Raw genomic sequence first — 144,179 nt, forward strand, 5'->3', positions numbered from 1 at the left:
ATTGTAGGAGATATCACATACACATTAAATTCTATGTTCATAACATGATTTTCTATAGTCAGGCTTAGATAGCTAAATATGAACATTTCCAATTGGTCTCTATAGTTACTGGACATAGAATCCAAGCAGCCTTGTCTTGGGCCTCTAACACTCCTCTGACAGAACCCTTGCTGTCACATTATAGTTGGCCACTGATCCAATCAGCTGCAGTTATAGAATTTCCCATCAAGCAGCATAACAAAGGGGTGGAAATGGTCAATGACATTGTCCATATACAGTCGTGGTCATATTAGGTCAAATATGTCATTAGCATCTCTGCCTTTTGTTACATGTTGCTGCAGGGTGGGGAATTCCCCAGCCACAGCTGATTGGGCAAGACGTCTGATATCAGCTGACAGCTTCCCTGTGCCCTCCACTGAAACTCTGGTTTACTGAAGGAGCTAACGTGTTTGTTACCCTAAATATTTTTTCTGTGTGTTCATATATGTGTACTTTATAAATCATATTTAATTTTCTTGTATTTCTTCCATATGGAGTACCTTGTTGATTCTGCCAGTCACCTTTCTTCCTTCTTCTAAACAAACCATACAATAAGCAGAACCTGATCTGTTCTTGCACAGTAAATTTGCATCCTTTGTTGCCATTCAGCGGTACAATGTGCAAACACTGCGGCCCTGATTTACTAAGGATAGAGTCTAACAGCAGACGCTGAACATTCAGGCAAACTGAATTCAATCAATTAAGACCTTTCAGTGTTCAGAAAAGCGTCTAGCAAACCGATTAAAAGACATCTATCTCATAGACACAATTCCCTTCGTAAATATGAAAGCAGCTTAGACAGATTTCTAGAAGCAATGCCAGATATGGTCGCTAGGTGGCGCACAAGCGTGGGCTTTGTCCCTTTCACGTTTATTTGTCTGCCAGATGAGAATACTTGTATGTGTGCTTTTTATTTTAAATTATATTATAATTTTTTATTTTATTTTTTTTTGTTGCTGCTATTATTATTGCCTCTATTAATTTTCTTGCCTTTTTTTCTCCAAAAATGATCAGCTAACTAATGCGTTTCCTAATGAATGTTACAAAGTCATACAGCCTATGTTCAAATGTCAAACATTTTCAAACTTATCTCAAATAATTTGAATGTCTAGTTCTAATTTCCAAATATAATTATATATCTTCATTTTCTTTAATCATGTAACTATTCTACATTCCAGTTCAAACTCTGTCTGTTACAGTGGCTTAGTGGTTAGCACTCAGGGCTTGCAGCACTTGGGTCATGGGTTCTAAACCCCAGTCATGGCTGCACCTGTCTTGAGTTTGCATTCTTTCTTTGTGCGGGTGTGTTTCTGCCAACACTCCAAAGACATGCTGTTAGGTTAATTGGGCGTAGTATATGTCTGAGTTTCTGGCCTTAGATTGTAAGCTCCTTGACATTACAGACTATTGTGAATGTCCAAAATATGGAAGTCAATTTTCAGGGTCCTGTCAGTGCCAGGAATATTGATCAATCAATTAAGATTTTGGCTACTGACTAGAAAGTGGAGAGGGAGTCCAAGAGCTAACTAGTGTATGCAGGGCCGCTGATAAGGGGGGCCGGGCAACTGACAAGCCCATCTCCAGCTGATAAATTCCATTCTTAGTCTCCTGTCATTCTATGACACAGCGGCTCAGTATTGTGGATGTCACCTGCGTCCTGTTCTTCTGACCAGTTTGAAACTTTCAATTTTCCTTCTGTTTATATAAGATTGCAACTTTGTTTCTCTCCTCTCTCCTAGAGTGCTCATCCCTTTCTGTTCACTAATACAAGCCTCTCTACTTATACAACTTGACCCCCCCCCCCCCTTGTCATTACCTGTTTCATCTGCCAATCTATGTATCACTGCCCAACTCTTTTTATTTAACTATTTATTTACTGATCTTGTTAATGTGTCTCATTTTCTATCACCTACAGCTCAGATCTAGCATTATTATAAGATTCCTGATTGTATCTCACCACTAGTCTGATTGAATTCACAATTCCTGGTCAGTCCCATTACCTTACTTATAATAACCTTTAGGGCCAGTTCACACTACATGCGTTTAATTGGCTTTTTTCTGCATCCAAAACACACAGAAGGAAGGTTATATGGTTGTCAATGTCATAGTTCACATCACTGCTTGCATTTCCAGTGCGTTCCGGGCGCAGCCAAAAAAGTAGAACAGGCTGCATTGTTTCTACACAGAACTGTACTGGAATGTGATAAAACGAACCAAAAGTGCATTGGAATGCACATGTCCCAAATTAAAGAAAAAGAGGTGAAAAATTAACTGGAATGCATAAAAAAAGCACTGGAACACCTAAAAAACGCATCCAAAACACGCTAAACATGCATCAAAAATGTGCATGCAAAAACGCATCTGGAACACATCTAGACTGCGTTTCCATAGTGTGAACCAGCCCTTAGGACTTGTCCACACCATTTGTGAAGAAACGCATGCAAGGGCACGCATTTTCCTGCACAGCAAAGAAATGCAATGCCCTTTGCAGATGTGTGCAGATATCATGATGCAAACTTAATTGCACCTCCACATGTATAGTAAACACAGATGCATTCACAGCCACCAAAACTCATGGCACCACACCACTGTGTGGTTAGGTGCAACGCACTTTTAAAATAATATGCCTGCAGTATTTTTGCATGTCCCCACATGTTAGGCAGCCAATTGAAATTAATGGGATGAGGAACAAAAAAAGTAAAAATGCCACGCATTCACACGGGTCCTCTGACCTGTACATCATGAATGAGTGGGTTGTTCATGTGGCTGGAGAAACCTGCTACACTATCTGACAGGTGTGGGGAAGTGGCTCTGAATGCTCACTGTCTGAGTTCAGGGCTGTACACCTGCACCTATATGCCTGTTAAATTAGGACCTGCAGCATTTCCATAGTGTAACATCGGTTGCATGCAAACTGCTCCAACAGCGACAGCCACAAAAACAAACCACTGATTCACACTCGACAGGCCACAGCACCCATGTGAACGAGCCCCAAGACCTCAATTACACACACCTTTATTTCTTAACTCATGTTTTCTGCGTATTTTTAACATCAATATAATTTTGATATTATCTCTGGCGGTGTGGGGCCTGTCAGCTAGGCTGTAAGGGGCCCCGTGATATCTATCACTGGCCCTGGGTGTATGCTTGTGTCTGTGCACCTGTATAGTTCAGAAGAACAATAACTTCTTCTATGGAATACCTTGAACCTCTGCTATGTACCTCAATGTATCTAGGAATCGGACACATTTTCTACTGAAAATACAACAATTATTAGTAATGTTTCCCCTGAAGCAAGCATGAACTAATGGGCATGGTATTGACATACCGTAATGGGCATGATATTGACACAGCTCCAGATTATCCACATTGGCTCACAATTGATATGATACAAAAATATTTAGACAGTGTAAAGGTGAACAAAGCACCTGGACCGGATGGCATACACCCACAGGTCCTTAAAGAATTGAGCTCGGTCATTTCAAAGCCATTGTTTCTAATTTTTAGGGACTCTTTAATGACTGGCATAGTACCACTGGATTGGCGTAAGGCCAATGTGGTGCCAATATTTAAAAAGGGGTCAAAATCTTTACCAAGTAATTATAGACCTGCTAGTTTAACTTCTATAGTTGGGAAGATACTGGAGAGTTTAATAAAAGACCACATGGATGAGTTCTTGCTGGAAAAAAATATTTTAAGCAACAGACAGCATGGATTCATGAAAGACAGAAGTTGTCAAACAAATCTGATTTCTTTTTATGAGGGGGTGAGCAAAACCTTGGACAGAGGAGTGGACGTGGTATACTTGGATTTTTCAAAAGCGTTTGACACAGTTCCCCAAACATAGCTAATGTGTAAGGTAAAGTCTACGGGCTTGGAAAAATCTGTATGTAAATGGATAGAAAACTGGCTAAAAGACCGAATTCAGAGAGTAGTGGTTAATGATTCATACTCTGAATGGTCTAGGGTTGTCAGTGGTGTACCCCAAGGTTCAGTGTTGGGACCCTTACTTTTTAATATATTTATAAACTATATAGGGTCTGGGATTAAAAATACCATTTCAGTCTTTGCAGATGACACCAAGCTGTGCAGTGGAATAACGTCCTTACAGGATGTCTCCAACTTACAAGCCGACCTCAATGCACTGTTTAATTGGGCAACTAGGTGGCAAATGAGATTTAATGTTGATAAATGTAAGGTTATGCACTTGGGGGCTAAGAATATGCATGCATCATACATACTGGGGGGGGGGGGTACAACTGGGGGAATCAATGGTGGAGAAGGATCTGGGAGTTCTGGTAGATCACAAGCTTAATAATGGCATGCAATACAAAGCTGCGGTTTCTAAAGCGAGCAAAATCCTCTCTTGTATTAAAAGAGGTATAGACTCCAGAGAGAGAGATATCATATTACCCCGGTACAAATCATTAGTAAGACCTCATCTGGAATATGCAGTTCAGTTTTGGGCACCAATTCACAAAAAGAACATTGGGGAACTGGAGAAAGTACAGAGAAGGGCAACCAAAGTGATAAGAGGCATGGAGGAGATCAGCTATGAGGAAAGATTAGAGGAACTGAATTTATTCTCTCTTGAGAAGAGGAGATTAAGAGGGGATATGATCAACATGTATAAATACATCAGTGATTCATATAGTGAACTCGGTGTAGAGCTATTCACCCTGAGGTCATCACAGAGGACAAGGGGGCACTCTTTATGTCTGGAGGAAAAGAAATTTAATCTTCAAACATGGAAAGGTTTCTTCACAGTGAGAGCTGTGAAAATGTGGAATAGACTCCCTCAAGAGTTGGTTCTGGCCAACTCAGTGGATTGCTTCAAAAAAAGCCTGGATTCTTTTCTAGATACACAGAATATAACTGAATACTAACATTTATAGGTAAAGTTGATCCAGAGAATATCCGATTGCCTCTCGGGGGATCAGAAAAGCATTTTTTTTCCCAGCAGGTGCAAATTGGATCATGCTTTGCTGGGGTTTTTGTTTTGCCTTCCTCTGGATCAACTGTGGGTATAGGATTATAACATTTTTTTTCGATGGTTGAACTGGATGGACTTTTGTCTTTTTTCAGCTGGACTAACTATGTAACTAACCCCTTAGTATTATAAAGAATCCTGAATTCTCATTTTCCAGAATGTACCCAATTATGCATAGGCCAGATCTGTGTGCCCAGATAGGACCTCCCAGTGGCTATTCTATGGACAAGGTACACTTTTCTGTATGCCTGATCTATGTTGAGCTGCATTAGCCAATACGTTGCAATGGCCAGAAATATTTGGACCCAAACCACATGAACACAGGTATCCAAACATGAAAGTTCCTTCATAGCAAGCCTCAATTATGTACTGTATGGGCCTGGCCCAGTCTAAATGAATGCATTGTTCTGGTAGGCCCTCCTATTACAGACTTTAGCTACATGTTGAGGAAATTGCACTGACTTTTCATCAGATTGCATATTACCTGGCCATCTTAAGTCTCGGAAATAGAATCAAGAGGATATGTCACTGTTTTAAGGAAACAAAAAACAGTCTTTATTCAACAAAACAAAAACAGATATGGCTGCCAGCTCCCAATTTCTGTGCAAACCAAAAATTGGCTCCGCAGTTTGCCAGCACATAGCTCAAACATATCTGAAAAATATGGGGACTCCGATATCCAGTACAAGTTCATTCAGGAACGAGAAGCAGCATAGAGGAAAGGGATGGTCAAGTTGCTGTGCTGCTTCCAAACCACCTCTGGCATGCCAGGATGTTTATGCAGATCCTTGATGCCAGTTCTTGCCTGGTGCCACAAAATATCCACTGGCCACAAATGAAGATGAGTGGAGGACATGAAGGTGGTTTTTTCCAAGCTTGACCCGCAAGCAGGAACACTCCTGTAAAATAAGAGCAAAGAATCATTGACATTTCATCATGACAATCACTTCTCAGTGCAGGCTAGCTGGAGTGTCTTTTTAATTTTTTACCATTTCAGAAGGCAATTGGAGGCCATGAAGGTGGCTTTCTCCCAGCTTGAACAGCAAGCAGGACCCCTCCTGTAAAATGAGAGCAAAGATTCATTGACATTTCATCCTGATAATCACTTCTCAGTGCCTTTGGAAAGGCACAAGGTCCCCCCTCCACCAGGCACACTAATGTTACTTGAGGTGGAGCCCCATCCTGATTCCCTGATGGGCTTTGCTCTCTAGGCTCCGTAGCTCATGAGTGAGTCCCCTTGGGCTCACACCAGAACAAGGTGCTTGTTCCGGGGGCACTGGACAGGAGAGAGGGGCCAAGGAATACTGGCTGGGGAGCAACAAAATGAAGGATCTGGGCTGCTCTGAGGCAAACTACTGTGCAGAGCAGGTACATCTTACATGTTTATGATTTTATTTTGGAACAATTGTTTAACATCACTTTTCAAAACCTACCTGTGACGTCAGACAGCTAATCCCAACAGGCTTCCCAGGGTCTCCATCTGCCTTGTACTCCACATGTTAATCAGCTTAAAAAAAATAAAAATATTTAGATACATAGCAGAGGTTCTTTTTTCTTCATAAATCTACAGGTGGCACAGACAATAGCCAAAACTGGCCAGCTGTTCTATTCCCTCTCCACTCTCTTGCCCAAAGCCACAGCATTTATTCATGTAATGTTCGAGTGGCCACGATAACGTGTTGTCATATTGACTACACACTGGCTAAAATGGAGAGCACCGCTTTGCACCCACCCTATAGTTTTGGTCTAACTGCACTTTTGGTCCCAAACGTATGGACTCTGAGGATCACCTTGCTGAATAACATCTCCTAGGATCCCCCCTCCAGATAAAAGCCTAAGGGTCAGCCGTAATTCCTCATAAACAAAAGCTCAACATAGTGCTTTATCCTTTAAAAACTTTTATTGCACAATAAACCATAAGAAATGAACTCACATTCCGGAGGTGCATACCGCACCAGATATGATGAACATCCAGTAATGTACTTCTTTAGGCACAAGATGGCAGTATCATCCCCAGCAGCATGGACCAGTCCAGGCTCCAAAACGTCACCACACTGTGCAATGCAAGGCAAGGGCCCGTATCATTACTGCCATCTTGTGCCTAAAGAAGTACATTACTGGATGTTCATCACACCTGGTGCGGTATACACCTACTGAATGTGAGTGCGGTTCTTATGGTTTAAACGCATTGTACTCTAACGCACTGTACACTAACGCACTGTACACTAACGCACAGTACTGTAATGCACTGTACACTAATGCATTGTACTGTAATGCATTGTACACTAGCTCATTGTACACTAACACAATGTACAGTACCGCACTGTACATTCTAACATATTTTACTGTAAGGCATTGTACACTAACGCATTGTACACTAACGCACAGTACTGTAACACACTGTACACTAACACACTGTACACTAATGCATTGTACACTAGCGCACTGTACACTAACGCACTGTACACTAACGTACTGTACACTAACGCACTGTACACTAACGCATTGTACTCTAACGCACTGTACACTAACGTACTGTATACTAACGCACTGTACACTAACGCACTGTATACTAACGCAATGTACACTAACGCACTGTGCTGTAATGCACTGTACACTAATGCACAGTACTGTTACACACTGTACACTAACGCACTGTACACTAATGCATTGTACACTAACACAATGTACAGTACCGCACTGTGCATTCTAACGCATTTTACTGTAAAGCATTGTACACTAACGCATTGTACAGTAACGCATTGTACACTAACGCATTGTACACTAACGCAATGTACTGTAACGCATTGTACTGTAACGCATTGTACTGTAACGCATTGTACACTAACGCAATGTACAGTAACAAACTGTAGCAATAAAAGAAGTGAGCGCTATGAACAGTATAATATCAAATACGTCAGCGGCTATGCACCAAAAGCCACCATATAAGACCTTAAAAAAAAACAAGTATAAGGGAGGGGGGTGCAGCGCTAATAGAAATCCACAGGTACTAAGCATCAAAACATTATAACAATATAATGAATAAAGTGACAATGTGCAAATACATGGGCCACTAGATAGGTGGCCAATATAGTGAAGAAAGTGTCAGACTCTATCAGATGGGATAAGTCCAAAGTGAGTGTGTTGATAAGATCTCGGGTGATCTTCAGATATCCAATAGCTGGAACCGTGGAAGAGGTGGCAAAAAATGTATAAAGATTGCGCACTCACCAGATACGCAATCTCAATGCGCATTCGTGATAAATAACCACAGAACATCAGATATCCTCGGGTTGGTCTGGTCAGGTCTGGTCATGTCTCCCTCACTGCCTCGTGGTACTGCCACACTTGGAAGAGACCGCTCTGTAAATGTAGCCAACTCCCATAGGAGCTCAAAAGAACAGAGGAGGCCAATAGTGCAGTATCTTTAGGATATTTTATTCCAAGGACAAGGCAAATAAGCATATCAGGAGTTTTGCAAACAATACTGACCAGGTAATAACAAGATGGCCACCGGGGCCCCTCATGGCGCCGGCGGCGTAGCGTCACACCTGCTGTAGCTCTCCCTGTACACTAACGCACTGTACACAAATGCACTGTAAACTCTAACGCATTGTACACTAACACAATGTGCTGCAACACACTGTACACTAATGCATTGTACTGCAACACACTGTACACTAATGCATTGTACTGCAACACACTGTACACTAACGCACTGTACACTAACGCGATGTACAAATAAATAAATTAATAAATGGTGTAGCGCTAATAAATACTAGAGCATATAAATCAATATATAATAATTAAGCAAATAACACATATCACGAAAAACAAGTGAAAATGATCACGAACCTATAAAGTGAATAAACAATCAGAAATAAACCCCCCAAAAAATATCCCCAATAGGGGGATCAAGTTGGAAGTGAAACAAGTGATTCCCTATTATGGGAACACAACATATAAATAAACACGCAAGTGCAAGTGTACCAACACTTAATAACAATAACACACACAATTAGTGATAAACAATAAATATCCAATCCATATGAATGTCCACTTGAATACACTCTTTTGTGAACAAGCACAAATCAGTACAACGTGAATAAATCAGCACAACGTGAAGTGAGTTTGGTGCCAAAAACTCGTGATTTTTATCCTTAAGTGGCTGAGTGCCCCCTCGCCTCCTCACAGTGACCACAAGGGTCAGCTCGCTTTTTGGATTAACCACGTTCCGCACAGGAACTACCACGTCACAGACAGATCATACTGGATACTTCAGCAGACTCAATATTCCTCCTGAGCTCCCTCCAATCACCTGGTACTCTTATGATGCCGCTCACACCAAAGGATCATGACAGAGACAAAAAAGATCCTCCATAGTGTGAATCAGTATTTATTAGTAGGAAAAACGTAATGCAATGCCCACTCACATTACTGTAGAAATCATCAAGCCTTTTCCCTCATATTATGGGTGTACTGCATGGTTCCTAGTGTCCCAATATGGCGCCCGCGCTAGAAATGAGGTCACCGCGCACTATAAGTCCTGTCACAGAGTACCAGAGGTTTACTGCAAACAAATGCAAAACATTGCATATTACCTATTTTTTCTGTTAAAATACAGTGAGGAACAGAAGTATTTGAACACCCTGCGATTTTGCAAGTTCTCCCACTTAGAAATCATGGAGGGTCTGAAATTCACATTGTAGGTGCATTCCCACTCAGAGATAGAATTTTTTTTAAAAATTCAGGAAATCACATTGTATGATTTTTAAAGAATTTATTTGTCTTGCACTGCTGAACATAAGTATTTGAACACCTGAGAAAATCAGTGTTAATATTTGGTACAGAAGCCTTTGTTTGCAATTACAGAGGTCAAACGTTTCCTGTAGTTCTTGACCAGGTTTGCACACACTGCAACAGGGATTTTGGCCCGCTCCTCCACACAGATCTCCTCTAGATCTGTCAGGTTTCGGGGCTGTCGCTGAGCAACACAGAGTTTCAGCTCCCTCCAAAGATGTTCTATTGGATTTAGATTTGGAGACTGGCTAGGCCACTCCAGAACCTTGATATGCTTCTTACGGAGCCACTCCTTGGTTATCCTGGCTGTGTGCTTCGGGTCGTTGTCATGTTGGAAGACCCAGCCACGACCCGTCTTCAATGCTCTGACTGAGGGAAGGAGGTTATTGCTCAAAATCTCACAATAAATGGCCCCATTCATCCTCTCCTTAATACACTGCAGTCATCCTGTCCCCTTTGCAGAAAAGCACCCCCAAAGCATGATGTTACAACCCCCATGCTTCACAGTAGGGATGGTGTTCTTGGGATGCAATTCATCCTCCTTTTTCCTCCAAACACGACAAGTGAAGTTTAAACCAAAAAGTTCTACTTTGGTCTCATCTGATCACATGACTTTCTCCCATGCCTCCTCTGGATCATCCAGATGGTCATTGGCAAACTTCAGATGGGCCTGGACATGTGATGACTTGAGCAGGGGAACCTTCCGTGCAATGCATGATTTGAAACCATGACGGCGTAGTGTTCTACCGACAGTGACCTTTGAAACTGTGGTCCCAGCTCTCTTCATGTCATTGACCAGCTCCTCCCTTGTAGTTCTGGGCTGATTCCTCACCTTTCTTATCATCAGTGATACCCCACGAGGTGAGATCTTGCATGGAGCCCCAGTCCGAGGGAGACTGACAGTCGTCTTTAGCCTCTTCCATTTTCTAACAATTGCTCCAACAGTTGATCTATTTTCACCAAGCTGCTTGGCAATTGCCCCGTAGCCCTTTCCAGCCTTGCTGAGGTCCACAATTTTGTCTCTGGTGTCTTTTGACAGCTCTTTGGTCTTGCCCATGGTAGTAGTTGGCATCTGACTGACTGTGGGGTGGACAGGTGTCTTTAAAGAGCTCAGACAGGAGCTACTAAGTTAGATTAATGAGTGGAGTAGAGGTGGACTTTTTAAAGGCAGAGTAACAGGTCTTTGAGAGCCAGAATTCTTGCTGTTTCTTAAGTGTTCAAATACTTATGTTCAACAGTGCAAGACAAATACATTCTTTAAAAATAACACAATGTGATTTCCTGAATTTTTTTTTTTTAATTCTGTCTCTCAGAGTGGGAATGCACCTACAATGTGAATTTCAGGCCCCTCCATGATTTCTAAGTGGGAGAACGTGCAAAATCGCAGGGTGTTCAAATACTTCTGTTCCTCACTGTATAAATTATGAGTAAGCACCAAGTAAATGGATGCCCAGAATGTCAAACCTTAACCTCCCTGGAGGTATTCCCGAGTGTAGCTCGGGGTAAAGTTTCAGTACTACAAGCGGTAACCCCGAGCTACACTCGGGAATACCCTGCAGCGTTGCTCTGGGCTCCCTTCTGCACTTACCTTGTCCTTCGCTCCTGTAATGTCCAACCTGCAGCGTCCCCGGCAATGTCCTCCAGCCGATGCCGGCATCTGTCTTCTGGGTTCCGTTCCCTGCGATATCGGGACATACGGGGGATGTAACCAGAGGGAAATTTGAAAATGTCAAAAATTTACATTCACTAAAATCACATAGTAAAACATTACTGTATCAAACCATTTCACATACATTTTGTCCCGAGTGCTTTGTCCTGTGCCCTGCCTGCATTTTTACTGTCCTTTCTACCTGGAAACTGAGAAACGTCCATGGCGTCCAAAAAGTGTCCCTTTAGGTGAAAAGCGGTTTTAGACCAGCTAGAGAACAGCGATAGTAAATCAGAACCACTTGCAGAATTGCGTGATAATGATTCGTAGGGAAATTCGTCATCAGACACCGAAAATGATTTTGCGACTTTGCTCAGCGATGTGCGAACTTGGTGCTATAGTTCAAATTTCAAAGTTTTTGGTTTGATTATATTATTGAATTAAATTTATTATTATTTTATTTTTTATGATTATTTATTATATTATAATTTATGATTTCGTGTTTCAAATTTTATCATACCCGGGATGTTTACTAGACTCTTGTTCGGACAGATTTCAGTGAATTACTCCTAAAAATTACAGGCATACAATATAAAAAAACTACCGTATTTGCCGGCGTATAAGACGACCCCCTACTTTTCCTGCTAAAATGTAGTGTTTGGGCTATACTCGCCGTATTAGACTACCACTCTTCCAATGCACACCAGTGGGAGGAATAGTGCCCCATCATCGGTGTCAGTGGGAGGAATAGTGCCCCATCATTGGTATTAGTGGCAGGAATAGTGCCCCATCATTAGTATCAGTGGGGGGAATAGGTGCCCCATCATTGGTATCAGTGGCAGGAATAGTGCCCCATCATTAGTATCAGTGGGGGGAATAGGTGCCCCATCATTGGTATCAGTGGGAGGAATAGTGCCCCATCATTGGTATCAGTGGCAGGAATAGTGCCCCATCATTGGTATCAGTGGGAGGAATAGTGCCCCATCATTGGTATCAGTGGCAGGAATAGTGCCCCATCATTAATATCAGTGGGGGGAATAGTGCCCCATCATTGGTGTCAGTGGGAGGAATAGTGCCCCATCATTGGTGTCAGTGGCAGGAATAGTGCCCCATCATTGGTATCAGTGGCAGGAATAGTGCCCCATCATTGGTGTCAGTGGGAGGAATAGTGTCGCAACATTGGTGTCAGTGGGAGGAATGGTGTCCCATCATTGGTGTCAGTGGGGAGTAGAATAGTGCCCCATCATTGGTGTCAGTGGGGGGTGGAATAGTGCCCCATCATTGGTGTCAGTGGGGGGTGGAATAGTGCTCCATCGTTGGTGTCAGTGGGGGGGGGAATAGTGCCCCATCGTTGATGTCAGTGGGGGGGAGGAATAGTACCCCATCGTTGGTGTCAGTGAGAGGAATAGTGCCCCATCATTGGTGTCAGTGGGAGGAATAGTGCTCCATCATTGGTATCAGTGACACCAATGATGGGGCACTATTCCTCCCACTGACACCAATTACACTTGCTGACCCTGTTCTAGTATGGTGCTTCTGCAGCCAGCATATGTGGTTGCAGCAGCACCTCTACACGGCACACTTACCTGCTGCTCCTGCACTCGATTTTTGCGGGGCCGCTCGGCTCCGCCCCCTCGCCGGTGATTGGCCGCCTGTGAGCCTTTCCTGAGCTACAGTTCTGGCGGCCAATCACCGGTGAGGAGGCGGAGCCGAGAAGCCGCGCAAACATCCAGTGCCCGAACTGAAGGAGCAGCCGCGCTTCCTGGTCCGGATCGTCGTGGGACCGGAGCCAGGTAAGAGACAGCAGCCCCTGCCCACCCCTGTACTTAGTGTCCCTTCCGTTGGAAGGGGGGGGGGCGGTGGTGGCACCGTGCTGCCCCCCCTAAAAAGTATACCGGCGTATCAGTATACCAACATATAAGACGACCCCCGACTTTTGAGAAGATTTTCAGGGGTCAAAAAGTCGTCTTATACGCCGGCAAATACGGTACAGATTTCCATGCAAAAAAATGTACAGCTTTGAGCACAGAAATACTGACATAATCAGACCGCTAGGAAAGTAAAAGTTGCCTGTGAAATGATGATGAACTTAAGTACCCAAAACTACTAAAGCTCTCTACAGGTCATAAGTTTAGAGCAGTGGTCTCCAAATTGCAGCCCAGGGGCTGGATGCGGCCATTTGCTTGCTTTTATCTGGCCCTTTTCCTCACACTGATTCAAGACACTATTCCTCCCACTGATACCAACAATGGGGCATAATTCCTGCTACTGACAACAACCAGGCACTATTCCTCCCACTGACACCAATGTTGAGGCACTTTTCCTCCCGCTGACATCAATCATAGGGCACTATTCTTCCCACTGACACCAATGATAGGGCACTATTCCTCCCTCTGACACCAACATCAATGGGGCACTATTCCTCCCACTGACATCAATGATGGGGCACTATTCCTTCCACTGACACCAATGATGGGGCACTATTCCTCCCGCTGAGATCAATGATAAGGCACTATTCCTTCCGCTGACACCAATGATGGGGCACTATTCCTCCCACTGACACCAATGATGGGGCTCTATTCCTCCCAGTGACACCAATGATGGGGCTCTATTCCTCCCAGTGACACCAATGATAAGGCACTATTCCTCCCATTGACACCAATGATAGGGCACTATTCCTCCCACTGACACCATCAATGGGGCACTATTCCTCCCACTGACACCAATGAAGGGGCTCTATTTCCCCGCTGAGACCAATCATGGAGCACCATTCCTCCCAATGACACCAATGAAGGGGCTCTATTCCCCCACTGACACCAATCATGGAGCACCATTCCTCCCAATGACACCAATGAAGGGGCTCTATTCCCCCACTGACACCAATCATGGAGCACCATTCCTCCCAATGACACCAACAATAGAGCACTATTCCTTCCACTAACACCAATGATGGGGCTCTATTCCTCCCAGTGACACCAATGATAAGGCACTATTCCTCCCAATGACACCAACAATAGAGCACTATTCCTCCCACTGATACCAATGATGGGGCACTATTCCTCAGTGACACCAAAGATGGGGTGCTATTCCTCCCCCTAATACCAAAGATGCATTGTTTACTCCCACTGATGCCAGAACAATTTCTGATTCCGATGACCACAGTCCGGCCCCCCCAAAAACCTGAAAGACAGTAAACTGGCCCTTTGTTTAGAAAGTTCGGAGACCCCTGGTTTAGAGTTAACCATGGTGTAGTTTGAGAACTAGTGTTCCACTGCAAAAATGCTTACGTAAATTGTTTGGGCTTTTTAAAATCCTTTCTAATTGACTATTTATCAAGCTATTGGCATTTTTTCTTCAATTCTCTTGCTGATTCTAGCTAATAGCCATTAATACCTTTAATTAAAACACAATTTGAAAGATTTTAGAGGATGTTTTATGTTTAATGTGGTGGGCAGTGACTTCGGAAAAAAAAAAGCTGTTAAGACGTTTCATGGCAGTCTGTTCTTTTCAAAGTTCTCTTGTGGCGTAGTTCTAGAGCATAGGTTCTTCGCAATAATGCTTCTTTAAATCTTTTAGCAGTTACTTTTCTGGAAACTTTTCTTGAAACAGATTTTTAAAAATGTGTAAAAATCTGTATATATAAGCCGTGTTATTTATTTTTTTTTCCTTGCTGATTTAAGCTCGGAGATATTAAAGCAGAATTGACATCTTGACTGGCCAGGTGGGATGAGATAACTCCTCATTCATTCAAGCAATGATGTGTGTTGAGAATGCACACTAAGCTGCATATGCTCAGTGTACAATCTAATGATTGTGAACAGTCAGGTAAGTCTGTTTCTGTTTTAGGTCTCTTCTACAATAAAGAGACTGCCATGCTTGTATATTTTGTTCATAGAAGTTGTGTTTTAATGCCTTTCATTAAATTGCTATTTGAAAGATTCTAGAGGATGTTTACTGAGGGGGGAAGGGGACAGTGTACTACCACATGCTTCAAAGTGTAAAAAAAAAAGTATTTTAAAGTCCATCATTGAGGGGAAAAAACGTTTAGGGGCTCAGGAATTCACCTTGGGATTAGAGGACAGAAAATTCCAAGTCTTTCTAGCGACCATTTCCATGTTTAGCATTTTCTGGCAGGAGGCAGATGGCGCTCCATATCCGAGATCCAAGCTATGATCTCCCCCCCTTTGGAGTCGTTGAGTGCCATGCAGATAAGTCATTTCCTCTGTTCACAAACATCCTCTTTGAGTCACATGCTCTGGTTGTCTTATGTTCTGATTTCCAAACCTCCAGAGGACTACGTTCCCCCATTCCTCTATAAGTGGGAAAGGGACATTGACAGAACCTTGGCTCCCGCACAGAGAGACCGGGTTCTCTACTTTGCGCATCGGTCTTCCCTGTCCAGCAGATACCAGGAGGTAGGCTATGAACTGCTGACTTGCTGGTACAGGACCCGAACGCTACATTATATGATCTTTCCAAGTTTCTCTGTTATGTTGGAGCTGTCAACAAGAATCTGGCACACTATTGCACATTTTTTTTTTCCTGCTTACACTCCTTCTGGAAAGTTATCAAACGGCTGATTCAAAGACTCACGGATTACTTCCTTGAGATGCACCCTGAAGTTTTGCTTCTGAACCTCACCCCTCTCTGAAGATGTTGGTACAAGAAATCCACCTTGATCCACTTACTTAATGAATCAGAGTATGTATCTCACCAAAATGGAAACAAACTAACTCTCCAATGATTGGACAATGGATAGCTGTGGTAAATGAGATTATGGATATGGAACACTTAACAACCGCTATAAAACGAAAAGAGGAACTATTCCACGAATGTGGTTTTTTTTTACATGACTTCCAATGCTCACAAGACTATGCCTTGTTCCTGTCCTCGTGGGTCACTCAAGTTCAGGCCCAGTAAGGACTAGAACTAGATATAATTAATCTGGAACAAAAACTCTCTTGGTCTAAACCTGCATGGGCCGGACATCTGCAAACGTACCGGTATAGGGCGGTCAAGAAAATATGTTATGTATGAATTTATGCCTTATGGTTGCAATTATATTTTCCATGTAACTGGTAGCCTAATGATCCGAGAGCTGAACAACATGACGCAGTTTTGTTACACGTTGATCTTTTCATTGCTCTTACCTTTGTGTACATTATGACTGCCATTGTTCCGCCATGACAAGTGGACTGTTAAGGTTATAAAATGTACTATGCTAAAGAGCGAAATAAAAACTTAAAATTAAAAAAAACGAAAAAAAAAAAAAAAAAAAAAAACTTCCCATGCAGTGGGGCTGTGCCCACACTGCATAGGTTAACTGCTCATTTTGTCTAGGGGGAGAAGAGAAAGGAGAGATACTTACCTAAAGCTCTGACCTCCCAGCACAAGACCAGTCCAACAAACCCGTGCTCCAGCGCTCTTGAGTTGTGGACTGCTCCTGATGTTATCAAGCCCAGAGCAGGCTCCATAGATCAGGAACAGTCCACTGCTAAGCCATGGGGGAGCGACATTTTTCGGTGGAACAAAGGATCAGGTGAGTATAAGATTTCTCCTCACCCTAGACAAAACAAGCAGTTCACCTGTGCAGTGCGTGTCAGGAATCCAACGCGGTAGCCTCTAGCACTCCACAGACCAGAATCCCCCAAGGCGCGGAATCTAAGCTCCGACCTGCTTGTTCACCAGGGCCCCTGATGGTGGGGATGGACTTGGAGCAGGCCGAGACCAGGTCGTGGCCCCTGGGTTCACCCAGCTGTGGTAGAGGCACCGTAGAAGGTGTATAGCGGGTAAGAGTCTGATGTGAGGAGGTAACTAGAGCAGCGTCGGGCAGGCCGGGTCGGTAACAGTGGTGGCGGTGTAGTACAGAATCAGCAGGCAGAGGGATAAACAGGTCACAAGCCAGGTTCATCAACAGGAGATCAGAACGTGCAGGGTTAAGCAGGAGAATGGTCAGACAAATTCAGGGATCAGAACAGGAGACGGACAGCAAATCAGGGTCAGGCAGGGTCGGCAACAAACAATCTACTCTCAGGAACACAGATAAGACCATACAGAAATTGAGCATTGCAAGAGCCGGGTTTAAATAGCCCATCCAACTCCTGACAGGCGCTCCTGGGTCCTAGTGTTTGCCCGATGCCGTCGTTGGTGACAGGCGCGCCTGGGTCCTAGTGCCTGCCTGCCTGTATGTTTTGTCAGGATTCTACACATGTGCAGATTCACTCGCCGCGGCGATCTTCTGATTCCCTGACAGTGCGGGTGCAGTCCAACTGCCTGGAGTTGAGCTTAAAAGTGATATTAAAGCATAATTTAAAAAAAAAATAAACATTTTATACTTACCTGCCCTATGCAATGGTCTTGTACAGAGCAGCCCTTATCCTCCTCTTCTCGGGTCCTCCGCTTTTGGTTCCTCCCCCTATAGGAGGCCACCTGCTATGGGAGCACTGGTGCCTGCTCGCTCTTGAGGCCCGCTCTGTGCGTCCCACAAGACACAGAGGCAAAGCCTGCCCTCACTCCCATCACCCAGCTCTCTCCTCATTAGCTCACTGGCTGTGATTGTCTTACCCAATGAGGAGGGAGAGACCTGGAACAGCCAAGTCTTCCGTGCACATTGCTGGATCAAGAGGGGGCTCAGATGAGTATTAGTAGGAACTGTGGGAGGAGCAGTGCACAGAAGGCTTTTTACCTTAATGCATGAAGTTAAAAAAATCTTTAGCCTTTACAGTCACTTTAAGTCTATCACATCACTATAACCAGACCAGCTGTACTAAGAAGCACAAAATGAGAATCCAAATCTGGTAAAATGTTTTAATTTCCCTTGTTTTAGTTTATACAATCTGGAACATTCCTACTTGCAAAGACAGTGAAACATTCAATTATATACAAAACACATCATATGTTCTTCATTATTCGTATCTTCAGTATAAAATTGTCATGAAGCATTATTCGGCTCTTAGTTTAAAGCTGCACCTTTGAATTAATAGAGGTCAGACATAGGTAGGTACCTCAGGTCAAATACCACAACATTAAAAATCCATTTGTACAGATTAAACATTCTCCATAGAAGATAATGCAGTTTTATAGACCTGATCAGGAGGGATGTGCAGCAAAAAAATAAAAATAAAAACAAAAAAAATGCCTCGAAATTCAAGTATTAACAAAATATATAGCGCCTCTTTTATATAAAATAATATAAGGTCCTTCAAAAAAAAAAAAAAAGAAGAGCAGCAGTGTTTTGTCCTGCAGTCAGTTCTCAGCAGCATATCTTAGTTTGACCTCCTCATCCAGCAGTGTCCTTCTGCAGCCACTAGGAGGCGCTCTAGCACAATACTTTAACTGTATCCTTCACCTCATGCTTTACTTGCATTCACAGATGGCTTGGGGTCGTATCCATACAAGAATGTAGCTGAAATCACAAACACTGCTCCAATGAAGAACACACTAGGAGAAAACAAAAAGGCAACATTTTTAGTTAAATGAATTTATTCAAAAGAAAATCAGAATGTGTTATCACCTTAGATAAGAAAAAAAAAAATCAGGTTAAAGAGGGCCAAAAGCCTTCAACATTACAGTAAACACTACTAATAAAAGCTTCTTTTGAAAAGATGCACGTTTGTCAGTACCAACATCTGTACCAAACTGACCAATTGACAAAACCATCGTAAACATTTCATGGTTCCGAATAAACTATCTTTTTCTAACAAATAATTCATGCACATTGATGTGATATTGCTAGCAGCTGAGCTTCAAAAGAGGTAAAAATCACAGCATAAAAAAAATATACTGTACATACAGTGCTCAGCATAAATGAGTACACCCAAACAGATGTGTTGGGAAACCTATACTTTCCTTTCAGAATCCACATTTTCAGTGGGGTACTATCCTACAAAATACTCCCACAAATGTGGGCCATTGATTGCAAACAAGATTTGGTAATTTGCACACAAATAAGCATTTTTTCTAACAAATTCATTCAAGATCATGTAGTAAAAATGAATACACCCCAATGAATGTCTTAAGAGCAAAGCTAAATTTTAGACAACAAAATCCTAATTAATGAATAATTAGACTCCCCTGTAGTTGAATTCTTGTTAAACAGGTGTCCAGCAGACAGTTTAATAATAAAAGGCTGTTACTTAAAGAAAACCCCTTCCCATTTCATGCTGTCAGCAATGGCACCACATGGAAGAGAAATGTTGCAAGGCCCGAGAAAGAAAATAATTTCTTTACACAAGTAAGGTGAAGGCTACAAGAAGATCAGCAAAGCTTTACTTAGCAAAGATGATACAAAAATTGAACAAAGATGGAACTGCAACCATCTCTCAGAGACGTCCAGGTTGTCCACGGAAGTTAACACCTCGACAGAAGCGTCTTCTGATGAGAAGGGTTGATGAAAATCGCCATGCAAGTTCACTGCAGTTAGCTAAAGAAGTAGAAAGCCTGGCATGCATGAGTGTCATCCAGGAAGGAAGTCTCTCCTAAAGCCCATGCACAAAAATGTCTGCCTAGAATTTCCCAGGGCCCATTCTTAAGAAGAATAAGACTACTGGACTCTGGAGTGGTGAGACTAAGATAAATGCTTTTGGAATGCTGGTTTGATGTGTGGTGCAGCATGTCTTCAGTTTTCCGCAAACCTCCACACAAAGTCGGGGAGACTTTCAGTTTCTGCAGGGATCAGTTCCAGCATATGTCCCTCTTCACCCCCCTCCTCCCCCCCGCACTAAATGTCATATTTGCTGGTTCCTTCCTTTCCTGAAATGAATTGTCACTGATCATTCACTGTGTTCATTCATTTTTGAAGCATATTAAACATCATTTACTATGCTGCAGTTTATGAATGAACAGCAGCTTCTGTACAGACTGCCTCCTGCTCGTTCATTCTGCAGACATTAGGAGTCTGTTCAGACATCAGATATTTCCACAAAAGCAATGTGAAAAAAAAATTGTACATAATAAAAAAAAATATACCAAATAAATATTTAAATAAAAAAAATTAAGGGCTCATTTACACAGGTTCTCTGGCCCGTAAAGTGTGAATGAATGGGTGGAGCTGCCTGTTACTTTATGGGGACACAGCGGCTCTATGAACACAGTGTCCCTATAGTGTAATATAGGCTGCCTGCACACAGCTCCAGCCACATAAAAAAAAATTAATTATTCACACTGTACAAACCACAGCATCCATGTGAATGAGCCCCAAAACCTCATTTACGCACTGATCAGAAAGGAACTGTTGGGTGGATCTGATAAGCGGACTATGACGGGGGGCTCTGATGAAGGAACTATGATGGGGGGGCCGATGATGTGGGGGCTCTGATGAGTGGGACTGGTGCAAAAGGGGGTCTCTGATGCAAAGGGGGGCTCTACAATAATGCTAGCAATAAACTGTCCAAAGTGTCCTCTTCACTCTCCACAAAGAAGAGGAAGTGATGACACAGGGTATGGTGTGAATCTGTGCAGAAAAAAACATGCACTGAAAAAAAAAAAGAAAAACTACTCACTGAAACGTGCAGGAAAACAAAGGTAAACCTGTGTTTTTGCTAGTGAAATCTGCAAATTTTTTACATCAGTTCTATTGCACGTATGGTGCGAATGAGGCCAGCGAAAGTTTCCCATTAGCCCCTGGTGCTCCGCGTGCATGCGTAAAGGCATACAATCCATGTCTTTCGGTGGCTGTACCCACCACCTGGGGCTCTTGGACACCAAAATACATACTGTTTTAACACTGTAAGGAGCAATGCAACTGTCTGCATGAGCCCCAATACCCTTTAAATGGTATGCACTTTAGACATCCCTGCCTTCTGAAGGATGAACTGAATACATATTGAAAATACATCATACAATAAAAAGTCACCGGCACTCTAATAAGTCAGTTTTAACAGTTTATTAACATTTAAAGTAGAACTATAAGCAAAACTTTATTTTCATTTTGGAGAGAGCAAGGGAGGGTTTTAACTAGGGATGCACCAATACCATTTTTTCTTGTAGCGAGTACATGTACCGATACTTTTGTTTTGTTGTTTTTGCTGGCTTTTAAAAAAAAAACGGACAGCTGAAGTACCGAGCCTGAAGATATCGGTTTCAGGTATTGGAGCATTTGCACAAGTACCAATACTCGTGCAAATGCTTAGCATCGGCACAGATACCGGGACTGGTGCAACCCTAGTTATAACTCCTGTCAGATTTTGTGTCGCCGTGTGTTCCATTGTGGAGATTCACTTCCTGTCCTTAACAGGAACAGAGACAGCAATAAAAACTGACAGGAATGCTAATCCCTCTCAATGCTATCCAATGCTTAAAAAAAAAAAGTTTTCCCCTTTGGTTACAGTATAATTTAATCTGGCCATACACAAGTAGAATGTCATATCAACAATGTTTGTTTTAGGAACATTGACCTGGCGTAGAGTGGCCTCTTTGCTATGACTGACAGCCTTTTGAAAATGCAATTTGCCTGGATGTCAAAGTAGATCCCATGACTTTAATACACTTACAACATTCTGACTAGTAGCAACTATATAAAATATATATTTAATAAAATAGGCAAACTACAAATGTTTTGACCCTCAATATATGCATTTAGATTTGTTCAATCTGCCAAGAATGACAGGAATCCTACATCACAATTTCCTAGATTCCTGAACTGAGCAATTCTTATCAGATCACATGAATATGTAAAAAAAAGAAAACAGAAAACTGGCAGGATATTGGTGTTTTCAAGAGGTCAGCAATAACAGATAGTGTATGTCTCTCATAACTGGCTTCCCTACAATACACAGTAATAAAGCTCAATAAAACTGATGTTACACAATTCTGAGGTTCCTAAGAGCCCATTCACACTTGTGCGATTTGACATGTGACTTTAGACCCCCAAAGTCGCATGACAAGTTGCACCATATGTTTCCCAATGAGTACCATTCATATCTAAATGACTTGAAAGTAGTTTCTGCACTACTTTGGTCCGACTGTCATCTGTCACATGAAATTTGCACCTGAATGATATACATGCGACTTGTGTGCAACTTTGTAGAGCACAAACAATCATCCTTGGTCAAAGTCAAAGTCTCACTTATCCAAAGTCGCGTCAAAGCTCCATCTAGTCGACCTGTAAAGTTGCAATGAAAATCAAGAACGATTTTGAAGTTGCAGAAGTGTGAATGAAGCCTAAAAGAGAGACCAAATACTGCCATCTGCTGGACAGTACAGTGTCATATCCCGCATAACCTGTTACAATTATGAAACTGACTTCTCCTTCAATCATGGCATTCTTGCTGCTGAATGCTGCAGAGAGAACTCCATGATTGAAAGAGAGGCTGGTCACATAAGTGACAGGTCTCATGGTCAGGTTTTTCTGCTCCATGCTTCCACTCCTCCTCTTCATTTTAACTTAATTGTATTTTATTTAGATTTCCAAAGAGAGCAGAGCACAATGTACATTTGTAAAACACAGCCATGACCATACCTTGTGGGTACAAAGTCCTGAAGCCAAAAGTAGGAAATTAGTGTTGAAAATATGATTGAGAGAGATGTGGCAAAACCCTTCAGGATGTTGTCAGCATATTTAATAACAGCAGCAATGACCAAACCACCCAGAGCCTGAAGAAACGGAGAGGGGAAAAAAAAAAAGACATTTATATATCATCAGGCCCATGGATCTCTAGGAGCATGGACTAAACAAAATCTTATATACATTTGCACACATATGTCTGTTTAAGCCCCTCTGAATACAAGAACTCCTGGCAAGAAAAATGTGCTTAAAAAAAAAAAAAAAGCCCCATATTGCACAATGCATTTAGGCGCATCTAGTGTTTCAGCATTAATGCATTCCAGTGGCCAGAACAAACTCATATTCTGGCCAATAGAATGCATTAACGCTCAAATGCCAGATGTGTCTAGCCTTTATGAGTGTTTAGGTTTAAGCTCTGTGGGTATAAGGCCTAAAGTGTGTTTAAGCCCCAAACCAAAGATGTGATATAGTGCAGCTTACCAATCCTTAGATGGGGTGGCTGTATTGATCCTTTTTTTCCCCCCCCGCTTTATCTTTACCTGGCAATCCTGCCTGTAACACACTTCCTGTCCTAATGTGACAATTCTCACTCACTATACTGTATTCAATGGAGCAGAGATGTCACCCTAGGATGCTGATCTGGACCACAAACACCTCTCCCTCTCCAAAACTCCATTACATCACAAAAGATAGCTTGAAAAGTTGATAACTTTGTATGAGATTTCAGTTCACTACACAAGAAGTTACAAAAAGATAGGATTTCTAGTAGCTGTTCTCCCTCACAGTCGCTGTCACTTTTAAAATTGGCGCAGCTGTGTGGGTGGGGCCGTGTCATTCATTCACAGAGCACTGAGAATGAATAGTCCTGTTTAACACAATGGCCATTTCAAGGAGGGATGGAAAGGAGCAATGAGAAGGTACAGTATAGAAAGTGGAGAACTTCATAGCTACTGATGATTTATTACTGCAGTAATCTGAAATTTGATTGGTCACTAGGGTATTCTGGTGTATTGTCAATCATGGATATACATTTGCACCAAGAGGATTTGCTGTTTTATACACTGTACACTGATCTGTGACATAGCTGGATGTTTACTATGATAAAAGGAAGCAGACGTGTGATCTACTACCTGAAGGGCTACAACTGTCCAGGTCAAGTTATTGTAGCCCTGAAAGAAGCCTTCCTTTGAAACACGATCACCATCATAAATAAATACTCCCATCAGACCAAATATCCCACCAAAGAAACCTATAAAAAAGGAGGCAAACATAACATTCAGAAATTATAAAGCAATTCAGTTGATCTAACAAAGAAACTAACTACAAATGTTTTTCATATTGTGCTTATGCTACTCAAAGGCCATCAATCACTGACACCCACTCAAAACTCAGGGAGGCAGTAGCATGGAGAACGCACTGTTCCCATGACAGCATCCAATCGCATATTAAGGCGTCATGCACACTGGACGTTTTTACAGATGCTCCTAGGGGCGTCAGGGGTTTGTTTACTGCCACTAAACCCCACTGCATGTTATTCTATGTGTTCATGCACACACAGATATTTAGGAGCGTTTTGTGGCAGAGTGTGGGGAGTTAGTGTGAGTGAGGCCTACAGCAGTATTAAACCCAAAAGCAAACATTTACTGTATTGTAGCATACCACTTCTAAGATCTGATGACTGCATTCATTTTCTTTTACCAAGGCTTTCTTTCTTTTATATTCACCAAGTGATCCAGCTAGCAAGTCTATTATTTTTGAACAGAACAGGCTGTCCTTCAGATGTAGCAGTTAGGAAGCTTGTGACAAACCATTTAACATTGACAGAGGTGCTTATAATGGTCAGATTTTATTTATGTAAAATCATTTATACCAAAAGGAATAAAACTGTTAATGTAACTCAGCCTTTCTTAACCACGTGCATACTGGGCACTTATACCCCCTTCCTGCCCAGGCCAATTTTCAGCTTTCAGTGCTATCGCACTTTGAATGACAATTGCGCGGTTATGCAACACTGTACCCATATTAAATTTTTATCATTTTTTTCACACAAACAGAGCTTTCTTTTGGTGGTATTTAATCACCACTAGGTGTTTTATTTTTGAACTATAAACAAAATAAGAGCAAAAAATTTGAAAAAACTAAACTTCTTTTTTGTTTCTATTATAAAATTTTGCAAACAGGTACTTTTTCTCCTTCACTGATGTGTGCTGATGAGGCAGCACTGATGGGCACTGATAGGCACTGATAGGCACTGATGATCAGTGCCTATCTGCTCTGTGACAGCTACCGGTTATGAGCAGTACTTTCCTCACACTATGACAGCGTGAGGAAAGTGTTTCCGATAACCAGCAACTGTATTTACTCTGATCTGATGTGCCATTAGACACAGCTGATCACATGGTAAAAGGCCTCTGTGATTGACCTTTTACCTCATGACCGGAGGTCACCAGGTGCGTGCCCATGGGGGCGCACAGGAGGGCATGTTCCTGGAGGTCATCATAGGATGCCCTCTCAGAACTGGGTAACCGCGCTGTAGCCATCATTCGGCTATAGCGTGGTTACCAAGTGGTTAACCTTTTCAACACAGAGAAAACCCTCGAAATAACTTCCAGTCCCCGGGAACCCCTGTGAAAAACTGCTGTATCTACAACTCAAGATACATTAGTACAATGGTCATTTGGAGGAATGCTCCTTACACTTGTGGTCATTGGAAAAAATGACCCCCTTATAGATAGCTAAAAAGATCAATGACATCAGTGGGAACTTATCTGAGCAGCAGAAACTGCTCATTGCTCAAGGAACCTCTAGAGAAACCATAGAGTTCCATGGAGCTCTGTTTGAGAAACCATGCTGTAACTGCTTATAAAGTGTTAGCTGGAGTTTGGCTTCAGTTTGTCATTGTACAGTATTTAAATCTGCTAGTACATTTCAACCCCCCCCCCCCAGACTAATAACAATGCTGTCCAGAAATGTCTCAGTTGCTTCTTCACCCACAGTAGGGGCTCTTATACAGAAGGTGTGTTACTGGCCAGATCACCAGGTGAAATTTAAAGGAAAAGCCTAAACAAAGAAAAAAATGCAGCCACCATATCAAATGATATGTAGGCAGCAGCATATTTCCTTTTTAGTTTTGGGTTATCGCTTTACTGTATTTACCTCCTTCTTTCATACAGTCAAGAATGATTTACAGACCACTTGAATGAGGGCAGATCAATCACAAGCTGAGTACACAACTGAAAGATACATATAAGACTGCAACAATAGTTTCTATTACACTCTGAAAGAGAAACTGGCAAAGGTGACGCAGATAGATCTAAACCAGGGGTGGGCAAAATTTTTGACTTGAGGGCTGCAATGGGTTCATATATTGGACCCGGGGGCCGGACCAAGAGTAGATGAATGATGTGTATGTGTCATCCATAGTAAGTATAGTAATATTCCCCCATAGTAAGCATAGTAATTCATCCCCCATATAGTAATTCATCCCCCATATAGTAATTCATCCCCCATATAGTAATTCATCCCCCATATAGTAATTCATCCCCCATAGTAATTCATCCCCCATGTTAAATTCATCCCCCATATAGTAATTCATCCCCCCTATAGTAATTCATCCCCCATATTAATTCATCCCCCATATTAAGTCCCCAAGTCCCCCCTGTGTCAATTCACTTACCTTTGCTCCGTGCGTTCCTCTCGCCGTGTTCCCGCGCCGTTGCGGTGTAGCATGAAAATCTGTCTCCTATGAGGATCTGTCCCCCTCGACGTATCTGCGCATGTGCCAGTTTCAGGCATTAGCAGCCGATCGGCGATCTCCGGCACATGCGCAGATACGTCGAGGGGGACAGATCCTCATAGGAGACAGATTTTCATGCTACACCGGTCTTCAGGGCGGACTGTGAGAGGAGCCTAGCGGGAGCCTAGCTCCGTGGGCCGGATTAAAAGGTCCGCCGGGCCGTATACGGCCCGCGGGCTGTAGTTTGCCCATTGCTGATCTAAACAGTTCTAGTAGTTTTGTTAATGTGGCTCACAGGACTTGCTCCAGTTTCCTGCACTATTATGCTGGCTCAGGCAGCCAAGTTAAAGTGGTTGTTAAGGCTAAAGGTTTTTTACCTTCAGCTTCCCCTGTAGCGCCCACTAATACTTACCTGAGCCCAATCCCGATTCAGCAATGTGCATGAGAGCGGAGGCTCTCCCGGGTCTTTCCTTGCCATTGGCTCCCGTTGCTGTCAATCACAGCCAGTGAGAAGGGAGCGGAGTCCCATAGACACACAGAGGCGGCTCGGGAGTGAGTACACATGAATGCACACAGAGCAAGCAGCTTGTTCTGGGGGCACTCAGTGGGGGGAGGGGCCAGAAGCACCCGTGGGGAACTCGAGAAGGAGGAGGATCAGGGCTGCTGTGTGCAAAACCCTTGCACAGAGCAGGTAAGTATGATGTTGTTATTAAATGAACCTTTATACCCACTTTAGTTCCCAAGAGTGTATCAAAAGGTAAAGGTGTCTAATCACAAATTACCGAAAAAGTATCAGCTACTGGGCTTTTTACATCATCCCATCTGCCCTGCAAATAGCGGCTTTACACAATATCACTTTTGTTACCCTTTTCTATCAAGTACTGGCTGTCTATACAGGGGCATATTGAGCCACCTGACACCCAATCTGTAACATCATCTGGTAATCTAGAGTATCTCAGAACAGAAGACATGGGGAAACCTGGACGATTCATAGACTTTCATTATATAATCTATAATATTGTTTCTCTTACACTACTGATTACTCTTATAAATACATTACTAGAAAACATTCCTATTAAGCTACAACTCCCTGTTTATATGGAGTCTGCCCTTTAATCCTTCTACTGCAACTGATATGTAATACATCAACAGCGGGAAAAGGAGGGGGGGGGGGGAGTTGCACACACTCCCACCTTCTAACGAGTGCAAATCTGACAAGCCGACTGTCAGCTCTAAGATGGAAGCGATCAGCTGGCTGTACAACTGCCCAATCGCTTCCACACACCCCGGGAACATTTGCCCCCATTATTTATAGTTACCTCTAACTGATGACCTGTACAGGCTTTCAAAGCATCGCCTATGGAAGCTTGTTGCCGCTTCACAGGTTCACACAATTTTAAGTCTTGACAAATTGGGTATTTACTTGGGCAAACCTCATTTTTTATTTTCACCAATAAATTGAGTAATATATTGCATTTGTGCACCCTAAAATTAAATTAAGGGTATTTCTTGCTTACATTTTGCGCTTGATAAACCATTCTGCTAATATTGTGCAACATAAAAAATGTAAACTGCCACCATTTTATTCCTCAGGGTATATCTGCTCTCAGAAAAATATATAATGTTTTGGACGTTCTACTTAATCTTCAGGCCTAAAATTATTTTTTTTAAACATATGTGCAACCCCCCCCCCCACACTCAAAAATTGCTCTGGCAGCAAAAGGTTTAAGCAATACAGAATACATACTGTCTGATCAGAACTGTCTCCAGCAACAACCCTATTATAGCTGAAAGCTGGGTGTGTGTAGGTAGTTGTACATGTCTGTGTGTATATTTAACATTCAAATTTGCTGAGAACTTACCAAGCTGTATATTCCTAATCCACACTGACTGCTTAGTCTCCTTAAGGATCTTTTCGAAGTAGACACCAGCAAACCCGCTTGAAAAGCAAGCAGTGAGGACAGCCATAAGCCCAACAAACCGTGAACCCACAGATACTTCTTTTGAAGGAGAACTAGGGGCATCTGCTGGCCACTGAAAAAGAAAAATCACAGAAAGGAAATACCTTTAATAGGATTATTTCTACAATAAATTATTTCAACGTATCATACATCATATGTGACAGATGGTGTGTATTGCAAATAAATATGGGTTGAATTTGAACTCTAAGTTTGACAGTTGCTGCCCTGTCAGCTGCCTGACCTCACACATCCTCTCCCGACTGTGAGCATAATTAATAACATATACCTATAGAAAAGAGGAACGGGTGATAGGTACCATCAATTTTCAGGCTGAAGAGTCAGACTTATTCAAAGTTAAGTAAAGCTAAATAGTGTGAAAATGTAAATCTTTCATTAATACACATGCACATTTGTAGTCAGTTAAAATTTAGTATTCAGGTTTCTACATAGCAACTATATTATCAAAGGATTGGGAAGTTGAAAAATATTAACTCTGTTTTTTGGGTTTAGAGAAGCTTTAAGAGCTGTCCGTTATTTATTTCAGGTACTTATATAGCGCCGTCAATTTACGCAGCGCTTTACATATATATTGTACATTCACATCAGTCCCTAACCCTCAAGGGGTGTACAATCTAAGGTCCCTAACTCACATTCATACATACACATACTAGGGCCAATTTAGACAGGAACCAATTCACCTACCAGCATGTCTTTGGAGTGTGGGAGGAAACCGGAGAACCCAGAGGAAACCCACGCAGGCAAAGGGGGAACATGCAAACTCCAGGCAGGTGGTGCCGTAGCTGGGATCCGAGCCAACGACCCTAGTACTGCCAGGCGGAAGTGCTAACCATTTAGCCACTGTGCTGCCCCATATGATATGAAAGTAACTTCTAACATTTTTGGCTCTATACACCACCACAATGGATTTGAAATTAAACGAATAAGATGTGCTTTAACTGCAGACTGTCAGCTTTAATTTGAGAGTATTTACATCCAAATCAGGTGAACGGTGTAGGAATTACAACAGTTTGCATATGTGCCTCCCACTTGTTAAGGGACCAAAAGTAATGGGACAATTAGCTTCTCAGCTGTTCCATGGCCAGGTGTGTGTTATTCCCTCATTATCCTAATTACAATGAGCAGATAAAAGGTCCAGAGTTCATTTCAAGTGTGCTATTTGCATTTGGAATCTGTTGCTGTCAACTCTCAAGATGAGATACAAAGAGCTGTCACTATCAGTGAAGCAAGCCATCATTAGGCTGAAAAAACAAAACAAACCCATCAGAGAGATAGCAAAAACATTAGGTGTGGCCAAAACAACTGTTTGGAACATTCTTAAAAAGAAGGAACGCACCGGGGAGCTCAGCAACACCAAAAGACCCGAAGACCATGGAAAACAACTGTGGTGGATGACCGAAGAATTCTTTCCCTGGTGAAGAAAACACCCTTCACAACAGTTGGCCAGATCAAGAACACTCTCCAGGAGGTAGGTGTATGTGTGTCAAAGTCAACAATCAAGAGAAGACTTCACCAGAGTGAATACAGAGGGTTCACCACAAGATGTAAACCATTGGTGAGCCTCAAAAACAGGAAGGCCAGATTAGAGTTTGCCAAACGACATCTAAAAAAGCCTTCACAGTTCTGGAACAACATCCTATGGACAGATGAGACCAAGATCAACTTGTATCAGAGTGATGGGAAGAGAAGAGTATGGAGAAGGAAAGGAACTGCTCATGATCCTAAGCATACCACCTCATCAGTGAAGCATGGTGGTGGTAGTGTCATGGCGTGGGCATGTATGGCTGCCAATGGAACTGCTTCTCTTGTATTGATTGATGATGTGACTGCTGACAAAAGCAGCAGGATGAATTCTGAAGTGTTTCGGGCAATATTATCTGCTCATATTCAGCCAAATGCTTCAGAACTCATTGGACGCCGCTTCACAGTGCAGATGGACAATGACCCAAAGCATACTGCAAAAGCAACCAAAAAGTTTTTTAAGGGAAAGAAGTGGAATGTTATGCAATGGCCAAGTCAATCACCTGACCTGAATCCGATTGAGCATGCATTTCACTTGCTGAAGACAAAACTGAAGGGAAAATGCCCCAAGAACAAGCAGGAACTGAAGACAGTTGCAGTAGAGGCCTGGCAGAGCATTACCAGGGATGAAACCCAGCGCCTGGTGATGTCTATGCGTTCCAGACTTCAGGCTGTAATTGACTGCAAAGGATTTGCAACCAAGTATTAAAAAGTGAAAGTTTGATTTATGATTATTATTCTGTCCAATTACTTTTGGTCCCTTAACAAGTGGGAGGCACATATGCAAACTGTTGTAATTCCTACACCGTTCACCTGATTTGGATGTAAATACCCTCAAATTAAAGCTGACAGTCTGCAGTTAAAGCACATCTTGTTAGTTTTATTTCAAATACATTGTGGTGGTGTATAGAGCCAAAAATGTTAGAATTGTGTTGATGTCCCAATATTTATGGACCTGACTGTATATGCTAAGATACTACTTTAATAAACTGCACTAGGAGCTGAAATTTACTGTATTTGGAAATAATCATCTAATGGGTATGGGTGTCTTTAAAAAATTATGTGCAGTGATAGCAGCAATTAAAGAATTAGCACAAAGGGTGTTAACCAGATCAACCATCCCTGAAAACCTAAAGCCTATCAAGGGGGAAATAAAAATCCTCCACTGTAAGTCTCAAATGCCTGTTTATGTCCATTGCACAGGAAAAAACAGTTTTAAATACCTGATCCTCATTTTACCAGCAGTCAGCGCTCTCCTTGTCTCTACACTCTCACTTGTGGACTGTCCCTTGGTGTCATCATGTCCAATACAGAGGACAAGCAAAAGCGGGAGCATAGGAGAGACAAGGGTGCAGATGCTGGTCTTTCAGCCTGGAGGGAGTATGCAGGAGTAGGGTATTAGGTAAGAAAGAGTGCTTCTTCCGGTACCAGGCACACAACTGAACATTTAAGGATTGAAGTGTTGCAAAATGCAAATTTTTATTTTTCCAAATTCAACTCTAAGAATGCAATAATTTTACAGTTCAGAGGCATGTGTGCACAGACTACTGGAAAATTTTTATCGAAATATACATAATGGGTATTTATAATATTCTCATTTAAGGCATTATCCAACAAAAGGACTCCGTTCAAGCATTTATAGTACATTGGTAAAACCCTACCTAAAAATCTTTTCTTTTTCTGTGCATTCATTCAGTCAGGAGTGTTGTCATCCATATGATTTATACCATTTTTTTTTTTTAGAGAAGAATTGTGTAGTTGCTGCTCTTTGGAGTTGAATACTGTCGAAGCACTTTTTTCGGCGCCAATGTTAGGCTGGGTATACACATACTGGAATTCGGCCAGCTAAGCAGGAACCGGACAAATTTAAGTAGGTGTGTACCCTTGTATGTTCAAACAAAAGTTAATCTAATCACCGGCTTCTGTTGAAATGTCAAGCTGTAAAACCAGTGAAGGCGGGTTCCCACTGTCAGACTACAACAGTGCAACAGGGGAGATCAATGGGTTCTATGAGGCTTCTTTAAACCACTGCTTAACAAAAAAAAAAGAAGACAAAAAAAAATTCACTATATGTGGTGAAAGATGTTTTACAACAAAGTAAAACGTCTGTTACCGCAGGAACACACAGGAAACAATGATTTCCTATGTCCCATTTGCACTGCAACGCAGCCTAGCACTTTGCTGCAGCATGCTGCAATAAAATACAATCATGGTGCATTTTATTGCAGCACACTGGCCTAAACTGAACTGCAGTGTGAGGCAGTGCAGCGCACCACCCAACATTGCACTGAATGAAGTGTAGATATTTTCCCACACAATATTTTGTTATACATTTAATATATGACAAGGAGTTCCTAGTTAACTAGCATACACTATATTACCAAAAATATTGGGACACCCCTCCAAATAATTGAATTCAGGTGTTCCAATCACCTCCATGGCCACAGGTGTATAAAATCAAGCACCTAGGTATGCAGACTTCTACAAACATTTGTGAAAGAATGGGTCGCTCTCAGGAGCTCAGTGAATTCAAGCGTGGTGCCGTGATAGGTTGCCACCTGTGCAATAAGTCCATCCATGAAATTTCCTTGCTACTAAATATTCAATGGTCAACTATTAGTGGTATTATAACAAAGTGGAAGCAACTGGGAACAACAGCAACTCAAATTAAAAATAAATAAGTGACGTAGCGCTGCTAAATAATAGCTACAAAAAAAATAAAAGAGTGACATAGCTGAATAAAACGTCCATAATGAGTCCATATATGTAAAATCAATACATTTGTAATAAAGATTCTTCCATAATTCATGTGTTTCCTTCTTGTGCTGATATCCCAAACACCATCAAGATAAATAGTGCACATAACATATACTGCCACCTCAGTGCTCACAGAACTCTCACCTCAGAGCACATGGAAATGCGCTTTATGATACCAAATAGGTAAAAGGATTCTTCACTTTTTCAATCCACAGCCATGTGATAGTAATCAAACACCTTTGAGCTTTCAATAGATTATCAAACCAGAGCCAGGGATCGGTCCCTTTAAGGGTGATGGAGGTCATACATTCCTATCCTCAGAGCACATGGAAATGCGCTTTATGATATCAAATAGTCAAAAGGGTTCTTCACTTTTTCAATCCACAGCCTTGTGATAGTAATCAAACACCTTTGAGCTTTCAATAGATTATCAAACCAGAGCCAGGGATCGGTCCCTTTAAGGGTGATGGAGGTCACACATTTCTATCCTTAAAAGGGAACAAAGGACACTCCCATGGTGCAGTATGTACTAATATAAACATTTATTAAGAAGCAATAATACACTCACATGTAGTAAATGAATAAAATGCCATAAAATCATCAGATGCAGGCAACTCAGCCATGAAGTGGTAGGCCATCTAAAATAACAAAGCAGGGTCAGCCTTTGTTGAAGCACACAGTGTGTAGAAGTCACCAACTGTCTGCATAGTCAATAGCTAAAGACCTCCAAACTTCATGTGGCCTTCAAATTAGCACAACAGCAGTGCATAGAGAGCTTCATGGAATGGGTTTCCATGGCTGAGCAGCTGCATTCAAGCATTACATCACCAAGTGCAATGCAAAGCATCGGATGCAGGGGTGTATAAGCACGCCACCACTGTACTCTAGAGCACTCTAGAGTGTTCTCTGGAGTGACAAATCACACTTCTCTGTCTGGCAATCCTATGGACGTGTCTGGTTTGTCTGGACAGGAGAATGGTACTTGCTTGACTGCATTGTGCCAAGTGTAAAGTTTGGTGGCGGGCGGGATGATGGTGGGGGGTTGCTTTTCAGGGGGTGGGCTTGGCCCCATAGGTCCAGTGAAGGGAACTCTTAAGGCATCAGCATACCAAGACATTTTGGACAATTTCATGCTCCCATCTTTGTGGGAACAGTTTGTGAATGGCCCCTTCCTGTTCCAACATGACTGCGCACCAGTGCATAAAGCAAGGTCCATAAAGACATGGATGAGCAAGTTTGGGGTGGAGGAACTTGACTGGCCTGCACAGAGTCCTGACTTCAACCTGATAGAACACTATTGGGATGAATTAGAGTGGAGACTGTGAGCCAGGCCTTGTCATCTGACATCAGTGCCTGACTCACAAATGTGCTTTTGGAAGAATGGTCAGACTATCCCATAGACACACTCCTAAACCTTGTGGACAGCCTTCCCAGAAAAGTTGAAGCGGTTATAGCTGCAAAGGGTAGGCCAACTCAATACTGAATCCTATGGATTAAGACTGGGATGCCATTAAAGTTCATGTGAGTGTAAAGGCGTGCGTCCCAATACTTTTGGCAGTTTAGTGCATCTCTAAAGGGAATTTAAATGAGGCAAAACGTTTTGTTTAGTTTGCATCGAGTGGGGCAGAATTAGAACTCCTGTCAAGCTTTTATTGCTGTCTGTGGAGATTCACCCTCTCTATTTGTCATGGTTACCATCATCACTGAAGATGAACATTAAAGAAAATCCCAAATTTTAGGCTGTCCCCAAAACAGTAATGGGGGGGTATTTCAATGGTGACATTAGTTGCGGTGACAACTAGGGATTTCCCTCACTTTAGACGGATTCCTCTCACTTCTTGCTCTGGCTATAGTACAGATAGTGAAATCTATACAATGGGCATAAAAAAAATTGACAGGGGTTATACCCTCCAGTATTTTATCCAAAATGTAAAAAAGTTTTACCTTTTGTTCTACTTTAACAGAAGTTTCCTTATTTCAGTCTTGCAGTTTCCAGCTGAAACGGTTTCATTAACCGCTTCCTGTCTTTAAGCTGTTTATAAATGGCCTAAGATTTAAGTGGTTATGCAGGGGATCATGGTTGAGGCTACAACCATGATTCTGGTTATCGTTTTTCTTAACAGTCGGTGATTCCCTATCAGGTAAAAGTGAACACTGGTTAAAAGGGGACAACTAATTGAAATAAATATTTCAGTCATGTATGATTTTCACCTAAGCTATTGAGCTGTGTTTAAATATTTTATATCGACAACAAGGATTGAAGATGAAACAAGGATTAAAAAGAAAGCAGAAAAACATAGGAATAAATGAATGCTCCACTTAAGATATATGTACATATGAAAGTATACTATTCTTAGACAATATTTCATACCTACTTGATTGAAAGAAAAAAAATAAAAACTTATATTTTTACCCTTAACATAATGAAAGGGAGAAAAATATGTAGAAAACCACTGTATATTCCTGTTAAGTCACTTCATATTGCACTAACCAACACTTCACCTATCCTCAAATTCTTTACAGGTGCTGAACAAATTTAGTGAAAATCTGCTGTCGATTTTGGCAACATGTATGACACTCTTACTGAAAACCAACCAACAGAAGGTTTTTTTTCTGCCTCTAAACGCAGAGCTTAAAATATGCCTCTAAACGACCTAATGTGCATGGACACCATAGGAGAACCTTAGCTGCTTCTATAGGCAAAATGCTAAACTCTCCTAGATGCAGCTTTTTTTTAAGCCAGTGTGCATGGACCCTAAATGTAGAAAAAGGAAGCTGGTGTAAAACATGCCACAAACCAGTAGGATACTTTCCTTGTTGACTAAAACATACATTAAAAGATTAAACATATCAAGTATTTACCTGGACTAGCGTTACTCCCGCCATTAGGATTAACAAAGAAAGCCACTGATATTTTGTCAGCTTTCTCTGAAGCATCGACACTGAGAACAGAGCAGTAGTAAGGATTTTAAGTTGATAGGTTACCTGGAGAAGCGAATACAAATATCAATATCAGAAATAAATGCAAAATATAGCTTATTCAGGGTAAGTAACAGTATTAAATTTTTCTCAGTAAAGTTTTGTGGCTGTTACAATTGATTTCCATTGGTATACAAAAAAATGGAATAGCAGTAGTGTCATATCTGGGGATTACTGATCCGCACCCAGAATCCCTTTATTCCATTAGGCTATTCCCTTGGCCCTTGCTCCATCCTTCTGTATGTATAAAACTAAAAGTGAACAACTCTTTCAACACTGTCCCATAATCTCTCCTTCTCAACATAGGGTAGAGTATGCTTTAGAGAAAGCAATGTGTTATTACTGCTTAAAGTACACCTGTCATGAGAGAAATATGGGGGCTGTTGTTGCCAACCTATTTCTGAAAATCTTTGCTGCTTGGTCGTTAAGCTGGTCCTTTGGCTTTATTACGTCTGTGATATCCAGCTAGAGAAAGTATGCAGAATGGGGAAGCTGGAGTAAGAAATCCTTTCACAAATGCTTCTGTAAAGTCACTGACACAAAAGTATTGAAAGTAAACATGACAGCAAGACCTACAGTCAGGTCCATAAATATTGGGACATCGACACAATTCTAACATTTTTGGCTCTACAAAACACCACAATGGATTTGAAATGAAACAAACAAAATGTGCTTTAACTGCAGACTGTCAGCTTTAATTTGAGGGTATTTACATCCAAATCAGGTGAACGGTGTAGGAATTACAACAGTTTGCATATGTGCCTCCCACTTGTTAAGGGACCAAAAGTAATGGGACAATTGGCTTCTCAGCTGTTCCATGGCCAGGTGTGTGTTATTCCCTTACCCCAATAACAATGAGCAGATAAAAGGTCCAGAGTTCATTTCAAGTGTGCTATTTGCATTTGGAATCTGTTGCTGTCAACTCTCAAGATGAGATCCAAAGAGCTGTCACTATCAGTGAAGCAAGCCATCATTGGCTGAAAAAACAAAACAAACCCATCAGAGAGATAGCAAAAACATTAGGCGTGGCCAAAACAACTGTTTGGAACATTCTTAAAAAGAAGGAACACACTGGGGAGCTCAGCAACACCAAAAGACCTGGAAGACCACGGAAAACAACTGTGGTGGATGACCGAAGAATTCTTTCCCTGGTGAGGAAAACACCCTTCACAACAGTTGGCCAGATCAAGAACACTCTCCAGGAGGTAGGTGTATGTGTGTCAAAGTCAACAATCAACAGAAGACTTCACCAGAGTGAATACAGAGGGTTCACCACAAGATGTAAACCATTGGTGAGCCTCAAAAACAGGAAGGCCAGATTAGAGTTTGCCAAACGACATCTAAAAAAGCCTTCACAGTTCTGGAACAACATCCTATGGACAGATGAGACCAAGATCAACTTGTATCAGAGTGATGGGAAGAGAAGAGTATGGAGAAGGAAAGGAACTGCTCATGATCCTAAGCATACCACCTCATCAGTGAAGCATGGTGGTGGTAGTGTCATGGCGTGGGCATGTATGGCTGCCAATGGAACTGGTTGTCTTGTATTTATTGATGATGTGACTGCTGACAAAAGCAGCAGGATGAATTCTGAAGTGTTTCGGGCAATATTATCTGCTCATATTCAGCCAAATGCTTCAGAACTCATCGGACGCCGCTTCACAGTGCGGATGGACAATGACCCAAAGCAGACTGCAAAAGCAACCAAAGAGTTTTTTTAAGGGAAATAAGTGGAATGTTATGCAATGGCCAAGTCAATCACCTGACCTGAATCCGATTGAGCATGCATTTCATTTGCTGAAGAAAAAACTGAAGGGAAAATGCCCCAAGAACAAGCAGGAACTGAAGACAGTTGCAGTAGAGGCCTGGCAGAGCATCACCAGGGATGAAACCCAGCGTCTGGTGATGTCTATGCGTTCCAGACTTCAGACTGTAATTGACTGCAAAGGATTTGCAACCAAGTATTAAAAAGTAAAAGTTTGATTTATGATTATTATTCTGTGCCATTACTTTTGGTCCCTTAACAAGTGGGAGGCACATATGCAAACTGTTGTAATTCCTACACCGTTCACCTGATTTGGATGTAAATACCCTCAAATTAAAGCTGACAGTCTGCAGTTAAAGCACATCTTGTTCGTTTCATTTCAAATCCATTGTGGTGGTGTATAGAGCCAAAAATGTTAGAATCATGTTGATGTCCCAATATTTATGGGCCTGACTGTATAACATTTTCAGAACAAGCAGCTGTTCATTTAGAGGAGGGTCAGTGGAATATTTAGAGGAGGGTCAGTGGAATATCTATCTCAAGCAGAAGTTTAACAAAATAAGAGTGCATGAACACAATAAGACGTAAAAATTGGTTAGCACATTGAGAAGTCAAACACAGCAAGGAGAGTCCTAAATGTTTTGCAAGACTGCACCTCCTTCAGGGCTAAAAATAAATAAATAAATATATATATATATACTTTATTACACACAGTCATGCAATAAAGTATAATACCCCATCTCAATTGTTGACTTTTTCAACATATGTGAACAGACAACAATGTCTTCAATCAAACAATGCCTGTAGATCAAGCTGCTATACATGAATAAAATTGACATGGTGTATTTATTCTCATTGTCACCTCATATGAGCACACAGTTACTGGCAGGAAAAATCAATGAGCTATAAGAGCGCTCACCAGAACTCTTGTAGTTCATTGAGAACTGCAAGTCGTCAGTCACAATGGATGATGATACTTGTAGTTCATTCATTCATAGAACTCTAAGAATGAATAAGGCAGCCTTGTTAATGAAGCCCTGCATGGCTGCACGGTCTTTAAATTCTGACAGAGGATGCGGTGGGAAGATCCGCACGCCCACTGTCCCGAGAAGGGTGGGCGGGAAATCAGGAGGAGAGGAGGCAAGACCTGGAACATGTTACATGTTCCACCCTAAATACGGATGGAGCATATAATATGTTCCAAAGGTAAATTTATCTAAAATATATAGTCTAGTGTTCTCTTCACTATTGATACGTGTGGCGTCATCATGCCAAGATCAAAAGAGCTTCTTATGGTTCTCAGGAAGTAGGTTGTGGATGGGTATGTGTCTGTCAAGGGATTTAAAAGACTGGAAAATTATTTGAAATGCATCATTGTAGTATAAGGAAAATATTCTATATGTGGCCTACATAACAAACATCTGTTCAAAAGCTGATCATCTGACACTAGAAGTCTCCAATAACTCCAAAATTAAAGTCAGGATACTGTTAAAGCGGATTTCCACTCACTCTGTAAAAAAATAAGTCAGCAGCTACAAAAACTGGCCGTCCTGTATTCCAGGCGCCGGCATCTTCAGTGTCGGCACCCGGCTGTGACAGCTTGCGGCTTCACAGCCGGGTGCCCACTGCGCATGCGCAAGTAGCGCTGCGCTTCCTGAATGGCCCCGTTATCTTCTGGGGCCGGTCACGTGTCCCACAAGACTTCAGGGAGGGAGGGTAGGGGGACAACTTCCACTTCCGATCGCCTAGGCGATCGCAGCGGAAGTGGGAGCAGGTACATGAAAAATTTGGTGCCAATCCTTAATGGGGAGCGGGGGACCAATCTTTAAAGCAGAACTTCCCTTTTTGGGTGTAACGCCGCTTTAGCCCCTCCCTCCCTCAACTGTTCACTGTAAACATACAAAAAAGAACATAAGACCGCTGTCACCCAACACCAAAGTTCCAAGCCTTCCCTCTTCCATTTACTTCCAAGGGGGTCCTTTTTCGAGGGCCCATGTCACTGACTGTGTGATGTAAACACTTCCTACTGGCTGTCTAGCAGCAGGGTCCTTTCATGATTCAGAAGAGGAATGACTTCAGTGTAATGGGTCTGTAGGGGACCGGTGGCTTTGGTGCATCTGCAATTCTGAATTAGCAGTCACCTGCCCCCAGAAACAGCAGTGATAAGGGAGCTAGAAGGAGAACTTAATTGAGTATATCTTGCTTCAATGGAAAACTGCAACATACATTGCCCAAACTGAGGCATTAATCACAGGATTTGCGGGTAACTCATTAAATAGTTGGTGTCAAAGCACATAATATACAATCAGAAAGAGATTTCACCAATTTAACCTGCATTGGAGCTGTGCCAGGAAACAAACTTTGCTGTACAAAAAAAGAACAATTAGAAGGACTACAGTTTGCCGTTTAACATATGGGAAAAAGACCAGGACTTCTGGAACAATTTGCTCTGGGCTGATGAATCAAAGAGAGTTGCTTGGCTACCTTAACACTGGATATGTTTGGCATTTCAGAAGAACCCTCTCATACCAACTTTGAAGCATGGTGGTAGAAATGTTCTAGTTTGGGGTTGCTTAATGCTTTAAGGCCTGAGCAGCCTGCAGTTACTGATTAAACTATGAATTCACCATGTCAAAGAGTGCTTGACGAGAATGTGAGGCTATCTACTCTAAAGGTAAACTTCAACCACTAATTTATTTTTCAACACGATAATGATCAAACGCACACTGTCAAATCCACCAAGAAATGGCTCAAAAAGAAGAAATAGAGTGTTATGAACTTGACTAGTCAAAGTCCTGATTTGGATCACATAGTATTTTTTTTTTGGGGGGGGGGCATTCACTACATCCCAAAGAAGTTCAAGGACTTTTTTTGGGAGCTGAGCGTGGTGTGTTTTTACCACAGCTTTTGTTTGCACAGCAAATGCAAGCCTGGATGGAAGGACAATGCAAGCAGGATGTGCATTTGAAGGTATAGTGAAATTGCACACTCACCAGATGCACATTGAATATGCGCATATAAATATATCCAACAAGGTCCACTCTAGGGAACGGGATATGCCGAGCGTGTGGTAATCCTCTTTCAGGGTATTAAACAGAACAGCAGAAAAACCTTTGGACTGGGTAAGTGGTCAGCTCATCCAGAGGTCCCCTTTAAGGATGGATGGGTCTGCAGCCTGTGTGACAGGGATTCCCTCCTCTGGCTGCTTGATATGGGCCAGGCTCTGTAATTCAATAGTTCCATAAAGGAGCCAAACAAGAGGTGCCCATAGCGCAGTAATTTTGAAAAGGTAGTATTTATTCCATGGAAAAACGTAAATATAAGCAACAGTAATGCAGAGTTAATGCAGCACTGACCAAAAACAAAAATGGCTGCCGGACCTTCACATTGACAGGACTAATCTGTGTACCACATGAGCACATAGCCAGTCTGTGGAAGCCAGAATTATTGTTGGTTGGTAGGGGATCAAATACTTCTTGTGCTCACTGAACTGCAACTCAATTTATAACATTTGTATCAGGTGTTTTTCTGGATTTTTGGTTGATATGCAGACTCTAGCATTTAAAATACACCTATGATAAAAATTAAAGACCCTTAATTTTTTTGTAAGTGGGCAAACTCACAAAATATGCAGGGGATCAAATAAGTATTTCCATACTGTATGTATATATATATATATATATTTTTTTTTTTTTAAATAGGCACCAGGGATGGTACTTACATTGAATGAAAAGTGCCCCTTGCACTGGGGACTGCTATGTTTGTTGAAACCGTCATTCCTCTCCTACCACCAGATCACATCTGTGTGGGTTAATACAAGCTGCTGGACCTGTCACAGATACTCGTCAAAAGTACTGTCCCTGCTGATTTTCAAATTAAAATGTTTAACTAATCTTCAAAGTTAAAGTATATTACCTTTATCTGTAGACCTTGTTTAAAAGGACTAATGTTTGCCTGTTCAAATATGTTGAAAAGGAAACAAATTTCTCTGGGGTATACTTACTTATTCACATGACTATACATACATACATATATACACTGTACAATAAGGCTACCTGATAAGTTGCTGCATCAAGATTTGACAGTGCAACATACAGAAGGTTATTTTGCAGGGTGTAGATCCCAGAAGGTATGGCAAGCTTTAGGGTCTCCATGGGTTTATTGATAATTTCATCATGAATGACTCGATTCAAGGCTCTCAAATTACAACCTACAAAACAAACCAACATCAACAAATGATACAAGCAACTTCAAAGGGTTTTCGCATATTTCAGTCCAGTTTGTCGACATTTGTTACTTCACTTTATGCATCTTTACCTCTCCTTATTCTACCATACAGAAAAAGTCTGATGAAAAGGTATGTGCAGATATCACTGATCACCAATCTGTGAAGTCCTTATAAAGGATATTAAAGCCCAAAAAACATTTAAAGTGGAACTAAAGGTTTATTTAAAAATTGCTGGCAGATAGCCTTTTATCGCAGAACAGACAATCCCTGGAATTTATAAGACTGTACAGACAAATTCTGTAAAAGTGTCTTACATGTGTTCTATAAGTGGCACAGCGTGTGCCAAATTCATGAACCTGTCTGGAACTAGTACATGAATTTGATGTACTGAACCACTTTTAGAATGCTAGCGAGACTTTCACAAAATCTGCCTGTGCCAGGGTCTTTTTATGTACACCAAAAAGGAGTTGGTCTTAATTAACTCCACTTTTGTGAAAGTGTCGCAGGTGCTTCTTGAATTTGGTGCAACACATTAACAAAAGGGATATGAAGTCCTAAAAGTTGTACATCGTGGCAAAACCCTGTGAGGAAGTGTATGACAGTCTCACCCCGGGCTGAGGATGTCATATACTTCTTCACAGGGTTCTGTTGTGATGTGCAACTTTTAGGACTTCCTTTTCCTATTGAATGTTTTGAGCTGGAAAGATCTCTGTCATTGTTGGCACTCCTAGAGATTTGTCATGCAAGAAAGCCTGGTGGATCCTTGAGCAGGACCTGTAGTTTTTGTTGTAGGTCACATTAACAAGTGGGATTAAAGCCATAAAAGTGACACAGCAACTTTTTTTTTTTTTTTTTTTAATTCCCTCAATGTCTCTTCTGCAATAAAAGGTCCTTTACTGCCTGCCAACAGTCTTCTTAGTATTGTACACTGAGCTGCGCATGCCCAGCTCAATGTACAAGCTCAGCCTCACGTCAGTAACAGAGCTGAACTGTCAGTCAAATGAAAAACAAACTGCAGTACATTTCTGCAATATATGTAAATTTACCTGTTTTCCCCTTTTAATCACTTCCCACCAACCTTACGCATAAATGCAGCCTCTAAGTGGGTGGGCTTTAATGTAGAGTGACCGCATATATGCATCTATAGATAAAAGGTTTCCGATGCTGACAGCGCTCAATGCACACTCCAAGCACAGTAACTAAAGGGGTTAAAGAGTTTGTGAGCACAGAAAAATATAGTAACATCACACAGCGCTGCATTTTCTTTATATATACAGAAAAATTCCCGTTGATCTACCAGAAATGCACTCAGCACCTAATGCCCGTTGTGGCACATTTCTGTTTCAGATGCACCCTAATATTATTGCTATGGACTTTTTGGATTCATATGAATTTTATTAAGCACCAGTACTTCATATCACTGAGAGAGGTTATATATGTATGATTCTGCACTATTTGTTTTAATGGCCACTGAATTAATTTGAGGTTTATCCGTACTATATACAGTGTGCATGGTTTTATTGATTTTATATGCATTTTATTTACATGCAGCCAGAGGGTTATGCATTAAATGAATTTAGCTGTGAGCGCTGTCTTTTCTGAGTGTTTTATGTTTAATCCAAATACAGTTGCTTGTTTAGGGGAGGGGATTGTAGATTAGCAAACACAGAATTTTGGAGTGTGCTTTCATAATACTTATGTTTCCTCTTAATAGTGCCACAATCTTTCCAGCGTTCCCTAAACTGGTTGTAAGTCACCTCAAGCTTATGGGTGCCCTAAAACTGGTTTCACATGGCAATATCAGCTGTTCGTTTCAGCAAATCTACCTGTTCCTGTCATTATCTCTAGTCAACACATGTAAAAAATGTATCTTGATGCAGGTGATTTTCTTTTAATATGCACACAAGTTAATATCATATTGTATAGAACAATAGACTTAAGGAGCAATTCCTTTTCCTTTGGGATTAAAAACCGAAAGGACGATCACAGATGTAAACTGTAAAGGTGCCTTTACACAGGCATAGAGGTCATAGTAATTCATGCCCATGATAATGCTCCTTTCCAGCAAACATCTGTGGATTGTTAAAGCAATCAGAGGTTGTCAGCAAACCTTTATTTGTCTCTGTAAGTGAAAGGTTCTGGTAAGACACGTTACAGCAGTCACGCAGTCAGGGAATCTACGTAATAATTTGCAAGCCCTTGCTCGTTAAATGTTGACATTGTTTTGCTATTGGTTAAGGGCAATTTGTTTAAGGCTATGCTCATTTGTTTACATTATACGTGTTTGCAGCTAATCATGTATTCCAAGGTCTACAGCCTTTTACTTACCACATGGCAAATTCCTTGTGTATATTTGTTTAACAAATTTGATCAAGCCCTTGAGAGAAGTAACCAAAAATGGATGTCTGCATGGGGAACAGGAGAACTGGCATGGAACTGACATGAAGTAAAACACATGACTTGGAAAGCTGTAGTATATGTGATTGTCTTTCCTGCAACCAGGGATTGCAAAAAAGGGGGAAAGAAAAAAAAAAAAAGCCACAAACGTCAAAGTGTTTCAGTCATACTGGCCTTATTCATGACTGACATACTCTAAAATCACTGATTAAACAGTGCATATTAATTAAGGGCGTGATTTAAAAAAAAATAAAAAAAATTATCCCTTGCAGTGGAGCACTGCAAGGGTTAATTACTCGTTTATGCTTAGGGAAACAGTAAGGGTCCATTCACATCAGCTGATGGTGTGTGGTGAAGGCAGTGCTGATTCATCAATCCTGGCACATTGCATTGTTGACGTTTTTTTCTTAAACCACAAGCCTACTGGGCACTTTCACCCCCTTCCTGCCCAGGCCAATTTCCAGCTTTCAGCGCTGTTGCACTTTGAATGACAATTGCGCGGTCATGCAACACTGTTCCCATATGAAATTTTTATCATTTTTTGTGACAGATAGAACTTTATTTTGGTGGTATTTAATCACCACTGGGTTTTTTATTTTTTCCTAAACAAACCAAGAACCACTGAAAATTTAGAAAAAAAAATTTTAGTTTTTGTTATAAAATTTTGTAAATAAGTGATTTTACTCCTTCACTGATGTGTGCTAATGAGGCTGCAGTGATGGGCACTGATAGGCTGCACTGATAGGTGGCACTGATGAGACACTTGTAGGTGGCACTGGTGAGCATTGACAGGCATCACTGATATATGGCACTGATAGGCGGCACTGACTGGCACTGTTAGGCGGCACTGACTGGCACTGATAAGAAGCACTGACTGGCAGCACTGATTGGCATTGATAGGTGGCACTGACTGGCACTGATGGGTGACACGGAAAGGCAGCTCAGATGGGCACTGATATGTGGCATTGATGTGCACTGGTAGGCACTGATATATGGCATTGATGTGGCACTGTTGAGCACTGACTGCTGGCACTGATGGACACTGACAGGTGGCATTGCTGGGGCTACACTGATCATCAGGGCACACTGATCATCAGTGCTCTGAAGATCTGTGTACATGTCCCCTCCGCAGAATGCCGATTACTGGCTCTCCTCTCGAGCTGTCAGCGTGACAGCTCGAGAAGAGAGAAATGCCGATAACTGGCATTTCCCGGTTTACATGTGATCAGCTGTGATTGGACACAGCTGATCACATGACCGAGCCGACATCTTTGGCTCTTTCCGTGGATCGGTGATCCACTGTGTCCCAGGGACACAGCGCGCCGCGGAGCGCCGCGCGCTCCGGGAGCCACACCTTCGCGGTAAGAATGGGAGGACGTCATATGACGTCCTCCCAGAACGAGAGAGGCAGCTTGCGTCCGTCATATTACTATATGGCAGGCAGGAGGTGGTTAAAGTAAGGCAGGCCACACTTTTTTCAGCCCACACCACTGCAACACAGTGTTGTGAACTGGTCAAAATGGATTTAAGGCATCTTGTCTTGCAGTGGGAGTGTGCACTGTGTGTGAATCTATCCTTAAAAGGAGATTTTATTACCGTGCTCCTCCCTGCAGCTAGACTAATTCCTACAGCTTCTGCACCTCCACACTCCACCGGTCTAGAGTCCTAAAGTCATCAGGACCACAGCAGGGTCCATAGCCCTGCACTGGGCATGAAGACACAGAGTGAAAGTCAACCACCTGATCGCAGGGGAGTGCCACCCACCAGAGTCCCCTAGACACAATGAGAAATTAACCTTTGCAATGCAGGCACAGCCCAACAGGAAGGGATCTTTTTTTTATCTGCTCGGAGTTGGGCATCAAACGTCTAGAAAGGATGAAGGTGTACCACCTCACCAAAGAAAGGATGAAGGCAATGGATCCCAAGAATTTCTGAAGCTTTAGTGGAACTCTGTGGGGAAGAGATTCCTCCCTGATACTGTATGTTATTGTCATGTCTTTGTCTATGTATTCTAATCATTAGCTTTTTGTTCTATCATATTATGTGGAAAACTCCAAAAAAGTATTGTATTTTTCGCTCCATAAGACGCACTTTTTTCCCCCCAAACAGGGGGGGGGGGGAAATGTCAGTGCATCTTATGGAGCGAAAATAAAGCGGCCGGTCCGGTATTTCCGCCGCCACCATGTCAGAATACCAGGCCGGCCGCTCAGCTGTTCTCTGATGCAGGACCTTACCTGTTCCTCGGTCCAGCGCTGCGCAGTCTTCCCGCGCCAGCATCTGTGACAGACAGGTGTCCACTGCGCATGCGTGAGAAGTGCTGCGCTTTGTGAATGGTCCGGCGTCTTCTGGGACACATGACAGGTCCCAGAAGATGCCGGGCCATTCACAAAGTGCAGTGCTTCTCGCGCATGTGCAGTGGGCACCCGGCTGTCACAGCCAGGTGCGCACAGTACAGGGAGCACACCTCCGCGGAAGTGGGAGCGGGTACCTGTCAAATTCTGGTACCCGCTCCCCCTCCCTCCCTAAAGGTCCGCAGTCTCTGGTCATCCCCTGTACTGTCTACAGTCTCTTGGTCATCCCCTGTACTGTCTGCAGTCTCTTGGTCATCCCCTGTACTGTCTGCAGTCTCTTGGTCATCCCCTGTACTGTCTGCAGTCTCTTGGTCATCCCCTGTACTGTGTCCACAGTCTCTGGTCATCTCCTGTACTGTGTCCGCAGTCTCTGGTTATCTCCTGTACTGTGTCCGCAGTCTCTGGTCATCTCCTGTACTGTGTCCGCAGTCTCTGGTCATCCCCTGTACTGTGTCCACAGTCTCTGGTCATCTCCTGTACTGTGTCCACAGTCTCTGGTCATCTCCTGTACTGTGTCCGCAGTCTCTGGTCATCTCCTGTACTGTGTCCGCAGTCTCTGGTCATCTCCTGTACTGTGTCCGCAGTCTCTGGTCATCTCCTGTACTGTGTCCGCAGTCTCTGGTCATCTCCTGTACTGTGTCCGCAGTCTCTGGTCATCTCCTGTACTATGTCTGCAGTCCATATTTTTTTTTCTTGCTTTTCTCCTCTAAAACCTATGCGCGTCTTATGGTCAGGTGCATCTTATGGAGCCAAAAATACGGTATATATGAAAAGAAAAAAAAAAAAAAAAAGGATGAATCAGTGGTCTTACTGTTGTCCTTGTAGACCAAAAAGATGCATGCTACAATCTTCAGCAGCTCAGCAGCCACTACAGCAGTAGAAGACAAGTACCGGGGACCCTCCTCCTTAAGCGTGCGGGAGTAGCGCATAGTGAGAACCAGGCTGGTAGTCTGAAACACCAGGATGCCTAAAGAGATATACTTCAGATGGGATGTCATTGTGCTATCTGGACAGACCTACAAGCAAGGAAAAACACAATGTTGTAAGAAATGTCTCACTGGGACAATAAATACAATGATTTGCAGAAGACTGCCAAAACCATACATATAACATTATCTGTAGCATACAGAGAACATATTAGAATGTAAGCAAACAACGCTACTAAATTCAGATCCAGTAGTAGGGTGGTGCCACCCGGCCCAAACAGTCTCTTGAAATGGCAGGCTTACGGGGTTTAGGTGAAGCTCCCCCTTCTTCAGAGCTAAACAGAACAGTAGGAGTGCCCCCCAAAAAGCGCAAGCCTTCAAATTCAATTTGAGACCGTTTGGGTCAGGTGGTACAGCCCTACTGCTAGATCTGAATATTTTGGTGTGGTTTGATTGCGTTCTAACACATCTGTATGTTTTTGGCATTTGGTTTCAAGAAAGGTCATTGGTAATGCACTAGGCGCTTGTGCCCTCCTCTTTGTATTACAGTTTTCTGTCAAGATTCCCCTGTCTGAGGAGGACTGCATCAGTGGAGCATTCCAGTTATAGATTACTGTGGAGATTATCATTTGACATGTAGATGCGACCATGCTTATGAGTGCTGGAGAGTTTTGAACATATATTTCTTTTCAGTTACCAGAGTATTTTGTGCAAGATTTTGGCACATCACCAATGTTTTGAATTATTTACTGCAAGACTTTTCTCCAAAATCCAGGCAGGCAGTGATGCATTATCACGCGGAAGAAAATTAAACTCACAGAAGTTCAAAGAATGTTACAAGATCAATAAATGCTGAACATACGTTAATAGGGAAGGTTGATAACACTGACATCAGATAAAGAATCCAGTTAAAAAAAAAAAACAAAGAAAAGAGAAAAAAAAAAAAAACGGAAAACTGAAATAAAACAGGCAGAAGCAGATATACTGGAAATACTAGAAAAACCTGCGTACGTTAGTTGACAGTTTTTTTGACAGTTATTTTTCTGGCAATGCAAATGTAAAAGTAAATCAGACATACATTTTTTTTTCTTCTTAGCTACATGGAGAGTCAATTTCTTTGAAGTAGTTCCTAGTGAATAAACAAAATACCCAAACTGATTTGTGGCACAGGAACCTGAAGCACAGCTTAGTATTTCAGAAAATCAGCCCAGTGCTATCACTTAGGAATAAGTATAGTCCTCGGCCCTGTGTAAGCTTGGGCTAGAGCAGTGTTTCTCAACTCCAGTCCTCATGGACCCCCAACAGGTCATGTTTTCAGGATTTCCCTCAGATGAAACGGCTGTGGTAATTACTAAGGCAGTGAAACTGATCAAATCACCTGTGCAAAATAATGGAAATCCTGAAAACATGACCTGTTGGGGGTCCATGAGGACTGGAGTTGAGAAACACTGGGCTAGAGCAACCCAGATTTTACACGTTTGTCTTTCTCTCCTCTCAGCGCTGAATGGCATGGCATGGAGCAAAAGAAAGATAATCTGTAATGCTACAAGCTCAACACGGTTCAGTGCTGTTAGCACTCAGGCCTGACCGACAGCTCTGATACGGTCATTCAGAGTGGTTCTCGATCATGTGATCACTCTTTCAGCTATTACACAGTAATCACATTCAGGGGGCAGACTTCATTCACACAAAAAAAAAAAAAGCCTTTGCCCTCTTGCGCTAGTGGTCACTGGAACATTGCCCCCTTGCGCTGGTGGTCAGTGGAACATTGCCCCCTTGCGCTGGTGGTCAGTGGAACATTGCCCCCTTGCGCTGGTGGTCAGTGGAACATTGCCCCCTTGCGCTGGTGGTCAGTGGAACATTGCCCCCTTGCGCTGCTGGTCAGTGGAACATTGCCCCCTTGCGCTGCTGGTCAGTGGAACATTGCCCCCTTGCGCTGCTGGTCAGTGGAACATTGCCCCCTTGCGCTGCTGGTCAGTGGAACATTGCCCCCTTGCGCTGCTGGTCAGTGGAACATTGCCCCCTTGCGCTGCTGGTCAGTGGAACATTGCCCCCTTGCGCTGCTGGTCAGTGGAACATTGCCCCCTTGCGCTGCTGGTCAGTGGAACATTGCCCCCTTGCGCTGGTGGTCAGCGGAACATTGCCCCCTTGCGCTGGTGGTCAGCGGAACATTGCCCCCTTGCGCTGGTGGTCAGTGGAACATTGCCCCCTTGTGCTGGTGGTCAGTGGAACATTGCCCCTTGCGCTGATGGTCAGTGGAACATTGCCCCTTGCGCTGGTGGTCAGTGGAACATTGCCCCCTTGCGCTGGTGGTCAGTGGAACATTGCCCCCTTGCGCTGGTGGTCAGTGGAACATTGCCCCCTTGCGCTGGTGGTCAGTGGAACATTGCCCCTTGCGCTAGTGGTCAGTGGAACATTGCCCCCTTGCGCTGGTGGTCAGTGGAACATTGCCCCCTGCGCTGGTGGTCAGTGGAACATTGCCCCTTGCGCTGGTGGTCAGTGGAACATTGCCCCCTTGCGCTGGTGGTCAGTGGAACATTGCCCCCTTGCGCTGCTGGTCTGCATATTCAAGGTTAAATTGCAGTGTTGGCACTTTGCGATAAATAAGTGGGATTTGGGTTGCAGTTTGGGCACTCAGTCTCTAAAAGGTTCGCCATCACTGGCCTATAATAATAAAACAGAGTATTATTAAAACAGTGTATCAAATAAAAACTGTATACATCACAGATCGCAACTTGTCATGCGATTTGACAGTTCCAAATCGAATGACAAGTCGCACCCTATTCTTGGCAATGGGACTGTTGAAATCTGTGCGACTTCATCGGAGTCGCACCAATTTTGAAAATAGTTCCTGTGCTATTTTTGACAATTTCAGGTATGACTTGCATAGACATCTGTGCATGAAGTCACACAGATGTGAGGCAGGTCACACCAAAGTTCGTACTGCAAGGGTGTGGAAATTTTTGAAAAAACTACTTGTCCAAAGGACAAAATCGGTGCCCCAATCTAATTGTCCTGATTAAAAAAAAAAAAAAAAAAAAACATTTTTAACCAAACTATATTTAAATCTGAGGTGCTTTAAGTAATGCCTGGGGCTTTTAAAAACAAAAGGGGCTCTATGGCGACCTAAACATTTAATATTTTTAACATTGCACTGTACAACTCCTCCTCCCCTCCCTGCCTGTCCCCAGCACCCGGGGGCTATCAGGGAGGGTAAAGACCTTGCAGTGTAATGAGCACTGATTGGGTGCTTGTCAGGAAAGGTGAGTGTCCGGCTTATCCTTTATCTCTTTTGCTGCCAGAGCAGTTTTTGGATTTTTTGCACATATTTAAAAAATTATTTAAGGCCTGAAGATTTCAGAAAATATATAATGTTTTGGAGTTTTATGTAATCACAGACCCTAGAGAATAAAATAGCGGTAGTTCCAATTTTTTATGTTACACGATATTATCACAAAGGTCTTGGAAACGCAACATTTCATAAAAAAAAACTTAAGTTAATTTTAGGGCACACAAAGCAATAAATTATCCAATTTTTTTTGTAAAATATGAAAGGCGAGGTTGCATGGAGCAAATAGATATCCACCATATGAAACCTTAAATTTGCGTGCGCTTGTGAAATGGCAACAAACTTTAGTACTCTATATTTTCTATAGGCGACGCTATTAAAGCCCCTGACAGGTCATCAGTTTAGCGTTACGGAGGAGGTTGGTGCTAGAATTATTGCTCTCATTCTGTTGTGTGCGGTGATATGTAACACGTGTATCGCAATTGTTGTTTTCATACGCAGGCGCCCCAGAGCATGCTTTTACGTTTGTACATGCGTACATATGTTGGGGTGGGGGGCCTTGAAACATTTTTGGGGATTTAAATGTTTGGGCCTCTTTAATTTTTTAAAAATAGAAAAAAAAACAGTTTTTTTTTTCATCACATAGGGGACAAAAACTCCCCTATGTGGTGATTTTTGGTGACAGTTTCTGTTTTTCGAGACATCCAGGATCTAAAAGACTAGATCTAATAATGCAGTGCACATCGAACTGCATTACATGCTTTGTCAACGGGGACCAGGACATGACGTCACATCACTTCCGGGTCAGGACAAGAAGGGGAGCAGATGGGGCTGGTAACACAGTGGGCTGTGTGGAAACATTTGGGCGGCAGCGCTGCCTTCCGAATGCTTCCACCTGACAGGTGAGCCCTGCTGCTTGCCCGCAGCAGGGCTAAAGCTAAGAAAGAAAAAAAAAAATACCTGCCCTGCGCGGTCGATATGAATTGAACATCTCTGTACTGACCTGTGGTTTTAAAATGGCGCTGCTTCAAGTGAAGTAGTGCGATTTCAAAGTCATATTCAGTGTGATCCAGGGCTAAGGCACATTTGGTGGGACTGCCTGAAAGCAAAAAAAAGTTTTGAAACTGGGTCTACCAAATAATCAACACCAGGGATAGGCAACTTTAGAGAGGTGGGGATCTACCTGAACACCATGGGAGAAATCAAAGATATCCGGACACAAAGTTCCCCCCCTCACCGTCTAATTTAACCACTTTCCGTCCGGCCCACGTACATAAACGGCCAGACTGGAGCAGAGCCGGAGCAGGTTGACGTTTCTAAATGTCACCTGCATTCACTACCTGTGCACACTCCCTGGGAGCGCGTGGCACCACGATCCGGTGCTCACTGTGTCCGAACACCGATCGCTGTACGGGACCTCTGTGTTAGGTCCCGATTCATGTGATCACTGATTGGCCAATCAGTGATCACATGCATAGTAGTAAATAAGATGTCACTTCCTGACATCATTGCTTACTACTTGTGAATTCTGTGAATGATAACAGAGGTCACATGGCACAAGGCTATTCACAACAGCCTTGTACCATGTGACAAGCTGTGACCAATCACAGGAAAAACACATTTTTTCAAAATTTTTGGACTTTTTCATTTAATTTAGCAAAAAATAAAAATCCCAGTGGTGATTAATACCACCCAAATAAAGTTTTATCTGTCTCCAAAAAATGCTAAAAAATTCATATGGGTACTGTGTTGCATGACCGCGCAATTATCTTTCAAAGTGTGATAGCACTGAAAGCTGAAAATTGGCCTGGACTGGAAGGGGGTGAAAGTGTCCGGACTTAAAGTGGTTAAAATCTATTTCACTTATCGTTTCCTTACCACCTGCCAAACATGCTCTGATCGCTTTTAGAGGAGCAGCAGCGCCTGTACTGCACTTGTGAATGAGCCCTTAGTTGTATTTGGCTTTGGCACCCTTAGAGATCATTCACACATGAGGTTGAGGATGGGGGGGGGGTGCTAAAACCCCGCGGTTGATTGCCTGCCAATCTTGACTCATTGAAGTAAATGGGGCCACTCTGCAAGCGCTCCAACTGCGTGCTTGCCCTGGGTCCAAGGGGTTAACACAGGTGGTGAGGATGCATTACAACCCCCCCACCCCCACCCCTCACTGCTTGCTTTAAAGCTTGCAGAGTGGCCTCATTCACCTTAGTGGGTCACGCTTGACAGGAACTACACCTGCCAAGCATAGCATCGTGTACAATGTAATTCCTACTGTGGCCACGACATATGTATACCACTGGCTACTGCAACTAAAGGCTGTCCGGTTTGGGGGGGAGGGGGGCTTAAAAACAGAGTTCAATTGTGGGGTTTTACAGCTACCCAAACCACAACTGTAAACAAGCCCTTACTTTTCTTAGCCCCCTATACTATTCCACCCTGCTTGTATAAGACACACTGACTTGAAGAATTTAATAACAGGAGAGAGGAAAGTCTACTTTAAGTACAAAGCAGAGCTCTCCTTTCTGTTTTCTGATGCCGCACTGGATTCTATTAGCAGTAAAAAGAGGCGGAGTGCAGTTGATATCACTCCGCCTAGGACTGCAGAGAACATATCAGCTAATGTGACCATCTGCACCCTCCGCAGCTACAATCAGAAAAAGTCCTATTGCCTATACAGGACTGCATGGTGTTTGGTGATCTGTGAACAGGGGAGTTGACAAGCTGAGGGTGCAAACTTCAGTCAACTGGTCACAATAAACAGGTAGATCACAATCAACAGGTTGCCAACCCTTGATCTACAGTACATGGTCATATGAAGGTCATTTTGTAAAGATCCCGATGAGGTGCTTTTAAATTAAAGAACCAAATGGAGTACGCTAATACCCAATTCAAGCTAGTCACACACATTTTCACAGCAGAAAACCCAGACTTGTTCCTTTCATAGAAGTCAAGCATCGGGTCTCATAAGTCATGATCTTGGGAAAAACTAACCGCAAGACAGAAATAATTTGATGAAACCATTCTGAAAGATAGGAACCATGGAACAAGTCTCAATGTGTTAGGACCCTTACATTTTAAACGGTTTATAAAGAATATAGAGTTTGAAATTTAAAAGTACCATTTTTGTGTTTGCAGATGACACCAAGCTATGTAGTGGCAAATCCTTACGCTATGTCTCCAACGTAATAAGCACTATTTAAAGGGGCAGCTAGGTGGCAAAAGAGGTTTAAAAAAGGGAGCTCTGGTCAGTTAAAAAAAAAAATAAATAAAAGTCAGCGGCTACAAACACTGTAGCTGCTGACTTTTAATTTATAGCCTGTTACCAGCCCAAGGATTCGGTGCGGTCAAGCCAGGTCTTCACTGATTTTTGAGCCCTTGGTATTGCCATCTTGCAAAGCTGAGAGAATAAAACAGCCATACAGTAAAGAAATACCAGCACATATTACACATTGTTAGGCACACAGTTAACCTTTTGATTGCCCCTAGATGTTAACCCATTCCCAGCCATTGCCACACACACACCTCAGCATTAATGAGTGCACCCCAACAGATTTGTCAGAAAACCTTTACTTTCCTTTCAGAATCAACATTTTCTATGGGACACTAAACTACAAAATACTCCCACAAATCGGGCCATTGATTGCAAATGTTAATTTGCACACAAATAACCATTTTTCCTAACAAATTCATTCAAGATCATGTTGTAAAAATAAATACACCCCAATGAAAGTCTTATGCAGGCCATAGATGGGGAAAAAAACGACCGATTTTTCTTTAAAAAAACGAAAAATCGGTCGTTCAATCGTCCGACGTTACCAGGAACGGTAAAATAGAAAAAAAAAAAACGTCCGATTTTCATCCCATCTACAGCCGTCAAAAAGTGTCTCTGCAGAGAGCTCCGCTATTTCTTTGACAGTTCTTTGACATTTATAGCGGCTGCAACATTGTATCTATTTGTATCCATTTCGGATACAGATGTTTTTATTCGGAAACAAATAGATACATTGTTGCAGCCGCTATAAATGTCAAAGAACTGTCAAAGAAATAGCGGAGCTCTCTGCAGAGATACTTTTTGACGGACTGGAATTCTTCCTGTTCTTCATCCTCTTCTTGTCTTCCTCTTGCAGGTCACTGCTCATGCGCAGATTTTTTATCGGTAAAAAGATTGGCCGATTTGCCCATCATTGCCACGAAAATCGGCCGATCGGCAAAATCGTCCGATTTTTTTCAAACTTTACCAATATAAAAAATCTGACAAAATACCGAAAAACGGCAGACCTATTAACCAACTAACAATTCAAAAATCGGCCGATTTTCGACCCATCTATGGCTTGCATTAGGAGCACAACAAAACCCTAATTAACAAGAATTCAACTACAGGTGAGTCTAATTATTCATTAAACAGGTGTACAGCAGACAGGTGATTATAAAAGGGCATTACTTAAAGAAAATCCCTTCCATTTCATGCTGGCAGCAATGGCACCACATGGAAGAGAAATGTCACAAGGCCCGAGAAAGAAAATAATTTCTTTACACAAAAAAGGTGAAGGCTAAAAGAAGATCAGCAAAGCTTTACTTATCAGTCAGAACACTGTAGCAAAAGTGATACAACATTTAACAAAGTTGGAACTGCAATCATTTCACAGAGACGTCCAGGCCATCCATAGAGGTTAACACCTAGACAGGATCATCTTCTAATGAGAAGGGTTGACGAAAATTGCCATGCTAGTTCACTTCGCAAGAAGAATTCCTTCAGCTCAGGTTTGTTACTTGGGACATAAATCGGCCCCTTACCGATAGCCGGTGGTACCCGCCTGGGATGCCCACTCTCCCCAATCCTTTTCGCCCTAGTAATCAAATCCCTAGCCCTTCTGATAAGAGCCAACCCGGATATACGAGGCCTAGAGGTTGGCGGGTCTCACCACAAACTTTGCCTTTTCGCAGACTATGTACTTCTTTTCACGACTTCGCCACTTACCTCCGTTCCGCCTCTACTTTGGCTCCTACACGATTTCGGCATTATCTCAAGTCTTCAAGTCAATCCCCAAAAATCTACAGTCCTGAATATTTCCCTCTCCCCTCAAGAGACCCTACATCTACAACAAGCTCTTCCCTTTTCGTGGCCCCACCATGCTATCCCATACCTAGGCATCAAGCTGACGGCCTCCATATCTGATCTATACTACGCTAACTACTTACCTATGCTCGCTCACCTCACTGGTCTAATGCACAACTGATCTTCTCTTCCACTGGCGGGGTTGTGTAGAATCACGGTGAAAATGTCCATTTTACCCAAGATCCTTTATCTCTTTAGAGTTCTCCCCATACCTGTCCCAGCTCATTATCTCCGCACGCTCCAGCTGGAAAGGCACACAGGCGACCAATCACCGGCGAGGAGGCGGAGCCAAGCGGCCCCGCGAAAATCGAGTGGCTGAACTGGAAGGAGCAGCCGCTCCTCTCCCCCACTGACACTAATGATGGGGCACTATTCCTCCTCCCCACTGACACCAATGATGGGGCACTATTCTCCCCACTGACACCAATGATGGGGCACTATTCCTCCTCCCCACTGACACCAATGATGGGGCAATATTCTCCCCACTGATACCAATGATGGGGCGCAATTCCTCCCACTGACACCAATGATGGGGCGCAATTCCTCCCACTGACACCAATGATGGAGCGCAATTCCTGCCACTAATACCAATGATGGGGCGCTATTCCTCCCACTGACACCAATGATGGGGCGCTATTCCTCCCACTGACACCAATGATGGGGCGCTATTCCTCCCACTGACACTAATGATGAAGCACTATTCCTCCTACTGATACCAATGATGGGGCACTATTCCTCCCACCGACACCAATGATGGGGCACTATTCCTCCCACCGACACCGATGATGGGACACTATTCCTCCCACTGACACTAATGATGGGACACTATTCCTCCCACTGACACCAATGATGGGGCACTATTCCTCCCACTGACTAATGATGGGGCACTATTCCTCCCACTAATACCAATGATGGGGCACTATTCCTCCCACTGACTAATGATGGGGCACTATTCCTCACACACTGACACTAATGATGGGGCACCTTCATTGGTGTCAGTGGGAGGAATAGTGTCCCATCATTGTTATCAGTGGGAGGAATAGTGCCCCATCATTGGTGTCAGTGGATGAAATAGTGCCCCATCATTGGTGTCAGTGGGAGGAGTAGTGCCTCATCATTGGTGTCAGTGGTAGGAATAGCACCCCATCATTGGAATACCATACTGAAATACCATACCATATTGAAATCAAATCTGATGTTTTTTCATTTTTATTTGGTGTGTGTTGGAAGAGGGGTAGTCTTATACGGCGAGTATAGCTCAAACCCTATATTTTAACAGGAAAAGTAGGGGGTCGTCTTATACGCCCAGTCGTCTTATACGCCGGAAAATACGGTATATTTCATTGTAACTTTTTTTTCTTCTTTTAAACCTGTCTCCTTATACAACTTGACCCCCTCCCTCACTCCATCACCTGTCCCATATGCAAATCTATGGATCACTGCCCCACTCTTTAACTATTTATTTACTGATCAAGTGAATGTGTCTAATTTTCTATCATCTACAGCTCAGATCTCACATTATTATACGATTGCATCTCACCACTAGTCTGATTGAATTCACAATTCCTGGTAAGTCCCGTTCCCTTACTTCTAATAATCTTTAGGGCCAGTTCACACTACATGTGTTTTAGTTGCTTTTTCGGCATCACAAAGAAGGTTGTATGGTTGTCAATGTCATAATTCACATCAGCACTTGCATTTTCAGTGCATTGCAGGTACTGTAAACAAAGCTGACCACGTTGCATTGTTTATGCACAGAACTGTACTGGAACGTGTTGAAACTCCCTTGAATGTACTAAAACGCACACGTCCCTAATTAAATTGAATAAAAAGAAAGTAGAAAAAACTAACTGGAAGGGATACAAAAATGCAATGCAATGTGTCCAAAACGCATCCAAAATGTACTGGAACACACTAAACATGCATGCCAAAAGGGCATGCAAAAAACGCATCAGAAACACATCTAGACTGTTTATATAGTGTGAACTGGCCCTTAGGACTTGTTCACACCATTGGTGGTGCAGAAACGCATGCAAGAACACACATTTTCCAGCACAGCAAAGAAACGCAATGCCCTTTGCAGATGTGCGCAGGTACCATGATGAAAATGTCATTGCACCTACACGCGTCTATTAAAAACAGACCCGTTCACAGCCACCAAAATGCATGGCACCACACTACTGTGCGGTTAGGTGCAACACACTTTTAAAATAACATGCCTGCAATATCTTTGCATGTTCCCACACGTCAGGCAGCCCATTGAAATTAATGAGCGGGGGAAAAAAAAAAAAAAAAGTAAAAAATGCCCCATTCACACAGGTCCTCTGGCCTGTACAGCATGAATGAGTGGGTCGTTCATGCGGCTAGAGCCACCTGTTACACTATGGGGACACAGCAGCTGTATGAACACAGGTTTTAATCAGACAGGTGTGAAGGCGTGGGGAAGTGGCCCTGATTGCTCACTGTCTGTGTTCAGGGCTGTACACCTGTACCCAAATGCTTGTCAAATTATGACCTGCAGCATTTCCATAGTGTAACATAGGGTGCCTGCAAACGGCGATAGCCACAAAAACAAACCACTGATTCCCACTCTACAGGCCACAGCACCCATGTGAATGAGCCCCAAGACCTCAATTACACTTACAGCTTTATTTATGAACTCAGTGCAGTTTTATCATTTAGATTTCACAGGAATATGGTTGGGATTATGTCCATTAATAATTTTTTTAGTGTATTTTTACCATAAATATAATTTGGATATTTTGTCTGGCGGTGGGGGGCTGTCAGGTATGCTGTATGGGGCCCCGTGATATCTAACAGTGGCCCTGGGTGTATGCTTGTGTCTGTGCCACCTGTATAGTTAGGAAGAACCGTGAACCTCTGCTATGTACCTCAATGGATCTAGGAATTGGACATGTTTTCAACTGAAAATACAACAATTATTAGTAACGTTTCCCCAGCAAATGAGGATCAGCTCCTTGGTGGAGAACAGCGATCTCGCCATGTCCAGATGTGGTCTGGAATTCCACAAAAGAGCAATTCACAAAACTCAAAAATAGACTTGCAAATTACCACTAAACTCTCCTAACTACACTCCCATCCACTAACACTCCCCACTAACACTTCCGGGTGTGTGCAAACGTCCTTCCGCAAATGTCATGGCGTATGTCCGGTATGACAGCTGCTCTAGCACCTCCTCCAACAGCCGTCTCAGCGTTTATTTGTGCACCATAGCAATTTTACATGTGGCTCCATTGTGTATATGACATTTGCAAATATATGTTTGCAGTTCTATTGTGGATTTGGCATTGGTGAATGTATGCTTGCAGCTATACTGTGTATATGACATTGGCAAATATATATTTGCCGGTAAAGGCCCAAAGTCAACATAAATTGGAGGCCCAATTTATTACTGTTAAGAGGATTGTAGAAAAAGAATAGCTAGCTGCACATTGAACATGACCTATTCATTGGTACATAACATGGTCTTGTGGTGCAATAGGGGGCTTTTGGTTAGTTTGGACATACTTGCATATAGCGCTGTCAATTTATGCAGGCTTTACATATATGTGGTAAATTCACATCAGTCCCTAACCCTCAAGGTGCGTACTAAGGTCCCTAACTTACATTCATACATATACTAGGGCCAATTTTGACAGGATCTAATTAACCTACCAGCATGTCTTTAGAGTGGGAGGAAACCGGAGTACCCAGAGGAAACACACACAGGCACAGGGAGAAAATGCAAACTCCAGGCAGGAGGTGCCATGGTTGGGATTCGAACCAACGACCCTAGTACTGCCAGGTGGAAGTCCTAACCATTTAGCCACTGTGCTACATTCAAATAGAACATGAAATAATCCCCCCAAAAAGTACATAGTCCAAATGTTTATTGATCAAATACACATTCCACATTTATTTGGACAGCAACAACAAGTAGGTACATTTAATATCTTGGTGAAAAAAAAAAAAAAGCAGGATGTTGCTAAAATAGAACGGTCCTGCTCATAAGAGCTTACAATCTAAAAGATTATACTTCTAATGAACTGTGCTTTCACAGGTTACAGCAGGAAACAAACAGTTAATATGAATCACTTAGGCTTATCCACAAAACAAGCTGCAGATCAAAATATCAATATAAAAATACACACATGCCAAAATAAAACCTACCACCTCCCCAAATCCCCCACACATACATTTCTCATCATGTTTGTCTGAAAACTGCATTTCATTCTAAATAAAGCAAACTTGGAAGAGCAGAGCAATTGACATGTTAGGATTACAATGCATAGATAATAAACACAGAATCATTGTACAATAACACACAAACACACTTTAGAAGGAAGAACATGCAAAACATTTACAGCCCACATCCAAACACAACGTGAATGTGGCCTGGGGCAATTCACCACAATATCTCTTCCTCCCCCAAACCACCACAGACAAGGACTTGCAGAAAATAATGTGGCCTGTACAAGCCAAAAATCAGCCACTACTGCATCTCTTTATATAAGGTAGGCCACACCCACCACTGTCATTCATTTGGTCAGAGAAAGTGTTTGCACCTGATTAATTCTCTTCCCACCTGCGTTAACCCTTGGTATACAGGTCCCACAAATCAGAGTAAGAAAGAAAGCCACAGTGAAGTGTACCTGTGTAGCATACAACAGTACATTGAACAGGGATGTAAAAGGGAACCCTACTGGCAACATTTCTTGGCCCTATGGGCACAATTCACTCCAGATTATCGCATGAGTTAAGGCAGTCACATGACCACATCTCGCATGCAATACTGAAAATGTCAATTCACTTTTGCTAGAATGCTGCATTTCCCATAAATCGGAAAAACACTCAGGAAATCAAACATAAAAAGGCCTTACACCCCGGTAACATCAAAGCCAATTTAGAAATTGTGCGACGTACAGTGAAGATGCTGATTTCCTTGCGATTTGCAAGACATCTGACACAGATATCTATGCAAATTGCCACAAAAGTAGTACATGTACTACTTTAGAAATCAGTGTCGGAAACGCACCCATGTGACTGCTATAATAGCAGACAATAGGGTGCGACTTGGCATATGATTTGCAAGTCACATGTCATGCAAATCGCATGCCAAGTCGCATCCAGGGTGCACAATTTCAGGTACGATTTGGGAATTGAAATTGTACCTGATATTCGATCTAATGAATGTGGATGTGAGTGTCTTAACATAAGTGATTTGTTGCAGCACAATTTCAAAAGTAGTTCTTGTCTAACCTTTTCAGCATTTTGCAGCGATTGCACATATAGACTACAATAGAAACCGCAATGCAAAACACAATTGAAAACGCAATAACTCGTAGGTAAATCTACAGAAAATACGGTGGAATTGCCAACAAAAAGCACAATTTTAAATTGCATCTAGTGTGAACCAAGCAGGCAATTCAACAAGGGAAATAAATCTTTGAAGGCATGCGGTATCTGCATGCTCGGATAAGGGTCTGTTATGGATTGGGGGGGGGGGGGGGGGGACTCCATGCCATTATTTTTTTTTATTTATTTTTTTTTAATCCTTTTCTCTCTCGCTCACTCTTCTCATGGTTTGGCAAACCTTACCAAGAGGGGGTAGAGTGCAAACCAGCATCATCCAATCAATCATTAGTCCAGGCCCTTATCTCATCCCATCGTTTCACATAAGGTGGAACTTTAAAGGTGTTTGAACAGACATGGCCTCATTCTAATTTACATTCTAGGGATCATTTAGACAGAAAGCAAAGATGCTGCCACCAGCACATGTATGTTATGGTAGTCACACGGAGATCATGCAAATTCATTGCTGTGGTTGGGATTCAACCCGACAACCCTAGCATTTTGAAGCAGCAGTGCTAACCACTAATCCACATAGCTGTTGAACACTAATTCCACCTGTATTTCTGTGTTGTGAATCAATCCTAGGTCCCTGGGCAAGGTCAGTGTAACTAGCCAGATATCTCCAATGTGACACAAATGTTGTGCTATGTTGCCAATTCAGATGTATGCTGGTTCTATGTATCCCAATACAAAGGTTTACAATACTAATACAGGCGTACCTCGGTTTACCAATGCCTCGGTTAACTTAATTTTCAGTTTACGAATGAAAATCCATTGAAAATAATGCCTCGGTTTACACAATTGTTAAAAAACATTTTTTGCAATACAAAGTGTATGTCGGCGCTGATTTTCAAATGCAAATGCCAGCATTTTTTTTGCTTCACTATAGTTCACAAGCTTAGAAGTCACTTTCCCCGAAGTTACAGAATACTTTGTATCTTTTAATAAACTCAAAGTAAACATTGTTTCCTTTAGGGATATAAATTCCAAGAAAACTTTCTCTTTTAGCTGGGGGAAGTGACAGCTGAATTTCTGAGCTATAGTGAAGAAAAAAAAAGGGAAAATTACATTTAAAAACCAGCATTATAGTAAATAAAAAACGGCATGGGGTCCCCCCTCCCATCCACACCAAGCCCTTCGGGTGTGGCATGGATATTAAGGGGTAACTCCACGCCGAAATTAAATAAAAAACAGCGTGTGGTTCCCTCCAAAATCCATACCAGACCCTTATCCGAGCGTGCAGCCCGGCAGGTCAGGAAAGGGGGTGGCGAGCGAGCGCCCCCTCCCCCCTCCTGAACCATACCAGGACACATGCCCTCAACATGGGGGGTGCTGTGGGGCAGGGGGGGATCCCCCCCCCCAAAGCACCTTGTCCCCATGTTGATGGGGACAAGGGCCTCTTCCGTTAGTGGGATAATTGGTCGGCCATTTTTCGGGATTTTGGCCCTTTTTTTCAATCGATAAATTTGGATAGAAATCGGCCGATTTTCGGGCCGTTAGTGGGTTAATTGGTCAGCCGTTCATTGGGATTTTGGCACTTTTTTATTGGTAATGCAGGCCATAGATGGGTCTAAAATCGGCCGATTTTTCGTCCGAGAAAAAAAACAGCCGATTTTCGCACCGTTAATGGGTTAATTGGTCGGCCGTTTTTCTGGATTTTGTCAGATTTTTTTGATCGGTAAAGTGGGAAAAAAAAAACCGGCCGATTTTAGCAGCAATGATGGGCAAATCAGCCGATATTTTTACCGATAAAAATTCTGTCCATGGGCCGTGACCTGCAAGAAAAAGAAGAAAATGAAAAAGAATAAGAAAAAGAATAAGAAAAAGAAAAATGCAGGCCATAGATGGGTCGAAAACTGTCTAAAAAAATAAATAAATAAAAAAAAAGAACGGTTGTTCAATCGGCCGACCTTACCACCAACGGTAAAAAAAAACAAAAAACAAAAAAAACAGCCGATTTTCGCCCCGTCTACGGCCGGCAAATATAATAGCAAAGTAAATACTTCTCTCCCTGCAAAGAGCTGCGCTATTATATTTGACATTAAAAAGTATAGAGGTTGCAACATTGTATCTATTTGTATCCGAAAAAACATCTATTCTGTGGGCTAAAAAGCAAGCGCCCACAGAGGACGTGTAACGGACAGTAGCACTCCACTGGTCAGGTGCCCCCAGAGCACGGAATCTAAGCCCCAGAGCACTTGTTCACCAGGGCCCCTGATGGTGGGGAAGGACTTGGAGCGCTCCGAGACCAGGTCGTGACTACTGGGTACACCCACCAGTGGTAGGGGTGTTCACCAGGGGCTCCCACAGGGAAGAGCCTGATATGAGGAGGTCGGGTGACCCCGATGGGATGGATGGATGGCTGAGCAGGTGCGAGGTCAGACAAGCCGGATCGGTAGCCGTGGGGACGGTGCGGTACAAAGCAGCGGGCAGAGAATAGTCGGGTCACACGCCAGGTCAGCAACAGAAGATCAGATCCAATAGGGGGCATCCAGGAGAGAGGTCAGGCAAGCCAAGGGTCAGAGCAGGAGAATACAGCGTGGTCAAGGACAATCTGGGTCAGCAACAATCAGGATACAGGTACACAGGTAACAGGGATTCAGAAAAGACCAGACGGCACTCAATGACAGTTCAGGGCCGTTTAAATATCGCGCCCTGCACGGTCATTGGCGCCAGGCGCGCGCCAGCAGCTTCTAGTGCGCATGCGCAAGTTCGGCCGGCCCGGACCTAGTGCCCGCGCCCCTGCACAGGGCGGCACACTGCGCCTGCGCCGGGACCAGTGCCCCGGCGATTCCTGACATTGCCCCCCCCCCCTACAGGCAACCTCCGGATGCCCACCCGATCTCTCCACCACGGGTGATCACGAAGAAACTCCCGGACAAGTCTAGAGGCATGGACATTTTGGGCTGGTTCCCAGGAATTTTCCTCTGGACCATAGCCCTTCCATTTAATTAAGAACTGGGTCTGGCCCCCCCCTCCTTCGGCACTTCAGGATTGCTTCTACCTCAAATTCCTCTTGCTCTTCGATAGTTATGGCCTCCGGAGGTCTGGACTCTCGATCTGGAAAAGGGTCTGGGACAACTGGTTTCAGCAGGGATACGTGGAACACTGGATGGATTCTGAACGTCTCAGGAAGGATGAGTTCGTATGCCACTTCGTTGATCATTCGCTTCACATGGAAAGGACCCACAAACTTCGGACCCAATTTCCTCGAAGGACACAACATCTTCAAATTTGTCGTTGCCAACCAGACCTTATCCCCAGGTTGCAGCCCCAGGTCCCCCCTTCGCTTCTTATCAAAATCCCTCTTGTTATCCTCCTGGGCCCTAGAGATGGCTTCTTGAAGTAGTTTGTTATTGGTGGAGGAAAAAGTAAGCGTGCTTTGCGTGGCCGGAACTGAACTCTCGGGGATCAGATCAGGAAGGAAAACGGGGTGAAATCCATAATTTGAAAAAAACGGGGATTGCCCCATTGCTGAATGATTTGTGTTGTTGTAGGCAAATTCTGCCAAGGGTAAGAGTGTCAGCCAATTATCCTGTAGGAAGGGCGTGTAGCATCTCAGGTATTGCTCCAGAGTCTGGTTAGTCCTCTCTGTCTGCCCATTGGTCTGTGGGTGGAACGCGGAGGAGAGGGACAGTTTGATATCCAATGCCTTGCATAGAGCCTTCCAAAATTTAGAGGTGAACTGGACTCCTCGATCTGAGACGATATCTTCTGGGACTCCGTGTAATCTTACTACTTCCTGTATGAAGATTTGTGCAGTCTCAGATGCCGACGGAGTATTCTTCAGGGGTAAGAAGTGGGCCATTTTAGATCGTCAATCGATGACCACAAAGATCGCAGTGTGGCCCTGGGACGGAGGAAGCTCAACTATAAAGTCCATCACGATCATTTGCCATGGCCGTTCGGGTATCGGTAGTGGGCGCAGCAGCCCCCAAGCCTTGCTTCTTGAGGGTTTGTTCCTTTGACAGATGGCACAGGATTTGACGTAGTGTTCGCAGTCTTTAGACATGCTTGGCCACCAAAATGAGCGTTGGAGAAGGTCCAGAGTTTTTGCTAGACCGAAGTGTCCTGCCATCGGATGATCATGGCAATGTCCCAAGACTAGAGTTCGGACTTCCTCAGGTACCGCGATCAACCCCTCCTTCCATAGGAGTCCTCCCTTGTTCTGGAGGGACACCCCAGGGGGCTGACATTGCCGTGGATGCGTCCTGAAGTTTTGAACAAAGCTCCGTTTGAAGAGCCAAGAAGTTCCCTGAAGACAGAATGGTATCGGGTACAGGTTCTTCCTTGGGGTCCTCAAACATGCGTGACAGTGCGTCGGGCTTCGTGTTCTTGGAACCAGGTCTGTATGTTATATGAAAGGAAAATCTAGAGAAAAAGAGTGCCCATCTCGCTTGTCGTGGACGTAACCGTTTGGCCGTTCTCAGATACTCTAAGTTCTTGTGATCGGTGAAGATCAAGATTGGATGCGTGGCTCCTTCCAGCAGGTACCGCCATTCCTCCAATGCCGTTTTAATGGCCAACAGTTCCTGATCGCCAATGTCATAGTTCTTCTCGGCCTGAGTAAGCTTCCTTGAAAAGAATGCTACAGGGTGTAGGAGTTTCTTGGTGCCTTTTCGCTGGGACAGGATGGATCCTACCGCATTCTCAGATGCGTCTACTTTCAGCACGTAAGGCAGGGAAGCGTCTGGATGACCGAGAATGGGTGCTGTGGTGAACAATTTTTTCAGGGCCTCAAAGGCTTCCTGGGCCTCTGGTGTCAATCTGAAGTGGGTTCCTTGTTTGGTTAACCGAGTTATGCGGGAGACCAGACCCGAGAAGTTCCTAATAAACTTCCTGTAGAAATTCGCAAACCCAATAAAGCGTTGGACGCCCTTTTTATCTGTGGGAATTGGCCAATCCAGAATTGCTGAGACTTTCTGAGGGTCCATCGCGACCCCCATGGTGGAGATAATCAGACCCAAAAAGGCAATACTGTGCTGCTCAAAGGTGCACTTGTCAGCTTTGGCATATAGCCCGTGCAGGCGCAGCCGCTCTAATACCTTTGCCACATGAACCCTGTGAGACTCAAGTGAGGGTGAGAAAATTAGTATGTCATCTAAGTAGACAATTACAAAAACATCAAGGTAGTCCCTGAATATATCGTTCACAAAATGCTGGAATGTGGCTGGGGCATTGCAAAGCCCAAATGGCATTACCAGATATTCAGTGACCAAAACGAGTGCGGAACGCTGTCTTCCACTCGTCCCCCTCCCTTATGCGAACCAGGTTGTAGGCCCCCCCCTTAAATCTAATTTAGTAAACATGGCTGCGGATTTCAGGCTCTGAAACAGTTCTGGGACCAGGGGCAAAGGATAGCGATTTTTAATCGTGACTTTGTTCAACTCGCGGTAATCATTGCAAGGTCTCAGAGATTTATCCTTTTTCTCCACAAAGAAGATCCCAGCCCCTGCCGGTGAAGTGGAGGGGCGAATGAACCCCTTTTGGAGATTTTCGTCAATATAGTCCTTAAGGACCCCTAATTCTAGTTCAGATAATGGAAAAATTCGCCCAAATGGGATCTCAGAGCCCGGCAACAGGTCAATGGGACAGTCATATGGGCGGTGGGGGGGCAGGGTATCTGCCCCTCGCTTACTGAAAACATCCAAGAAGTCATGATAGGCCGCTGGAATAACTTGTTTTAAGTTACGGTCCCCTTCGGAGCACAGGAGGACTTGGGGGGGTTGCAGGGCCCGAAGTGCGACAGTGTTCCTGACATGGTAAATGGAACAGGATAGACCCGGTCTCCCAGTCAATTAGGGGGTTGTGGGCCCGCAACCAAGGAAGCCCCAAAATGACTGGGAAAAGGGGTGACGCGATAGCGTCTAGGCGGAGGAATTCCTGATGCTGGTTAGCTATTGTGGTGGCGATAAGGGGGGTCTCCTGATTAACCACTCCCGATTTAATCTGGGAACCATCAGCCAACAATATATTAAGACCCCTCTTTCCGGGTTGTAGGGGAATGTCCTGCTGGCGAGCAAAGTTTAGATCCAGAAAACAACTGCACGCCCCCGAGTCAACTATGGCTGTCACCTCCACGGTTCTTCCTGAAAGCTGGAAGGAGAGGGGTACAACTAAGTACTTAGAATGACTAACATCCCCAATAGATAAGGAGGAAAAAGAAGAGGTAGACTTACTCGCTTTCAGAGGACAGGCCCGTACCATGTGACCGGCTTCACCACAGTAGAGGCAGAGGTTCTGGGATCGTCTCCGCTGGCGTTCCTCGGGAGAAAGTTTAGGCCGAGCCAGACCCAGCTCCATAGGTTCCTGGGCATCCCCAGGAGGTGGGGGTCTGGTTATCCATCCGGGTTGGTTGACGGAGGCCTTGGACCGGAGCCCATGTATTTCCGTGACTCTGGCTGGACCTCTCAACCTGCGTTCCCGTAGTCTCCGGTCTATTTGGATTGCCAGAGTGATGAGATCTTCTAAAGACTCAGGTAGGCCTACCCGGGCCAACTCATCCTTGAGGGACTCTGAGAGTCTCATACGGAATTGGTGCCGCAGAGCGGCATCGTTCCAGCGAGTGTCCCCCATCCATCGCCTAAACTCTTCCGCAGCCCGGCGGCCCTGCTTAAGTGAGTATAACGCCGATTCGGCGGAGGCTGCCCGCTGCGGGTCATCATAGAGGATGGCCATAGCCTCAAAAAAGTCTTTTACCGTCTCAAGGTGTGGGTCATGGTTCTCCATTAACCGATGGGCCCAGTCCTGGGGTTCGTCCTGTAGTTGTAAGTTAAAAAATAGGAGACAAAAATTCCGGAAGGCCCTGAAGAGAGTACGGTCTCCGCGGAAACGTTCCGGCAGGTGTACTCGGGGTTCCGCCATACGTGGTGGAGCAGAAGCTCCTATGGCTGGCCCAGGAGCTTCTCCAGCCGGAGGCGCAGAAGCAGGGGCCTGTGGGGTAGTGTCAGATACGGAAAGGGTCTGGAACCGATTTTCCAAATGCATGCATTTATCTTGTAGGGCCGCCACGGCCTGTGTCAGGGCCGTCAAGTGCCTACAAATGTCTTCCAGCGGGGCGGGCCCTTCTCTAGGCTCAGTCATGGCCGTCTGGTACGGTAACGGACCGCCTGGCGGTACCACTAGCACTCCGCTGGTCAGGTGCCCCCAGAGTACGGAATCTAAGCCCCAGAGCACTTGTTCACCAGGGCCCCTGATGGTGGGGATGGACTTGGAGCGCTCCGAGACCAGGTCGTGACTACTGAGTACACCCACCAGTGGTAGGGGTGTTCGCCAGGGGCTCCCACAGGGAAGAGCCTGATATGAGGAGGTCGGGTGACCCCGATGGGATGGATGGATGGCTGAGCAGGTGCGAGGTCAGACAAGCCGGGTCGGTAGTCGTGGGGACGGTGCGGTACAAAGCAGTGGGCAGAGAATAGTCGGGTCACACGCCAGGTCAGCAACAGAAGATCAGATCCAATAGGGGGCATCCAGGAGAGAGGTCAGGCAAGCCAAGGGTCAGAGCAGGAGAATACAGCGTGGTCAAGGACAATCCGGGTCAGCAACAATCAGGATACAGGTACACAGGTAACAGGGATTCAGAAAAGGCCAGACGGCACTCAATGACAGTTCAGGGCAGTTTAAATATCGCGCCCTGCGCGGTCATTGGTGCCAGGCGCGCGCGCCCGCAGCTTCTAGTGCGCATGCGCGAGTTCGGATGCCGCGGCCGGCCCGGACCTAGTGCCCGCGTCCCTGCACAGGGCGGCGCACTGCGCCTGCGCCGGGACCAGCGCCGCGGCGATTTCTGACAGGACGTCTAAAATGTGTTCTGCACATGGGCATTTATATCAGACAAATACGCTGCACAAGCGTCTAGTAAAAAAAAACTTAACACATTTAACATTTTTTGGGAAATGGCAGATATTGTTTAAAGTGAAGTCCTGATATTCGGCAAAGCAAATTTCAATGTGAACATGTTTCTGCAGTGATTTTTCATGGTGTTAGACGTGCCTCTTAGCAAGTCTGCTTTTTGAGTCTGATTCCTGGTCTGTGTCTCGTTAGTAAATTCGATTTGGCGTCTACTTGTTGATGCTTCTCTTTAGTAAATCTCTTAGCGGGGTAAAAGTAGACGGTCGCTAGTAAAAAGTAGACGTTCGCCCACGGAATTGCGCCTAGGCACAATAGTAAATCAGGGCCTATGAGTCAACTTACAAAGTTCAATTGAGGACAGTCAGAAAAAAAAAAAAAATGAGGGTCAAGGTCAACGGTCTCAAATAATGAAAAGCAATGAAGCAATAATGAACATATTTTACCACTAGCGCCTCTTTCACACAGGAGTACCGGTTGCCTGTTTTTGACATGTGATTACACGAATCAAAAATAGAATGTGCCCCTATAGGTGGTCATATGTGTGCAGACACGTGTTCCTTTGTATGTAGGTCAGATCAGATTTGTTGGACAAAACGCAAGAAAAGTTTACACTTTTACTTAGTTTATACCTGTCCACCTATGGATATTACAGGGGTCCCTTTTTCTTTATTACAAAATGGTGGACAAATATCAGTATGGACACGGATGTCATATTCTGGTCTGACTCAGCAGGGGATCAGTCTAGGATCTCCTGGTGCGACAGAATGAAATGCATTCGTGTGAAAGGGGCCTACAGAGAAACTGTGATCTCTAAATCAAAGCTCGATGGCAGGAACACTTGCTTTACATTTTGCTTACTATTACTTCATCAAATCCAGCTTGCAATGAATGTGCAATAAAACCTTTACTACATTAATCTGTCAAACCTACTGGAAAATGTTTATCCTAAAAACATAAAATAGTCTTACCAATTAGCTATGATCTATGATAAAGGGACCATGTGCTGTACTGTTCTTATAACCATAAAAAAAAAAAAAAAAAACAGATATTTGCATGGGGTTTTTGTTATATTATTGATACACTCACTTTAATTCCACTTTTTTGGAAATACTGTCCACAGTGTATTTTTATGAAGAGGCTAAAAACTAAAATACATATAAATCTAAGTACAATTAGAGTTATTCCTGTAAGGCATTTTTCTATAAAACATTTCAATAGTTTCTTATTAAAAAAAAAAAAAAAAAAAGTGAAAAAAAAAAAGTCTATACATACAGACGGGGTACTTTCAGGCAATGCCGCCTCCTCCTCTTTCTCAGGGTGAGACATTACTATATTATGCTTTCTCCTCTCTGAAAAGTGTGTTAGATTTTGGATTCCTTTCCAGTCCTGGTGTCTGTCTTGCTGTTTTGTGGCATCGTCCGGGCTACAGATGACAACAGTTTTCTGTTAGTATACTGTAGTACAGACTCAAGAAAATGTGCAACAGGAGGAGCTGCTCTGGAAGTTTACTGCCAAGTCACCAAACCATGTATGTGAAAGATCACTGTATGCAGGAGCTGATGACCTCATAGGCTAATATAGAATCCTGGATGGTGCATTTTTGTTCTCTGGAGGATGGAGTTTTAATCCAGCGAACTGTTCACATCAGCACACTCTGTTCCAGGATGCAGAGAATGCCTCCTCCACTGAGCTCCATGCTGGCAGTGGAAAAGCCAGAGCAAACAGCAGCTCTTTGTATACAGAATACACATACACAGGTCAACAGCACATGGACACAGATCTCTCCTACTTCAGTCTGCAAGAGTCTAAACAGTGACTGTAATAGAAGATCAGTAGTGGAAGAGGAGGACAGAGGTGACCGAGACGTGCAAGTAGTGTAGTCATTCAGAAACTGTAGAATCTGGGTGGTACCTGGAGGATGTTTTCAGTAATTTAGCCAGCAATTTACATTTGAGACACATAATTAAACATTATTAGCGTTAAGCAGACTGATTTGTAATGATAGCAAAAGCATGTGCTTCTGCTGCTACTAATACTCAATAAGCTAAAGCCTGAAAATCTTTTTCAGAGATCATCGTTGTGAAGACTAAGCGCAGAGTAAGGGAGAATGTCACCAGCACACTGAGGATCACCAATATGGGTCCAGAAGTTTTAATGAACGATCACATAGTTACAGCAAGGCAATGTTTCGGAGTCTTGCAGGACCCCTTCATCATGCATGTGACCGGATGTCACATGCCTAATGAAGAGGTCCTGTGAGACTCCGAAACATTACCTTGCTGTAACTATGTGAACGTTCATTAACTACTTGCCTACCAGCCACAGTGTATATACTGCGGCAGGGCAGCACCGCTGTGCTAAATCACATTTTAAAACGTCATTTAGCAAAACAGGTAGGGGGAGCGTGTGAGGCGCGCACCCGCTCTACCCACGCCGCCGATCACGGCCACGGTTGTCAATCACCGGGTCCTGGCTGGTCATTACCCGCTGGGACCCAGCGATTGCCGGCAATCACTGACAGGGAGCACGGCTGCAGTGTTTACACTGCAGCTCTGCTCCCTGTCAGTTCCCAACACACTGATCCTGAGAACGGAGTTTAGCTCTCGGGATCAGTGTGTTCCTGTGAAGTACACACCCCCCGCCCACTAGTAAAACACTCCCCTCACACAGTTAACCCTTTGATTGAATAAAAATTTTAACCCCTTCCACCCCAGTGCCATTAATACTGTGTTAGTATTTTTCTTTTTTTCACTGATCACTGTACAGGTGTCACTGGGGATGTCAGTGACCCCAAGTCAGTTCCCCCCCCCCCCCATGTCAAAATGTCCACCGCAGTCCTGCAGTCCCGCCATAAGTCACTGATCACTATCATAAATCACTGATCACCGTCATAAGTCGCTGATCGACGCCATTATTATTATTATTCTAAAAAAAAATCCCAGTATCTTTCCCGCCATTTGTAGATGCTATAACTTTCACGTAAACCAATTAATTTACACATATTAGGATTTTGTTTTAGCAAAGACATGTCGCAGAATACGTTTTGGCCGACATTTGACAAAATTTGATTTTTACATTTTTTTACTGGACATGTTTTATAGCAAAAAGTCCAAAATATTGGGTTTTTTTTTCAAAATTCACAGCCTTTTTTACATAGCGCAAAAAATAAAAGTGCACAGGTGATCAAATACCACCAAAAGAAAGCTCAATTCGTGGGAAAAAAGGACATAAATTTAATTTGGGTGCAGCGTTGCATGACCGCGCAATTGTCAGTTAAAGTAATTCAGCACCATAACACAAATCGCTTTTGTAACCGCTTCCTGACCACCCTATAGCAGAAATACTGCTACAGGGCGGCACAGGTACGCAAAATCACACACACGATTTGTGCTCCTGTGGTTTTCACGCCCCTGCCAGGAGCACACTCATGCACAATAAACCTCCATTGCTAGTATAGTGTCTGAACGGATCACTAGCTTTGATCAGATCACCACTATACCACTTGATACATTGCACACAAAACCGCAGTGTTCGCAGAATCAGTCCTGATCTCTGTTAGCACTTGTCGGTAAATTTTGAGGACTCTCATATGCAGCAGAGTGCCATTACTAGTGCCGTGCTACCTTTTGGTGAACTGGCGAGCACCAGCGGTCTAGTACATCTTGGTCTTTCACAAATCTCTTAGATTGTAAGTTCCCAGGATCAGAGCCCTCCTAACCCTCTTGTATTGAACTGTTGCTGTATTGTCTCCCGTTATACTGTAAAACGCTTAGCAAACTGTTGGCGCTATATAAATCCTGTATATTAATACCAGCACTGCAGTATGACTTGGTGACGTGGCGAGTCCCACAAGTCCAGTACAAGCCGGTGCCACCAAGAATTCACACACAGGCCCATAGAGCTCCTAGTATCCTTCCGGATGTGCTTGCAAATCCCGATTGACAGCCCACAAATTCTGCAGCACCTGTACTTCCCCCATTCACTGCCCAACCCGGAATTCAGGTGGAAATAGCAAATTTAACAACTCCCCTTGATTTTTGGAGCTGTTTTTTACAGAATATCTGTATGCGTTGATTGTGGATCAAAGCAATTTATATGCACAACAATTTATCGCCGCCAACCCAAATTCAAACCTTGCCAAACCAGTCACATGGAAACTCATTACGGTTTCCAAATTTAAATTTTTTTTGGGCCTAATCCTCAATATGGGCATTACTAAAAAAAAATTAATTGCGGCTGTATTGGTCCGCAGACCCGATTCATCATATCCTGTGTTCTCTGCTGCCATGGCCAGGCATAGATATGAGAGTATAATGTGTTTTATGCATTTCAACGACAATACACTCTGTCATCCTCGGGGTGACCCTGAATTTGACCGGCTCCACAAAATTCAGCCCCTCGCAAATCAGCTTAACCAAAAATTTGCAGATGTTTATACTCCCCAGCAAAAAATCTGCGTTGATGAGTCCCTAATTTTTCTGCCTTGCATTCAAACAATTTCTCCCCAGAAAGCGTGCCAGATATGGGGTCAAGATGTAGAAGACCTGTGAGAGGACAACAGGCTATACTTATACGTTTCGGATTTACGAGGGAAAAGATAGTCACGTGGAGCCCCCCCAGATGCCCAGACTACATGGGGAGCAGTAGCAGGATAGTTTGGGGCTTGGTTTCATCCTTTTTCCATATGGGGTACCACTTATACGTGGACAATTTTTATTCAAACGTAGCACTATTTAGACATTTGTTCAAACTTGGAACTGGCGCATGTGGCACAATGTGACCTAATGTGTGCCCACCATTAGAAGTGGGTGGATGCAGGGAGGAATATTCTAATGGTGGGCATACCACACACTTTTTCTGGCAGAGATTTCTTCTCTTTTTTTTCCATTCAGTCCACAGGCTGCATACAAAAAAAAAGAAAAAAAGAACATAGTATATATACCCAACAAGGACCAGCGATGTACTGGTACATCACTGGACTTTGAATGGTTATACCAGGATGATGTCTAAAGCTGCAGGCATCATCCTGGTATCATTTTTTTCAGCCGGCGATCGGTTTTCATATAAATGCAATCCTAGTGGCCAATTAGCTGCAGGATTGCTTTTACAAGCAGCGGGAGATGATGCCCCCCTAATCCCCCCCTGCCTTCCACGACCTTCTCGAGCAGTCCCGCGCCATCAGGGAAACCTCAGAATGCAGCCAGTGTTTCTGCCAGCTGACCATAGAGCTGATTGGAGACCAGAATAGTGCCAACCAACTCTATAGCCTAAGAAATCAGAAGCTACAAGCATTTCATCACTTTAGTTTCGCAGGACATAAACAGCGTCATCTGTAAATTGGGAAAGCATCTGATCACACCGATTTTGGTTTGATTAGATAATGTAAGGGAAGACAAGAGATCTACTGTATAGCCTGATAGACCCCAGATTTCTGAAAAAAGAATATATGACAATGCCCATTGAAGTTATAGGGGATATTTGCATTCGCTGTGATAGCATTAAAAGTGATCAAAAAAAAAAAAAATGAAAAAAAAAAAGGTACAGTGTAAAACTAATACAAAAATCAAAATAACTTAAAAAAAAAAAAACTCTCCCCTCCCATGCACACACACCTGTGTGCACAAGCATTGACCCTGTGCCGGTATGTAAACAGCAGTTGCGCCATACATGTGAGGTATTGCCGTGAACGTCAGATCAAGGGCAGTAATTCTAACACTAGACCTCCTTTGTAAATCTAAAATGGTAACTTTTAAAGCGTTGCCTATGGATATTAAAAATGTATGCAGTTTGTCGCCATTGCACTGGGCATGTGCAGTTTTAAAGCATGTCATGTTTGGTATCTATTTACTCAGCATACCATCATCTTTTATATTTTACCAAATAATTGCCAGATATATTGTGTTTTTGTGCATTAAAAAGTAAAAAAAAATTATTTTTTTTTAAAAATTCGCTTTTGAAAAATCGCTGCGCGAGTACTATGTACCATAAAAAATTATATTTTATTCACTAGGGTGTCTGCTTTAAAAAAAAAAAAATGTTTGGGGGTTAAAGTTAATTTCCTAGCAAAAAATATTGATTTTTTTCATGTGAACAAAAAGTGTCAGAAAAGGCTTGGTGGTTAGAAGAGTGAGTGATGTGTGTCATAAACTTCTAATGCTGGGTATAAAATGCCCCCACCCCCCAAAACGCCACCTTTTTGGAAAGTAGACACCCGAAGCTATTTGCTGAGAGGCATGTTGAATTTTTTTACCACAAGTTTTTGGAAAATGACAATTTTTTTTTTTTTTTTTTTTACACAAAATTGTCACTGAAATGATTAACTGCTCACACATGCCATGGGTATATGTGGAAGTACTCCCCAAAATACATTCTGCTACTTCTCCCGAGTATGGGGGTACTACATTTGAGAGACGTTTTGGCAGTCTAGCCAAGTACAGGACCCCAAAATCCAATAAGCACCTTCAGGCTTTTAAAGGGCTTTATTTCCTCATTACACTTCCTGACTACCTATCACAGTTTCTGAGGCACTGAAATATCAGGATAGCACCCAAACCCCCCCCCCCCCCTTCCAAATGACACCCCAAGGAATTTGATAAGAAGCATGGTAAGTATTTTGCAGATCTCATTTGTTGCCACAAGTTTTTGGAATATGAAGAAAAAAAAAACAAAAAAACCCATTTTTTCAATTTTCTTTATATTTCAAAACTGTGTGAGAAAAAAATGAGATCTGCAAAATATTCGTCATGCCTCCTTTTAAATTCCTTGGGATGTCTACTTCCAGAAAGGGTAATTTGGGGGGGTTTGGGGCTATCCTAGCATGTCTGGACCTTCGAATCTGTGATAGGTAGTGAGGAAGTGAAATGAGGAAGTTACGCACCTTCAGGCTTTCAAAGTGGTCATTGGATTTCAGGCTCCTGTATGTGGCTAGACTCCCAAAAAGTCTCACATGTGTGGTATCCTCATACTCGGTAGAAGTAGCAGAATGTATTTTGGGGTGTAATTCCACATATACCCATGGCTTGTGTGAGAAATAAATAATTTAAATGACAATTTTGTGTAAAAAAAAAAAAAAAGTTTGTAATTTTCCAGAAACTTGTGGAAAAAAATAAATCGTCCATGGACTTAATATGCCTCTCAGCAGATAGCTTAGGGTGTCTAATTTCCAAAAGGATCATTTGAGGGTGTTTGTACTATCCTGGTATTTTAGCACCTCAAGAAATGTGATGAGCAGTCAGAAAGTAAAAGCTGTGTAAATTCCATTAGCTATACAATAGTTTGTAGACGCTATAACTTTCACACAAAGCAATAAATATAGACTTATTGGGATTTTTTAACCAAAAACATGTAGCAGAATACATTTTGGCCTACATTTATGACGAAATGTTAGTTTTTTTGGATATTTTTTATGACCGAAATGAGAAAATATTTTTTTCAAAAACATTTTTTTCTCTTCAAAAATGTTATTGTTTACAGCGCCAAAAATAAAAAGTGCACAGGTGATCAAATACCACCAAAAGAAAGCTCTATTTGTATGAAAAAAAGGACAAAGTTCATTTATGTACTGTATTGCATGACCGCGCAATTGTCCGTTAAACTAGCGCAGCGTTGTATAGCAAAAAAAAGGCATAAATTGCAGTATCTATACCATAGTTTGTAGGCGCTATAACTTTCACACAAAGCAATCAATATACACTTATTGGGATTTTTTTACCAAAAAGATGGAGCAGAATACATTTTGGCCTAAATTTATAACAAACTTTGAGTTTACTATATATTTTTTAATATAAGTAAAAAATATACTTTTTCTTCAAAATTTTTGGTCTTTTTTTGTTTATAGCGTGAAAAATAAAAAGTGCACAGGTGATCAAATACCACCGAAAGAAAGCTCTATTTGTGTGAAAAAAAGGACGTAAATTTTGTTCGAGTGCAGCATTGCATGACCGCGCAATTATCAGTTGAATTAGTGCAGCGCCGAGTAGCAAAAAGAGGACTGGTCAGGAAGGGGGGTAAATCCTCAGGAAGGCAAGTGGTTACAATTTCTGAACCAATATTGGTGATCCTCAGTGTGCTGGTGACATTCTCCCTTGCTGATTCTGTTTGGTTCCAGCCAACGATTGCTGCAGCACCCACTTATACACCGCCATTTTTAACGCAGGAGCATCTGCGTTTGAATTGTACATTTGCATTAAGCACAGAGTAACACACACAGTTGTCAAGTCACACGGATCATTGATGTTAAAGCTCTAACACACAGATCTAAAAATAACTATAAACCAGTAACTTTAGCAAATTGCATGCTTTTTAGCCATTTTATCCATTAAAGAATTAGGTGAATGTTCACTGTCACAGGGTCTCAGAAAGGCCAGGTCTTCAAACTTTCCCCCCCATAAGCTGGATTCACACATGAATGTATTTTTGTGTATTTACAAGTGTTTCAATGTGTTTTCATAAACTGCAACATCAATAGGTAATGAAAGAATGATGTGTGGCCCTCCAAATCCTATAGGGCTCTTTCAAAAACTGACATCCATTTGCCCTCTATGGAGCAGCGGATGTAAAAACGTACATGTGTCTATTTACACCCATCTGCATCTGATCCGCTAAAAATCGATGGATGGGGACCAGTTCCCCATCCATCTAGCGGACTGGATGACATTTCAGATGTAAAGGCGATCCGTCTACATCCGACCACCCATAGAGGAAAGCTCTCTGTTAACTATGCATAAGCAGAGGGGGACACAAATTTATAATCCATCTCCTAAGCAGGGATCAGCAGACAGATCCCCTGCTGAGCAGGCAGATCTGCTGGCAAACTCTGCACATGTAAAAGGGGCCTTACAGGTCCAGAGTCTACAATATTAACTTAAACCCCAAACCATAATAGAAACCCATTTAAAGACTCAACAGACCACCAATAAAAATGTATATGTATATACACACACACAACTAATGGACTGTGTACCCCAGAAAATTGTCTTTAATGTATAAAAACTTCCTTAACCCATTTATGACCACCTAACACATAAGTGGCAACCAGGAAAGGGGTTTTCTTCTGCTGAAAGATTACTGCTGTGAAGACCCGCTCCAGTGTGGTTTCGCCTCTGTGAAGAGGCAAAGATATATTGGGGCTGATTTACCAAAACTGGAAAGTGTAAAATCTGGTGCAGCTGTGCAAGGTAGCCCATCAGCTTCTAACTTCAGCTTGTTCATGTAATGTTTGACAAAAAAAAAAAACAACGTGGAAGCTGATTGGTTTCTATGCAGAGCTGCACCAGATTTTGCACTCGCCAGTTTAAGTAGATCAGCCCCAGTGTGTCAGTAGAATTCTGGAAAAAAAAAAGAATTCTGTGGATTGCAAAATAATTGCAATCCACAGGAAATGTTATAATCTCCTGAAAAAACTTTAGTGCCAAATGAAGTGTCCTAAGGGCTCTTTCACATGAACGCTCTGATTGGGTCCACCTGCCCGTTTTTCAGGCAGACCTGAGCAGAACCTCCATTCTCCTCTATGGATTGGCAGGTGTAAAACGGACATGTCCATTTACACCCGCCGACATCCGATCCACCAAAAAGGGACAGATGGGGATCCAATTCCCCTTCCGCCCGCCGAATAGGATGAAAACGGACAGGTGGTCTGTTTTCATCCAACCGCCCATTGAGGAGAGCGAGCAGCTCTGTGTCTGCTCTGCATCCACTTGCTCAATCATCAGCAGAGAGATTCCACGCTGAGCAAACTGATCCGCTAAATGTCTTGTGTGAAACAGCCCTAAGGCATTTGTACTCTGAACTATGCAGCCCTTGAAGCTTTCCCTTGCCAGTTATATACTAATTTGAGCAGCTGCTATTGTGTTAGTTTGTTGTATTTGGTGCAGTAACATTGGGATTACTATGGATTTTTTTTAGGCTGACTTTCATCACATGCATTGAGTTTACAGTGTGTTTACATGTTTTTTGTGTTGTGTTTTTCCGCAGCCAATGGGCTGGTTTATATTAGATGTAGTAGGCAGCCTTGCCCAACACACAGACAAGGCAAAAACCTTGTTTCCTATCATGGTAGTTCACACTAGGACATGACAGTGGCATGTACTGGAAAAAGGACAACACGTAGAACTTTTTTCAAAAGCAATGTGGAGTGATGCAATCCACTGCACTGCACCATGCTTTGGCCAACAGAAGACTATGTTATCCCAACACTTCATAATCCTGATATAGGTCTGTTGTACCATGTACTTGTGGTAAAAAGTATCCTGTTCTCTTTGTATTGCTTTTTTATGTGGAATACCTGGTGCTCCTGCTTTCCTATTTCAAACTGACCATGCTTGGCACAGACGCACATTTATCCCAGTGTGGTCAGTTTTCTGGCAATGCTGGGGTAACAGCCTACCTGTCCTCCAATGGACAAAACTTGTGCTTACATGCGTCCCTACCAGTCATTCACTATGAAGACTGGTGTTTCTCCACCTCCTCCTCCCCAAGCCCCTGATGCAGCAGAGAACAGATGTCATGTGATCACTTATAAATCAGGTATTATTAACCGCCTCCCGCCCGCCATATAATAGAATGATGGACGCAAGGCGGTTCTCTTGTTCTGGGAGGACATCATATAACGTCCTCCCATTCTAACATCGCATGCACAGCTCTGTGAGCGTGCAGCGCAGCGATCGGCAGTCCGCTGTGTCCCTCGGACACAGCAGATCACCGATCAACAGAAAGAGCCGAAGACGTCGGCTCGGTCATGTGATCAGCTGTGTCCAATCACAGCTGATCACATGTAAACAGGGAAATGCCGGTTATCGTCATTTCTCTCCTCACGAGCTGGCAGCTGTGACAGCTCGTGAGGAGAGGAGAGCCGATAATTGGCATTCTTTGGAGAGGACATGTACACAGATCATCAGAGCACTGATGATCAGTGTGCCCTGATGATCTGTGTAGCCCCAGCAGCGCCACCTGTCAGTGTCCATCAGTGCCAGCTCTCAGTGCTCATCCATGCCACCTGCCAGTGCCCATCAGTGCCACATATCAGTGCCCATCTGAGCTGAATTTCAGTGCCACCTATCAGTGCCATATATGAGTGCTGCCTTTCAGTGCCCATCAATGATGCCTGTCAATGCCCATCAGTGCCACCTATCAGTGCCCATCACTACAGCCTCATTAGTGCACAGCAGTGAAGGAGACAAATCACTTATTTACAAAATTTTATAACAAAAACTAAGAAAAAACTTTTTTTTTTCAAAATTTTCAGTGGTTTTTGGTTTGTTTAAGAAAAAATAAAAAACCCAGAGGTGATTCAATACCACCAAAATAAAGTTATATCTGTCACAAAATATTATAAAAATTTAATATGTGTTGCATGACCGCGCAATTGTCAAAGTGCAACAGCGCTGAAAGCTGGAAATTGACCTGGGCAGGAAGGGAGTATAAGTGCCCTGTAGGCTAGTGGTTAATATTGTTTTACATACTGTATATACACAAATATGTTGCCTTTCTATTTTAAACGGTAAGGGTTCACATATACTTTATTGCAATAACACCTTTTCAATCAAGTTCTATTAAAAAAAAAAAAAGGGTATATCAGAAATATAGGTTTTCATTTTGTCATAGCATTGGATCTGCATTAGGTATCGAAGGAGTTAAGGCTACCTCCAAGGTAAGCTTATTCTTAAGCTGGCCATAGATGAATCAAAATTCAGCAAGTTCAGTAGGGACCGGACAAATCTTGATCCATGTGTGGCCAGTTCCATGCAATAGAAGTCGATCTAATGATCAGCTTCTGTCAAATTTACTTATTGGAAAATAGTTCTTGATCAGTGAGAGCCCCTGCTGTCAGAATTCCTCTATCCACCTCACTTGTCTGGATGGAAGAATCCCTTTGTTTCTTTTCAGTGAACGGAAAAAAAGGACGATCCATCTATGGCCAACTTTAGCCTATAAATGTCCCAGCCTGGGTGTTTACATACAAGTAGGTTTACAGCTGTAAAGTGACAATATACAGTAAACAGAGGTAAAAATATATTGTACACCTGTGGTGTGACATCACTGACAAGAAGACAAGAATACATACCTGGTGTCTATAGTTTTGGCTACCAAGATCTGTTGCTCTAAAGGTCTCAAGCCGAACATTACTTCTCCTTGGCTGCCCTGGGTGTAGAGAGAGCTAGTCACCATTACTTGCACAGGCAGAGCAGTAGTGTACTAAAGGTGATCAGCATGTGACTTTCAAACAGCATATGCAGAGAAAGGAGCCATTATTCTTTTTTGCTTATCTTATCACCTTTCCTATACAGCTTACTTATAATGGAGTAACAGAAACAATTGAGTACTGTCCGTGATACTTTTATTTGCACGAACATACAATTTTGAGGATAAGCTTTCGGGGTATGTCCCCTTCTTCAAAGTCCAAGCAGTACTATACAAATCACAAAGTTTGAAGCTTGGACTTTGAAGAAGGGGACATACCCCGAAAGCTTGTCCTCAAAATTGTATGTTCGTGCAAACACAAAAAGTACCACGGACAGTACTCAATTGTTTCTGTTGCAAATGCACTAATAGGGCTACAATCGCCTTAGTTATAATGGAGTATAAATTCACACCTTGTTTGTGGCAGCACCTTTAGATCATGAATGGCTTGTATTTCCCTAAGGCGTTGTTCACTCTGGCTTCAGTTTGTATAAGAGCAGTGTTTACAGCAAGATTTCACAATGCAATATAAAGTGATTTTTATAAGAAAAAGAAAAGAAATATAGTTTACAAACAGGTTTATATTTACCTGCTTTGTGCAATGGAATTGCACAGAGCAGCCTTGATCCACTCTTCTGGGGTCCCCTTCCGGCGCTCCTGTTCTCAATGTGCCACCATATACTTCCTATTCTGGCACACGTGCGGGCTCGGTCCCAAGCCACGCTGCCTGTGTTCATAGACACCGAAAGACTGTCTTGGCCCCACCCCCACAGCACAGGATTTGACTGACAACACTGGGAGCCAATGGCTCCCGCTGCCCCAGCAAAACCTGTGAGAACATGAAGAGCTGCTACAGACTGGCACAGAGCTGGATCAAGTGAGGACTCAGGTAAAAATAAGGGGGGGTGGGGGTGACATACTGCAACCTAATTTTAGGCTTTAGAACCACTTTAAAGTATCACTTTAAAGTGGTTCTAAAGATAGAGTGAAGAGGGATTCGAACTCCTGTCCTGTTTATCATTGAAAGTAAAAGAAAATCCCACATTTTTGGTTGTCCCACAGAAGCAAAAAGGGGGAAACTTCCAATGGAAACACGAGTTCTGGTGAGCTGGGGGACCCCAAGGAATTCCCTTAATTTACAGAGATTTCCTCTTACTGCCTCTGGCTATGGGACAGGAAGTGAAGGGAAATCTCAGCATTGGGACAAAGATGGCAAAAAACATCTGACAGGGTAAGTTCTATTTTAAAGTGCACATACAGCTAAAATAGCCAAAGGACGCCCATATACATCCCATTTCTGGGCTCCACAAAAGTTCTGCAGACCTTAACCAATGTTAAGGGGGGTACATGCTGATTGAAAACTCAGCCAGCAGGGACTGGCCGAATTTCAAAGTGTGTATGGCCCTGTTCAACAGAAGCCGACCGGTAGATGAACTTCTGACAGATGGGACTTTCATTCGATCATTGGCTACAGCGCTAACCAGTGTATTGTGACAGAGGACCAATCCCTGCTCTATGAATACAATAGTACAGCGGGGGATGGGGTGTTTGGCCAATTTGATTGGTCAAGTGAAAACAATCCTGTCAATCATAATTGGTATGAGAGCGATTTAAAAAGAAGAATCTTGTGTGAAGACAAAATTGTACCAGTACCTCTAGTCACCTTCCATGGAAACTAGTAAACGGAGCTCCTCGTAATTCACCAACTCTACTCCAGCCTATCAATTAACAAAACAAAACTATACATAGATAAATCATGTTCAAGCAGTACTGACCCCACAGCTTTATTAGGCTTTTAAGTACAGTGGTTACAGTTACAGCATTGCAATATCGTATGGATCTACTGCAGGTCCAAGATCTTGAGGACAATGTGACCATTCTAGTATTAAACTGCAATGCTCTCCCTCTCTGTGTGCATGCACCCATAGAGTCCAAATCAACCACTATAATGCATCCAATGCCCAGGAAAAGAAGAGACACCTCACTCTCTTACCTCACATAGTTAACACCTCCCACCATGAAAAATAGAAAAAAAAACAGTACAAACCATTTATTGTATGGCTTCAAATCATTGCACAGGAACCAATCCTACTACATATGCTTACTGCTTCTCTATTGTTCACTCCTCACCAGTCAAAGGTTTTAACTATGTGAAGTAAGAGGGACATGTCTCTTGCACTTCAGGGTGCTAGGTATCATATGGGGCATAATTTGGAATCCACATCTACAAGCACAGAGAGAAGGAGAGCACTACAGGTTAAAACTAAAATGGTCACATTGGTTTATATGTAAGCCCCTTTCACATGACAGGTCCGATCAAGTCCACCTGTCAGAGATCAGGCCCTCCATTCACCCCTATTGAGTGATGGGTATAAACGGTTTGCACCTGCCTACCTCCAATTCAATCCAAAAAAAAAAAAAAGGGAAAAAAAACAAAAAAACAAACAGAAGGGGATCTGCCTGCTCCATCTAGGCAGATGGGATAGGATGGAAGTCAAATGTAGACGAACAGTGGAGTTCATTTCCACTCGACCTCTCATAGAGCACAGTCCCTTTTGACAGGTACCCTCTCCCACTTCTGACTCGTTTGCCGTGGTGAACTGAGCCAGAAGTTTGCCCCAGCCCTCTGGGACCTGTAAAGTGACTGCGGCTTTGTGCATGCGCAGTAGGAAAACCCTTAGGCGTTTCCCTTAGTCAAGATGGTGGCACCATCAACTGACAGCGGATTAAAGAATTGGCTCAGGGTGATCTTTGGACAGGTAAGTGCCCTAATGTTAAAAGTCAGCAGCATACAGTATTTGTAGCTGCTGATTTCTATATTTTTTTTTTTGGTGGGGGAGCCAGAACTCCGCTTTAAACATCCCCCCCACCCCCCCCAGACTATCCAGGTCTCTACAATTAAGCCCAGATGACTGAAATGCGTTACAGCTCGGATCTCATAGGCAGAGATCTGGTTGTGGACGGTTTTTTCCAATAAAAAAATTATGAAGATAGTGTCACTGGAATGTGACCTTGCTTTCAACATGTCACTAGTATTACTGCAGTCAGTTTCTGGCTATTACTAGTTATTTTTAAACTCATATTACCACATCCACCTGTGATCAGACAATGAAGGCACAAGCAGCAGTTGGCGGAGTGTGAGGAAGTTCTTCAGCTGACCTTATTGAACCACTCCCTGCTCCTGCCCTCCTCCTCCAGGAGGTTGCTCCTCCTGCCCACCTCTCCACTACTTTAGCTCCGCCCAGTGCTGTTATGTACAGCACTGCTCCATGACCCATGTCTTCTGTAGTTACATGCCTCACTGATGCAGTCATCGTAAGTGGGCATCGTTCTCCCACAATATACAGTATAGACAGTCTCCTCCTCTGCCGATGGATCGTTTGGTATCTCCGGTACCTCTCCCTGCATAGATCGATCATTTGGCCGAATGTGCACACTGGAGCAAGAAAAAAACCTGAGCGATCACATATCACATGACAGCTTATGTGGAGCAGAGCTGAAGGATTGAATACAGGAGAAGTGTGTACCTGGAAGTTTGCAATATAACAGAAAAGAATGAATTTACATGTGACCATGAGGGGGAGAGAGTGGAGAGAGATAGATATTCCTTGATCGCTTTTCCCTGGATTTAGGTGCTCCAAATTACAGTTTCTGATGCAATGCCCAGCTTTAGGCCCCTTTAGCTCATGCACATTGCTTAGCAGATTAGAAGCTCATTCACCTGTCCTCTGTGCTGAGTCGCTGGATGGAGAAGCAGCAGCTGAACAGTCACAGTTGCATGTCAAATGAAATGCAATTATGCCTGTGCAGCCATTGCCTCTGCATACAATTCTATGGGCAGCTTACACGCAGCCATATCAAAATGGTGGGTGTGGCCAAACTGCACCAATAGTGGGAGGGTCTTAAAGGGGCATTATTAAATACCAGTATAGTTTTACAGTAAGTCTCCATGCACATCTGCATTTCAGGAACACATGCAGAAAAGCAAGTTTTTATGTGTGTTCCCGGAACATGTGAAAAACCTGCATTGCATTTGCAGTACTATTAACAGTAACCCCAAACACATAAGCAAATGCTTGCTTTCTCGTGCGTAAAAATCGCAAACTACAATGTTACAACACGCTCCATGAGTTATTTTACTGTATTTGTTGCATATAGGGTAGCCCAGTGCAGTCAATAGCCCTCCTTATGCATGTCATGGAAAAAAAATATTCCAAAAAATGTACGCTCCCACAATGCTAGGTCCAGATGGGGCCTGGAAGTGGAACTGGTGTGTTTATACCCTGCCTGAGATGGGTTATAAGAGCAATGACAGCCGAGTGTCTCCATTCAATCCCTCTCATGTACTTGTATAAAAGAAGTAAAAAAAAAAACAGAAGGTACAATAATAACAGGGAGGGGGGGTTGTGCTGCCTTTTTTCTATTTTTTGATTTGTCAGTGTTTTATTTTGACACTGGTCTAGGCTAGCAGCTGAAAAAGTGTTTTTCACATAAGAGTGGATGGGTTAAAATTTTCTAATGAGGGAGGTGTGCTCCTGAGAGGTAAAACACACTCTATTCTGTGCTGCAGTAAGGCAGGGCATGATAGGATATGAAGTTTCCTGGATGGTTGCATGATGCTACAGGGACTCAAAGCAGATTTTGACTTTTTGAAACGAGAGGGTGCAGATTCAAGGCTGCTATGGACTAAGTGAGTGAGAGATAAGCACATTGGGATGACTTGGGCCAAAAAGACATTAGAAAAGGTTTCTATTTATTATAAAAAGGTGAATTTGACGGCAGCTAAACAAGTTATAGCGAAATCCTGGAAATCCCCTACCCTAAGTGTTGCGGCCGTCAAAACCAGAATAACACAAGCCATGATACATGCAAAGGTGGAAGCCACAATTCTAGACAAGATTCCTAAATTTTTACGCATATGGAGCCCCTGGGTAGAGCGCTTCCTCCCACCTAACTTTGATGAATCACTCCTTCTTCCTTGATTTGTATACTGCGCGCCAAGGACACTGTCAGTAGCCCTTCGTAGGCAGCACCTGAGGTCTGCTGCAAACTTGATGAATGCTCACGGAGTCATCGTTGCTGTTCCTCTTTCCCTCCCCTACCTTCCACCCCCGTCTGACCCCCTTCCAAACTTCCCCCTATTTCTTTGTTGTATTTGGGAGACAATACTTTGATTGGCTGGGACAACAATGTCATCTGTAGTCGACTCTTATGTACCTGTTTCCGCTAGAATTATATGGACATTTGTAATGTGATCCTCATTCATTTTTTCTATGTCCTACTGCCACTTCAATGTCCAATGTACATTAACAAAGTCTCCATGTTTGTAACATTATGGTTTATTGTTAATAAAATGTTTGAACAAGAAAAAGGTGAATTTAACCCTTTAAATAGCCAATTGTTGCGCTCTGAGATTTTCCAACATACTGCATTTTCCCTGCATGTAGTCATTCCCTGTATGCCTAATTATGCCGAGCAATGCTTCTGAAGACAAAATATATATTTTATCATGTTATTATCATTGAGAGATATGCCCATGTATAGCCACCCTTGGTCAATAGACAATGATCAGCAATCTCCGGTCTACAGAGCGGACAAATATCTGCTGGCTCAAACATTTGTCACTACCCTAGAGTCACTGCAGCCGCAACCCTTGATGAGCAGAATGGTATATACACAGGGATTTATAAAGGAGATTCAGCAGAGTTTAAATTTATTGTATCAGTCACAGTCTGTCAAAATTGTCAATATCCTGACCAAAATCGGACAGCATGACTAAAAATTTAAATATAATTTAGTTTCTTCGTTAGGCAAAAACCTTGTGTGTATACCACTTCATTAAAGCGATAGAAAAGTCCCCATATTAACTACAGGTAGGCTTACAAACAGGATTACCTGTAGGTACAATGAATATCTCCATTTAGGAGATATTCTCATATCGGCAGAAGGCGAGGACATCACCCGCACATGTGCAGCGACACTCTGCATTCAGATGGGCCGGAACCAACGAATCCAGAAGAAAGACCAGGTAAAGATGGCGGCACCAGTGGAGCCGTAACAGCACTGCACTGAAAGGAAGGTAAGGTCTCATGCACTCTGGGAATATTTACAGCTGATGTTTTGAGTGTCAGACATTTTATTTTATTTTAACTGCCTCTAAACTCCCCTGCATGTTATCCTAAGTGTTCATGCACACATAGGCTTTTAGCAGCGCTTTCTGGCAGGAGAGTTTAGTGGCAGAAAAAAAAAACCCTTCAGCCAGAGCATTCTGAGGCAGCATCTTTTTGGCAGAAAAACGCTGATAGCTCCTAAAATTTGCTAAACGCCAGTGCCCAGCATTTGGCAGAGTTTTCTGGGGGGTTGTTTTAAGAAAATGTTGCCATCTTTCTGAACAACCAGTGAAGAGCGGGTTGTTAAGGAGCGGGTTGGGAAACCGCCTACCACGGCTGTCCTTAACAACAGATGAGCCATCAGCTGTCAGTGGGGTTCTCTGTTGAAAGCTCAATGTGTAAGATAGAAGAAAAAAAAAAAAAACACCTTTGCCAGCACAATAACACTTCAGTAGTGCCTTTCTTTTGAAGGTATTGTGATTGCGCTGCACTTTTTAGGGCCTGTTCACTCCATGGTGCAGAGCTATCAGTTTTTCTTCACATGTTCTGCAAGGGCACAACTAAATGAATTGTCCTCTATGTTCCTTGTTCACACCACAACACTAGTATCACGCAGTTTTTTTCTGCGCAGGAATCTGCAACATGTAGGAAAACTCATTAAAGTGCGTATGAAATCTGATGTAAAACTGATGTCTCTGCAAGTGAAATCTGCATGTCAATTTCCATCAGTCTTTCTGCAGGTATGGTGTGAACGAGGCTTTATTACACAGATATAAATATGACATATGGGCATTCGCCCTGGTTTACCATCACCTCAGTATGAGACAATAACACACAGACCTAAAACCATATAAAATGACATCAAGACCGGTCTAAATGTATGTGCAACAGAAAAAGTGACTGCAAGAGTCTAATATCTCTGTAGTACAAACACATAGGTAAACACTTCCCAAAAGAGGTGTATCCAAAAATTATACCATAGGTATACCATAGTATTAAATAATGAATTTATACCAATATCATAATGGTGAATCCCAAACAGGGAATCCAAAAATCATACTATGGATATACGTATATCACATGTATGAAATGCAGTAAGCACAATAAGCGTGAAGAGGGGAACAGTAAGCCTCAGGCCTGTTTGGAAAAAGACATAAATGTCAAATATATAATGCAATACATTCCTGTGCCGGCACACGTGGTTGGGGCCCGTTCATCTGTAATGTGAACAGCTGTGTCATAAAGCTCTTGAATGGAAATAAGCCCCATTTATTCCCAGGATGGGAGAAGAGGTGCAGATTGCAGCACTCTGCTTGAAATGGTGTCTTCACCACTGTATGTGGACTACACACCACCCTTTGTAGGAAAAGCAAGACATATCCCAAGGAATCTTCTGCCTGTTGAACTATATGCGGTATGTCCTGTATCCTACACAAAGCACCATAATGTCCCCATCCTGTAGTGAAACAAATAATGTGGGAAGTCACTGACAGAGCTTGCACTCAATAAGATTGAGTCCTGACGAAGCTGAGTGAGATACGCCCATCGGCGAAACGCGTTGACGTCATACGTCAGATACGTCACTTCCGGTCATGCGCACTAGGTGGAACGCACGCTGACCCATAAGGAGGAAGCCATCTTCACATGCCATGAGGCAAGCGTGAGCAGCACAGGCGCTGAGAGGGGGCTGGAACCCGCGGTATATCGGCGGATGTCAGCGGTGGTTCCTGGGCCTCTGTGGCCGTGTTTGGCAATATCCATGAAGGACATCTCTTTCATTCCCTTTATCCACGGCACAGGTGGTGAGTGGATTGTTACAGGACATTAGATATACGGTCCTCTGTGATCAATATGACCTACATATCTTATTGAGTGCAAGCTCTGTCAGTGACTTCCCACATTATTTGTTTCACTACAGGATGGGGACATTATGGTGCTTTGTGTAGGATACAGGACATACCGCATATAGTTCAACAGGCAGAAGATTCCTTGGGATATGTCTTGCTTTTCCTACAAAGGGTGGTGTGTAGTCCACATACAGTGGTGAAGACACCATTTCAAGCAGAGTGCTGCAATCTGCACCTCTTCTCCCATCCTGGGAATAAATGGGGCTTATTTCCATTCAAGAGCTTTATGACACAGCTGTTCACATTACAGATGAACGGGCCCCAACCACGTGTGCCGGCACAGGAATGTATTGCATTATATATTTGACATTTATGTCTTTTTCCAAACAGGCCTGAGGCTTACTGTTCCCCTCTTCACGCTTATTGTGCTTACTGCATTTCATACATGTGATATACGTATATCCATAGTATAATTTTTGGATTCCCTGTTTGGGATTCACCATTATGATATTGGTATAAATTCATTATTTAATACTATGGTATACCTATGGTATAATTTTTGGATACACCTCTTTTGGGAAGTGTTTACCTATGTGTTTGTACTACAGAGATATTAGACTCTTGCAGTCACTTTTTCTGTTGCACATACATTTAGACCGGTCTTGATGTCATTTTATATGGTTTTAGGTCTGTGTGTTATTGTCTCATACTGAGGTGATGGTAAACCAGGGCGAATGCCCATATGTCATATTTATATCTGTGTAATAAAGCATAATTTTTGGAAAAAAAATTTTCTGAGTGTCACGGTCTGTTCATAATGTAGCCGCTTTTCTGTGAATCTCTTTTCACAAACCCCCCTTTTTTGAATGCCTTTTTTGGCTACTGAATGGAAACCAAACATTGGGTGACACGATAACTTAATTAACAACCTCTTAATAACTACCTATAGTATATATGGTGTGAACGAGGCCTTAAAGGAATAATAAAGTGAGACTTTACCCATGACAACTTCAGGTATGTTGAATTTCTATCGCCTGACGCCCAGGACATGTAGTTCCAAGCATCAGGCAGGTAGCTTTTATCTACCTTTAGCCCTGCTGCGGGCAAGCAGCAAGGCTCACCTGTCAGATGGAAGCATTCGGGCAGCCCCCCCCATCCGCGTGTGAACCTTCCCCCCCGCTCGCCAAGTCTCCCGGGCACCAACTGCCTATCAGCGGGCCCGGGACTGGCTCAGTGTGCGCCTGCATATAAAAGGGGAGGGAGGAGAGCGAACACATCCACTCCCGTCCCCTTCTTGTCCTGACCCGGAATTGACGTTTGACGTCACTTCCAGGCCCCATTCACAGATTCCCAGCTTTTGAGGCCAGGAAAGAATGTAATGCAGTGTGATGTATACTGCGTTACATTCAGGGGAGCACAAGGGAGACATGCAGGGTCTTTTAGATTCTGCATGTCTCATTAAAGAGAACCTGTCACCAAAAAATCATCACATAGGGCACTTTTTGTCCCGTGTGATAAAAAAAAAAAAAAAAAGTTAAATAGAAAAAACATTTTTAATAGTTAAAAAAAAAAAAAAATAAAGTTGCACTCAAGCACATAACATCCCCTCAAAAAAAAAAAAAAAAAAAATTGAGCCCCACCCCCATATATACACACTTACAATAGTAAAAGCACACACTGGGCCGCCTACGCATGAAAATGTTGATTGCGATCCACGTTACATGTCGTCGTGCACGTCAGAATGGCAGCAATAAATTTTAGCACCAGATCTCCTCCGTAACGCTAAACTGATGACCTATAAGGGTCTTTAAATAGGTCGCCTATAAAAAAATATAGGGTACTGAAGTTTGTCGCCTTTTCAAGAGTGCATGCAAATTTAAGGTTTGACATGTTGGATATCTATTTACTCAGTGGAACCTATCTATAACATTTTACAAATAAAAAGGGTAATTTATTGCTATTTTGTGGCCTAAAATTAATTTTGTGTATTGTTTACTAAATTTTGCGTTTCCTAGACCTTCGTGGTAATATCATGCAACATTAAAAATTGGAACTACCACTATTTTATTCTCTAGGTTCTCTGATTTTAGAAAATATATAATCTTTGGGGTTTTGTGTAATCTTCAAGCCTAAAATAAGTTTTTAAATGCGTGAAAAAATGCAAAAATGGCTCTGGTAGCAAAAGGGATAAAGGATAAAAGTCGAACACTCCCCTTTCTTGACAAGCACCCAATCAGTGCTCATTACAGTGCAAGGTATCTCCCTTCCCTGTTAGTCCCCGGGTGCGGTGCTGGAGACAGGCAGGGAGGGGAGGAGGAAATAAAAAGGCACAATGTTAAAAAAAATTAAAACATCGCCAAATAGCCCCTTTTGATTTTAAAAGTCCCAGACATTCCTAACAGCACCCCAGATTTAAATATGGTTTTGGTTAAAAAATTTTTTTTTTTTTTGATCAGGACAAGTAGATTGTCACGAGGGACAAGTAGATTAGGACACCGATTTAGGCCCTGGACAAGTCTCTTTTTCAAATATTTCCACACCCTTGAACTTGATAAAAAATAATGTTCTTTAGCAAGGAACATACATTCCACATTAAGCTACCAAAATTAGTGCATGTTGTAAATTGCCTCCAGCATGGTCCCCTCTTTCCGCAGGCTGCCATTTTGATGAAGCCCATAGCCCCTGAGCACCAGTAAAATCTTTAGGCTGTCAGCAGATCGGCCTCTGGTGGCTTTGAGAGAGCAGCTGAACATGTGCAGCGCAGGATGAGACTATTTAACACTGGACTTTAAACGGTATAGGCACCACTTATTAATGCTTTACATAGCTATGCCTGCAATAGGGGCCTACCTGAACTTAATTTTCCATATATATATATATATATATATATATATATATATATATATATACAGTGGGGAGGCAACATTTTAAACATGGATTATTTAGCTGTAATGTTCCACTTTAAAGCCTAATTAAAGTCCACGCCTTTTCCTTTTGTTTAGAGTCTTACCTAACCTTGATAGGATTTGTAGGAAAAGCCAGGATGTGTTTGACCAGGTCTATTAGGATTACAGGATACACTAGGTAGAACCAATGGTCAAACGTTGGTGCCTTTTAGACTACACAGTTTATGTAGAAATACCATGCAAATGCAGTGTAGCAATGCTAATGTTAAAATAATGTCCACCTGGCTGAATATGTTTCTAAGAATTCAGTTGGGCGTTAATCATATTTAATTAAAAGCCAACTCCATCTTTTGCACTGTTACACCACATTTAGGGTGTAACATGGTGCAAATGGATCCCCACCCTTAATACCACAACCCTCCCTGACTGCTTGAAGCGGTTCTTCTCCCCGTCACTGTCACTTTTGAAATCAGCATCACTCATTCCCATTGAAAGACAAGTGTGGTGATCACATTGATAGTCCATTGGCACTTCCTACAGCTCTGTAAGGCTTGTGGGCTTCAGCATGTACAAGAGCAGTGTGACCAGCAAGTTTTGACAAAGCATTTGTAGAGTTTTTAGTAAGCTTTCTTGAAGCTTTTAAAGTACCATTCAGCTCCACTTTGTAAATGTTGAACATAGATCCTAATGGGAGTGTTGATTACCACTTTAAGAAAGCTGCTAGCAGGCTTTCAATAAGCACTGAAGCCTGCTAGCAGCTTGTTTAAAGTAGCAATCAGAACTCCCACTAGGCCTGGTTATCACCTATGCGTTTTTTAGTGCTTTTTGCAGAAACGCACTACAGTCCACTTAACATGGTTCTCTAGGGAACACTTTCACATCTATGTGTTTTCAGCCTCTGCATTTTTGGATAGGGTCAGGGACCTTTTGTCCCGCAGCAGATTGCAACACGCATAGGAGTGAACCAAGCCGTAGAATCTATGTTCAACATTTACGGACTGGAGCTGAATGGTACTTTAAAAGCTACACCAAAGCTTGGTAAAAGCTTCGCAAATGCTTTGTCTAAGGCTACGTTCACACTAGCGTTGTGTGCAGGTGGCAGAGAGGCGTTTGGGAAGCGTTTTTACAGCTTCCCAAATGCCTCTGTCAATTCTGCACATTACAGCACATGGTGCTGTTCTAACGGGAGCATTTGCATCGCGTCACGGCAAAACGGACGCCTCTGGTCGAGTCAGGAGGCTTTGAAGCCTCCTATTCTCATCTATGGTGCCGCTCCGCAAAACGCCCGGCCGGCGTTTGCAACGCGGTTGCGGAGCGGTAACACCACTCAAACTGTATTACAGGCATTTGTGGGGCGTTATTAACGCTCGGCAAATGCCTAGCAACCGCCACTAAACCGCGCATGCGGCGTTTGCGGAACGTTTGCCGAGCGGTAAAAAACGCTCCGCAAACGCCAGACCAACGCTTGCCAAACGCTATAGGGGCGTTTGGCAAGCGTTGGTAAAACAGCCAAGTGTGAACGAGCCCTAAGTTCACGCTGCTCTCATGCAAGCTGATAAAAACAGACCTATCAGAAGGTCCACACAGAGGTACAAGCAAGGAGCTAAAGGATGATTCTGCAGGAGCCTGGTATTCCACCCATGATTGCAGGTGCAGTGCCTAGCAGACGCCTGTGGAAATACACTTTTTTCTTTCGAAAATATGTGCATTTTTTTTTGGCGGACTTTTTTTAATTAGCTCAACACATGCACAAATTGCTACACAGTAAAACAAAAACCAGTACATTTTTGCAAGAAATAAATAGTAAATAATCATCAAAAATGAACATAATGATAGGGCCTAAACACAATTTATTAAAATGTCTGATAGCAAAAAAAAAAAAAAAGTGTCATTAAAAGTATATGATGCAATTATTTCTGTAGTAAAAGAAGTGTCACCAAGGCCAATGAGGAAAACCGGACCTGTCTCATGGAAAAAAAAAAATCTCCTGTTACACCTATAAAACTTGTACTTCCTGATCTGCTACTTTTGTAAACAAACATCTTTATCCACTTGCACATTATACCTTACCAGAGCTTCAGCACTGACACGTCATTACTCCTTCAACTTACAGTAAATGTACTAATGGAACGTTTGCACATTATTATTATACAGGATTTATATAGCGCCAACAGTTTACGCAGTGCTTTACAAAATGAAGGCAGACAATACAGTTACAATAAAATTTGGTACAAGAGGAAACAGAGGGCACATGCAAATATATACCGTATTTTTCGCTCCATAAGACGCACCTAGGTTTTAGAGGGGAAAAACAAGAAAAAAAAAATATTCTGAACCAATGGACTGCGGACACAGTGCAGGGGATGACCAGAGACTGCGGACACAGTGCAGGGGATGACCAGAGACTGCGGACACAGTGCAGGGGATGACCAGAGACTGCGGACACAGTGCAGGGGATGACCAGAGACTGCGGACACAGTGCAGGGGATGACCAGAGACTGCGGACACAGTGCAGGGGATGACCAGAGACTGCGGACACAGTGCAGGGGATGACCAGAGACTGCGGACACAGTGCAGGGGATGACCAGAGACTGCGGACACAGTGCAGGGGATGACCAGAGACTGCGGACACAGTGCAGGGGATGACCAGAGACTGCGGACACAGTGCAGGGGATGACCAGAGACTGCGGACACAGTGCAGGGGATGACCAGAGACTGCGGACACAGTGCAGGGGATGACCAGAGACTGCGGACACAGTGCAGGGGATGACCAGAGACTGCAGACAGTGCAGGGAATGACCAGAGACTGCAGACAGTGCAGGGAATGACCAGAGACTGCAGACAGTGCAGGGAATGACCAGAGACTGCAGACAGTGCAGGGAATGACCAGAGACTGCAGACAGTGCAGGGAATGACCAGAGACTGCAGACAGTGCAGGGAATGACCAGAGACTGCAGACAGTGCAGGGAATGACCAGAGACTGCAGACAGTGCAGGGAATGACCAGAGACTGCAGACAGTGCAGGGAATGACCAGAGACTGCAGACAGTGCAGGGAATGACCAGAGACTGCAGACAGTGCAGGGAATGACCAGAGACTGCAGACAGTGCAGGGAATGACCAGAGACTGCTGACCTTTGGGGAGAGAGAGGGAACGGGTACCTGAATTTGACAGGTACCCGCTCCCACTTTCGCGGAGTTGTCCTTCCTTCCTTCTTCCCGGGTCGGCTTCTGTGACAGCCGGGGGCCCACTGCGCATGCGCGAGAAGCGCTGCGCTTTGTGAATGGCCCGGCGCCTTCTGGGACCTGTCATGTGTCCCAGAAGACACCGGATCATTCACAAAGCGCAGCACATGCGCAGCGGGCACCCGGCTGTCACAGAAGCCAGCGCGGGAAGACTGTGCAGCGCTGGAGCGAGGAACAGGTAAGGCCCTGCAGGAGAGAACAGCTGAGCGGCTGGCCCGGTATTCTGACATGGTGGCGGCAGAAATACCGGACCGGCCGCCTTATATTCGCTCCATAAGACGCACTGACATTTTCCCCCCTTTTTTGGGGGGAAAAAAGTGCGTCTTATGGAGCGAAAAATACGGTAGTAAGGAACAACTTACAATCTCCAGATACAGTGCCTAAATAATTCAGAGAAAATGTCTAGTATACTGTACCTAATCATTAAAGGGACACTAAACCATATCCTTATTCTGCAAAAATAATCCACACATCCACTACTAAATGGTCCTGTAATCTACTTTTCAAGAAATCATTTCTTACTGTGTTTTTCTGCCTCCTCATAATGACATCTGAACTCCCAAACCTCTCCTTTTCCCTCAATTCTGTTTATAATGAGCAGTGCATGTTAGTTGTGGTCAGGTGCTCTGCTCTACACACACTAAAAATCCCATAGTCTATCTTGGGAACTAGCAAGAGATGGTAGCTACTTGGCTATATACAATGTGACAATAGAAAACAAATGTAGAATTGGGCAGCACAGTGGCTAAATGGTAGCACTTCCGCCTGGCAGTACTAGGGTCGTTGGTACGAACCCAAGCCACAACACCTCCTGCCTGGAGTTTGCATGTTCTCCCTGTGCCTTCCTCCGGGTACTCCGGTTTCCTCCCACACTCCAAAGACATGCTGGTAGGTTAATTGGATCCTGTCTAAATCGTCCCTAGTATGTGTATATATGAATGTAAGTTAGGGACCTTAGATTGTACACCCCTTGAGGGTTAGGGACTGATGTGAATGTACAATATATATGTAAAGCGCAGCGTAAATTGACAGTGCTATATAATTACCTGAAATAAATAAAATAATAAATAAATGTAGTCAACGTCAGACAGGAAGTCAGATAACAGCACAAAAATAAAAAATATGTAAAAAGTACTTTGCGTTAAAGTGGAATTATACTCACCTCCACTCCAGTGCTGCAGTATCTCAGAGCTCTCTCATTGGCCCCAATGGCATATTTGGCAGTTTTGTTTGGCCTGCCTGAAATGGCACATTCCAAAATTGTATACTAAGACCTAATGCACACTGAGCAATTGTTCAGCTCCTCTGAATGCCTTTTCTCCTGGCAGGAGGTAAGCTGTTAAAAGGATGTGTATTGTACATGGGTTTGGTCTCTATTGCATTCTATTGGCCAGAATATTAACTTGTTCTAGCCATTAGAAAGCATTAATGCGCATAAACATGCGCATTCATGTTTATTCAATTAGGCCTGTTTATGCATGATCTGTTTTCTACCCAAAACACTCCTCTTCTGAATGTTTTTTTTTCTACCTGAGACACTCCTCTTCAATCATGCTTGTTAAGGTCTATGTGCACACTGACAAAGAGGTTAACAGAAGAATAGAGGGGCGTTTAGAGGAGGGAAAAACAAACATGCCAAATGCTTGTAAAAGCAGCTTTTTTTCTTTTCTTTTTTAAAACATACACTCAGTATGTATGAGGTCTAAGTTGCAGATGAACTCCGGCTGTCGGCTGACACATGAGCATTGCTTTGGTAAAGCCAAAATTTGAAATAGGGCCATTCAGTTTGTTTCTATTGCTTACTTGGTGGAAATAATGCATTTGTAAAGAGGTAATTGGACAGAATAAAAGGGTAGCACTATGGTTATACAGTATACTTAAAGTGATTCTAAAGGCTTTTTTTTTTTTTTTACATAACAAACATGTCTAAAATGTACATGCTGTGTGCAGTGGTTTTGCACAGAGCAGCCCGAATCCTCCTCTTCTTGGGTCCTGGCCCCTACCTCCTGTCGGGTGCTCCCACAGCAAGCAGCTTGCTATGGGGGCACCCAAGCATGCGCTCTCCCCAACCACTGCTCCGTGTGTCCATTCACACGGCTCTGCCCGCCATCTCTCTTCTCATTGGCTCACTGGCTGTGATTGGGGGAAATGCTGCACAGAGGTTTTAACCTTCATGTTTTGAATGCATGAAGGTAAAAAACCTTCAGCCTTTACAACCACTATAAAATGATTATAAAGCCTATTTTATAACTTTTAGCCTGCTGTTGGCTGAATCTGGGTCACAGGAGTGCAGAACTAAATGCACCCGTGACCCACAGGAGAAATAGGGCCAAAAGAGCTTTGGCTATTCTTCATCTTTGCAGACTTTAGAAACACTTTAAAGAATGGAAACGTTCCCTTTAACAATTTTGCAAACAAAAGAAATAAAAGAAAAGAAATGCAGTGCGGCTCTTAAGCCATTATCATTTATATTTCTACAAATTAAAGAACTGTCCTTTTGATAAAGTTACACAGAAATAATTACAATTTTCTCTGTAACTTTCTATTATAAGCAGCTTACCAAAGCGGGTATACAGATCAGACGTTTCCCAGATGCTCCTGATCAGCAACGTTGTTAAAGGGTGGACAACATAATTTTACCACAGGTAGGCCTGAGCTACAAAAATACAATATAACTGTCATTTTAGAACTATACTGATCAAAAAATATTGTCCTTACTCACTGAGGATTTGTCCTTTACCACAGTTAGCCCTGGTTCACACTGCTGCGACTTATCATGCGACTTTCAACACAAAGTCGCATGACAAATCAAAACACATTAATTTCAATGGGTGCTTTCTTAAAGTAACAAGCTGCAGAAAAAAAAAAAAAAAAGGTTCCTGAGCTACTTTTCTGTGACTTTGGTGCATCCTAAGTGCCATAGACTGCAATGTTAAATCAGAGTAAGTTGTAAGCAAGTCGCACGACTTTGGGGTGGAAGCAGTGTGAATTGAGCCTAATGCCCCATACAAAAAATAAGAAAATCGTACGAAAAATTTTGCGGAACCACTGATCGAACAATTTTCTCTTCGTTGATGAGCAGGATGTTTTAACCGATAACGATATTGTGAACAAAAAATCCAGTTGAACAACAGTGAAAAATGTTGTCGCTTTGCATACGAACAACCGATTTTCTATGCGGTGGTATGACGGTCGTATGAAAAAAAATCTGTCAAGCGCTATCACGCATGAGTGGAAACAGAAGATGACCCAGATGTTTACGTCCAAGGAATCTTCGTAAACACAAACAAAAAATTCAAATGTTAAAAGTAGATTGGCCTAATGACATAATGAAACCAGAATTATGCAGATTATATTTTTATGTATCACTATTTATGTATATAGGTCATGTAATAAACTATATTATACTCATTGCTGTTAATTATTGTGTATATCGCTCGTTCTGGGCGTGGCTACAAGGTCACACGCACCATGCATCACTTCCACTTGTACAGAAGACGTCAACACTACATACTGCCCGAACAATTTTTTTAGATTGGTTAATGTGGGCCACGATTTTGACCAACGAACGAACACCTCTCGATCGTCGGATGACCGATCAGTCGATTTTCTAATCATGTATCCCCACCGTAAGTGTTCCAGTTGACTAACCAAATCCAGTAAGAGAGGAAACAAGCAGAGACTTCACTTTTATTGATAAAAACAGCTCATATGAGCACTCAGCATTGGCCACACCATGCAGACTAATATGACTATGAACAGAGTGAAGAAAATGAGGCCAATGTTGTACATACTAGATAGATGACATTTGCTACACCTGAAAATAAGATACTAAACTATGGTGTCCATTTATGAACCAGCGGTAATAGATCGCTGCTCAGTTCTCCGGCATTCTCGGAGAACACATTTCTCCTGTGAATGCCTTTTATGAAGAGGTGTAGATCAGTTCTTCAAACGAAGGGAGAACGGTCTACAAACGCTGGAAAACGGTCTACAAACGCTGGAAAACGGTCTACAAACGCTGGAAAACGGTCTACAAACGCTGGAAAACGGTCTACAAACGCTGGAAAACGGTCTACAAACGCTGGAAAACGGTCTACAAACGCTGGAAAACGGTCTACAAACGCTGGAAAACGGTCTACAAACGCTGGAAAACGGTCTACAAACGCTGGAAAACGGTCTACAAACGCTGGAAAACGGTCTACAAACGCTGGAAAACGGCTGATTTTACTATAATCTTGCGAGATTACACTAAAAGATCTGTTTACTAAGCAGAGGTAAATTATCGCTGCTAAGTTTGTGGTTCCTCTGATTCGCCAGCTCTGGGCTGCAGAATCTGGAGGGAGAACACAGATCTCCAGCCCAGATCTGCTGATCTCCTGAGTGTCAAACTGTGAATGACCAGAGAATAGCTGCGATCCTCGGAATCGCAGCCATTCTCAGTGTCATAAACGGACACCTACCGTATTTTTCGCCGTATAAGACGCACCTGACCATAAGACGCACCTAGGTTTTAGAGGCAGAAAACAGGAAAAAAAAATTCTGAACTAATGGACTGCAGACACAGTACAGGAGATGACCAGAGACTGCGGACAGCACAGGGATGACCAGAGACTGCAGACAGCACAGGGATGACCAGAGACTGCCGACAGCACAGGGATGACCAGAGACTGCCGACAGCACAGGGATGACCAGAGACTGCCGACAGCACAGGGATGACCAGAGACTGCCGACAGCACAGGGATGACCAGAGACTGCCGACAGCACAGGGATGACCAGAGACTGCCGACAGCACAGGGATGACCAGAGACTGCCGACAGCACAGGGATGACCAGAGACTGCCGACAGCACAGGGATGACCAGAGACTGCCGACAGCACAGGGATGACCAGAGACTGCCGACAGCACAGGGATGACCAGAGACTGCCGACAGCACAGGGATGACCAGAGACTGCCGACAGCACAGGGATGACCAGAGACTGCCGACAGCACAGGGATGACCAGAGACTGCCGACAGCACAGGGATGACCAGAGACTGCCGACAGCACAGGGATGACCAGAGACTGCCGACAGCACAGGGATGACCAGAGACTGCCGACAGCACAGGGATGACCAGAGACTGCCGACAGCACAGGGATGACCAGAGACTGCCGACAGCACAGGGATGACCAGAGACTGCCGACAGCACAGGGATGACCAGAGACTGCCGACAGCACAGGGATGACCAGAGACTGCCGACAGCACAGGGATGACCAGAGACTGCCGACAGCACAGGGATGACCAGAGACTGCCGACAGCACAGGGATGACCAGAGACTGCCGACAGCACAGGGATGACCAGAGACTGCCGACAGCACAGGGATGACCAGAGACTGCCGACAGCACAGGGATGACCAGAGACTGCCGACAGCACAGGGATGACCAGAGACTGCCGACAGCACAGGGATGACCAGAGACTGCCGACAGCACAGGGATGACCAGAGACTGCCGACAGCACAGGGATGACCAGAGACTGCCGACAGCACAGGGATGACCAGAGACTGCCGACAGCACAGGGATGACCAGAGACTGCCGACAGCACAGGGATGACCAGAGACTGCCGACAGCACAGGGATGACCAGAGACTGCCGACAGCACAGGGATGACCAGAGACTGCCGACAGCACAGGGATGACCAGAGACTGCCGACAGCACAGGGATGACCAGAGACTGCCGACAGCACAGGGATGACCAGAGACTGCCGACAGCACAGGGATGACCAGAGACTGCCGACAGCACAGGGATGACCAGAGACTGCCGACAGCACAGGGATGACCAGAGACTGCCGACAGCACAGGGATGACCAGAGACTGCCGACAGCACAGGGATGACCAGAGACTGCCGACAGCACAGATGACTGCTGACCTTTGGGGAGGTGGGGAGCGGGTACCTGAATTTGACAGGTACCCGCTCTTACTTCCGCAGAGTTTTTGTTTGATCTTACCTGTTCCTCGATCCAGCCGCGCGCTGTCTTCCCGGCTTCTGTAATGGCGCTCGGCATGGCAGCCGGGTGCCCAGTGCGCATGAGCAAGAAGCACTTGCGCTTTGTGATTGGTCCGGCGGCTTCTGGGATCTGTCATGTGTCCCAGGTACCGCCTTACATAACAGGATAGGTGCATCTGAATGTCTGTATTAATATGCTAATCCCAGTTCACTCATGTGAGTACAATCACTTTGACATTATATAGTAGAAGACTGAGGCTGACCAGTTCAAAGCATAAAAACACCAAGCTATACTGGCCAGTTTGGTGAATACCAACTTACATCTGTTGTGTTCCTACACAGTTCAAAGTTCTGTCAGCACTCCAGGCCAACCAGTCTGGTACCTTCAGATGTGAGAGACACTCACCTACTAGTGAGTAGAGCAAGTGGCCCAAACCCTGGGATATACAGTTGCATCTCAATAAATTAGAATATAATCAAAAAGTTAATTTATTTCATTAATTCAATTCAAAAAGTGAAACCCATATTATATAGATTCATTACACACAGAGTGATATATTTCAAGCATTTCTTTCTTTTCATTTTGATGATTGTGGCTTACAGCCAGTGAAAACCCAAAATTCAGTAACTCAGAAAACTAGAATATTACTTAAAACCAAAAAAAAAGATTTTTAATGTAGAAATGTTGGTTTACTGAAAAGTATGTCCATGTACAGTATAGTATGCACTCAATACTTGGTCGGGCTCCCTTTGCATGAATTAACGCATCAATGCAGCGTGGCATGGAGGCAATCAGCCTGTGGCACTGCTGAGGTGTTATGGAAGCCCAAGTTGCTTTGATAGAAGCCTTCAGCTCGTCTGCATTGTTGGCTCTGGTAGGAGAACAAGGAAGGTGCCACTGAGTGTAGTATCAGTGTATGGTTAATTCAGCAAAAAGGTAAGTAACACTCACTTGTGATCGCTTGTCATCAATATTGCACAGGTACAGTGCAGCCCAAAAGACCATGGATGGAGTCCTGCTTCCACGGAAGGTGAGGAACACCGTCACTGCAGTCCCAGCATGGGAATGCCAACTGGAAGTGAAGGAACCATCGTGGAACGCATCTGCGGGCGCAAGTGAAATCACCAGACGAGGACCTTCAAACTTTCTATCAAGTCTACTACCGACCCTGTTTATTGTTGGATCTGGTGTCTCTCATCTTCCTCTTGACAATATCCCACAGATTCTCTATGAAGTTTAGGTCAGATGAGCTTGCTGGCCAATCAAGCACAGTGATACCATGATCATTAAATCAGGTACTGGTACTTTTAGCAGTGTGGGCAAGTGCCAAGTTCTGCTGGAAAATGAAATCAGCATCTCCATAAAGCTGGTCAGCAGAGGGAAGCATATAGTGCTCTAGACTTTCCTGGTAGAGGGCTGCGCTGACTTTGGACTTGATAAAACACAGTGGACCAACACCAGCAGATGACATGGCTCCCCAAATCATCACTGACTGTGGAAAGTTTACACTGGACTTCATGCAACTTGGATTCTGTGCCTCTCCACTCTTCCTCCAGACTTTAGGACCTTGATTTCCAAATTAAATGCAAAATTTACTTTCATCCAAAAAAAGGACTTTGGACCACTGAACAACAGTCCAGTCCTTTTTCTCCTTAGCCCAGGTAAGACGCTTCTGACATTGTCTCTGGTTCAGGAGTGGCTTGACACAAGGAATGTGACAGTTGTAGCCCATGTCATGGATACATCTGTGGGTGGTGGCTCTTGAAGTACGGATACCAGCCGTAGTCCACTCCTTGTGAACCTCTCCCAAATTCTTGAATAGCCTTTGCTTGGCAACCATCTCAAGGCTGTTTTTATCCCTGTTGCTTTTGCACCTTTTTCTAACACACTTTTTCCTTCCACTCAACTTTCCATTAATATGTTCAATCTGTGAACAGCCAGCTTCTTTAGCAATGACATTTGGTGACTTACCCTCCTTGTGGAGGGCGTCAATGACCGTCTTCTGGACAACGGTCACGTCAGCAGTCTTCCCCATGATTGTGTAACCTTCTGATCCAGACAGAGACAATTTGAAGGCTCAGGTAACCTTTACAGGTGTTTTGAGTTAATTAGCTTTTTAGAGAGTGTATACTGAGCACTGCAAGTTCACCTGCTTTAGATACAAGGGGAAGTTCTGAAATGTGGTGAGGCTCTGTGATTTCTTTCATCCAATCATGTGCAAGCAAAAATGCGGTTTTATTATTTTCCTTGCATGTTTCCCTCAGATCTAGAGCAACTGCACTTGCAGTGCACAGCCTAGTTACCTTTAGTAAATCCCATGTGTCAACAATATTTAACTTTTTAACAATATTCTAGTTTTCTGAGATACCGAATTTTGGGTTTTCACTAGCTGTAAGCCATAATAATCAAAATTAAAAAAAAAAAAAAAAAAAATGAAATGATTGAAATATATCACTCTGTGTGTAATCTACCGTATTTTTCGCCGTACAAGACGCACTTTTTCTTCCCCAAAACTGGGGGGGAAATGTCAGTGCGTCTTATAAGGCGAATATGGAGCGGCCGGTCCGGTATTTCCACTGCGGCCGTGTCAGAATACCGGGCCGGCCGCTCAGCTCTGCAGTGGGACCTTACCTGTTCCTCTATCCAGCGGCGCGCTGTCTTCCTGCTTCTGTAGTGTGGGCACTGGGCATGACAGCCGGGTGCCCAGTGCGCATGCGCGAGAAGCGGTGCGCTTTGTGAATGGTAAGGCGGTAGCTGGGACACATGACAGATCCCAGAAGCCGCCGGACCAATCACAAAGCGCAAGTGCTTCTCGCTCATGCGCACTGGGCACCCGGCTGTCATGCCGAGCGCCATTACAGAAGCCGGGAAGACAGCGCGCGGCTGGATCGAGGAACAGGTAAGATCAGGTACCTGTCAAATTCAGGTACCCGCTCCCCACCTCCCCAAAGGTCAGCAGTCATCTGTGCTGTCCGCAGTCTCTGGTCATCCCTGTGCTGTCCGCAGTCTCTGGTCATCCCTGTGCTGTCCGCAGTCTCTGGTCATCCCTGTGCTGTCCGCAGTCTCTGGTCATCCCTGTGCTGTCCGCAGTCTCTGGTCATCCCTGTGCTGTCCGCAGTCTCTGGTCATCCCTGTGCTGTCCGCAGTCTCTGGTCATCCCTGTGCTGTCCGCAGTCTCTGGTCATCTCCTGTACTGTGTCTGCAGTCCATTAGTTCAGAATTTTTTTTTCCTGTTTTCTGCCTCTAAACCCTAGGTGCGTCTTATGGGCAGGTGCGTCTTATACGGCGAAAAATACGGTATATAATATAGGAGTTTCACTTTTTGAATTGAATTACTGAAATAAATTAACTTTTTGATGATATTCTAATTTATTGAGATGCGCCTGTATTTCTACTTTGGCAGCAGTGGTCAGGTAGCCACATTAAAAGACAGGTGCACATCTGTCAGCCAAGTGCTCTCCCACACTCCACTGAGCAGCCCTGCATTGTAGGATATTTACCTCCAAAATATCTGATCCCCACATCTGATGCTGTGGCCTACGTATGGGGATTGTGCCTTCCTAGGGCTGGCATAATGCACCTTTCTGATGTACCACTGATTTCTTCAGAACATCAATCTACCTTTTAGGGAAACCATACCTAACTTCTGATATTTTGGCTTCATGTGGCCCTGTTGCAGCACTCAGGGGTAAAGGATTTTCACCTCACTGATACTTGTGCTGTTCTCCAGTTTATAAAATGTACACTTCTTTAAGCAATTTTATAACTCAATACTTAAGTTCATATTTTAAAGTGAATATATACCCAGATCACGCACACTAAGGTCCAAGTCAAACTAGCATTTTTGTAACAGCCACGGATTCACCCTCCTTAGCGTTTTTGTTTGTAAGAGAAAAATAAATTGCAGTTAAATATTGGTCTATGTGAGTGAAATTAAAACAATTTGTAGCTCAGTAGCTGAGTGACTGCTTTTTTGCAGCATTCAGAGCTAGCAACAGAAACAGCATCACTGGCTACCCATGTTATTCAATGCAGCTACTAGTAGTCATGAGATACCTTTGTAGCTGCATAGATAAGTACTGTAACCAGCTACAAATCACCAGAGAAAAAGAAAAAAAAAAAAAGAGAGAGAGAGAGAGAGAGAGATTTGGAGCCCCCATAACGCTACATTCACACCGGCAATTAGAGCCGGGGGCAAACAGTAACAACAGGAAAATAGTGATTCCTGCTGTGGCTCTCAGAGACTGTTACACTGGCAACTATACAGTAGAGATTCAGGCTACACGCACATCGGCAGTTAGGGTCGGTCAAAATTGAAGCGTCAGGAATCAGATTCCTGCTGCGGCTCTGTGCGGCTGCCAGCCCCATTCACCTCTCTAACTATAAGCATTATGGAGAAATTCATTTTCAAAGTTCACAACACAGCCAGTAAAATATTGGAGTTTTCTATGAGAAAAGATAATGACACATTGCCGGCCTTCTAATGTAAACAACCAGCAGGTATTTCTAAGGCCTCGTGCACACTGCCACTCCGAAACGTTTAGGAGTTTTTGGCATATTTATGTTTTTGCCAAAGCCCCTGAACTCAACTCAATAAAAGCCTGTAGGGTTTATTTACTAAAGCTGGTACACTCAGAGTCTTGTTCACTTCTGCATGGAAACAAATCAGCTTCCAGGTTTTATTGTTAAAGCTTAATCTAACAAGCTGACGTTAGAAGCTGATTGGCTACCATGCAAAAGTAAACAAGATTCTGAGTGAACCAGCTTTAGTAAATAAACTCTAATCTGTCCATGTACACATTGGGGTTGATTTACTAAAGGTTAAAATACTGTGCATTTCAAGTGCACTGCAAGTTGCTTTATATCCAAGAGGAAGCTCTGCTCATTTCTTTCATCCAACCATGTGCAAGGAAAAATGTTGTTTTCTTATTTTCCTTGCATGTTCCCCTCAGATCTATTTATTTATTCCAGGTACTTATGTAGCGCCATCAATTTACGTGGCGCTTTACATCTATGTATTGTACATTCACATCAGTCCCTAACCTTCAAGGGGCGTACAATCTAAGGACTAGAGAGACTGCGCTTGGAGTGCACAGTCTATTTCCCCTTAGTAAATCAACCCAATTGGCTTTTATCAGAGTTTAGCAGCAGCGTTTAGAGGCATTTAATAGCCCCTCTCCTGAACGCAGAAGAATCGCATTCAGGAGAGGAACATTTTGTCCAAAAGCTGCTTGGGTGTTTATTCATTTCAATGGCAAGTACTCTGGCCAATAAAATAAATAAACGTCCAAGTGCTAAATGTGGCTAAATGGAGTAAGGCGTTTACACGAGTTTACTGTCAGTATAAAAATGTTCCAGTGTACATGGAGCCTAAGTCATCATGCTCACGGATGCTTATATGGCAAAAAGACTTCTAGCGTAAAATTTCCCCATGCCAATTTTAGGATGGAAGACTTTTCAGCATGTAACGGCCCATGTGCATGAGACCCTTATTAGTTGTTATAAAGCAACTGAAATTAGATTTCAGAGTGTTTGTTGTTATCTTTGAGAATTAATAACTTCACATTAGGGGTTCATACACATGGCTGTAAGGGAGCCATATGTGGTCATATTAGATCAATGAGGTCAAGAGCGTCCCGACCATGTGGTCATATTAGGTCAATGTCACAAGCATCCCTGCAATTTGGTCATATTAGGTCAATATTGTCACGAGAATCACCACCATGTGATCATATTAGGTCGATGATGTCACAAGCATCCCCACTATTTGGTCATATTATGCCAATGATGTCACAAGTATCCCCAATATGTGGCCATGACAGGTCAATGATGTCACAGGTATCCCCAATATGTGGCCATGACAGGTCAGTGATGTCACAAGTATCCCCAATATGTGGCCATGACAGGTCAGTGATGTCACAAGTATCCCCAATATGTGGCCATGGCAGGTCAGTGATGTCACAAGCATCCCCAATATGTGGCCATGGCAGGTCAATGATGTCACAAGCATCCCCAATATGTGGCCATGGCAGGTCAATGATGTCACAAGCATCCCCAATATGTGGCCATGGCAGGTCAATGATGTCACAAGCATCCCCAATATGTGGCCATGGCAGGTCAATGATGTCACAAGCACCCCCAATATGTGGCCATGGCAGGTCAATGATGTCACAAGCACCCCCAATATGTGGCCATGGCAGGTCAATGATGTCACAAGCATCCCCAATATGTGGCCATGACAGGTCAATGATGTCACAAGCATCCCCAATATGTGGCCATGACAGGTCAATGATGTCACAAGTATCCCCAATATGTGGCCATGACAGGTCAATGATGTCACAAGCATCCCCAATATGTGGCCATAATAGGTTTATATCACTGTCAATGATGTCATGGTCATCCCAAGTCCAAACACCAGCTCACCCATATTCCAGTTCTGTTAAAAGTCCATTTTTCTTGCCCATCTGTGTCCCATTGTTGACATCTCCCTTCAGTTCCTTCCCCACAGACATATTAAGTCAATGATGTCACCAGCATCCCTGCCATGTAGTCAGATTAGATCATTTATGTCACAAGTATCCCCGCTATGAGGTCATATTATGTCAATGATGTCACAAGTATCCCCGCCATGAGGTCACATTAGGTCAATGATGTCACTAACATCCCTGCCATGTAGTCATATTAAGCCAATGATGTCACAAGTATCCCCGCCATGAGGTCACATTAAGTCAATGATGTCACTAGCATCCCTGCCATGTAGTCGTATTAAGCCAATGATGTCACAAGTATCCCCGCCATGAGGTCACATTAAGTCAATGATGTCACAAGTATCCCCGCCATGAGGTCACATTAAGTCAATGATGTCACAAGTATCCCCAATGTGTGGCCATAATAGGTGAATATCACAAGTCAATGATGTCATGGCCATCCCAAGTCCAAACACCAGCTCACCCATATTCCAGTTCTGGTAAATGCCATTTTCTTGCCCATCTGTGTCTGATTGTTGACATCTCCCTTCAGTTCCTTCCCCAAAGACACAACAGGAAGTGAGAGAAGATCTCTCCAAAGAGAGGGAAACCCCCTCCCAGCAATCACTGCAACAAGTGTCCCCATCAGAAATTATCCTTTTACTCCTGTTCTGGTGACAACTGAAAATGATGGATGTTTCCTCCAATGTCAGTCCTGCTGAGGGTGAATCTCTCCTACAGGCACACTGACAACAATAAGACCCTGACAGGGGGTCTAACCCTTCCCCCATTCCACACAACACGAAGAGCAGCTGGTTCCAGGTTAGGTACACCTTACTATTCATTCCACATCATTACTACCAGCCCCACACATCACACACAGCTCTCTCTCCTCTCACTGTGAGGAGAATACAGAAGGTGCACACACATGTACAATGGTCACTGTGTACATACACAGCACAGGGTGGGCTACACACAGCCCGGCACCGCACACTAATTATAGAAAGAGGAGACCACATATACTCACTCAGCACCACTCAGCTCCTGTCCTGGCATAGCCTCACAACCAACACTTCCGGGATCCGGCCCCGCCCCCTCCAGCAGCTACAGCGCTGCATGTAACAGTGGGCGTGCCTCCGGCTGGAGCGCATTGACTGTAGCCCCTCCTCTCACGGATACGGCGACGCCCCCGTTTTAGTACAGGGATGTTGGAATGACGCCTGGATGGGGGCGGAGCTCAGGTAATCAGTGTGCAGAAAACACACCTTGCCTTGCTGTCCCGGGTCACCGAATCCGTGTATACAGGCAGATCCGGTTTGGTGTTGATTTAATTCAGTGTCATCTAGGTCAGGGTGTGCATGATGGTGAATAGCAGAAGGCGTAGTGCCATGTGTACAGGGTGCGTCTGACTCATGGCGGGTTATTAACATATATTATTATATGGTGACATGTTTCTGGGCTCTTCTCTTTCTGAATTGCAGATGTCATTTTGTTTTGTATTGTTACATTGGACCAGTTTGGACCCATGTATGTACACACCCATCAGCCATAACATTATGACCACTGACAGGTTCAAGAGGCAGTTCACCTTTTCAGAAAATCAGTATAGGTGGCCTAGACCCCTCCCCCATCCCTGCTGTACTTACCTCCCACCATCCTGAGCTGATAGACATCAGCCACCCCACAAAAAATATCAAAATTATATTTATGGTAAAAATACACTAAAAATGTTATTAAAGCGGAGTTCCAGCTGCAAAATAATTAAAGCAGCTACAAAAACTGAAGCTGCTGACTTTTAAAATACAGCCACTTACCTGTCCCTTGGTGCAGCGGTGTCCTCACCACCGCTGGTTTCACCGGCCGTCTTCTCTCCCCGGTGCCGGCATCTTCAGTGTGGTCACCCGGCTGTGACAGCTGAGGTTTCACAGCCGGGTGCCCACTACACATGCTCGAGAAGCGCTGTGCTTTGTGAATGGCCCCCTAATCTTCTGGGACCTGTCACGTGTCCCAGAAGACTACGGGGAGGGAGGGGGGAGGACAAATTCCGCTTCTGATCTCGGCAGAAGTGGGAGCGGGTACCTGTCAAATTCGGGTACCCACTCCCCAAAGGTGCCAATCCTTAATGGGGAGCAGGGGACAAAGGCTTAAAGCAGAACTTCCCCTTTTGGGTGGAACTCCGCTTTAATGGACACCATCCCAACAAAACTCCTGTTAAATCTAAGTGATAAAACTGTACTGAGTTCATAAATGAAGCTGTGTGTGTAATTGAGGTCTTGGGGCTCATTAACATGGGTGCTGTGGCCTGTAGAGTGTGAATCAGTGGTTTGTTTTTGTGGCTGTCGCAGCTTGGAGCCGTTTGTAGGCAACCTATGTTACACTATGGCAGTGTTTCTCAACTCCAGTCCTCATGGACCCCCAACAGGTCATGTTTTCAGGATTTCCCTCAGATGAAACAGCTGTGGTAATTACTAAGGCAGTGAAACTGATCAAATCACCTGTGCAAAATAATGGAAATCCTGAAAACATGACCTGTTGGGGGTCCATGAGGACTGGAATTGAGAAACACTGCACTATGGAAACATTGCAGGTTCTAATTTGACAGGCATATGGGTGCAGGTGTACGGCCCTGAACACAGACAGTGAGCATTCAGGGCCACTTCCCCACGCCTGCACACCTGTCAGATTAAAACCTGTGTTCATGCAGCTGCTGCGTCCCCATAGTGTAGCAGGTGGCTCCAGCCACATGAACCCTCATTCATGCTGTACAGGACAGAGGACCCGTGTGAATGTAGCATTTTTGACAATTTTTTGTTCCTCAGCCCATTAAATTCAATGGGCTGCCTAACGTGTGGGAACATGCAAAAATACTGCAAAAGTGTATGGCACCTAACCGCACAGTAGTGTGGTGCCATGCGGTTTGGTGACTGTGAATGCATCTGTGTTTACTAGACATGTGGAGGTGCAATTAAGTATTCATGGTACCTGCGCACATCTGCAAAGGGCATTGCGTTTCTTTGCTGTGCAGGAAAATGCGTGCCCTTGCATGCGTTTCTGCACCACAAATGGCGTGGACAAGTCCTAAGGGCCAGTTCACACTATAAAAACGCAGTCTAAATGTTCCAGATACGTTTTTGCATGCTCATTTTGTACACATTTTAGCGTATTCCTGTGCGATTTTGACATGTTCCGGTGCATTTTTATGCATTCCAGTTAATTTTTTTCCCCTCTCTTTTTCTCCAAATTAATTAGGGACATGTACGTTCCCGTGCGTTTTACCGCATTACTGTACAGTTCTGTGCTGAAAAAAATGCAGCCTGTTCTACTTTATTTTCTGCTACTGGAAATCACTGCAACTGCAAGCACTGATGTGCAACTATGACATTGACAACTATATAACTTACTTTCTGTGCGTTTTGGATGCAGAAAAAAAGCAACTGAAACACATGTAGTGTAAACTTGCCCAGGGGCGGACTGACAACTCATGGGGCCCCCGGGCAATAGGGGATCATGGGGCCCCTGTGTCCTTGCCCAAACTCAAAAAAAGCCTATGAAAAAGGTACCAGGGGCATCTCATGGGGCCCTCTACTGACCCCGGGCCCTCAGGCAGTGCCCAAGTTTCCAAATGGTGAGTCCAACCTTGAACTGGCCCTAAAGGTTATTATAGGTAAGGGAACAGGACTGACCAGAAATTGTGAAGGCAATCAGACTAGTGGTGAGATTCGTTAGGAATCTTATAATAATGCTAGATTTGAGCTGTAGGTGATAGGAAATGAGACACATTAACTAGATCAGTAAACAGTTAAATAAAAAGGGTTGAGAAGTGTACAGAAAGGGATCAGCAGTCTGGGGGAGAGAAACAAAGTTGCAATCAACTATAAACAGAAGGAAACTTGAAAGTGTCAAACTTGTGGAGCAGAGCAGTGTTGTCCTCTAAATTATAAGGTCCACACAGAAACAGTTCATAAGACAAATCTGTTGTCTTATATCAAAGGTCCTCAAACTACGGCCCGCGGACCACATGCAGCCCGCCGAGCACATTCATCCGGCAGGGGACACTAAGTACAGGGGCGGCCAGGGGGCTGCTGTCTCTTACCTGGCTCCGGTCCCAGTCCCACGACGATCCAGTCCAGGATGCGCAGCTCCTTCACTCTGGCAGCTCCCTCACTCGATGTCCGCGCTGCCGCTCGGCTCCGCCTCCTCACCGGTGATTGGGCGCCAGTACTGTAGCTCAGAAAAGGCACACAGGCGGCCAATCACCGGCGAGGATGCGGAGCCGAGCGGCCCCATGAAAATCAAGGGAGGGAGAGGCCGAACTGAAGGAAGGAGGACAGCTGATCGCCCGGTAAGTGTGCCGTGCAGATGATACTGCTGCAACCAGGTTTGCTGGCTGCAGCAGCACCAGGCTGGAACAGGGGTCGGCTAGTTAAGTGTCATTGCTGTCAGTGGGAGGAATAGTGCCCCATCATTGGTGTCACTGATAATAATGATGGGGCATTTTTCCTCCCACTGACACCAATGATGGGGCACTATTCACCCCCCCCCACTGACACCAACGATGGGGCACTATTCCTCCCCCCACTGACACCAACAATGGGGCACTATTCCTCCCCCCACTGACACCAACGATGGGGCACTATTCCACCCCCCCCCCCACTGGCACCAATGACGTACTATTCCTCCCACTGACACCAATGATGGGACACTATTCCTCCCACTGACACTAATGATGGGACACTATTCCTCACACTGACACCAATGATGGGGCACTATTCCTCCCAATGACACCAATGATGGGGCACGATTCTTCCCACTGACACCAATGATGGGGCACTATTCCTCCCACTGACACCAATGATGGGGCACTGTTCCTCCCACTGACACCAATGATGGGGCACTATTCCTCCCACTGATACCAATGATGGGGCACTATTCCTCCCACTGACACCAATGATGGGACACTATTCCTCCCACTGACACCAATGGTGGGGCACTATTCCTCCCACTGACACCAATGATGGGGCACTATTCCTCCCACTGACACCAATGATGGGACACTATTCCTTCCACTGACACCAATGATGGGACACTATTTCGCTCCATAAGACACACTTGGGGGGAAATGTCTGTGCGTCTTATAGAGCGGCCAGCCCAATATTCCCACCGCCGTTTTATGTCCGCAGTCTCTGAACAAATGTGGACACAGTACAGGAGATGACCATAGTTTTTTTTTAAATTTAAGGACCCCTGTCTTATATCAATGATGGAGGACGTATGACCAGTGTATATTTATATACTGTATGTACTTTTCCCGCAGCAATTAACAGTTCTTTTCCAGAGAGATGCATTTATTTGGATAAAGATATTTGTTACAGATGACAGAAATCAAGTTGAATACTTTTAAATGTTATAACGAACAACAGCCCTCAAAGTCCCATTTAAGATACTTTATATGAAGCATAGAGATACTACACCGTCCAGCATATGACCGATCTATAATATGCACCTAGGTAGCTTCCATGCATGTAATAATGTGAGTTATAAGTAAAATAAAGTGCAGTATTAATATATAGTCATAAAGATAAATAAATAAATCATGAGCATAAGTGTTGAATAAATAATAAATAGTTAATCCAATAAAGGAATAAAGTTCAAATAGCACAGGTGGGTGATCTCAACAGCAGATTTCTAAATAAACTTGTGACTGGAACCAATGGTAAAATTGCGCACTCACCGAAAGCGCATATATGTATAACCACCAAGGATCTCTTAGATGGGCGGATGGTGAGCTTCCTTCTATGTTATGGTCATCAAGCCTGGGGCAGTATGGAAATCTGCTGGGTCCAGAGGTCCCCTTAAGGATAGATGGGTGCTCAGCCTGGGTACAGGGCTCCCTCCTCTGGATGCTGGATACAGTGGGGATTATCTGCAGGTTTAATAGCTCCAAGTAGGAGCCAAAAAACAAGTGCCCATAGTGGAGTATGTCCAAAAAGTATTTATTGTAATAAGGGGTTAAAAACAGGGTAGTATGCAAAGTGTAGCAAGAGAATGCAGAGTTTTGTAGCACTAACCCTCATTAAAGATGAGGCTTCTTTGTGGCTCCGGCGGCAGTGACTGTCCTTAAGGGGACCTCTGGACCCAGCAGATTTCCATACTGCCCCAGGCTTGATGACCATAACATAGAAGGAAGCTCACCATCCGCCCATCTAAGAGATCCTTGGTGGTTATACATTTATATGCGCTTTCAGTGAGTGCGCAATTTTACCATTGGTTTCAGTCACAAATTTATTTAGAAATCTACTGTTGGGGAGATCATCCACCTGTGCTATTGGAACTTTATTCCTTTATTGGATGAACTATTTATTATTTATTCACCACTTACGCTCATGATTTATTTATCTTTATGACTACATATTAGGGCTGCACTTTATTTTATTTATTGTCATTTGAAGGTTTACTGTGGTTACCTTGAATGTTGCAGCTGCTATTTTTAGAGCACTCACTTTACTACCATTTTACTTTTTAATAATGTGAGTTATGACCTATACCTGTGCTCCCATATTAATGAGAGGAAAAAGTTCCTCTCCCAGCCAAAATAACTTCTCTTGAAATAGTTTACTGGAGGGGTTTCTGATTGGCTGACAAAACACTTTTGATCTAGCATGAAAAGACTTCAGGTGCCATTACTGTAAATAACAATTGAGGTCAATATAGTGTTTACCAGGTAACCAAGTTATCCTTTTTCCATATAATACACCCTCAAATCTAATTACCATCAATAAATACTTCTTGTATTGTCACATCACATATACAATGTACCCTTTGGAATGTCTAATTAGACAAACAGGCTATTCCCCAAATACCAGGTGACCTTGCATAAAATTAACATAGCAAAGAGTTGTTCTAATCTGTAAAGTAGTTTTGTCACTGGCCTGTCTCAGAATGAACAGTATTTGTTAATCTCTCTCTCTCTCTCTATAAATTTATTTATATTACACACAATATACTACATATTTCTCCACTTGATTCATTAATAGTGAACATATAATCAACTAGAAGGCTTGCATTGTGATTTGAGGTATTGAATGCTTCATAATGGCTCATATGAAATTGAAACTGGTTACATCTCTCTTCACCAGCCTCTAAAATATCCCCGTAAATCAGTTATTAGCGAATATGACTTTAGACCATGACAAGCAAAGGATTTGGTAAACATCAGTGGCCCATATAGCTGGAAGGCCTATTCCATGGCTTGTAGTTTCTTCAGTGTATCATACCACAGTCATGAGTATTGTGTAATGATAAACTGACATCACAGTCCAGTGTGTTTGACTTTAGCGGGGCAGCACAGTGGCTAAATGGTTAGCACTTCCGCCTGGCAGTACTAGGATCGTTGGTTTGAATCCCAGCCACGGCACCACCTGCCTGGAGTTTGCATGTTCTCCCTGTGCCTGTGTGGGTTTCCTCCCACACTCCAAAGACATGCATGCTGGTAGGTTAATTGGATCCTGTCTAAATTGGCCCTAGTATGTGTATGTATGAATGTAAGTTAGGGACTTTAGATTGTACGCCCCTTGAGGGTTAGGGACTGATGTGAATGCACTATATATATATATATATATATATATACAGTGGGGCAAAAAAGTATTTAGTCAGCCACCAATTGTGCAAGTTCTCCCACTTAAAAAGATGAGAGAGGCCTGTAATTGGCATCATAGGTAGACCTCAACTATGACAGACAAAATGAGAAAAAAAATCCAGAAAATCACATTGGCTGATTTGGAAAGAATTTATTTGCAAATTATGGTGGAAAATAAGTATTTGGTCAATATCAAAAGTTCATCTCAGTACTTTGTTATATATCCTTTGTTGTCAATGACAGAGGTCAAATGTTTCCTGTAAGTCTTCACAAGGTTGGCACACACTGTTGCTGGTGTGTTGGCCCATTCCTCCATGCAGATCTCCTGTAGAGCAGTGATGTTTTGGGGCTGTCTCTGGGCAACAGGGACTTTCAACTCCCTCCAAAGGTTTTCTATGGGGTTGAGATCTGGAGACTGGCTAGGCCACTCCAGGACCTTGAAATGCTTCTTGCGAAGCCACTCCGTCGTTGCCCGGGCGGTATGTTTGGGATCATTGTCATGTTGGAAGACCCAGCCACATTTCATCTTTAATGCCCTTGCTGATGGAAGGTGGTTTGCACTCAAAATCTCACGATACATGGCCCCATTCATTCTGTCCTGTACATGGATCAGCCGTCCTGGTCCCTTTGCGGAGAAACAGCCCCAAAGCATGATGTTGCCACCCCCATGCTTCACAGTAGGTATGGTGTTCTTTGGATGCAACTCAGCATTCTCTCTCCTCCAAACATGACGAGTTGTGTTTCTACCAAACAGTTCTATTTTGGTTTCATCTGACCATATGACATTCTCCCAATCCTCTTCTGGATCATCCAAATGCTCTCTAGAAAACTTCAGACGGGCCCAGACATGTACTGGCACTGCAGGATCTGAGTCCCTGGCGGCGTAGTGTGTTACTGATGGTAGCCTTTGTTACGTTGGTCCCAGCTCTCTGCAGGTCATTCACTAGGTCCCCCCGTGTGGTCCTGGGATTTTTGCTCACCGTTCTTGTGATCATTTTGACCCCACGGGGTGAGATCTTGCGTGGAGCCCCCAGATCGAGGGAGATTATCAGTGGTCTTGTATGTCTTCCATTTTCTAATTATTGCTCCCATAGTTGATTTGTTCACACCAAGCTGCTTGCCTATTACAGATGCAGTCTTCCCAGCCTGGTGCAGGTCTACAATTTTGTTTCTGGTGTCCTTTGACAGCTGTTTGGTCTTCACCATAGTGGAGTTTGGAGTGTGAATGTTTGAGGTTGTGGACAGGTGTCTTTTATACTGATAACAAGTTCCAACAGGTGCCATTGATACAGGGTAATGAATGCAGGACAGATGAGCCTCTTAAAGAAGAAGGTACAGGTCTGTGAGAGCCAGAAATCTTGCTTGTTTGTAGGTGACCAAATACTGATTTTCCACCATAATTTGCAAATAAATTCTTTCTAAATCAGCCAATGTGATTGTCTGGATTTTTTTTCTCATTTTGTCTCTCATAGTTGAGGTCTACCTATGATGCCAATTACAGGCCTCTCTCATCTTTTTAAGTGGGAGAACTTGCACAATTGGTGGCTGACTAAATACCTTTTTGCCCCACTGTATATGTGTGTGTGTAAAGCGCTGCGTAAATGGATGGTGCTATATAAGTACCTGAAATAAATAAATAGTACGAGTCATCTTTCACCATCTTAATTGCTTGGTCCACTAAAATTGCTCCAATCCACATACATCAAGGATTGTCTCCATTCAATGCACAGGGGTTTTCATTTTTAAAGATAAGTTAATTGTAGCCATTTTCATCACAAATCCAAAATGAAACTTCTGCCAGCAGTGATTGGCTTTCACCATTTTGCTGTAGGCCGACCCCACATTGTCTTCAATAGAGCAGTTACTGTGATCATTCAGTATATAATTCCACTGAACAAAATCCTAAAATGGTTTAGATAGTATCATCTTGACATTCATGCTTATGAGATCATCTGCCCAGACAAAGCAGCAGAAGAAATTCTTGCCAGTAATTTCACCATGAAAGTAGAAAGTTCTTTACATCCATATATGTCATAGACTTCAGCATATTATAAACAACTGATTCAATATAATTCAAATTCTGACTGGAGTGATAACTTTCACTCACCCCACCCAAAGTATTAACTTATTCTACCTAGTCTGAGCATCAGTGTGCAAATACTCAGACATCCCAGAAATTATATTATACAAAGCCATTTTGTAGCATCTCACCTAAGGCGTTACATTTACACAACTGGTTTTAAAATGATTATCAGGTTTAAATGCCCCTCTCTGGTTTTAAAACAAAGATCAAGAGATAAATGATAATGAAAGAAAGGAAGAAAAGAAAAAAAATGAAAGAAAATAGAAAAAAAAAAGATGTGCACAATTTAAAGTCCATTGTTTGATGACAATTGAAAGCATCCATTATTAATTAATTTTATAGAGGTGTCAAATGCAAAATAAGACATTTGCTTGTCCTCCCCCACTAACAAAACTGTTTCTCATAGATTGTGTGGATTTCTCATCCTTCTGTCTTTCACTTGCAAATGAGTATTTCTAGTCACAAGTCTTCAATGTCTGAAAGACAAGAAATTCTCAAACAAAAAGTTTATTAGCTAAGTCCTTCTGAAGATAAGACAATGTACTGTCTAATTCACCCCACTTCCATAGAGGTCTAATTTGCATTCAAAGACATATCTGAAGGATCTTCATGTCACAAGTTTAGCCTGCAATTTCTTGTTTGTGTAATCTTACCTCCTTGCTGCAGTGCTGTTCCTGATCCCTTTCACATGTGTGTTTGTCTGTGCTCACCTATGGGCATCGTCTGCTGTTCTCTGGGTTTTATTTCCTTCCCTTCCATCACTCCCAGGCCCGCCTCCTGGTTTGCCTGCCTATATAAGACATGCCTAGTCCAGGCCACTTTGCCTGAGCAACTTCCTAGTTGTCTGAGCTCCTGTGTGGTGCTATCGCCTGTATCATGCATTGAATACTTGTGTACCGACCCTGGCTTTGGTCTCTGACTGTGATTGGTTTCTGCCTGTTCTGACCTCGGCTAGTCTATCGGATTTCCGTTTGTCTCCTCCCATTGTACTCTGCTCCTGTGAGTGGTCTCCTCAGCTGGGCATACTTGGGGGCCGCGACTTGGTCCCAGCTTGCTGCAAGTCCATCCCCACCATCATGGGCTCTGGTGAAGAAGCAGGCTGCAGCTTAGACTCTGCGCCCTGGGGAACCCTAAGTTGACTATCTACAAGGGCTCACTACCACAGGTGCTGATAGTTTTCTCAGCCCATGAGCTCCTCGGAGACACCGCAGCCTCTCCTGGAACAACTTTGGTGCTTGGCACAGAGAGTCGATGTCCAGCAGGCCTGTCAGGAGTAAGTTATGCACTGTCTGCAGGAGCTCTCCTCCAGGTTGGATCAACTGCAGGTTGTGTCCACTTGCTCACCCTCTGTTTTGGCTCCTGTCCCAGCTCCTGCTCCGGTTCCTGCTGCTCCAACCCCCTCTGCTCCCCCATTAGAACACAGTCCTTCGAGATTCCAGCTGCCTCCACCGCCTCACTTCTCTGGTGATCCCAAAGCTTGTCAGGGCTTCATCAGTCAGTGCTCAATTCACTTTGAATTAGCAGTCGACCATTTTCCTACTAACCATTCCAAGGTGGCATACATGATTTCCCTCCTTTCGGGTGAAGCACTGACTTGGGCCTCACCAGTGGGAGCATCAAGATCCCACTATTTACAGTCTCCCAGCCTTCCAGCAAGCTTTCTGGAAAACCTTTGATGTGCCTGGCAGGACTTCATCTGCTGCGGGAGCCCTTCTTCGGCTTCATCAAGGTAGCATGACAGTTGGTCAGTATGCAGTTCAGTTTCGCACCTTAGCTTCGGAACTGGCATGGAATAATGAGGCCCTTTCTGCAACCTTTTGGCAGGGTCCAGCGGACCGTATTAAGGACGAACTAGCTGGAAGAACCATACCCACCACCCTGGATGACTTGTTTGCTCTTAGCATCCAAATCGATGTCCGCTTCCAGGAGCGAGATATGGAAAGGTCTGATCCACGTCGCCCCCAAGTGGGTTTGTTAGCTCCTGTTTTCCGAAAATCCCCTGATCGATCTAAATCTGCAACTTTATCAACATCCGAGGAACCTATGCAGTTAGGCTGAACACGCCTCACTCTACAAGAGCGATCATGTCGCCTAAGACTTGGTCTATGCCTGTGACGCCTAAGACTGTGGGGCTGAGGGTCATGTAATTAAGTCTTGTTCGGTCCGTCTGGGAAACTCTCGGGTCTAGGTCACTCTGAGGGAGGTGATCTAGACCAGAACCTGAACTCCAACTCCGCCACCTTCCCTCGATTTGTTATACCTGTCTCCATCCATTGGGCTCTGAACCCGTATCAGGTTTTGGCTGATGTGGACTCTGAGGCAGCCGGAAATTTCATCGAACAATCATTGGCTGCTGAATTGGACATTCCTCTTGTCCCCTTGGTGACACCCCTGTCAGTATCTGCAGTTGAGGCTCTTGGCCTTAGGACCTCTACGCTTTGAAACTAACTGCATAGCTATGCATGTGGGTGTTCTTCATCGTGAGGAAATCTCTTTCCTGATCCTCCATACGTCCTCAAGTCCCATCATTCTTGGACTTCCATGGTTGCAGAAACACTCACCTTATCTTGACTGGAACTCTGGCCAAGTATTGTCATGGAGGTCACAATGCCATCAGACTTGTCTCCCTAACACGCAATATACTACAAGCAGGAGCACCTCTAACATCACAACACTGAGTCGCTGTGTGATTGGGATTTAGCAGCTGCAGATGGGATTGTCAGCTGCTCAGGCCCCCCTCTGCAGCTGATGGGGTCGGGCCCCCTACAGGAGGGCTGTGAGTACCCCTGTATCAGAGGCCCTGCCCCCAAGCAGCGCTACCATTCAGGGGATCTAAAATCCCAGATGCTTTCTTTCATCTCCATCCAGCACTGCATGGATGGACCAAATGGATTCTGATTGATCAGCGCCGTCCATGTGATTTTCCAATTACAGCTTTTCTGTAAAGGTGAACTAACACTTTAAAATCTAAGTTCACTTCTAGTAACGTATAACATGTTAGGCCTGCTATCTCCCACCCCTGCGATTCCTCATTGTAACAGCGGCCAGGGGAATCCTCTCCCCACACCCACTGTCACAATTAAAAAATGGCCTGGCTGTGCAGAGCTCCGCCCACCCATCTAAGCCATGCATTCGCAGATTTCTGTGAATGAATGAACTACAAGTACCATCTGCCCCCACCGCAGATGGCTTTTAGTTCTCAATGAACTGTGCGGGCGCTGTTGAGCGCTCTTGCAGTTCATTGATCTTAGGCTCCATTCACACTTGTGCGACTCCAAAGTCATGTGATTTCCATTGTGACTTGGATGCAAGTTTGGATCGGTGGATGTGACTTTGCCTGTAGCCTTTGGCTTTGCCTGTTGCACAACTGTCATTGATAACAATAAGATGCGACTTTTGAAAGTTTACATTGCAGCCTATAGCACTGAAGTCGCATCAAAGTAGTGCAGAAACCTTTTTAGGCTTCATGCACACAGGGCGTTTTTGCGGCCACTTTTAGGCTCCGTTCATGCCCTTGCGTTGTTGAGTGCTTTTTGCTGAAACGCACTACAGTCCATGTAACATGGTTTCCTATGGAATATCTTCACATCTATGATTTTTTTTGAGCTGCTGCATTTTTGGAAAGGGTCAGGGACTGTTTTTAAAAGCAAAAAGCAGCGTTCTTGCTACAATAGAGTTCAAAGGATAATCTGCTGAAATGCATGGCAGTGCGTTTTTGCCACGTTTTGCATTTTTGTTCTGCCCAGCAACAAAAAATTCCACTGCAAAAAAAAAAAAAAGGGCTGAACAAAACGCAGTAAAGAACACGTGTAGAAAAATGCTAAACAAACTGCAAAAACCACTGCAAAATGGACAGAAAGCAAACTGCATAGGTGTGAAAGGAGCCTTAAGGATGTCAGGCTTTTTTTTTTTTCCTGCTTTCAAATGCCCTTCCATGTTAGCCTATGTGTCCATGCACACATAGACTTTTAGAAGCTTTTAGTGGCAGGAGCATATACCAGCAGGAAAAAAACTCCAGGTTAGTGCGTACTGGAGCAGCAGCATTTTGACAGAAAAAAACACTTGATGCATCTTAACATCTAGATTTAGCACTTGAGCTGTAATTCATTTTAATGGCCAGAATAGACTATTATTCTGGCCAATAAAATGAATTAATGCCCAAGTGCTTGACGGCTGTAAATGCGCCTAAACGCTTGCAAAAGTGTTAGACACATTTATATCAGTCAGGCATTTTTTCTGCCAAAACGCTGCTGCCAAGAGGAGGAGCATTTTTAAAACATCCTGTGTGCATGAGGCCTTAAAGTTGCTTCCATTGCAATACTTGGGCTGTGACTTCTCATTCAACTTTATGCATCCAAAGTCACATGGCAAGTCGCACAAGTGTGAGTAACTTACTGGGCTTCAGTAACTCTCTGCCCCTACAGGCAAACAGCTATACTGAGTATCTGGTGGAAACTTGCATTGCATCTCTGATCTACTGATCACGAGTGGAATGCTCTGCAGGCTTCTAGGTAAAAAACAATAAATGCAATTTTTTTTAAATGTCTCCCGCCCATCATATAAGGTAATGACGGGAGGGCGGTGGTTCTGTTGTTCTGGGAAGACATCATATGACGACCTCCCACTCTAACTGCGCATGTGCGCCCATCAGTGCCCATCAATGCCACATACAGGTGCCCATCAGAGCTGCCTTTCAGTGCTGCCTATCATTGCCAGTCAGTGCCGTCTATCAGTGTTTGTCAGTGCTGTCTCACAGTTCCAATCAGTGCCACCTATCAGTGCCCATCAGTGCCTCCTATCAGTGCCATATATCAGTGCTGCCTTTCAGTGCCCATTAGTGATACCTGTCAATGCCCAAAGTGATGCTTGTCCATGCCCATCAATGCTGCCTCATTAGTGCACATCAGTGAAGCAGAAAAATTATTTTTTTACAAAATTGTATAACAAAAACTAAGAAAAAATTTTTTTTTTCAAAATTTTCAGTCTTTTTAAGTTTGTTTAGCAAAAAATAAAAACCCCAGTGGTGATTAAATACCACCAAAATAAAGCTCGATCTGTCTCAAAAAAATAACAATTTTGTTTGGGTACAGTGTTGCATGCCTGCGCAATTGTCATTCAAAGAGTGACAGCGCTGAAAGCTGAGAATTGGCCTGGGCAGGAAGGAGGTAAAAGTGCCTGGTAGTCAAGTGGTTAAAGTGAACATATCCTTTAAGTGAATAACGTTGATTATCTCATTACAATGGCATCCGAAAGTGAGTGGGATATATTAGGCAGAAAATAACCATGTTGTCCCTGAAGCTGATGTGTTGAAAGCTCGAAAAATAGGCATCACAGTTTGTTTCGTATGGTGCGGCATAGTCATAGACCGGTCAGGGTGCCCTTGCTGACCCATGTCCACAGCTAAAAGTGGGCACATGAGCATCAGAACTGGACCACAGAGTAATGGAAGAAGGTGGTCTGGTTTGATGAATCACATTTTCTCTTACATCATGTGGATGGTCATGTGCTTTCCTGGCAAAGGGATGGCACCAGGAGATGCAGTGTGATATTTTGGACAATGTTCTGCTGCGAAACTCAGGGTTTTGCCACTCATGTGAATGTTACTTGACATGTACCACCTACCTAAACATTGTTGATTACCAAGTTCACCCCTTCATGGAAATGATATTCGCTGATGACAGTGTCCTCTTTCAACAGAATAATGCGCCCTACCAAACTACGAAAATGGTTCAAGAATGGTATGAGGAACACAATAATGAGTTTGAGATGTTGACTTGGCTTCCAAATTCTCCAGATCCAATCCAATCGATCATCAATGGGATGTGCTGGAAAAACAAGTCCGATACATGGAGGCCCCACCTTGCAACTTACAGGACTTAAAGGATCTGCTACTGACAGCTTGGTGCCAGATACCACAGCATTCCTTCAGAGGTCTAGTGGTGTCCATGCCTTGATGGGTCAAGGGTGTTTTGCTAGAAAAAGTGGGACCTACACAGGGCTCTGTGCTGTGTAGCTGCCCTTTCACATAGTAACCACAGGCATTTTTCTCATTAAATGCAAAGTTTTCTTTGATTGGAAGAGGTGGACATTGTGATGTCACTCCACCTCATCCAATCCAAAAACACCTAGCATTCACTGAGAAAAATACAAGGAGTTCAGTAAATGGTGCTCGTACCAAAGTGAGCAACACCCTGTGGTCAGTGTGCATGTCACGTACCTGGTTGGTGAGGAAGGCCTCTCTTACACCTCAGGCTCGGGGTCCCTGATAGAGTGAACAGGTGGCGCGAGGGCATAGATTTGGCATGAGCGCCTTATGGTCCTGCCAGCAGCGGAGCCGAGTAGGAAGTTCAAGCCAGAGTGGCAGGAAGCTGATGGTCAACAGGCAGACAATGAGCAGGTCTGGCTGGTAGCAAGTTATGAGCAGGTAGTGACTGTAGTCTGTGCATGTAAAGTTCAAGGCATGGTCAGGACAAGCCGGGTCAGTATCTAATAATCAGATGCAGGTAACAGGTCACAGATCACATGGGAAACATTGTAGATGAGATAGAACTGAACCAGAGCAAAGGCTCAATTCAAATAGCCTGCCTGGCACCAACATTAGTAACATGTACAGGCCTGCTGCCTGCTTGCCACTCAGCAAGTGACACAGAAGACAGTAAGGATCACATTTGGATGGCGCTTTAAAAAGTATTGGACAGGCAGTGAGGAAGCATTATGTCACTTTTACACCTCTTGGTTTAACTCCTTGAACCCCCACACTAGCATTCCACAACAGCATTTATTACACATGGTTGTTGGGCACTCTCAGAGTAGCCCTATTCACTTGAAATGGACCCACTCCACTACAGCCCCCTGAAAGCAACAGGAGGTATAAAGCATTGTGACCAGGACACCACTGACTGCTGCCTGTATAGATAAATGGGAAGCAGTTAGGCGGTGGTAAAAATGTAGCTTAGCCATATGGTTTTACTGCTCAACTGCTAGTGTGAACGAGTCCCAAAAATGTTTGGAAAGGCTAAAGGTTTTTTACCTTAATGCATTCTCCGCATTAGGGTAAAAAACCTTTCATATTTTGCCCAACCCCCCAGAATACTTACCTGAGCCCGATCTCGATCCAGCCCTGTGCCCGAGAACAGCAGAGCTGCTGTCTCTTTCTGTCCTCGCTGGCCCAGAGACAATAACAGGAGCCATTGGCTGTCAATCAAAGCCTGTGAGGAAGGAGCGAGGAGCAGGGCTATAGACACATGCACCACTGCTGAAGATCAAGCACGTAGGTGTGCCATAATAGGACGTGGCCAAGAAGAGGAGCCAGGAGCACCAGCGGGAAACCAGAGAAAAGGAGGATCAGCTCTGCTCTGTGCAAACCCATTGCACAGAACAGGTAAGTATAAACCTGTTTGTTATAAAAAAAATAGGATTTACAATCAGTTTAGGCCCTGGTTCATACTAAATGCAGCTTTACAACTGCTCTTCTTCACATGAAGTAGCGCAATTTCAAAGCCTCTGGTAAGCGCATTTTTCATGTGTGGCTTGCCTGACATCTGTGCAACTTCATGTACAGATGTCTATGAAAGTCATACATGAAATCAAGGGAATGTTTTAGGTGCTTCCAACCAAAACCTAAGGAGTCGGGACCAGTGGGACTACACTGGCACCAAGAGGGGCAAAAGATGATAAACTGTTTTATGCAACCTACCACCCATGAAAATTATTTCAGTCTTTCAAAAATGAACTTTACAGATGACCACTTGATGGTTTTGAAAAGGGGATTGTCCTTTGTACTGACACACGACTTTAACCTTTTTGAATGGATCAAGGACATCAACCTTTTCACCAGAAAGCTATTATTGAAGAAGGAATATAAAAATAAGTCCAAAATTTAGAGTTAACAACATCTAGAGATATTGAGGCTCTGAGACTATTGGAATCACTCCTTATTAGAAACCCTGAAGTGCAGGGACCTTTTTCAACATTTAAACCTAGGAGTGATATCATTCCCTCAGTGTAGTAGTATCCAACTCTTTGTTAGGCTAGTAGAGAGAGAGCTCAATATACTATGGGAGAAAAGACACAAAAGAGGAAAGTCATTTAATATGATGTATGCTGAGTGGATGGCTTTGGAGGAATTGCATAAGAACAATGAGGTGATAATAAAGGTGGCAGACAAAGGAGGCAACATTGTCCTTATGGACAGAGTGTATTATTTGAAGATTTATTATGATATTCTCAGTAACAAGAAAAACTATGAAGTACTTAGAAAAGATTCCACACAGGAATACTTGCAAGAATTGAGAACACTTGCAGAAAAAGGTATTGAAGATAGGATACTTTCTTAGGAAGAATGCACTTTTATTGGTAATGATCATTCAACAATTGTCACCTTTTCTGCGTTACCAAAGGTTCATAAACACCAGCAAAAACCTCAAGGACGGCCAATAATATTTTGCAATCATAATTTGACTGAAGGGGCCAGCAAATACATAGACTATATTCTGCGTCCATACGTCTATTTATTGAGGATACGAGAGATTTTGTGACTAGACTTATGGACATCACAATTGAGACTGAAGTATGGCTGGCTAACCTTGATGTGGAAGCCCTTTATAGTAATATAGGGCATGAGTTTGGGCTTAATGCATATAAATTCCTTTTAGAAGCAAGAAGTAACATCTTTCAAAAACACACAGAATTCCTTCTTCAATTGTTAAGATTTATATTAGAACATTATTTTTTCTATTTGATGGAAAGATTTATAGGCAGTGCAAGAGAACCCGACCGGTTCATCATGTGCACTGACCTATGCAAACTTATGCTTGGGATGGTGGGAGCGTACCTTGGTATTTGTGGAAGAATTATAATGTTATACTTCACATATCTTGCTATGGGTGCGCTTTATTGATGATGTTTTCATTTTATGGCAGGGACCCAAGGAGATCTTTAATGAATTTGTAGCCTGTCTGAATGATAATGAGATTGGTATGGTTTGCAACACTGAGATTCAATATGAAAGTATCAATTTTCTAGACCTCAATATCACTATAGGAAATCAGGGTGTCATTGAAACGACCATCTATTGTAAACCTACTTACACCAACAGTTTATTACATTGAACTAGCCAACATTCAATGTCTTTGAAACAAAGGCATCCCCACGGGACAGTTCATGAGAGCCAAGAGGAACTGTTCTATGGAGGATGCTTTCCAGGCTGAGAGCCTCAAATTGGTGGAGAGGTCAAGGAGACAAAGTTATTATCTAGGGGATTTTAAGAAATCATATGAGAAAGTGAGTGCAATATCAAGGGAATATGTCAAAAAAGGAAAAATGCCATCCAAGTTGATACGGTAACCGTATCTAAATAGTATCTTCGACTCACTGAAAATAAAAGTGTGGATTATAAACCTAAAAATCCTGGAACACAGAAAAAATAGCAGTTGGCTAGTGCAATACCGCCTGGAAAGTGGTTAATTGAAATCCTATGCAGAGTAATATATCACTACAAAAGTGACTGCGATATTGTATTTATTCAATCACTTAGATAATGAAAAAAGGTTGACATTGACAGGGTGAACATGTTGCAATCATATTAAAATCAAAGAATTAAAATAAAGAACCGTTCGGCGTATTCTAAAATGGCTGTATAGGCAAAAATGATCCATATGAGGCAATGGAATTTCCTTTCTGTATTCATCTGCAGTAAAGTTCCATATTGTATAGCCTAGTGAAGTCGTTTTCTTCTTTAACTGTTCCTTCATGAACAGTACAGTAAAGATGGATGAACTCCTAGGAATTAGATAATGGATAATGATGAATACAGAGGAAACGGGATAATAACTATGACACCAGCCTAATAAGCTGCACAAATTCAGATTGATGAGATGTATCTCTTTACCTTCTCAGTGGCTGTTCTGACGAAGTCTGCGATGATTGGCGGACGAAACGCGTCAACGTAATGACATCATCACGCTCTGTATCTTCATAGGCTGCAGTATCCATAAGGGGAAAGAAGCAAGCTCTGCAGCTCCATCTTGGATAAGCACGAGGCAAAATAGAATATGGCCAGGCAGTCACTCTGAGGAGCTTTTTTGACTCAGTTCACTTCAACCGGTGGCAAGTAATAGAGTGTTAAGCTGCGTCACTTTAGACTGCAATTTTTATAAACGGGAGCTATACCCTATGCAATATCAGATTTGCCTAAGCCCTATTTTGAGGGAAATTTTTGGACTCTATAGGTATATACTATATACTGTGTAGTGATGTATTACTCCGCATAGGATTTCAATTAATCACTTTCCAGGTGGTCTTGCACTAGCCAACTGCCATATTTTCTGTGTTCCAATATCAAGGGAATCCCTACATGGTCCAAACAGGACAAAGAGAGATGATAAATCAAGTATGTGAATTATAGGCACCTACTCCAGTCAATCAGGTAAAATTTTCAATATGATTAAAAAATATTGGAATCTATTACATAAAGACAAATACTTGTCCCAGATTCTCCCCAAAGACCCCATGATTATCTACAGGAGAGGTAGGAATCGTAGAGACATGCTGATATATAGCCACTTGGACAAAATCCAAAGGACACGTAGTAGACATAGATATACCAGATAGACCGAAGGGCAGTTTTAAATGTGGACATTGCAAAGCATGTACTTATGTCCCGACAGTCAAGGAATTTGTTAATCCAAAGAATGGTGAAGTGAAAGAAATAGGAGTGTTTTACAATTGTAGTACAGAGGGAGTTATGTTTGCAATGAAATGCCCTGTCTAAGTCTATGTGTAGATAAAACAATTCGCCCTTTTAAACGAAGGATTTTGGAACATATCAATGATATTGTTTTGAAGAAAGACAGACCAGTGGCTAGGCATGTCTTAGCTAAATGTGGTGGTCAGACAGAATTATTGAAATTTTGGGTAATTGAAAAAATTCAGCTGGGCCCAGGAAAGGGGGACTTGGACAAATGTCTTCTGAAGCTCAAGGCAAAGTGGATTTTTCATTTAAATTCACAGGCACCATATGATTTAAATGAGGGATTTACCTTTCTGCTATATTTTTTGTATGAATAATAACTCTATTTATGTATATTTTATGTCTAATTAATAGATTTGGTATGGACTGTTTAGCAGTATGTGGATGATCAGGATAGCCCAATAAGGTTGAAATGCACTGGTGGAATAACATAATATATTTTGTAAGCAGGTTGTCTTTTGATTGGCCTATAAATGCTCCCTATATGTTGGAGACTTGCTAAATATCTATTGATGGCACCCCTTAGATATGGAGCATTTTTTAGCACTTTTTGTGTATATGAGAGTCGGTGATATCTGCTAAAAAAATTTAGTTTATGCGGTAATAGTGGAACTTTTGTCCTCAAGATGGTGCCGCTTGCAGGTAGCCTAGGAGAGATTTAATGTAGTATTACATGTGACATTGGATTCTGCACTGTGTGTTGTTTATTAATTCTATGAAATGATCTCACTGATATGCTGCTCTGGGTGGTATGTTCTTTGTTCTTAAGATGGCGATGTTCGATCCACACTGAGAATGTGGATCAAAATGGTGTTGATGATGTCAGAACGTAACGGCATGATGACACACATGTGTAATCACGCACGCGGCAGCCATTTTGGCTAGCAAATCTATAAATAGAAGTGTAAAAAACAGCTGACTCTATTTCCTCAACACGTGACCAGGGGAATACATCACATTTTCTGTTGCTCACTCTTTCACTTCGCTTTACCCCAACGAAGTTCTGCTGTTGAGCGAAACATGTAGGACATTCTTTATGGTTTCTTTCTTTAGAGCACTGTTTTTTGGGGTTTGCATTTTTTCACAATATATGGTGATCCCACAAGCCAACCAGGAATTTTTGGTGGATATGGTGATGTGTGGGGCCTGTCCAATAGTGGTGTAAGTTATTGCCACATGGATTGGTGTACCCATACTACATATCTGTAGCGAGATATATAGATGTGTTGAGGCTATTTAATAGAGTGCTAACATGATAGAATGGATGGGATGTGCTTCATTTATGACACCAACAGATCTATCCTTTCCCTCTGAGATAAGATGACCAATGGACATGGTATCTCTATACTACATACTATGTCTGTGCTATCAGATGAGTGTATTGATCCAAAGTAAGTATGGTATCATTTATGAAAACAGGGATCACATGTGCTGTGATTTAATAGGTGCTCCCATTGCCTGTTTCAGCCAATGAGGAGAGGAGAGTCCCAGGATTGCCGAGACTCCAGTGCACATCACTGGATGGAGAGGGGGCTTATGTGAGTACTGCGGGGGAGACCTGGGAGAGCTGCTGCACAGAGAAGGTTTTTTACCTTCATGCATAGAATGCATGTAGGTAAAAAACTTTGAACCTTTACAACTACTCTTATGCAAGTCTATGGGACACAGACTTGTAAATTCAAAAGTGCAGTGCCCATTTTGAAGGGTTATATGCAAGTTTTTGGCCATAAAAGGGTTATGGGGACTCGGGCATGGTGCATGCAAAGTGCATGGGGTTCCCCCTAAAAGCCATACCGGGCCCTTAAGGCCTGGTATGACTTTTAAGGGGAACCCCACCCCAGAAAATAGGGGAAAAAAACCTGGGGTCTCCCGTAAATTGCTACCAGACTCTTGATCCTAGCTCAGGCCTGGCAGGGCAGGAAAGGGAGAGGCAAATGAGCCACATTGGTGGTTTCAGATGTTGATTCCCTGCTGGCACCCACGATCACTGAGTATCACTGGCGGTGGAGAGGTCTGTATGTAAACAATACAGATCTCTCCCCTGTCAGCTCCAGCACACTGCTTTGTATTGCTCTGCATTGTTTATAATACAAAAAAAAAAAATGCAGAGGCGATCAAATACCACCGAAAGAAAGCTCCATTTGTGGGAAGAAAAGGACATAAATTTCATTTGGGTGCAGCATTGCATGACTGCTCAATTGTCAGTTAAAATAATGCAGCGCCATATCGCAAGAAATGACCTGGTCAGGAAGGGGGGTAAATCCTCTGAAGGGCAAGTGGTTAAATAATAGGCTATGCATGCTTCAAGTATAACCATGATTATTTAGCTGCTATGTCTGGTTTGCAATGGCTCAATGCTTCTGAATTCTGGCAGTCATCCTATTATCATCTGAAATGGTAACATTGTTAAAGAACAATAGCTGTTATGAGTTACTTCAAAGGAATTAGGAAATGATCATCAATAAATTACATGTTTGCCATTCTCAGTAAATACCAGCTAATTGTCCTTCATGAACACAAAGAAGTGGATGACAGGAGACAGCCTCTACAGACAGGCTATACAAGCAGCTCTTCACCCTGAGGGCCAGTTCACACCACAAAAATGCACTTCAGAGGCATTCCGGATATGCTTTTTCTTACATTTCTCCGTTTGTGGAATGCAGTCTTCTGTCATTCCACAGATTTGCAATGGGGTTTAAGTCTGGGCTCTGACTAGGCCATGCAAGGACATTCATCTTTTTCTCCTTCAACCACTGTGTGGTCAGTCTTGCGGTGTGCTTTGGGTTGTTGTCACGTCGGTAGGTAAACCTTCTTCCCATGGACAACTTTCTGGCAGAGGGCAGCAGATTGTCCTCAAGAAGTTGACAATATTTTGCCCCATTCATTTTTTCTTCTATCTTGACCAGTGCTCCAGTCCCTGCTGCAGAGAAACCCCCATAACAGGGTATTACCACCTCCATGCTTTACTGTAGGAATGGTGTTATTTGGATGGTGAGCTGTATTGGATTTACACAAGACACATCATTTAGTGTTGAGGTCAAATAATTCAATTTTAGTCTCATCTGACCATAACACCTTTTTCCATGTGGCCTCAGAATTTTCAAGGTGCATTTTGGCAAAGCTCAGTGGTGACTGCATGTCAGGGCTCCCAGGTGTGACCAGAGGTGTATGGCTGACGCAGGGAAACGCAGACCTCAGATATGTTATAAACAATATAATTTATTAACACTAACAATACAAACATAAACGCAGTGCAATACTAAAACATAATACAGTGAAACCAAACCAACCACCCACAGATAACAGTACATACAAGCAAGCGTCGTCAGGCAGGCCGGGTCAATATCAATAGGGCAGGTAGGTACAGGGGGAGCAAGCGGAGATTGGTCGGGGTCACAGGCCAGGTTCAGCAGATAGCAAGCAGCGTAGTACAGAGGGTCAGGCAGAGGGATGGTCAGGGTCACAAGCCAGGGATCAGAACAGGTAGCAAGCAGCGTGGTACAGAGGGTCAGGCAGAGGGATGGTCAGGAGCGAGCCGGGATCAGAGCAGGAGAAGTCAGCAGCGGTTCAGAAACAGGATGCAGGACAGATACAGGGCCCAGGACAAACACAACACCAAGGCAGAGTCTGTGGGTCTGGCCATCCCTTAAATACCCCAGCATAATCAGTTCCAGGTGTTAGCTGGCTGCAAAGTTGAGTCTCTGATTGCTGGGAGCATCCGCTGGCCAGCCCTGGTACTGCAGATCAAAAGGCAGGTGAGTCCCACCATTGCTGGCCAGTCCATTCCTGACAGTACCCCCCCTCAAGGAGAGGCCTCAGGACGCTTCAAACAGTCCTAGCTGGGAAAAATGTTCCACCGCCCGGGTCTGGTAACTGGCGGGATATCAAAGACTGGCACACCGGGCAGGACTCTGGGCAGCGGTACACCGGGCAGAGGCACATCGGGCTGGACTCCGGGCAGAGGCACACCGGGCAGAGGCACATCGGGCAGAGGCACATCGGGCTGGACTCCGGGCAGAGGCACACCGGGCTGGACTCCGGGCAGAGGCACACCGGGCTGGACTCCGGGCAGAGGCACACCGGGCTGGACTCCGGGCAGAGGCACACCGGGCTGGACTCCGGGCAGAGGCACACCGGGCAGGACTCCGGGCAGAGGCACACCGGGCTGGACTCCGGGCAGAGGCACACCGGGCTGGACTCCGGGCAGAGGCACACCGGGCAGAGGCACATCGGGCTGGACTCCGGGCAGAGGCACATCGGGCTGGACTCCGGGCAGAGGCACATCGGGCTGGACTCCGGGCAGAGGCACATCGGGCTGGACTCCAGGCAGAGGCACATCGGGCTGGACTCCGGGCAGAGGCACATCGGGCTGGACTCCGGGCAGAGGCACATCGGGCTGGACTCCGGGCAGAGGCACATCGGGCTGGACTCCAGGCAGAGGCACATCAAGCTGGACTCCGGGCAGAGGCACATTGGGCTGGACTCCGGGCAGAGGCACACCGGGCAGAGGCACATGGGGCTGGACTCCGGGCAGAGGCACATCGGGCTGGACTCCGGGCAGAGGCACATCGGGCAGGACTCCGGGCAGAGGCACATCGGGCAGGACTCCGGGCAGAGGCACATCGGGCTACCAGGCGGAGCAGCAGGCACCGGGCCCCCGGGCGGAGCGGCAGGCACCGGGCCCCCGGGCGGAGCGGCAGGCACCGGGCCCCCGGGCGGGGCGGCAGGCACCGGGCCCCCGGGCGGGGCGGCAGGCACCGGGCCCCCGGGCGGGGCGACAGGCCTCGGGCCCCCAGGCGGGGCGACAGGCCTCGGGCCCCCAGGCGGGGCGACAGGCCTCGGGCCCCCAGGCGGGGCAGCGGGCGCCGGACCCCCAGGCGGAACTACAGGTCTCGGGCCCTCAGGCGGAGCGGCGGGTCCCGGACCCCAGATGGAGCGACAGGTCTCGGGCCCTCAGGCGGAGCGGCGGGCGCCGGACCCCCAGATGGAGCGACAGGTCTCGGGCCCTCAGGCGGAGCGGCGGGCGCCGGACCCCCAGACGGAGCAACAGGTCTCGGGCCCCCAGACGGGGCGACAGGCATCGGACCCCCAGGTGGGGCGACAGGCCTCGGGCCCCCAGGCGGGGCGACAGGCCTTGGGCCCCCAGGCGGGGCGAAAGGCCTCGGGCCCCCAGGCGGGGCGACAGGCCTCGAGCCCCCAGGCGGGGCGACAGGCCTCGGGCCCCCAGGCGGGGCGACAGGCATCGGGCCCCCAGGCGGGGCGGCGGGCGCCGAGTCGTCTGGCAAGACAGTGGGCTCCGAGTCAACAGGCACGACAGTGGGCACTGGGTCATCAGGTATCGGATTGTCTGGCTCGACAGTGGGCATCGGGTCACCAGGTATGACAGCGGGCACTGGGTCACGAGGCATCAGGTCATTTGGCTTGCCAGCGGGCACCGCGTCATCTGGCAAGGCAGTGGGCACCGGGTCACCAGGTATGACAGCGGGCTCTGAGTCAATTGGCACGACAGCAGGCACTGGATCAGGTACCGGATCATCTGGATCAACAGCGGGCATCGAGTCAACTGGCCTAATAGGATCGTCGGGCTGGATCAGTTCATCATGCTGAGTAGCGGCATCAGGCTGAATGCAGGCATCAGGCTGAGTAGAGGCATCAGGCTGAAGAGAGGCATCAGGCTGAAGAGAGGCATCAGGCTGAAGAGAGGCATCAGGCTGAGTAGAGGCTTCAGGCTTAGTAGAGGCTTCAGGCTGAGTAGAGGCTTCAGGCTGAGTCACGGAAGGCAGGTTCACCGGTTTGGATACTGGCAGGATGGTACTGGTTGGAAAGAATTTTCGCTTTTTTCTGGTTTTAACTACTGGAGCACTGCAAGTAAACGCAGGTCTGCAAACGAATGGAGCAGCTGGAGACAGAGAAAAACTGGAGGATGGAACAGGAGAGGGAGCAGTTGCTACAGAGGGCTTTTTTACAGGGTTAAAGGCAGGATAGGTGCAGCGAGTGGGAACAGGGTACTGACATGCGGTAGATAGCCAAGTATACTGGGCTGTAACTGGAGGAGCTGGTGGGAATACAGGAGTAGAGTTAGAAGCAGGACTGGATTTTTGTAAGCTGACTGAGGCTGGGTGCAACAAGTCTGTCCATGTCTGCAGTATGGGTTGAACAAAGCTGAGCTTACACAAAGCCTGTCTGGTCAATGACTGCACTGCGTTTATACAATCTCTTAGTGTCTGTGGTGAACATGTGGAATAACGCTCCAGAAAGTAACCCACATCATCCTCTAATAACCACACCAGGGACTCTACCTGGTCTGCACTAAATGGTGGCAAAAATTCATCCCTGCATTCGGGGGAACCAGATGAAACCAACTCAGCACAAACCTCAATCAAAGGCTGCACCTCAGAGAACTCTGTGCCCTGATCTACTAGAACATGAGCGAGCCGTATACATTTTAGCAGTTGATCCCGGGGATACTCCTTCAGAGTTTGATAAGCATACTCCCTGTCATCAAACACTAGCAGATATAAATACACAACCTCATCCAGATCCATCCTTCCCAGCAACAAGCCAAGATGGCTTCCCTGTGCAGCCACTTCTGGTCAGGATTGGCCTTGGTGTAATGTCAGGGCTCCCAGGTGTGACCAGAGGTGTGTGGCTGACGCAGGGAAACGCAGACCTCAGATATGTTATAAACAATATAATTTATTAACACTAACAATACAAACATAAACGCAGTGCAATACTAAAACATAATACAGTGCAACCAAACCAAACCAACCACCCACAGATAACAGTACATACAAGCAAGCGTCGTCAGGCAGGCCGGGTCAATATCAATAGGATATGCTTTTTCTTACATTTCTCCGTTTGTGGAATGCAGTCTTCTGTCATTCCACAGATTTGCAATGGGGTTTAAGTCTGGGCTCTGACTAGGCCATGCAAGGACATTCATCTTTTTCTCCTTCAACCACTGTGTGGTCAGTCTTGCGGTGTGCTTTGGGTTGTTGTCACGTCGGTAGGTAAACCTTCTTCCCATGGACAACTTTCTGGCAGAGGGCAGCAGATTGTCCTCAAGAAGTTGACAATATTTTGCCCCATTCATTTTTTCTTCTATCTTGACCAGTGCTCCAGTCCCTGCTGCAGAGAAACCCCCATAACAGGGTATTACCACCTCCATGCTTTACTGTAGGAATGGTGTTATTTGGATGGTGAGCTGTATTGGATTTACACAAGACACATCATTTAGTGTTGAGGTCAAATAATTCAATTTTAGTCTCATCTGACCATAACACCTTTTTCCATGTGGCCTCAGAATTTTCAAGGTGCATTTTGGCAAAGCTCAGTGGTGACTGCATGTCAGGGCTCCCAGGTGTGACCAGAGGTGTATGGCTGACGCAGGGAAACGCAGACCTCAGATATGTTATAAACAATATAATTTATTAACACTAACAATACAAACATAAACGCAGTGCAATACTAAAACATAATACAGTGAAACCAAACCAACCACCCACAGATAACAGTACATACAAGCAAGCGTCGTCAGGCAGGCCGGGTCAATATCAATAGGGCAGGTAGGTACAGGGGGAGCAAGCGGAGATTGGTCGGGGTCACAGGCCAGGTTCAGCAGATAGCAAGCAGCGTAGTACAGAGGGTCAGGCAGAGGGATGGTCAGGGTCACAAGCCAGGGATCAGAACAGGTAGCAAGCAGCGTGGTACAGAGGGTCAGGCAGAGGGATGGTCAGGAGCGAGCCGGGATCAGAGCAGGAGAAGTCAGCAGCGGTTCAGAAACAGGATGCAGGACAGATACAGGGCCCAGGACAAACACAACACCAAGGCAGAGTCTGTGGGTCTGGCCATCCCTTAAATACCCCAGCATAATCAGTTCCAGGTGTTAGCTGGCTGCAAAGTTGAGTCTCTGATTGCTGGGAGCATCCGCTGGCCAGCCCTGGTACTGCAGATCAAAAGGCAGGTGAGTCCCACCATTGCTGGCCAGTCCATTCCTGACACTGCATGTGGCCTTTCTCAAGGAGTGAATATTTTGTCTTGTAACGCTCCCATACAAGCCACATTTGTGGAGAATTTGTGATATTGTTTTCACATGCACACAATGACTGCTTCAGAGTTGCTGTAAGCCTCTTGGTACTCTTGGTACCCAGCCTCTTGGTACCCTCTGTGACCAGTTTCCTCCTGGCTCTTTCATCCAGTTTGGAGTGATGTCCGGATCCAGGGAGGGTCTGTGTTATACCAAATACCTTTCACTTCTTAACAATAGACTTCACTGTGCCTCTAGGCACTGTTGATAAAGTCTTTAAAATGTTTTTGTTTCCATCTCCTGACTTTATACCCGGGGATGTATTGACAGTGCCTTGCCACCCGTAGTTGATTGTTTGCTTCAGTTGCACTACACAGGACTGAAATGCTCCAGAAAAGCTCATGCTGAGCTAATCAAAATGACCACAGCTGATTACAGTTGAAAGTCAAATGGCTTTGTGTGCCATTGAGAAGATGATTAGCTACACCTGAATGAGTTAACAAACCATTTTTAGGAGGGGGGTGATCCTTTTTTCAACTCAATGATTCTGTTTTTGAATTTGTAAATGTTTTTTCTGACATGTTGGTGTTATATCTTTTACTTGGATGTTATAAGTTGCCTGAGTAAATAAAGCTGGATAAAAAAAACTGTGTCTGTCTTCATTTCAGGCTGCAGAGCAACAAAATGTGATTATTTTTATAGGGGATGATTATTTCTATACACACTGTATATGAACCTTCATATTAACTTAATAATAAATGTCAACAAATAAAAAAAAAATTAAATTAACGAATGCATTTGTTTAATTCAGATAACGTCACATGATCTTATAGTAATGGTTAGCTTGGATTCGGATGACGAATGGATCGGAATTTTGTTCCATTCATTTATTTGTATGTAACTGATGCCAGTAGATATTGTCCAGTCACCTCATGCCATTTCTCTTACTGGGGATGGATTAGTGTCAGAAAATATTAAATCCTTTGAATCTGAATCTGTCCAATTCAATAATTTATCGAATATATAATATTCTTCTGGGAAAAACTGCAAAATTTTATGAATCCACTTTGACCAGCGAATATACGAAACAATTGCCGAAGACACGAAAAGAATTCTGAAAATATATTGAGTCAACTTAACGAATATGACAAAACGAAATTCTTCAATGAATGAATGCATCCGAAGCAAATATTTTTTGCATTCATGTGTCTACTTTATAAAACATTAACTACTCATATTAGCTGTTTAAAGGGACTAAGCAATCTTTATTCACAAAACGACATAACGTACAGGCGATGATAGTTGCAAGGGATTTATTTTGATATCTGCTATCAAAGGGTCTTCTACGTACAAGGGACACATGCTGACTGCTACTTGCAAATAAATAGCTACGTTAGGATTAATAGCTCCTGTTATATCTATATCATAGTTGATGTTTGGACATGTTTCTAATGTGTTGTGATGGACAAAGTTGTTTTTTTTGTTTGTAAGGTGGAGGGAGATTTTTGTGCAATAATCATTTTATATGTATTGGACTGAGCTTCATTTAGTGCAATTTTGATAACAAAAAAAAGACTTTCTACAATTTATATTGTGGTGGTTGGTACATGGCCATTGGTCTCTAGATATATGGATAATTTTTAGTTGACGGAGACTATGTGTTTTTAAGTGGATTATTTTGAGCCATTGAGACTGGATCAAAAATTGACAGTAGGGCATAAAACCTCTTTGAATAGCCTATATTTTGTATTGTTGTTAGAAGCATGCACTAGGGGAACCCTGCAGAGGACTGACCTGTCCTCTGCATTGTACTTGTAGAATTTTCTGAGACACATATAATAGTGTTTAGTGTCTTTAGGCGATTTCAGATAATTAAAGAGCCAGCAAAATAAAAATAAAGTGTGATTTTATTTTATCACACAATGGCTTAAATAACAAATGTATCATGAATAGCAATCAGTGTAGGTCAAAATAAATAAAAGTTATAAAGATGTGTCAACCTTATTGTCATGGCTGTCCTGCCATGTGGTTCTTGTCTGTTCAATGTGTCTGAGCAAGAAGAAGGAAGTGACGTGATCTTAGGTCTCTAAGAGAATGCACCTGTTTCAGCTTCTTAGTATATGAATAATGACAGAGTCTTCATGCTTTGCTTGTGTCTGTCTGTGTGTGAAATGGACAGACATATGTATGTGTATTGTGTGTTGCCCTTCACATCTCTTAGGATGTCTTTTTGTGTTACATGTAGACGTCATAATTCTCATAACTCAAAAGCTTGTATGGCAAACAATTCTGCTTAGAGCGATTTCATTGAAGGGAGGGGATACTACATATTATGGTCTTTTGATTGACAAGCCCATATGTAGTGGCTTCATAAGTTGACAATGTTGCATCAACCTACTCATGTGACAAGTTTCTCTGTTTAAAGGATAGTATAACTAAGAATTTATCTTTAGAATATAATATCTCAATATTGTTGTATAACCAAAAATCGACTTATGTAACACTTATTACCAGTTTATAAAACATAGATTAAATACACACAGATACTATTAGAATATATTATTTCATACTAATTCTATTTTGGTTCACTTCTGACTCCTATGACATCCTACACCAGAGATCTTCTAACCAGCTATGCCCGTCTACAGAAAAGTCCTAAATACTCAGCTTCCAGCTAGTTAACTTAACTCCAAATACTCTGACATTTTTCTGTTTCAGCTATAACTGAAGAATTCAACACTATCACTTGTTCAAGGCCAACGACACATTTTAATATTAATTATGATTAATCATAAAAACCAAAAACCAAATATAATGCAACCTTGCCATAAATATAATATAATTCCTATAAGTGCCAAATTATGAATTATGAATTAATGCTTAATAGTACTTTTGATGCCCATCTTGGGGGGGGGGGGGGGGCAGTGTCTGATTGGGTACTGAGCTCTCTTGTGATTTGAGCAGACATATTGGACCCAGGTAGGCTATATACTGTATAGCCCCTGCTCTGCTCCTCCAGCACTTATTGGAGTGTTGGGCTATAGAGGGGGTAGGAGCATCTGGCTCAGGCTCTCAGTGGTGTGCTGAGAGGCTGAGCCAGCTGCCAATCATGTATCTGGGTGGATCCTGACCAGGGGCGGACTGACCATTGGGAAACTCGGGCACCGCCCGAGGGCCCGGGGTCAGTAGGGGGCCCCATGAGATGCTCCTGGTACCTTTTTCATAGGCTTTTTTGAGTTTGGGCAAGGACACAGGGGCCCCATGATCCCCTATTGCCCCAGGGCCCCATGAGTTGTCAGTCCGCCTCTGATCCTGACCTTAAGGTCGGAATTTTTCCAGAGCTTGGACTGTCCCTATGATGTTAGTGCAGACATGCAGAAATAAGTTTCAATATATATGCATGTTCATGGGCATGTAGCACCCTCCTAGACAGGTCCTAGGTTAGGTAAATTTTGTTTTGTGCTCTGTGTGTTTATTTCGGCGGTGTTTCACAGGCTGCAGGGTTGACTGCTTCCCCCCGTCTGTTGGAAATGTTCTAGAAGATAGAGGTCAGGGAGAGTTGATTCAGCAATCCCTGAGGTGCCCATATGCTGACTGGGAGTATGTATAAATACTCTAAGACCTAGAACAGAGGTGTCTTGTCCCTGAGGAGGAAATCAGCCTGGGAGGGGTTGTTTGCCCCCTGAGTAAGTCTACCATGTGTCTACTGTTCTACAAGGTCCTAGCTAGGCTAGCTGGGGGCCTATTCTGCTGAAAGTTGCTGGAGCTGACTGATGGACATTCAGTCTGGTATCACTGAAAAAGTGTCTGAAAGATATTGGAAGGAAGCAGACACTTATCAAAGTGAGTACAGACTGGTGTGGATGATTCTTGAGACTGTGTCAATCCCTCTTGTGCTAGAGTCAGTTTTGTCCAAAGGGACATTGTATGTGGTGTCCTGAAAAGCTCAGTCCATTAACTGCTTGTGCAAGGACTCTGTTCAGATCCTTAAGAGAAAGTTGAACATCTTCAAGTTGCTACTACAAAGTTCGGCCAAATATTTGCTACAAGCAGGGATCCTTGCTCACCTTGTTAAGAGGAAGTTTATTGTCCTTAAGTTCACTACTAAAAGTTACTGGAGTGTCCCGCAGTTACCCTGAACCAATCCAAGCTCACGTTCTGCAATAAAGCATCAGAAAAGACCTCTACACTGTTCGTTGAGCCAAAGGAGTGACAGTGACTGTGTGCTTTACTGCGGAGCAACTACTGGGAAAACATCCCTGGGCATCTATTCAGCAGCCCAATAGAATGCGTTAACATGCAAATGCACATAAACACACATTAGCGCACATGCAAACCATGGCATTAGGTACATTTCTTTAGCTGCTTTTTCCTCCCCTGTAGCAAAAGCATCCAGGGAAGGAAGAAAATGTCCTGGGTATGTGGGAAGCACAGTGGCTAAATGGTTAGCACTTCCACCTGGCAGTACTAGGGTCATTGGTTCGGATCCCAACCACGGCACCACCTACCTGGAGTTTGCATGTTCTCCCTGTGCCTGCGTGGGTTTCCTCTGGGTACTCCGGTTTCCTTCCACACTCCAAAGATATGCTGAGAGGTGAATTGGCTCCTGTCTAAATTGGGACTGGTATGTGTATGTATGTGAGTTAGGGACCTTAGATTGTATGCCCCTTGAGGGTTAGGGACTGATGTGAATGTACAATATATATGTAAAGCACTACGTAAATTGATGGCGCTATATAAGTACCTGAAATAAATAAATATGAGATCTAAACACTGGGAAATGTACATAAAGCTGTGATGCGCTAAACTTTTTTTTTTTCTCTTTTTAGCCCACACTTACATTTTCAATATACATATAACCCCAAGGATAATATTCATAGCGAGACCAATTTCTAACCCCTGATAGATAACTATTATGTACATTCCAGAAGGTATCATACGTTGAAGATTCTAGATCACATCATTCAGGGCCAGCTAACATAACACCGGAGATCCTTTTAGAATCTTGCAGGTTACACTGATATTGCTCCCTTATAGTAAATGTGGGTTAATATACTGTATGTAGGAAGGTCCACCAGGGTGTTATAAATATTATTATACATCACATTTTTATGTCTGATTTTCGGTATAGGAGCTATTTCTCCGCACAAAGAAAGGTTTAGTTAGTTTGTGTATTTTGTATTTTTGAAAGTTGCAGTTTCTGATTTTTTTTTTTAGTCATTTTAGTTACAGTATAACTAGTTTGTTTTTAATTTACAAATATAGTGGGTAGCACCATCTAGTGACCATCTAATAAAATTACACCTTTTTCTTGGACCTGTTTATCAATTATACACTGCTGAAAAGAATTAAAGAAACACTTTTTAATCAGAGTATAGCATCAAGCCAATTAAACGCCTGAGATATTGATTTGGTCATTTAAGTAGCAGAGGGGGTTGTTAATCAGTTTCAGATGCTTTGATGTAGTGCAATTAACAACAAGTGCACTAGATGGGAAACAACAAGATGACCCGCAAAACAAGAATAGTTTTACAGGTGAAGCCCACTGACGTTTTTTCCCTACTCATCATTTCTGACTGTTTTTCACTAGTTTTGCATTTAGCTAGATCAGTGTCACTACTGGTAGCATGATAGCGATACCTGGACCTTACAGAGGTTGCACAGGCAGTCCAACTCCAGGATGGCACATTAATACGTTCCATTGCCAGAAGATTTGCTGTGTCTCCCAGCACAGTCTCAAGAGCATGGAGGAGATTCCAGGAGACAGGCAGTTACCCTAGGAGAGCTGGGAAGAGATGCAGAATGTCCTTAACCCATCAGCAGGACCGGTATCTGCTCCTTTGTGCAAGGAGGAACAGGATGAGCACTGCCAGAGACCTACAAAATGACCTCCAGCAGGCCACTGGTGTGAACATCTCTGACAAAACAATCAGAAACAGACTTCATGAGGGTGGCCTAAGGGCCAAACGTCTTCTAGTTGGTCCTGTGCTCACTGCCCAGCACCATAAAGCTGGATTGGGATTTGCCATTGAACACCAGAATTGGCAGGTCCACCAGTGGTGCCCTGTGCTTTTCACAGATGAGAGCAGGATCACCATGAGCACATGTGACAGATGTGAAAGGGTCTGGAGAAGCTGAGGAGAACATGTGCTGCCTTTAACATCGTTCAGTATGACCATTTTGGTGGTGGGTCAGTGATGGTCTGGGGAGGCATATCCATGGAGGGACACACAGACCTCTACAGGCTAGACAATGGCACCCTGACTGCCATTAAGTATCGAGATGAAATTCTTGGACCTGTTGTCAGACCCTATGCTGGTGCAGTGGGTCCAGGGTTCCTCCTGGTGCACGACAATGCCCGGCCTCATGTGGCGAGAGTATGTAGGCAATTCCTGGAGGATGAAGGAATTGATACCATTGAATAGCTCCCATGCTTGCCTGACCTAAATCCAATAGAACACCTCTGGAATATCAATTTCAATCCATCTGACACTGCCAGGTTGCACCTCAGATAGTCCAGGAGCTCATCGTTGCCCTGGTCCAGATCTGTGAGGAAATACTCCAGGACACCATCTGTCATCTCATTAGGAGCATGGCCCGATGTTGTCAGGCATACATACAAGCTCGTGGGGGCCATACAATCTACTGAGTACCATTTTGAGTTGCTGCAATGAAATTTCAGCAAAATGGACTAGCCTGTAGGTTCATTTTTTCACTTTTTAATTTTGAATTCAGTCCTGTGTAGGTTGATAATTTTCATTTCCATCAAATGATGGGTAATCCTTTTGTTCCTAACACATTATCCATATTAGTATAGATATCCAGCATCCTCAGCTCTACCTCTGAAGAAGTGCGTGCGCACAAAATGCGTCAGGTGGAGCCCAGGACACCATTGACACTGCGCCGCCGGTGCCACGTGGAGGCCCGGCGGCCATCTTTAATCTTAAAGGGTCAGTCATTTGATTGAACCTGGCACCATTGTGAGTTTTTTCTGAACACTCCTGTTTTTCTTGAATAAAATCATTTTCATCAACCTACTACACTATGGGTTCTTTCCTGTGTCTTCTGCGATGAGCCTTTTCAGCTTCTGCAGACCCAGATTGATCCCTGCACCAGCCTTTGAGAGGAGGAATTTTCCACTTCACACACTTCTGTAAGAATTTCTGTGACCTGCTGGACCTCCATTTCGCCACACGAGGGCGCTTCATCTCTACTATCTTCAGCTCCTGCCCATTACCAGACCAGAAAAGAGAGGGGAATCTCCATGATATCATATACACATGCGTATTAATACGTTTCTGGTTAGTGCACATTTCTAACTTTTGCACTGGGAATCAGCGAGCACCATTACTGGACTGTGATTTATTTATTTATTCATTTATTCATTTGCTTTGGTTTCATTTATTATTTATATCTGCTCGCAATATAGTAACATCACACAGCGCTGCATTTTCTTTATATATATATTTTTGGGACTTTTATGTGTTTTCGTTGAATGTTCAGCTGCTGACCATTGGAGCGCTCACTGTATTTTTTATACTCTCATGTGTTTATAACGCTTGGCAAATGCCTAGCGACCGCCGCTGAACCGCGCATGCAGCATTAGCCGAGCGTTAAAAAATGCTCCGCAAACGCCGGACCAACGCTTGCCAAACGCTATAGGGGCATTTGGCAAGAGTTGGTAAAACAGTCATGTGTGAACGAACCCTTATATATGGTATGTTAC

At 43.7% G+C, this 144,179-nt stretch overlaps 1 protein-coding gene across 3 annotated transcripts; it reads right to left on the reverse strand.

The window, feature by feature from the left end:
* Positions 1-18,270: 18,270 nt before the first annotated feature.
* SLC35A3 (solute carrier family 35 member A3) lies at positions 18,271-109,087 on the reverse strand. 3 transcript variants are annotated; one of them, XM_089671507.1, is made up of 10 exons: positions 108,983-109,062; positions 81,286-81,362; positions 70,497-70,647; positions 47,505-47,709; positions 41,773-41,927; positions 35,836-35,958; positions 28,579-28,750; positions 24,111-24,229; positions 22,936-23,069; positions 18,271-18,917 (listed from the first exon to the last, which is right to left on the reverse strand). In XM_089671507.1, the coding sequence occupies exons 2-10, from the start codon at positions 81,342-81,344 to the stop codon at positions 18,827-18,829; spliced, it is 1,209 nt and encodes a 402-aa protein (XP_089527633.1). In that variant the 5' UTR covers positions 81,345-81,362; positions 108,983-109,062; the 3' UTR covers positions 18,271-18,826. The 3 variants fall into 3 exon arrangements, with proteins under 3 accessions (XP_089527633.1, XP_089527634.1, XP_089527635.1); XM_089671508.1 differs by lacking the exon at positions 70,497-70,647 and having other exon boundaries at positions 108,983-109,045; XM_089671509.1 differs by lacking the exons at positions 70,497-70,647; positions 81,286-81,362 and having other exon boundaries at positions 108,983-109,087.
* Between the last annotated feature and the right edge of the window lie 35,092 nt (positions 109,088-144,179).

Source organism: Staurois parvus, unplaced genomic scaffold (genome assembly GCF_062004578.1).
Source record: "Staurois parvus isolate SC_StPar_1 unplaced genomic scaffold, SC_StPar_1.0 ptg000106l, whole genome shotgun sequence".
Taxonomy (NCBI): domain Eukaryota; kingdom Metazoa; phylum Chordata; class Amphibia; order Anura; family Ranidae; genus Staurois; species Staurois parvus.

What these genes read in the sequence shown, in the direction of transcription:
- SLC35A3 (XM_089671507.1), bottom strand. Translation starts at nt 81,344, where the DNA reads ATGTTCGGCTTGAGACCTTTAGAGCAACAGATCTTGGTAGCCAAAACT. An exon ending in TTTGGTCTACAAGGACAACA is followed by an intron (nt 41,928 to 47,504) that starts GTAAGACCACTG and finishes TTTGTTTTGTAG; the next exon opens with GTTGTAATTTGAGAGCCTTG. An exon ending in GGACAGTTGTAGCCCTTCAG is followed by an intron (nt 23,070 to 24,110) that starts GTAGTAGATCAC and finishes CCGTTTCTTCAG; the next exon opens with GCTCTGGGTGGTTTGGTCAT.